We start from the raw sequence: 144,179 nt of genomic DNA, 5'->3' as shown, positions 1-144,179 counted from the left end.
GACTAATTGAAAACTAAATTCTAATTATAATGAAGCTTCAATGAAGGTCAAAGAAGTTTAATTTCATGCAACAGGAGGAAGAATTTATATTGCACACAAGTGTCCTTTGTTGGCAGGACTGATTTATGAAGAAGGATTGAATCTGTTGGCACTATATTGACTGGAGTTTAGAAGAATAGGGATGAGGTGGGAATCTCATGGAAACCTATAAAATTCTAATGGCACTGAACAAGGTTAATGAAAGAAGTGTTCCTGGTAACCAGGGCATCCAGAACCAGGATAAAAATGAGGCATAGGCCATTTGGCACTGTGATGTGGAGGAATGTCTCCACCCCACAGAGGGCTGAGTCTATGGAATTCTCCATCACACAATGCATTGGAGCTCAAAACTCTGAATGTTTTTGACAAAGAGTTAGGTATAATTCTTTGGGCGAAAGTGATCACAAGTTATTTTATTTGTTCACAGAATGAGACGACGCTGGTTAGGCCAGCATTTATTTCCCATCCCTATTTCCCCAGAAGGCAGTTTAAGAGTTGCTGACCCCTTGCTGTGTGTCTGGAATCACATGTAGTCCAGACCAGGGAAGAATGACAGTTTCTTCCCTCAAGGGCTTTTGAGAACCAGTTGGGTTTTTCCAACAATTGACAATGGATTCACGATCATCATTAGATTCTTAATTCTAGATTCGTAAAAAAACCCTCAAATTCTATGTCTGCCATTGTAGGATTCACCCCTGATTCTGAGAGCATTACCTGGGTCTCCAGATCAACAGTCTAACGATCATGCCTCCAGGCCATCATCTCTCCAACTGGGGGAGCGGAGTTGGATAACCTGCCCTATTCCTGCTTCTATTTTCTAGTTTTCCCATGTTTCTATTTTACATCTTTATCAAAATTATCATTCTCCCTTTCTCCCAGGGTAAATGCATCTTGCTCATAGTTTTCTAAGTGAGGTGCCCTTGGCTGCTTTGAGGAGGTTATCTGCAGGAATATGCAGTTCCCTTTCATTTAGAAATGTTTATCTCAACATGGAGAAGAGACCACAGAAAGTGTAGCCCTTTAGTGTCATCACATTCAGGAGTGAGCTAGAGGTTTGAAAGTCACCCAAAATAATGCTAAATGGAACGACTGGCTTGAAATGGAATATCATATTATTTGTTTTGACACAGCAGTGCACACATGCGGTTTTGGACTTTGAAAACATTTTGATTTTAACAAGTTTTCATCTAATCCAGGTTGATCTCATTTGAGCCGCATTTTGACCCTAAAATCAAAAAGGGGCCTATCTCTAATATCTGAATATGCCAAAGCATTGTTAAAACCGCAGTGACAGCAGACTGTTTGTAAAACCAAGTGCCAGGTATTAAAAATCAAAGCAATATTAACTCAGCATCTGCCTTCACTTTCAGAAATTTTGGAAGCTGAAAGACTTTTAATCTGAAATGTAAATATAATGATTGAGTACGACATGCTTCAGTATGAAAAATTGAAATCCTGCTTACAATTCACAAAATTTACAAGAGTAACCATCAGGCAAAATTGATTAATCACATTTTAGACGGTACTCTCAGATTATGATTTCTAACTTGATATCACAATATAACAGAATGCAGGATATATTGTGGAAGCTGAGTTCAGTTGATTAGAGATTTTTTATGTCCAATTTAAAAATATGTGAAGTATTATAAAGTGATTGCCAACTAAGCCCGCAACAATTCACATTGTACAAGACAGTACTGAGCTATAATTTGGAGATAATAGACTGTCTCCCACACGACATGTTCATTTTATAATTAATTTAACTTCATCACCACCACCAAGAGATTATTGGATGCCAAAGTATAACTAACACTTGATGTTGTCTTCCATGTGACAATGCAACTGTGGGTGAAGGTCTCTAAGTTATTTCAGTTCCAGATGGGATACGTTTAATTGTAAAGCTCCCATGTGACAAGGGATGAACCGCTACCTCCTCTTCTTTCTTCATCCACCCTCTCAGCTGATCACAATCATGATGCAAGGCAAACCAGGAGCTGTTCACCTCGATGAGACCTTAGCTCCTATCTCTTTCTGAATATGTCTGATCACTGCTCATTCTCATCCCTAGGGAGAATAAATCAAGTTTTAAAAAGAAAGTTATTGTATGAAGATATTGGTCTCATGAACTTATTGCTGTATGTTGTAGTAGGTCTATTTGACTGGATATCATTGTGGCCCTATGAGTGTAGGGATGTGCTTCAAAGCTTGGATTAGGTCTTTGTCATGGATTTACATAATGATCATATCACACCCTTAATATTTTTGGCTTAGCACACTTTTTTAATGCTGAGGTTCAATGGTAGACTGTTGGGGCAGTAATAGCTGATTTGAATTTCTCCTACTTTTTATGCACAGGACAATTGTTCTCACTGTGAGGAAGATGTCAGAGTTGTCGACATACTGTGACAGCTTAGCTAGGGGTACCTATAATTCTGGGACACAGGCCTTCACTGCTATTGCTGGAATGTCAGGGCCCATAGCCTTTTCAGATCCAGTGGCTTCAGCTGTTTCTTGATGTCACATTGGAGTGAATTGTTTTAGCGGAAGACTGTGATGCTGTCCTCCTCAGGAGAAGGCCAAGATAGATCATCCACTCAGAACTTCTGGCTGAAGATGGCTGCACGTGCTTCACCTTGCCTTCTTGGACCCAAGTTTGATGGAAAGGGCAAATGCCAAGACTCCTCCTCCAATTAGTTGTTTGATTTTCAATCCCCATTCAAGGCCAAATACTGCAGATGCCAGAAATAGAACAGAACAGGCCTTTCACCCTACTATGTCTGTGTTAGAAATGATGCCATTCCAACCTAATCCCATCTGTCTGCTCATGGTCTGTATGCATCTATACCCTGCCTGTCCATCTGCATGTCTAAATGCCTCTTAAACATTGCTATCATATCTACTTCTATCATCACCGCTCACAGTGGGTTCCAGGCATCTACCACTGACTGCATAAACACCTGCCTCAGACACCGCCCTCTCACCTAAACCCACGCTCCCAAGTGTTTAACATTTCTACCCTGGGAAAAATTCTCAGACTATCCACTGTATCCATGCCTATTTTACATACTTCTATCAGTTCACAACTCAGGCTCCAACGCTTTAGTGAAAACAATCCATGTTTGTCCACTCTGGAGTAAAATTAGGAATTGCTGGAGAAACTCAGCAGGTCTGGCAGCATCTGTGGAAAGAGAAACAAAGTTAAAATTTCACATCCAATATGGCTTCTTCCAAACTGGATGGGTTGCAACTTCACCACGTTAGCCCGTCATTTCAAGTTCTGCCTGGCCTGTTACGTTTCTGGCATGCTCTTGTACATTCCTTTACAAATCTCCTATTGAGACAATCACCAGGTCACAGGGAAATACAATAGACAGGCCTACAGAATACGTCACTCACCCAAAAGCAGAAGCATTCACCACCATGCCAATCTTGTTGTGGGATTTAACAACCTTCAGACCTCCAGTTGGAATGGAAGAGAGGTCAGGAGAAGGTGTAACTCAGAACAAATTCCTTTCCTTCGAACATTTGTCTAACCTATTCTTAAATCTTGCCACAATCTCAGCAATACTCATCCCCCTCTCCACCCAAACTTTTCTTTAATTCAAGGTACAATTAATGCTCAAATTATTTTTTAGTCAAAAGGTAACAATCTTTTGGGGTAGAAGTGACCTGGGGTAGAAGGACGGTTTGCACCGAAATTGGAAGGGAACTAATATACTGGCAGGAAGATTTGCGAGAGTTGCTCGGGAGGATTTAAATGAATAAGGTGGGGGGTGGGACCCAGGGAGATAGTGAGGAAAGAGATCAATCTGAGACTGGTACAGTTGAGAACAGAAGCGAGTCAAACAGTCAGGGCAGGCAGGGACAAGGTAGGACTAATAAATTAAACTGCATTTATTTCAACGCAAGGGGTCTAACAGGGAAGGCAGATGAACTCAGGGCATGGTTAGGAACATGGGACTGGGATATCATAGCAATTACAGAAACATGGCTCAGGGATAGACAGGACTGGCAGCTTAATGTTCCAAGATACAAATGCTACAGGAAGGATAGAAAGGGAGGCAAGAGAGGAGGGGGAGTGGCATTTTTAAAAAGGGATAACATTACAGCTGTGCTGAGGGAGGATATTCCCGGAAATATATCCAGGGAAGTTATTTGGGTGGAACTGAGAAATAAGAAAGGGATGATCACCTTATTGGGATTGTATTATAGACCCCCTAATAGTCAGAGGGAAATTGAGAAACAAACTTTTAAAGAGATCTCAGCTATCTGTAAGAAAAATATGGTAGGGGATTTTAACTTTCCAAACATAGACTGGGACTGTCATGGTGTTAAGGGTTTAGATGGAGAGGAATTTGTTAAGTGTGTACAAGAAAATTTTTTGATTCAGTATGTGGATGTACCTACTAGAGAAGGTGCAAAATTTGACCTACTCTTGGGAAATAAGGCAAGGCAGGTGACTGAGGTGTCAATGGGGGAGCACTTAGGGGCCAGCAACCATCATTCTATTAGATTTAAAATAATGATGGAAATGGATAGACCAGATCTAAAAATTGAAGTTCTAAATTGGAGAAAGGCCAATTTTGACAGTATTAGGCAAGAACTTTCAAAAGCTGATTGGGGGCAGATGTTCGCAGATAAAGGGACAGCTGGAAAATGGGAAGCCTTCAGAAATGCGATAACGAGAATCCAGAGGAAGTATATTCCTGTTAGGGTGAAAGGAAAGGCTGATAGGTATAGGGAATGCTGGATGACTAAAGAAATTGAGGGTTTGGTTAAGAAAAAGAAGGAAGCATATGTCAGGTATAGACAGGATAGATCGAGTGAGTCCTTGGAAAATTATAAAAGAAGTAGGAGTATACTTAAGAGTGAAATGAGAAGGGCAAAAAAGGGATATGAGATAGCTTTGGCAAATAGAATTAAGAAGAATCCAAAGGATTTTTATAAATACATTAAGGACAAAAGGGTAACTAGGGAGAGAATAGGGCCCCTCAAAGATCAGCAAGGCGGCCTTTGTGTGGAGCCGCAGAAAATTGGGGAGTTACTAAATGAGTATTTTGCATCAATATTTACTGTGGAAAAGGATATGGAAGATATAGACTGTAGGGAAATAGATGGTGACATCTTGCAAAATGTCCAGATTACAGAGGAGGAAGTGCTGGATGTCTTGAAATGGGTAAAGGTGGATAAATCCCCAGGACTTGATCAGGTGTATTCGAGAACTCAGTGGGAAGCTAGAGAAGTGATTGCTGGGCTTCTTGCTGAGATATTTGTAACATCGATCGTCATAGGTGAGGTGCCGGAAGACTGGAGGTTGGCTAAACAGTGGTGCCACTGTTTAAGAAGGCAAAGACAAGCCAGGGAACTATAGACCAGTGAGACTAACGTCGGTGGTGGTCAAGTTGTTGGAGGGAATCCTGAGGGACAGGATGTACATGTATCTGGAAAGGCAAGGACTGATTAGGGATAATCAACATTGCTTTGTGCGTGGGAAATCATGTCTCACAAACTTGATTGAGGTTTTTTGAAGAAGTAACAAAGAGGATTGATGAGGGCAGAGCAGTAGATGTGATCTATATCGACTTCAGTAAGGCGTTCAACAAGGTCCCCCATGGGAGACTGGTTAGCAAGGTTAGGTCTCATGGAATACTAGGGAGAACTAGCCATTTAGATACAGAACTGGTTCAAAAGTAGAAGACAGAGGGTGGTGGTGGAGGGTTGTTTTTCAGACTGGAGGCCTGTGACCAGTAGAGTGGCACAAGGATCGGTGCTGGGTCCTCTACTTGTAGTCATTTACATAAATGATTTGGATGCGAACATAAGAGGTATAGTTAGTAAGTTTTCAGATGACACCAAAATTAGTGGACAGCGAAGAAGGTTACCTCAGATTACAACAAGATCTTGGCCAGATGGGCCAATGGGCTGAGAAGTGGCAGATGGAGTTTAATTCAGATAAATGCGAGTTGCTGCATTTTGGGAAAGCAAATCTTAGCAAGACTTATACATTTAATGGTAAGATCCTAGGGAGTGTTGCTGAACAAAGAGACCTTGCAGTGCAGGTTCATAGCTCCTTGAAAGTGGAGTCACAGTAGATAGGATAGTGAAGAAGGCGTTTGGTATGCTTTCCTTTATTGGTCAGAGTATTGAGTACTGGAGTTGGGACGTCATGTTGCAGCTGTACAGGACATTGGTTTGGCCACTGTTGGAATATTGCATTCAATTCTGATCTCCTTCCTATCGGAAAGATGTTGTGAAACTTGAAAGGGTTCAGAAAAGATTTACAAGGATTAGATTACTTTACAGTGTGGAAACAGGCCCTTTGGCCCAACAAGTCCACACCGCCCCGCCGAAGCGCAAACCACCCATACCCCTACATTTACCCCTTACCTAACACTATGGGCAATTTAGCATGGCCAATTCACCTGACCTGCACATCTTTGGACTGTGGGAGGAAACCGGAGCACCCGGAGGAAACCCACGCAGACACGGGGAGAATGTGCAAACTCCACACAGTCAGTCACCTGAGGCAGGAATTGAACCCGGGTCTCTGGCGCTGTGAGGCAGCAGTGCTAATCACTGTGCCACCGTGCCGCCAGGGTTGGAGGATTTGAGCTATAGGTTTAGAGTGAGAGGGGAAAGATATAAAAGAGACCTACGGGGCAACGTTTTCACACAGAGGGTGGTACGTGTATGGAATGAGCTGCCAGAGGAAGTAGTCAAGGCTGATACAATTGTAACATTTAAGAGGCAGTTGGATGGGTATATGAATAGGAAGGGTTTGGAGGGATATGGGCCGGGTGCTGGCAGGTGGGACTAGATTGGGTTGGGATATCTGGTCGGAAGGGACGGGTTGGACCGAAGGGTCTGTTTCCATGCTATATATCTCTATGACTGTATGACTCTATAACGCGTGTTTACTGAATTTCAATCAGTGGCACATATCATGGAGTAGAGTATATACCAGTAAGCACCAAGAGTATAACATCAGATCCTGGAAATAATGATTCACTTCACATGTTTTCATGTCCATTCCACTTTACCTTTTTAAAGTGCATTTTACAAGAGTTATCCACTTCCCTTTACAAATATCCAGCTTTCACCACAGATTCTGATGCTGGTCCTATTAAACCACTGCATAAAATAACTGTTTTTCTAGCTGCGTATATTGTTATTTTGGTCATGATCTTGAATTTATGACCTCCAGCTGAAATAGTTTTCTGACTATTTCAATATATCAATCTTTGAGAAGTTTGTGCATTTCTAACAGGCTTTTTAAAAACTTCTCAGTTAAAGTGAAATATGTTAATTCTCTCACATCAACTCCTCCTTTACAAAGCCTTTTTTCTTTTCGAACTGTTCAGTGAATCTTCTGCATCTCTTCAATGGTAGTTATACTATTGCTAGAGTGGTATACAACGATGGCTTTGACTTATTTCTTGCTTTCTTCTGCCTTTACATTCTTGATAATAACAGGTGTTCATCCCCCCCCCCCCCCCAAAATGAAATATTCATAGGGGAATTTGGTTGAGATCAGCATGATAACAGACGTTCAAAAAGGTTCAACATGGTAGATTGATCAGCAATGTTACAACACATGGAATATGGGGCGAGCTAACCATTGGAATACAAAACCAACTCGAAGGTAGGAGACAGAGGGTAATGGCAGAGGATTGCTCTTCAGACTGGAGGCCTATGACTAGTAGTGTGTTGCAAGGATTGTTGCTCGGTCTACTGCTTTTCATCCTTTATGTAAATAACTTGCATGTGAATATAAGAGGCATGGTTAGTAAGTTTACAGATGGTACCAAAACTGGTGGTGTTGTGGATAGCCAGGAAAGCTACCTCAGAGTACAATGAGATCTTGATCAGATAGGTCGATGGGCTGAAGAGTGGCAGATAGAATTTAATTTAGATAAATGTGACATGCTGCATTTTGGAAAGGCAAATCAGGGCAGGATTTATACACTCAGTGGTAAGGTCTTGCGGAATGCTGCTGAACAAAGAGACCTTTGGGTGCAGGTTTGTAGTTCCTCGAAAGTGGAATTGGAGCTAGACAGGATGGTGAAGAATGCGTTTGGTATGCTTGCGTCTATTGGTCAGTGCATTGATTAAAGGAGTTTGGAGATCATGTTGTGGCTGCACAAGACATTGGTTAGGCCACTTTTGGAATACGGTGTTCAGTTCTGGTCTCCCTGCTATACGAAAAATGTTGTGGAAGTTAAAAGAGTTCAGAAAAGAATTACAAGAATGTTGCTAGGGTTGGATGGCTTGATCTAAAGGGAGAGGCTGAACAGGCTGGGGCTATTTTCCCTGGAGCGTCGGAGGCTGAGGGGTGACATTATAGAGGTTTAAAAAATCATGAGAGGCATGGATAAGGTGAATAGCCAAAGTCTTTTCCCCAGGGTAGAGAAGCCCAAAACTAGAGGACACAGACTTAAAATGAGAGGGAAAAGATTTAAAAGAGACTTAAGGGGCACCTTTTTCACGCAGAGGGTGGTGCGTGTATGGAATGAACTGCCAGAGGAGGAGGTGGAGGCTGTTACAATTACAGCATTTAAAAGACATCTTGATGGGTATATGAATAGGGAGGATTTAAAGGGATATGGGCCAAATGCTGGCAAATGGGACTAGATCAGTTTAGGATATCTGGTCAGCATAGACAAGCTGGACTGAAGGCTCTGTTAACATCCCTAGCAATATCCGTGCTGTACATTTCTATGACTTCTGGAAGTACATTTGCTAGCTGAGCTAGAAGGTTTGTTTTCAGACTTTTCATCACCATATTAGGTTTCCAAAGAAAATAGAAATGTTACCTAGTGTGGTGACGAAATGTCTGAAAACAAACCTTCCAGCTCAGCGAGCAAACATACATGCAGAACCTCAAACTTTTCAAATATCACTAATTTCTATGACTCTATGTCTCTAATCTTATTTCACGCTTTTGTTATACATTTGAAAGATTAGACTAGGTTTATGTTCAAAAGTCATTCACTAACAGTTTAGTCACATGCTGAAAATTGGCATGAAGTGAAAAATGAGTATCCAAAGATGAAGGCTTGCAAAAATTGGGTATTGGAATTCAATATAAGCATGCTGAGAATTACAGTGAGGGAACCCCTTCTATTCCTGGGGCTGCTGATCCTGGTGGAAGTGACCCTGGACATGGGGACCTAGGAGGGGTGAGTTGGAGCAATGAGTGATGAGCAAGGAGTTAGAGGCCAAGAGCATCTGAAGAAAAGAAATTAGAGACCTGGTGGGGACGATGGTGGGAAGATAATGTCTGACAGTCAGGGGTTCGAGCAAACTCTTCTATTGTCACCATAATACATATTGTACTGATCTCTGAGAAAGGTAAGTGGTCTAACCTGTACTAGAGAGCAGTACAGTGGACTCACAGCAGCATGTGACTGCTGATATCAGTGTTATATCACCTTGTACATCATCATGTTATTAGCATATGCACTCTAAATATAGTGCAGTCCAGGCTCAATCAAACAGGCCACCCTTAAATATGCAAACAATTAGGCTCATGGCCTTATTGTAATATGTGTACCACCAACTCACTTCCTAACAGCAGCTCAGTCACCTGCAACCCCTGTACCTCTCCATTCCCCAACTCAAACCATCCTGTCTCCCTTATAACAACAGTGGCTTTGGGTCAGAACTTCAGCTCTTTTCCACCCAAATTACAGTTTGACTCTGTGAATGAAGAGAAAAAAACATCAGTGACTGACTAATTTGTAACTATTACTATTAACAAGCTCTTATGCCCTCACCAGTTAGTGCTACAGTTGTATTTTATTGTCTGTGCTGGGACAAATGCCCACTTGGGCCACCTTGAATGATAAAATAATGTGCTCTTGAGCACTTGTTAAAAAAATATGCAAACTCAGATGAGGCAAGTTGTAAAATAAAGTTGGAACTTGGAGATCCTGGAATTATTTGTGGGTAGGCGATGAAGTACACTGTCTCACAGCCAACCTTCCCAGATTTTGATCTTAACCGTTTTGGCAGCCATGATGACAGTGTTTTTCTTCAGTACTTGTCATCTTCATTTAAGATGGTCAGGCTGATTATGACACTCAAAATTCAATCTGGTTTGCAATTCATCCTGCACTAGAGCCTGTGCCAAGTGCAAAACCCACTGGCCGCAACAACAGTGGTGCCAGCATCAACACAAGAAAAACGTGCCAAAAATGTTTTCAATCCTATGACCTCAAGCAGAACCATATGCAACATAATTCTCAGTCCTCAGGGCTCACTGTTATGAGTTCACAGTGAGCTTAAAGAGAGGGCGGGAAGGAAGAAATATCAACACTTACGTTTTTTATCCATTATTGCCTTCTCCTTGTGATAATGCCCAGGCAGATAAGACTGCAATGTTTGTGTTGGTACAGATTCCTTTTTGAAAATTGTGGATATGAAAGGAATGTGCTGTCTGTAAACCTGTATCTTATATTTATCAATGAGGGGCCAGCAGAAAGAACATGACAGTTAAATTCTAGCCATGAAATTGATGAAATGCCGAAGTGCTAACAGTCTCTGTGACCGGGCACTGCAGCATCTCGCCGTGGAAGGGAGGGACTGGTATTTAAGGTCTGATAACGAAGCTTTTGTAGTAGGGCACAGAAGGAGCCAAGGATACATTCCAATTGTCAAAAAAAAATCCCAGCAAAGTGGTGAAGGCAAAGAAAGGAAAACACAAAAGATAAAAGAAGTGAAATTTTAAAAATGAACTATAATCAGTCAACTGAGTGTCAACCATCTGCGAAAATGTGGGTGTTCCCAGATGCTTCTTGGTAATCAATCATTAAATCTAGGTGAAAAATCTCCAGCAAATTTCTGGCACTTTTAATGAATTGGCAAACTGAAATGAACCACATTCACGCTGCAGTACAAAACATTACATTTTCATATCAGTGCATATTCAAATACCATAGATCTTTTTATTATTGACTCTAGGAGCTAGACAGCTCATGCAAACATCAGTTTATCCATCCGCTGTCCCATGATTGGAGGAGAACGTATACTTAGGGTCACAATTTCCTGCCATAGGTCTGTGAGAAACTGTACAGATCGAGTCACAATCTGCAGGTGTTTGGGCACATGGGGCAGGATGTTCCATGAGGGAGTGGGGTCCAGATCTTTTTCGTCCCTTCTCTGCTGCCACCCTGCCTTGCCATTAGGACTCTGTGACCAAAGTGTGCTGCAGTTTGATGGACAACTTATCATCATTTGGAATGACTGGGAGCAAGCTCCTCAGTCATTAGCGTCAATGCTGCCATTCTTCAATGAAAGCTTCAGAATGTTTCAGAAGCACAATCTTTGTCCTTACTTGGAACATGGGCTTTGTGAGAGTTGAGAAAGCATGACTTAATGTGAGAGGTTTTCAGCAGTTGGTATATTAATGAGGCTGCTATATGTAATATCCTGAATTTACAAATTAGATTAACAAGAAAAGAGGACATGAGCACTAATAAAAGTGCAGGATAACTCCAAACCTGGATTTACAGATTACCCTCCTTGTTGGAACAAGGCTGCCTGGGAATTGTACATTTAACCTGCTTCACACTGCAGTCTGATTTGGTCTCTTGAAACATAATTTTGAAAATCTCATGGAAAAGAGTATAAACATTCCCACAGAGCATTGAATTTTATGGGCAATAATTATAAAGTGAAATGATGATGTCTGATCAACTACTTACTATAAAACTCTCCTAAGAATCTTTTTAATTAGGACAGAAGTATGGAAGGTGACTGAACTGACTTTGGCCTTTTCACGTTATTGACAAAACTTTGATTAGCTGCTACAGAACTAAAACTCCATATGTTTTTCAGTGTTTATGGACAATTATTTACTTGCTATTACAATGGTGTTTTGTTTCATACTTCAACAGGAGGAGATTTGCAACTTGCTATCTGGCTGTGAGACTGATTGGGCTATCTTGTACAAAAGGGTCAAGTTTTCTTTCAAATGAAATTGAAGAATAAAACCCAGGCAGTTTCCATGCTGTGTATTCTAAATCAGAACATGGTTAAAATCTATCACAATGTTATTTCTATTGTAAGATTACATTTGCTGTTCAACTACCAAACTTTATTTCTTACGAATTGTTAAGAATTGTGGAGCAGGATGTAACACTAAAATGTTAGCCATGTGGTATTTTCTTTATTATTTGCTGCCAGTGTTTGAGTGGGGGGTTGTTGTATGTTCTGGCACAAGGACTGTACACCTCATGTGCTTCTAGCTATTTTCCTATAACAAGCAGAATTTGTGACATGTGAATTCAGTTACTTCCTACATTTTAGGATATTATTTGGGCCTCGGTTGTGATCCTGTCAAAAGACTGTAGGCTCATTCTACCATTCTAAACACTTAAAAATAAACCTAGACTGTCAAATGGTCAGACATGCTGTCTTTTGGATTAAGCAATAAACTGAGGGCTCCGAATGCGTTTTTGATTGGACATAAAAGATTCCATGTGAGAGTTTGGTATCTGCAATTGGCTGTTGCACTTCTTACATTATAACAGGGCCTATACTTCAAAAAATATCTCTTTGGTTGCGAAAGGCTTTGGCACACCTTGAGGTTGTGAAAGATGTTATCTAAATACAACATATTTTCTTTATTTTAGGAGACTCAGCTGTTGAGGTTGAGTCAAAGGATTATGGAGTGAAATTGGAATTTGGCAGTCATGCAAAACAGATGATACCAAATCAGCAGAACATTTTATGCTCCATTTGTTTTTTTTTCTTCTTCATTGGATTCATTGGGAAAGAAATTTAACCCAGGCATAAAACATGCTACAAATTTAGAACTGCAAATGCTGGAAATTTGCAACAAAAACAGACAGTGCTGGAGTAACTCAGCAGGTCTTGGCAACATCTGTAGAAGGGTCATTGGATTCAAAATGTTAACCCAGTTTTTCTCTCTTCAAATGCTGCCAGGTCTGCTCAGTTTCTCCAGCATTTTAGGCTTCTGAAGCAAATTTTGTGTTGTGAGAGAAATTCAATATTAAACTCCGTGGATTCAAGATCCACTTCAGAAGGTAACTGGCACACTAGGAGAACTGGCTGGTCGGAGGTGGTTTTCCTCAGGTCCGATATTAAACTGAGATGGTGACCCAGATTCCATGTCACAATCTCAATTTTCTCCCCTGCTGAAAGCCACTGTCCCATGTTTGTGAGACTTGGCTGTCAGCTTTGTCTATTGATAGAGAGCAATTCTCCTCCTGCTGACAATTAGGCTTTACAATCCAGAGAAGGAGAACATCCAGGGACAAAGCATGCTCTCATATTTCGTACTGTTGCCAGATAACCCATGACCTGCAGGGTTGTTACAGAAATAATGGCACTTTCTCATGAGCATAAATAAAAAAGGCTTGAAATGTGGAAGCCGAGCTTAAACCTAGCTGGACTTGCTGCAATTTGCAGAACTGACGGTATTCATGCAACTAGACCTTGGACAATCAACTTCCTGTCTAAACCATACAGGCCTGGAACTGCCTAGCCAGGAGTGAACGGCCATATTGGTTCAGAATGAACAATTGTTTCTACCTCCAGTGAAGCTTTGTTCGAAGAAGGCTACAGAGATTTGGTGCTATCCACCCCCAGCTCAGTAGGAGGCCAGAGGCATAGCCTGACAAGGACAGCACTTTTAAAATCATATTCTGTCACCTCCAAATATGGAAAGTAGTCACCTCATTGAATCTCTGCCACTGCCCGACGTTAGTATTGGACACAAGCCACAGAATCTTCAAGAAGGGCACTAAGAGTGGTATAAAACGAGTAACCTGGAGCCCACCTCTCTCTGCTTTTTGTATTTTCAATGGCGTCTCCAGAGAAACCTCCTCCGTGAAACACTGAGGACTAGAACCAGCCCTAGACGAGAGGTGAAGTCCAAAGCAATGACTGCAGATCCTGAAACATCAGCCAGCCATCAAAACCAGCCTTACTGGATGGGTATTAGCAGGTTTTTTCAGACAAACAATTCATATATAACAATAGGGACCTGTGGATATGGTGTAGCAAATCCTCGGAAGCATGTGTCAGAAATAGATAACTCAAGACGTGGCACGGTGGCTCAGTGGTTAGCACTGCTGCCTCACACCACCAGGGTACCAGGTTCAATTCCAGCCTTGGGTGACTGTGTGGAGTTTGCGCATTCTCCCTGTGTCTGTGTGGGTTTCCTACCACAGGCCAAAGATGTGCAGGTCAGGTGAATTGGCCATGCTAAATTGTCCATAGTGTTAGGTGCATTAGTCAGAGGGAAATGGGTCTGGGTGGGTTACGCTTCGGAGGGTCAGCGTGGACTTGATGGCCCGAAGGGCCTGTTTCCACACTGTAGGGAATCTAAGCTAATCTAAAAATCAATTTGGAATTGTTTACTGAAGAGTCCTGTGAAGGGATTGATAGAGTTTAAGTACAATAGTTGAGTCTGATAAACATGGCTTTCCTTGATAAAGTGTTCAATAAAGTTGGGATGGACTTTGCCCTTTGTCTACCTCACCACAGAACATGCCTAAATTAAAAAGGGTTACTGCAAACTGCTCAACACTAGTCAGGGTATATTAGACACCCTTTCACTTTACAACAACATTAATGGTGAGATGAGAATCTCACTAGTGAGCAGTGAATGAACAATTTGCATGCATTATTTTCTATTCGCCCCTTCCATACATGCAGTTTTCTATTGGCCCATATAGCAGAGAGAAACTAGACAGTGACCATTCTTAAAGTGGAACTCCGAGTTAGTACCTGACAGCTCCAGCTCACCGCTTGCTTCTGTGGACCACCACCTTGAACAGCAGTTCCTAACATTCCAGGGCATGCCATACCCAGCAGCTGCATCCTTCTTCCACTGAGGGTTGGCATGGGACAAATACCAGCCTTGCCACATCACCTTGGCACATCTCTCGCTCACTTAGAATACAGTTATCCACTTCAGTCCTGCACTTTGGAGTGCACCAGTACCTAGTGTACCAAGTTTGCATGTGAGGATAGGCAACCAGCTTATAGATTGGAGCTGAGTCATCTCAGGGCTCTTAGTTTGATTTCTTAGCACTCATTCACTTTGTTGCTAACTGGATGCTTACAGCGTCTCAGCCTTGCCTCTGTTATGCTTTGTCACCTCATTCAGAAGTTACAGGCTCCCAGTAATTCTGTCTGGCCCTGCCTTTTATCACAGACACAAAGCTTATCCTGGTTGTCGGTTGTGATTATTCAAGGGGGTAAACATGTTGCTGTACGACACCATAGTACATCAATCTCACACCCTATAGCATGTGGCCACAGCTTCTGCAGCTAATACACTGCATGTGCTTTAATCGAATGGCCATGTCTCAGAGCCTAAGGGAAGTTGTCCTTACTCCAGTTAAGGGTGACTGTCATTATTCAGGGGATACCAGCACAATCAAGGGCATCATTTCTTATCAGTCCAGGGACTTGGACACAATCAATGTTGGGGTTTCAGCCACAGCCAGTCCTACAGGTCCAATGCAGAATACAAAAATGATATTTAGACAGCGTCCTGAAAACAATGAAACATGGAAGCCTCCAACGAAGTGTTGTCTCCAAAGAGATGCCTCTACATGGACGTTGCATGTTGAAGACCTGCTTCAGATATATGGTACTCAAGCCATTTAGCACATGTACAGTAGGAGATTGTAAGTGTGGTATCAATAATGAGAAACTCTCACCAGTCCCTAACCCTCATATTACCTGAGAAAGGCAGCATTTCCTGCCTTTCTCTGAGGGAGTGAACTCAACTCGTGAATGTATCATGAGGCCCTTCAAGGGGCACTCCCGCCAAGCGGAGTACATTACTTGGCCACATTTTTCAGATTTACAAATTAATCCAACTGATGACTGTGAAGTACAAGTAATGTCAAGTGATCTGTAAAGATTCATCTTAGTTGCCAAAGTCACAACTGCCATCTTCGCAGGCTCTATACGCTACACAGGGTGCAAGAGCTGCTCACTGCACTCTTTGGACGATAGACTGTCCTGTTGGAAATGATGCCTTTCTCAGGTAATGTGAGGTTTGGGGGGGGGGGGGGGGTGAGCGTGGACCTGACCAGGTAGTCATGGAGGGAACAGTCTTTGCGGAAAGCGGAAAGGGGTGGGGAGGGAAATATACCTCTGGTGGTGGGGTCCGTTTGGAGGTCGTAGAAATGTTGGCGGATGATGCGGTTAATGCAAAGGTTGGTAGGGTGGGAAGTGAGGACCGGGGGTTCTGTTGAAGGGGTGGGGTTTGAGGGTGGAGGTGCAGGATGTGGATGAGATGCAATGGAGGGCATCTTGAACCACGTGGGAAGGGAAATCGTGATCTCTAAAGAAGGAGGCCAGCTTGTGTGTTCTGTGGTGGAACTGGTCCTCCTGGGAGCAGATGCGGCGGAGGCGGAGGAATTGGGAATACAGGATGGCATTTTTGCAGGAGGTAGGGTGGGAAGCGGTGTAATCCAGGTAGCTGTGGGAGTCGGTGGGTTTGTAAAAAATGTCAATGTTAAGTCGGTCGTCATTAATGGAGATGGAGAGGTCCAGGAAGGGGAGGGAGGTGTCAGAGATGGTCCAGCTGAATTTAAGGTCAGGGTGGAATGTGTTGGTGAAGTTGATGAACTGCTCAACCTCCCCGCGGAACATGAGGTAGCGCCGATGCAGTCATCAATGTAGCGGAGGAAGAGGTGGGGAGTGGTGCCGGTGTAATTATGGAAGATCGACTTTCTATGTAGTCAACAAAGAGACAGGCATAGCTGGGGCCCATACGGGTGCCCATGGCTACCCCTTTGGTCTGGAGAAAGTGGGAGGATTCAAAGGAGAAATTGTTAAGGGTGAGAACCAGTTCAGCCGAACAAATGAGAATGTCAGTGGAAAGGTACTGTTGGGGACGATGGGAGAGGAAAAAATGGAGGGCTTGGAGGCACTGGTCATGGCAGACATAACATATATCTGAATCAGTTCTTCAAATGCAAGGTCCATGTAGAGGCATCTGATTCGAGACATCACCTCATTGAGGCTTCCATGTCTCAATGTTTCGAAGACGCTGTCTAAATATCATTTTTATCTTCTGTGATGGCTAACTGGTCACATTTACTGAGGAGCTGCTTGGTTTCTGGTATTGCCCACACAGGCTCTTTGGAATTGCCTCATTGCTTTCGGGTACAGCAGCTATGTTTGTCTCTGCACCTGCTGCTGTAAGGGCCGCCACAGGAATAGATGAGAATGCACGTCATGAAGTCCAGTGTTTATACCATAAAGCACCTTCCCCTACTGGGGCCAATGACAGCCAGGAGATGTCTCCTCTCCATCATGTTCCTATGCAGGTCCTGTCAAGGGGTTTGTTGCAGTACAGTGCAGACAGCATAGAGTCATAGTCATAGAGTCATACAGCACAGGAACAGAGACCCTTCGGTCCATACTGTCCATGCCGAACATAATTCCAAACCAAACTAGTGCGACCTGCCTGCTCCTGGCCCATATCTCTCCAAACCTTCCCTATTCATCGACTTATCCAAATGTCTTTTAAACATTGTAATTGTACCCGCATCCACCACCTCCTCAGGAAGTTCATTCCACATGCAAATCATCCTCTGTATAAAAGATTTGCCCACATATCTTTTTCAAATCTTCCTCCTCTCACTTTAAAAATGTGCCCCTAGTCTTGAATCCCCAATCCAAGGGAAACGACATCTACCATTCACTCTATCTATAATGCCCATAATTTTATAAACTTCTATGAGGTCACCTCTCAACCTCCTATGTTACGGTGAAAAAAATCCCAGCCTATCCAGCCTTTCTTTATAACTCAAACATTTCATACCTGGCAATATCCTGGTAAATCTCTTCTGAATCCTCTCCAGCTTAATAATATCCTTCCTATAATTAGATGACCAGAACTAAACATAGTATTCCAATGTAATGTATAATCTCAACATGACTTTCCAATTATTGTACTCAAAGGACTGAGTAATGCAGGTAAGCAAATGTCTTTTTAACCATCCTGTCTATATCTGATGCAAACTTCAAAGAGTTATGTACCTGAACCCCTGGGTCCCTCTGCTCTACAACACTACCCAAGGCCCTACCTTTAATTGTGTCAACCCTACCCTTGCTTGTTGTACCAAAATGCAATACCTCTCATTTATTCAGATTGAACTCCATCTGCCATTTTTCAGCCAATTGACCCATTTGATCAAGATCCCTTTATAGTCTTAGAAAAACGTATTCACTGTTTACTATGCCACCGATTTTTGGTGTCATCCACAAACTTACTAACCATGCCTTCTTCATTCTCAATTAAATCATTTATTTCAATGACAATTAAAAGAGGATCCAGAACTTCTCCGTGTGAAACACTGCTAGAGACAGGCCTCCAGTCTGAAAAGCAACCTGTCACCACCACTATCTGTCTCCTGCCATTAAGTCAATTGTGTATCCAATTGGCAAGCTCACCCTGAAGCCATGTGGCCTAACTTTACTAATTAACTTATCATGCGGAACCACATCAAAGGCTTCACTAAATTCCAAGTAAACAACGTCTACTGCTCTGCTCTCATCGATCTTTTTGGTAACTTCCTCAAAAAACACAATCAAGTTTATGAGACATGATTTCCTTCACACAAAACCATGCTGACTATCCATAATCAATGTTTGCCTCTCCAACTATCCATAAATCGAATCTTTTATAATAATCTCCAATAATTTACCCACAACTGATGTCAGATTGTCAGACTCACAGGTCTATAGTTCCCAGGTTTCTCCTTACAACCGTTTAAACAAAGCTACAACATAAGCTACTCTCATCAGGCACCTCACCTGTAGTTATAGATGATGCAAATATTTTTGAAAGGGGTCTCGCAATTTCCTCCCTTACTTTCTATATGCTCTGGGATACATTCAATCAGGTCCCACCTTTATATTTTCTAAGACCTCCCAAACTTCCTCTTCTGTAATGTTAACTGTTTCTAAAACATTAAAATTTGTTTTTCTACATTCTCTAGACTCTATTTCTTTCTCCACAGTAAAACCTGGCTCGAAATATTCATTTATTATCTCTCCCATCTCCTGGGGTTCAATACAAAGACAATTTCTTTGACCCTCTCTAAAGTTATCCTCTTGTTCTTAATGTATTTGTAGAATATCTTTAGATTATCCTTAATCTTATCTGCTAAAGGTAGTTCATAGCCCCTCTTTGCCTCCCTGATTTCTTTCATAAGAATGGTCCTATGCCTTTTATATTGATTAAGAGATTCAATTAAACCAAGTTATCTTTATCTAAAGTAAGATTCTTTTTTACTCGTGACTAGAACCTCAATATCTTCATTCACCCATTATTCCTTAATCTTACTGGCCTTAACTTTCACTCTAATAGGAACATAATGCCTCTGAACTCTTGTCATTACAGTGCACTTCAGTCAGCCTTTCAAAGTTTTTATCACATACCATTCAAATTCGCCTTGTGTCAGTCAAAAACTTTAACTTTTATGGAAGGCCTATACTTTTCCACAACCATTTTGGAACTAATAGGATTACGATCGCTAGATCCAAAGTGTTCCCCCACTTTTACTTCAGTCAACTGTCTTGCCATATTGCCCAAGATAAGGAGGTTACCTCACCTCCTTCCACCTATCGTATTCCCAGCACCCCTCTCCCAAATTCCCCCCCCCCCACCTTTTATCTCAGCCCGCTTGGCACACCAGCCTCATTCCTGAAGAAGGGCTTATGCCCGAAACGTCGATTTTCCTGCTCCTCGGATGCTGCCTGACCTGCTGCGCTTTTCCAGCACCACACTTTTCAACTCTGGTCTCCAGCATCTGCAGTCCTCACTTTCTCCAGGGTCTAGTTTAACTTCTCTTGTAGGAGCATCCACAAGTTGTTAAAGAACATTTTCTTGAACACGTTTAACAACTTCTTCACCACCCAATCCTTTAGTCAATGTTTGAAAAATTAAAATCCCCTATTATTACATTCTTATTATGCTTATATACATATCTGAGATCTCCCTCCATATTTGTTTCTCAATTTCCCACTTACTATTGGGGGCCTATAGTAATCCCATCAAGGTGACCTTTCCTTTCTTATTTCTAATTTCTACCCATATACATATATTGGACAATTTTTCAGAAATATCTACTCTAGTTACAGAGGTAATTTATTTCTTAATCAAAAACACCACCCTTGCCCCTCCTTTCTTGTCTCCTTTCCTATCCTTCCTATCGCATCTAAGCCCTGAAATATTGAGCTGCCAATCATGTCTGTCTCTCAGCTATGTTTCTGTAATACCTATGATATCCCAATCCATGTTCTTAAACATGCCCTGAATTCATCAGCCTTACCTATAAACTCACTTGCATTGTAATAAATGCTTTTTAGTTCTTCCGAGTTACTATATACTCTGACTCTCTCTTGTCTTTCTTTCCTAATTGATGTGCTCGCTTTACATTCTGAATTGTCCCCATCAATCTATTTATTTACACTGTTACTTAGAATTCCTGCATTCTCTACCTGGGGCAGCATAGCGGCTCAGTGGTTAGCAGTGCTGCCTCACAGCACCAGGGATTTGGGTTTGATTCCAGCCTCAAGCGACTGTGTGGAGTTTGCATGTTCTCCCTGTGTCTGTGTGAGTTTCCTCCATGTGCTCCAGTTTCCTCCCACCATCCAAAGATGTGCAGGCTAGGTGAAGTGGTCATGCTAAATTGCCCATAGTGTTCAGGGATGTGTCGGCTATGTGCATTAGTCAGGGGTAAATCTACAGTAGTAGGGTAAGGGGAATGGTAAAAACAAGGACTGCAGATGCTGGAAACCAGAGTCTAGATTAGAGTGGAGCTGGAAAAGCACAGCAGGTCAGGCAGCATCCGAGGAGCGGGAAAATTAACGTTTCGGGCAAAAGCCCTTCATCAGGAATAGAGGCAGGGTGCCTGCAGAGTGGAGAGATAAATGAGAGGGGAGTTGGGGTGGGGAGAAAGTAGCATAGAGTACAATAGGTAAATGGGGGTGGGGATGGAGCTGATTGGCCAGAGAGGAGGGTGGAGTGGATAGGTGGAAAGGAAGATAGGCAGGTAAGACAGGTCAAGAGGGTGGTGCTGAGCTGGAAGGTTGGAGCTGGGGTGAGGGGGAGGAAGGGGAAATGAGGAAACTGGTGAAATCCACATTGATGCCATGGGGTTGACGTGTACCGAGGCGGAAGATGAGGCGTTCTTCTTCCAGGCGTCAGATAGTATGGGCGGCACAGTGGCACAGTGGTTAGCACTGCTGCCTCACAGCACCAGAGACCTGGGTTCAATTCCCGCCTCAGGCGACTGACTGTGTGGAGTTTGTACGTTCTCCCCGTGTCTGCGTGGGTTTCCTCCGGGTGTTCCGGTTTCCTCCCAAAGTCCAAGGGTGTGCAGGTCAGGTGAATTGGCCATGCTAAATTGCCCATAGTGTTAGGTGAAGGGGTAAATGTAGAGGTATGGGTGGGTTGTGCTTCAGCGGGTCGGTGTGAACTTGTTGGGCCGAAGGGCCTGTTTCCACACTCTAAGTAATCTGTCGGTAATCTAGTCTAATCTAATAGTAAGGGAGCAGCGGTGGAGGAGGGCCAGGACCTGTATGTCCTCGGCAGAGTGGGAGGGGGAGTTGAAATGTTGGGCCACAGGGTGGTGGGGTTGATTGATACTGGTGTCCTGGAGATGTTCCCTAAAGCGCTCTGCTAGGAGGCGTCCAGTCTCCTCAATGTAGAGGAGACCGCATCGGGAGCAACGGATACAATAAATGATATTGGTGGATGTGCAGGTAAAACTTTGATGGATATGGAAGGCTCCTTTGGGGCCTTGGATGGAGGTGAGGGAGGAAGTGTGGGCGCAGGTTTTGCAATTCCTGCGGTGGCAGGGGAAGGTGCCAGGAAGCGAGGGTGGGTTGTTGGGGGGTACGGACCTGACCAGGTAGTCACGGAAGGGGAATGAGTGTGGGTGGAATACTCTTTGAAGGGTCAGTGTGGACTTGTTGGGCTGAAGGGCCTGTTTCCACACCGTAAGGATTGTATAAAGTCTCTCTTAATGGAATGAGCAATTCTCCCTGCTAAAATATTGGTCCCTTTCTAGTTCAGGTCAAACTCATCCTTTTTGAACAGGTCTTTTCTATCCCAAAAGACATTCCAATTGTCCAAAAGCCTGAACCTTTGGATTCCTTGCTCAGGACAATTAGAGAATGCAATAACACTGTGTGATGGACCAAAAGAACCATGAGAGCTGCAGCATTGTGCGAAGTAAGAGAATGAGGATGCTCTTTAAAAGGAGCAACACCTTTGGTAACTACAATGAAGCAGCATTGGCAAAAGAATACAAAAGGATTTGTTTGGGAGTCTTGATCAAGGAAACTGAGTTAGGTGAAGTCATCTTTCATGGAATGTAAATGTTAATGATGCAGAGACCAATATCCCCTGTAAAATCCCAAGTGCATATGCAGCTTACTAATTTGATCTTTTTACACCTTTCCTGTCATTCAATAAAAGCAAAGTTTACCAACTTCAAAACACTTAATGTTCCCTCAGTCACTTACAATGAAGTTTCAGGTTAACATGAGTACAATGGAAAGGATAGCTATTGCTCAGACAAGATTGGAACATCATGAGATGCTAAACATGGCTATCTTCCTCCATACATTCTTGTAGCCACAATGACAGTCACACAGCTGAGACTGAAAAGTGAACATATATTTATAAAGTTTTTGCTTATTCATTCACAGGATGAGGGTGTGGCTGGCTAGGCCAGCACTTGTTGCCCATCCCTAATTGCCCAGAAAGCAGTTAAGAGCCAATCACATTGTTGTGGATCTGGAGTCACATATCAGCCAGACCAGGGAAGGATGGAAGTTTCCTGCCTTAAAGGACATTAGTGAACCAGATGGATTTTTCTAACAGTTGACATAGGATTCATGGTCATCATTAGACTCTTATTCCAGATTTTCATTAAATTGAGATTCCACCATTGACTGTGGAGAGAATGTGATAATATATTGATTCATAATTTCACTTGTAATGCTAATGTCATCGGAAGATTATTCTTTTTTTTTTCCCCTCCCATTATAACTAATTGCCATCCTGGGGTCCTCAGCTGGGGCGGAGGGAGGTTGCCTGATAGGGAAAAATCAACTAGCCGAAAGTGAAGACTGCAGATGCTGGAGATCAGAGTGGTACTGGAAAAGCAGGTGAGCAGCGAAGATGTAAATGAGAAAATCACCATGGATCACAGAGAGATCTCCTCCATGCAACCCACCAAAACTGGTAAAATTAGATGGTGGTTGATACAACTCTAATCCATGTCCCATGATTGGTATATTTATAGCAGGTATAGGTGGTAAATGGTCAATATTAAAGAGTGCTGAGTCAGAATAATGGATCAATTGGAGTATTGCAGCAAGGTCAAAGGGCATACCAGACAATGGCCATAGAGGAATTTAAACATGAGGGATTCAGAATTTTAAATTTGAGGGTTGGGTGGATTACAAGTCCTTTGGGATTTAATGAAGGGAGTAAGCTTGGCCTAACCACCTTCAGCTGCTTTATCAATAATGTTCCTCCATCATAAGTTCAGAAATGAAGATAGTCATCGATGATTGCCCAATGTTTACCACCGTTCACTACTCTTCATGTGCTGAAGCAGTCCACGATCAAATGCAGCAAGACCCAGACAATATCCAAGTTAGGGCTCACAACTGGAAAGAAAAATTTGCACCATACAAGATGGCCAAGAAATGACCATAGCTAATAAAAGAGAATCTAACCAATGCCCCTTGATATTCAATAGGATTACCATTACTGAATCGCCCCTCATCAATATCCTGCAGATATCATTAACCAGAAATGAAACTGGACTCGCCACATAAACAATGGCTACCAAAGCAAGACAAACCCTTGGCATTCTGCAGCAAGTAACTCAGCTCCTGACTCCCCAAAGTCTGTCCACATTCTACAAAGTGTAAGTCAGGAGTGTGTTGTGTTCTTCCCAATTACCTGGATGAGTGTAGCTCCAACAACACTCAAGAAGCTTGACACGTTCCAGGACAAAGCAACCTGCCTGATCAAGACCATACCCAGAAACATTCACTCCTTCCACAACCAATGCTCAATTGCAGCAGTGCGCACCATTTACAAGATGCATTGCAGAAATTCAACAAGGCTCCTTAGAAAACACCTTCCAAATACATGGAAAGACAAGGACAATAGACAGACGGGAACACCCTTCATGTTCCCTTCCAAGCCACTCACCACTGTTATTTGGAAATATATTACCATTCCTTCACAGTTGCTGGGTCAAAATTCTGGAACTCCCTCTCTACCAACAGTATAGGTCGACCGACAAAAATGGAGCCCACCTCATCACCAACTTCTCAAGGTCAACCAGGGATGGATGATAAATACTGCTCCAGCCAGCAACATCTACGTTCAATGAATGAATAAAAAGGAAGATAGGTCAAATTTGGGGGCCAATGCAATGCAAACTGCAGAGATTTGGATGGGCTGAAGTGACTGGAGGATTAAACACTGAACAGATACATTGGAATAGCAGCGTCTGAAGGTAAGGATGGTGCTGTTGATGGTTCCATTTACAAATGGACGGAGGTAGGTGATGTTATAGAGAGGATACAGGTATTTGTAACAGGAAAGATACACAATTGCGAGATCAGCTATGAATCCAATCGACATAAATTGGATAAAATAGATGATAGCAGGATCCAGTTCTGATTTAGTCCTGATTAATTTTAAATGTCTGCCCACCAAGTTTGTGCCAAACACACAGAGTTAAAAACAACTCCTTATTTTGCTTGCATTTCACAAGAATTTACATATTGAATCTGACATTGTTTGACTCTGTGAATTGCACCATGCTTTTTTGGAAGGATTCTCACTGTGAGGCCTAGAGATATCTTGCAGTATCTTACCTAATGTTCGTCATTTTAATGACCATTTTTTGGAGTTATGGCATGCTTCACATCTGGTTCCATCTCACCATGTTCCATTCCTGGGCCAACTCACCAGTTACCAGCCCAGCCGCCAAAAGACCAGGAAGCCTGGCACCCGTGCCATCCTTTAACAGGCTGTTGTACGCCACTGGCATTTGGAAGCTGCCTTGTTCAGTGAAGTAAGGCATCTGAACATGTTGGAGAAGGAGAAGGTGGATAGTCCTGGTGGACAGGATGGTGCAATTAAGGGCTGCTCTCTTCCAAGAGGATTGGCAGCAGAGGCCATGGCACCAGATCAAAGGTCACAACCCATTTAGAGCCATCTCAATGGTCAGGAGTAAGGGGCAGTGTGCCATAGGAAGCTCAAAGACCTTCTCCATTTTGCCAAGGTAAGTGCCACACTTTTCTATCTGCTGCCTCATACTCACTCCATCACTGCCATTGTAACTATCTTCCACCAAGGCTTGACTCTCTCCCACACTCACTATCGCATGCAACCTCCTCCCTCTCTCACTCGCATCACCTCCACGCTAACCTCTCACACTACCAACCTTGCTTGGTGTCTCTGCTGCCTCCTCACTCGCCCAGGGACACCTGTGGACCACCTGTCCAAACAGCCGTGCCACCTACTTTCCACTCATACAATTCCCCCATTTCTCTGATTCCAGGAGGTCAACCCACAATAGGACAGGAAGGGCCCAGATGGGTGGAGGCATGGCCAGAATTCAACTCCTCAGCTCCTACCAGGAGATAATTCTGACCCTGAATAGATTTGGACTAGTCTTGCATAAATGCTGAGATATCCATGTTCCTACTACTAAGTGGTTACCACTCTTCACTCCACAGCAACTTCCACATTAACTCCACTGTCAATCCCATTCATTGCGCACCACTCAGACCGCCATGCTTCATTTGTCTTGTAGGCACCACCATGTTGTCCACCATCTCCTCAGCGAAATGGCTGGGTGGTCCCAGAAACTTTCCTTTTGGTCTCTGAGGAGGAGACTGAGGCTTCTAGCCTAGTAAGGTTGCCCCTAGCGCCCCCACCAACTCAGACACTGACATCACATTAGGCTTAGAATGTCTGGGAGCACAATATGGTGACAAGCTCTCAGTGCGATAACTTTGCAGCTTACTGAGGAACAAACCACCCAGGCCACTGGGTCTCAGGGGACTATCAGAGACCAAGCACCCACTCAGTGCCAGGCAGGAGATCACAGTGTGGGATTATCTATCAGGGGCTTTGTCCACATACACACAGGGAGGAACAGGAGTGACAGACCCGGACTGGGACCAATGGCCCTAATTGCTCATAGGCTACAGCCAAGTGATGATTCATGAGACTGTCTGTCTCCGTGGACAGGTTGGCACCACTCATCAACCTCAGGGCTGAGGGCATGATGACAGATCCATTCTAAATCCCCCTTCCACGCAAGCTTCCTGTTGACCCCCAACCAGAGGAGGAACTACACAGGCCCATCAGAGTCTCCCATCAGGACACTCAGAAGTGGGTCAGCAAACCACCCCCACCCCCTCCCAGCCACCACCTCCACCCTACCTAACCCCTTTCTTTGGAAGTTGAAGCTGAGGAGGCTCCCCTTTCCTCTAACATGATTGGAAAATGGGTGGTGCTGGCACATCCAGGACAGGGAAGCAGCAGGAGGTTGACTCATGGTGGGGCTAGAAGCCAAGCCACAAAACCACGAAAGCCCAAGGAGCAAGGGCTGCTGGGAGCTTTACAGTCAGTAGTGACCAGGATGATCAAACAGTGTGAGGCCCACAGAGCACTGACCTCTCCCTGACACAAGTTCCATTTTTCTTTCAACTCTACTTCTCTAAGTTATATTTGTGATGAGTTGAGGTTGAAACATTTCCAGAAGAAGGCTGCAATCTCCTTAAGAAAGAAATCCTGTGTAATTCCTGCCAAAATGGAATGGCTTTCCAAGATCAGTTCAGTGAAACTGAAATGCCATCTTCAACACAGTAACAGAAAGGACAGGTTAGTGAGACTTATAGCTGTCATGAACTTGATACAGTTTGCTCTAAAGCAAACACAGGAGGTGAGTCCAGGACTGTGAATTTCAGCACTGTGAATTTCAGCACTGTGAATTTCAGCACTGCGAATTTCAGCACTGTGAATTTCAGCACTGTGAATGTCAGCACTGCGAATTTCAGCACTGTGAATTTCAGCACTGTGAATTTCAGCACTGTGAATTTCAGCACTGCGAATTTCAGCACTGTGAATTTCAGCACTGTGAATTTCAGCACTGCGAATTTCAGCACTGTGAATTTCAGCACTGTGAATTTCAGCACTGCGAATTTCAGCACTGTGAATTTCAGCACTGTGAATGTCAGCACTGCGAATTTCAGCACTGTGAATTTCAGCACTGTGAATTTCAGCACTGTGAATTTCAGCACTGCGAATTTCAGCACTGTGAATTTCAGCACTGTGAATTTCAGCACTGCGAATTTCAGCACTGTGAATTTCAGCACTGTGAATTTCAGCACTGTGAATTTCAGCACTGTGAAGAGGTAGCACTGCTAGAAATCAGTCCTGATGAAGGGCTTTTGCCCAAAACATGGATTTTCCTGCTCCTCGGATGCCGCCAGACCTGCTGTGCTTTTCCAGCGCTACTCTAACCTTGATGTATTGAAAATGGTGATGTTTACATCAGACAGAACCTCTGTTATGCTGGAAAAGAAAATGTAGTGTCACAATGTGAAAGCAAACATTTGTTAAAACAGTATAACATTTCTCTCAGAGGACACCTAGGAATAGATGATGCTTGGAACAGGTCTCAATTACACAAGATATTGAAAAGCTTCCTAGTGTAGGCAATGTTCAGCAGCTATCTGTAAGGAAAGTACAATGCAAAGAATTTGCCAAAGTCACATGGTGTATTCTGTGGCATTTTGATCTTGGAGAGAGTGAGATGGCACTCAGGACGCTTTGCAGTAAGGTCGCTAATGCAAAGTTACAATATCTTGATCAATGACTGAAGAGAGCACATGAATAAATGGAATGGCTTTGTGCATGGGAAACCAAGCTTCACTAACTTATTTGAGTTTTTTGAAGAAGTAACAAAGAGGATTGATGAAGGCAGAGCAGTTGACTGATCTATATGGGTTTCAGTAAGGTGTTTGACAAGGTTCCACACGGTCAGCAAGGTTAGATCACATGGGATACAGGGAGAACTAACCATTTGGATACAGAACTGGCTTAAAGGTAGAAGAAAGAGGGTAGTGGTGGAGGGTTGTTTTTCAGACTGGAGGCCCAAGACCAGCAGTGTGCTGCAAGGATCGGTGCTGGGTCCACTGATTTTTGTCATTTATATAAACGAATTGGATATAGGAGGTATGGTTAGTAAGTTTGCAGATGAGACAAAACTTGGTGGTGTAGTGGACAGTGAAGAAGGTTACGTCAGATTACAACAGGATCTTGATCAGATGGGCCAATGGCCAAGGAGTGGCAGATGGAGTTTAATTTAGAGGTGAGATGCTGCATTTTGGAAAGGCAAATTGGGGCAGGACTTATACACTTAATGATTAGGTCCTGGGGAATGTTGCTGAACAAGGAGACCTTGGCTTGCCTTTATTGGTCAGTGCATTGAGTTTAGGAGCTGGGAGGTCATATTGCGGCTGTACAGAGCATTGGTTTGGAATACTGCATTCAATTCTAGTCTTCTTGCTACAGGAAAAATGTTGTGAAACTTGAAAGGGTTCAGAAAAAATCTACAAGGATGTTGCCAGGGTTGGAGGGTTAGAGCTACAGGGAGAGGCTGAATAGGCTGGGGCTATTTTCCCTGGAGTGTCGGAGGCTGAAGGGTGACCTTACAGAAATTTATAAAATCAGTTTATAAAAACAAATGTGACCTGAAAGTGCTCACATAGCCACAATGTCATGTTGCATTGACAGTTCTGAATGATGTTCCAGGTGAACTAGCATCACTGTGCAAATTCTCTCACAGACGCTATTTGACAACAATTGAAACTATGCATTTTGCAAAGGCCAAGATTAATAAACTGAAGACTCAATATCTAGGTGAATGTTTTTATTGGAGTAAATTAAGAAATCTGTTCTAGACAGTGATGTTGACACTGTTACAATCCTTCAATTTATTTCACGGTGAGGTGGCCACCACAGTAGCAGATTCCCAGAAGAGGAATACATGGAGAGTGCACACATTTGATCAGGCTAACCAAGGAAACTGATTATGGAACTGGAAAAAATAGTGCATGACGGATATCGAACTATTCCACTCCAACAACAAATACTGCAGAAAGTGTGGCCAGAAAGATATGTGAACAAACACCAAATTTAAATTTATGGTTGTAGACAAAGTCAAGATGAGTTCTGTTCAGACATTCAGTGGTTTGGTGGATAATGCATGAAAAACTGACCAGTTTTAAAATAATGTCCATTCGGCTAGATATTTGTGCTACATTTCAAGCATCAAATATGGACTGTGAGCATGGATTTAGCCTCATTAAGTTGATTAAGTGTTAATCCAGAAATAAATTGGAAATAGATCAATTGATTTGAAATAAGTTGTCCATTCCACCTGGGCAAAACATCCATGTGTATACGTTATACAGTTATTAGGCAGGAAATAAAAATACGCACAAAAAGCTGCCAACGAAGGAGTGAAGAAATAAGCTCTTTTGTTCATATGTGGTATATATCATCATTTAACGGTTTCTAGACTTCTGAGCTGAATAAACAATTTTGTTTATTTTAGCAGGCAAAATACTTGCAACTGTAGAAGTATATAAATGCACATTTTTCATTGTTAATCAATACACTGTGAAAAAAATTACCATATGACTTCTGCTCAATGCATGCTCTAGTTTACATGGACCACGCAGACTACTCAGAGATCTGCACAGACACCACAAATGTTAAAGAGAAGGCTGCACTCTGGGTGTGGTTGCAGCTATTTCCTTTTCCATTATGTGCTTTCGATTTCCAGTAAGATGAAGGTAATGTCTATGGGCAGTGGATGTTCAGCCTCCACCTCGTGGTGTTGGTGAGGCCATGAACATTCTGATTCCCTTCCTGACCACCTTTCCCGGGATTCAGTGTCACACTTTCCCAGGTCCCCACCCACCCAGTGTCCCCCTCTCATTATCAGCCTGGCCTCACACCCATCTGAGACCCGTGTGAAATGGCAACTTCTGGAAGGCCGCGATCAGTGTGCTGATGCCTTTTGCCAAGGTTATAATTTTGGGAAGAAGGAACTTAACCTATCTACATGTGTCTGCACCTGTCCACCTTTCCCTTCTAGCCCCTGGCAGACGAGGTGACCATACCAGGTGGCCATATATTGTCCCTTACCATTGAAGCTAGGTTCTCCTGCTTGTGGGTGGAGCCTCCTCCTGTATCCTCTTCCTCTTCTCATCTATACTTTACTGTACTCTCCCCTTAGAAATATCCTGCAGCCCCTCACAATCGTCATCCTCTCAGCCTATAGCCCCTGGTGGCGAAGAAAAGATCCTGCCCTTCCTTTCCATATCATTGGTCCCCCATGAATCACCCCTCCCTTTTGTCTCTGTGAACAAACTGACCATGTCCAATACCTTAAGCAACCCAATCAGACAGTGAAAAATGAGTAATGCCCAGGCCCTGTGCTGATGCTGTTCATTTCTCTCATCACATTAGTCCTGAGCTCTAGACTGTGCCCTCGACCTCTTCATTTCCAACTGCCGCCAGGACATTTGCTGCCTCAACCTGTCTACCCCCCTCCCCCACTCCAACCTCTCACCCTCACAAACGCTGCCCTCCACACCCTCTGCTCCAATCCCGACCTCACCATCAAACCAGCAGATAAAGGAGGTGCAGTGGTAGTCTGGTGCACTGACCTCTACACTGCTGAAGTCAGACGCCAACTCGAAGACACCTCCTCCTACCGCCCCTCGACAATGACTCCATCCCACATCACCAAACCATCATCTCCCAGACCATACCGAACCTCATTGCCTCAGGAGATCTCCCACCCACAGCTTCCAACCTCATAGTCCGGGAACCCCGCACTGCCCGGTTCTACCTCCTTCCCAAGATCCACAAGCCTGACCACCCTGGCCGACCCATTGTCAGCATGCTCCTGCCCCACTGAACTCATCTCTACCTACCTCGACACTGTCCTATCCCCCCTAGTCCACGAACTCCCCACATACATTCAAGACACCACCCATGCCCTCCACCTCCTCCAAGATTTCAGTTTCCACGGCCCCCAACGCCTCATCTTCACCATGGATATCCAGTCCCTCTGCACCTCCATCCGCCATGACCAGGGCCTCCAGGCCCTCCGTTTCTTCCTTTCCCGACGTTCCCAACAGTGTCCACCGACTCTCTTATTTGTTCGGCTGAACTGGTCCTCACCCTTAACAATTTCTCCTTTGAATCCTCCCACTTCCTCCAAACCAAAGGGGTAGCCATGTGCACCCATATGGGCCCCAGCTATGCCTGTCTCTTTGTCGGCTACATAAAACAGACCATCTTCTGTAGTTACACCAGCACCACTCCCCACCTTTTCCTCCATTACATTGATGACTGCATTGGTGTCACCTCGTGCTCCCGCGAGGAGGTTGAGCAATTCATCAGCTTCACCAACACATTCCACCCTGACCTTAAATTTACCTGAACCATCTCTGACACCTTCCTCCCCTTCCTGGACATCTCCATCTCCATTAATGACGACCGACTTGACACCAACATTTTTTCCGACTCCCACAGCTACCTGGATTACAACTCTTCCCACCCTATCTCCTGCAAAAATGCCATCTCGTATTCCCAATTCCTCCGCCTCCCCCGTATCTGCTCCTAGGAGGACCAATTCCACCACAGAACACGCCAGATGACCTCCTTCTTTAGAGACCACAATTTCCCTTCCCATGTGGTTAAAGATGCTCTCCAACGCATCTCGTCCACATCCCGCACCTCTGCCCTCAGACCCCCCCCCCTCCAACCGTAACAAGGACAGAACGCCCCTGGTGCTCACCTTCCACCCCACCAACATTCGCATAAACCAAATCATCCGCCGACATTTCAGCCACCTCCAAAAAGACCCCACCACCAGGGATATATTTCCTTCCCCACCCATTTCCACCTTCCGCAAAGACCATTTCCTCTGTGACTACCTGGTCAGGTCCACGCCCAATAACCCACCCACCCGTCCTGGCACCTTCCCCTGCCACCACAGGAATTGCAAAACCTGCGCCCACACCTCCTCCCTCACCTCCATCCAAGGCCCTAAAGGAGCCTTCCACATCCATCAAAGTTTTACCTGCACATCCACCAATATCATTTATTGTATCCGTTGCTCCCGATGCGGTCTCCTCTACATTGGGGATACTGGATGCCTCCTAGCAGTGCAGTTTAGGAAACATCTCTGAGACACCCGCACCAATCAACCACACCTCCCTGTGGCCCAACATTTCAACTCCCCCTCCCACTCAGCCGAGGACATGGAGGTCCTGGGACTCCTTCACCTCCGCTCCCTCACCACTTGACTCCTGGAGGAAGAACACCTCATCTTTCGCCTCGGAACACTTCAACCCCAGGGCATCAATGTGGACTTTAGCAGTTTCCTCATTTCCCCTTCCCTCACCTCACCCCAGTTCCAAACTTCCAGCTCAGCACTGTCCCCATGACTTGTCCTACCTGCCTATCTTCCTTTCCACCTATCCACTCCACCCACCTCCCTGACCCATCACCTTAATCCCCACCCCCATTTACCCATTGTACTCTTTGCTACCCTCCCCCACCCTCCTCTCTGACCTATCACCTCCATCCCCACCCCCATTCATCTAATGTACTCTATGCTACTTTCTCCTCACCTCCACCCTCCTCTCATTTATCTCTCCACCCTACAGGTAATCTGCCTCTATTCCTGATGAAGGGCTTTTGCCCGAAACATCAATTTTCCTGCTCCTAGGATGCTGCCTAAACTGCTGTGCTTTTCCAGCACCACTCTAATCCAGAATCTGGGTTCCAGCATCTGCAGTCATTGTTTTTACCTGCGCACAATGGAGCCATAGGACTGACTATAACCCATTCTGTGGATTACAGAGGCATGGCCCTTGTGACCAGCATCACTCTGAATGGAAACCTGGCCCTGGTTTGGTCTCAGAGACTGCTCTGACTTACTGTGTTTGGATCCCATGACTGACGGGTTCCTCTCGTGCCTTAAGGGAGGACTATTCTCTCAAGACTTTGAGAGCTGGCTGCTTGCTGCACATGCAGTGCCCTCACCCTATACAGTGCTGTAGGTGCATGTGGCAAAATAACGTAGCACACTGCTATCTCTAGCAGGATGGACACCCCTTGCTGACTAACTGTGTGAATGCATTAATTGGCACAGAATGGCAAGGCATTGATGCTGGGAGCATGCAGGGAGGTGCTAAGTGAACGAGTGCCAATTGAGCAAGCGAACAGCCCTGATCTGCAACCTGGTCCACTCCGTGAGCTGGTTACCTGTCCATATCCAAACTGTCCTTCCAGCCACTTCCCAATGCAGCCTACAGTACAAGGCTGTGCTTGCTAAGCAGCCTGCAGGTGCAGCTGCCTTCTTGGTTGTGAGGCATTGGCAAATGCCAGGTGCCAATGTCCGTGGATGAAGTGGGCATGTTGCTGGTGCCCACTGGTTGTGCCTGGGGATGTTTGGTGCTGAGCTACAGGGAGTCTCCTCACAGCCAGTGGTAATCCGAAGTCACCAAATACTTGCCCCGCTCAAACCTCTACTTTGAGATTTTTCAAAATTTAGCTTTTTTAGAACATTTGATAAGATATGAAGTTGAATATTAATAAGATACTCCTGACATTGAAGTTGGCGTCACCAGGCTTCTAGTCCAACTCTGCTAGTAATTTCACCATAACCCTGCTGCTCAGACCTCTGTAAGATTCTACTCTATGTGCTTTTTGTTCACATTGTATTATACACATAGACCAGGCATTGATTTGTCTTAATTAAAACTGCATTTTCTTTTTTTTATAACAAGTCTCACGTCTAGTTCCTAAAACAATGATCAACTTGTGAGAACACTGAACACTGAGAAAATAAAACAGACTTGTGTTTTATTTCTCAGTTAACAGATCCATGTGCCATCCATTCTCGCTTTACATTGGGTTTATTGACAGGAGGGCTGATGGAGGAGACGTGTGTTTATGTGCTGAAGGTTGACCCTTCAACAACATAAACAGTTCCTTCTCCTCACTCAGCTCCTGATTCATGACTCGATGCAAAGTTACACATTCTCGCATTTGTCCAGGGAAGGCACAGACAGATTGATAGACTCATAAATAATTGTTTTAAGATTTTCAAAATGACATGCAGTAACTTGTTAGTTATTTGTTTTCAGGGAATTTCATCCTAATCATTAATAGAGCAAAATAAGTTGTTTCTGTGGAGCAATGTATGTTTAGATGTTTTTTCCTATGAAGAAAATCAATTATTAGTCTGATAAGAATGTACAATTTGTATTAATTGATGACATATGAGTGACGCTTTTGTGAATATATTGTTGTAGCTGGAAGCTGGTTTCACAAGAAGCAATGCCTAGTGATAGCATTATAATATTATCAGCTAGCTATCCCAATCAGCACTCACTGTAAATTCAATTCCGAAATAAAATGGTGGCAAAATAAAATCAGCTCTGATGTTATTTCCAAAGATTCAACTATTCCAGGACACAGCTTCTGGCCAGCCTCCAACATTTCATCTTCCTTTCAAATCATGTCCACAGTTCACCTCAAAGACACAGTCTTGTTTCTAGTGTCATCGTAATACTGGGCGGTGATATTGTAAATTCTGAAAAACAATATTTTTAAATACCATTTTTCTGAAAGTCTGAATATCAAGATGGCTTCCATGAACTACTAGATGTTTATGTGCATCAAATTGTTCGAACTCTCGACAGACAAAGTTAATCATTGATTTTGAGGCATTGTGTATGAAGTCAGGGAATAAATGGCATCAACACTTTGCGAAAAATGCAGACTTACTTTATGAAACAAAAAGGTTTTGATGCACCTAAAACCACCAACGGGAGCAGGATCCAGATTGAATTGGCTAATTTGGACCATGAATTGACACTTCACTTCAGGTCATCTTTGCTCCTTGCTAAAAAGATCTAGCACAAATTCAAACTTTTATTTGTGGTAACTCCATCAGGAAAAGAGACTCCCACAATAAATGCCATCTACTAATGCCATCAATTCAGCAGCTAAGAACGTGCTTACAATATCTTGACAGAGAAATAAGGATTTCCACTCTTTTAACTTGCTCTGCCATCAAGTTCGCCTGAGAAATCCAGTTCTGTATAGATCACAGGTACTGAGTGATCTCAGTCCAGCCTTCAACTTGACTAAAACTGTCCTGCATTACTGGCTTTAATGCCATTCTTACAACAAAATAAAACAAAGAGCTGTGAATGCTGAAGGTTGGAAACAAAAACAGAAATTGCTGGAGAAACTCAACAGGTCTCACAGCATCTATGGAGAGAAAGCAAAGTTAACTTTGAGTCCAGTCACCCAGTTTCATTTTTATTTATGTTTTATTTCTAAAATTTCTATTTTATATTAACTGTTTTAACATCATTGCTGTCTAATTTTTGCATGTTCTCAGTCAGGTCAGTGAGTTATAATTTGTGAGGTAAGTCTTTGACAAGTAAAAGAGACATCCTCATTTTAAAAACATAAACATTTGCTACTCAATTATTAAAATTGACTCAGTGATTAAAATTGATTTAATCACTCTGAGATTTAAAAAATAAATGAATATACCTACATGCAAATATTTTGATGGTGGGTAATTAAAAGGAAATGCTCTAAAACTCAGACATGACACCAGTTTCATTAAACACATGTATGACTAGTACCATGGCCCAGTTTAAGCACTACCTGATTCCCAGTCTTCCATGGCCTGAAGAGTAGCAATCAAAAACAATGAGAAAGAAGGTTGATGACTTTCTAAATATTGTGAAGGGAAAGTATATATCTTTTCAGGATTTATGAAATGATCTTGAATGTGAAAGGCTCATACTTTAATGAGTCGGAACAGAATGCTGTGCTACCTGATTTGTGAGCATTTGGTAAAATGTTGTGAGATTTTTATGGCACCAAGCCTGAAATTCTTGGTTACAAAAGGACAGGACAGTGAAATAACTCCAGGAAGGCTGCTGCCTCATCACCAAGTCACCCTTTGTTTACGCCTGCATAATACATGACATTAACCCAGCTCCTGGAGTGAGCAGAGCCCCTGGCACTCCTGCTTCTGTGAGCCAAGGCTCCCTGATTGGAGCAGGTTAACAGCCCCAATTAGGGAACTCATGCTCGACGAGATCTACCTGGCTGATCTCATTCCAATCATAACAGAGAGTTTAAATTTTGTGTGACAATACCAATTAAAAGTTGATTGTAATTCTTTAAAAGCAGATTATAAATAGTACAACATATTTAAACCAGCAGAGAATGACAGAAACGAATGCCCTTCAATTACCTGGCCTTAAATGAAGAATGAGGATGGTTCACTTCGCATATAAACAATTCTAATTTCCAGATACAATGCACTCAGCAACAATCGAGTGAATCCTAAGAAGAGTATAAAGGAAGTAGGAGTATACTTAAGAGGAAATCAGGAGGGCAAAATGGGGGACATGAGATAGCTGTAGCAAATAGAATTAAGGAAAATCCAAAGGATTTTTACAAATATATTAAGGACAAAACGGTAAAGAGGGCCCCTCAAAGTTCAGCAAGGCGGCCTTTGTGTGGAGCCACAGAAAATGGGGGAGATACTAAATGAATATTTTGCATCAGTATTTACTGTGGAAAAGGATATGGAAGATATAGATTGTAGGGAAATAGATGGTGACATCTTGCAAAATGTCCAGATTACAGAGGAGGAAGTGCTGGATGTCTTGAAATGATTAAAGGTGGATAAATCCCCAGGACCTAATCAGGTGTACCCGAGAACTATGTGGGAAGCTCGAGAAGTGATTGCTGGGCCTCTTGCTGAGATATTTGCATCATCGATAGTCACAGGTGAGGTGTTGGAAGACTGGAGGTTGGCAAACGTGGTGCCACTGTTTAAGAAGCGCAGTAAAGACAAGCCAGGGAATTGTAGACCGATGAGCCTGACCTCAGTGGTGGGCAAGTTGTTGGAGGGATTCCTGAGGGACAGGATGTACATGTATTTGGAAAGGCAAGAACTGAATCGGGATAGTCAACATGGCTTTGTGCGTGGGAAATCATGTCTCACAAACTTGATTGAGTTTTTTGAAGAGGTAACAAAGAAGATTGATGAGGGCAGAGCAGTAGGTGTGATCTATATGGATTTCAGTAAGGAGTTCGACAAGGTTCCCCATGGGAGACTGATTAGCAAGGTTAGATCTAATGGAATACAGAGAGAACTAGCCATTTGGATACAGAACTGGCTCAAAGGCAGAAGACAGAGGGTGGTGGTAGAGGGTTGTTTTTCAGACTGGAGGCTTGTGACCAGTGGAGTGCCACAAGGATCGATGCTAGGCCCTCTACTTGTAGTCATTTACATAAATGATTTGGATGCGAACATAAGAGGTACAGTTAGTAAGTTTGCAGATGACACCAAAATTGGAGGTGTAGTGGACAGTGAAGAGGGTTACCTCAGATTACAACAGGATCTGGACCAGATGGACCAATGGGCTGAGAAGTGGCAGATGTAGTTTACTTCAGGTAAATGCAAGGTGCTGCATTTTGGGAAAGCAAATCTTAGCAGGACTTATACACTTAATGGTAAGGTCCTAGGGAGTGTTGCTGAATGAAGAGACCTTGGAGTGCAGGTTCATAGCTCCTTGAAAGTGGAGTCGCAGGTAGATAGGGTAGTGAAGAAGGCATTTGGTATGCTTTCCTTTATTGGTCAGAGTATTGAGTACAGCAGTTGGGAGGTCATGTTGCAGCTGTACAGGACATTGGTTAGGCCACTGTTGTGTGCAATTCTGGTCTCCTTCCCATCGGAAAGATGTTGTGAAACTTGAAAGGGTTCCGAAAAGATTTAGAAGGATGTTGCCAGGATTGGAGGAACTGAGCTACAGGGAGCAGCTGAACAGGCTGGGGCTGTTTTCCCTGGAGCGTCGGAGGCTGAGGGGTTTACAAAATTATGAGGGACATGGATACGGTAAGTAGACAAGGTCTTTTCCCTGGGGTGGGGGAGTCCAGAGCTAGAGTGCATAGGTTTAGGGTGAGACGGAAAAGATATAAAAGAGTGCTAAGGGGTAACGTTTTCACACAGAGGGTGGTACATGTATGGAGTGAGCTGCCAAAAGATATGGCGGAGGCTGGTACAATTGCGACATTTAAGAGGGTATATGAATAGGAAGGTTTTGGAGGGATATGGGCTGGGTGCTGGCAGGTGGGACTCGATTGGGTTGGGACATCTGGCCAGCATGGACAGGTTGGGTCCACCGAAGGGTCTGTTTCCATGCTGCCTCTATGACACTAACTCACAATTATAATAAATCAACTGCTCACAATTCCAGCTGTATCAATTAAAATATTCATTATTGTAGCTCAATTCATTAGTGTGGCCTATGTAAGTAGCTTCCATGTGCTGACAACTGCAGTCCAGTTCTTTCACAAAGTGATAGATCAGTTTTTATTATCTTATTCAAAGCATCTTTGTTTTTGCTGCACTGTCATTGTTTTAACCAAAAACAATTGGGCCATGGTGCTGGTCATACATGTGCCTAATGAAACTGGTGTCATGTACGAGTTTTAGAGTATTTCCTTTTAATTACCCACAATCAAAATATTTGCATGTAGGTATATTCATTTTTTTAAATCTCAGAGTGATTGAATCAATTTTAATAATCGAGTCAATTGTTCAAAACCAAAAGGGTCTAATATGGATTGTGGTCCCACTATCCCTTCAGCTCTCCCTCTGGCACCTGTAGGGCTGAATTCTCCAAAAACTGTTCCACATAAATTGGGTCCATCTTGACAATTTTCAACCTGGTCCTGATTCCTTCCACATTTCACAGAGCGGTTTAATTTCCTCTGATTTAAGCACTCGCAAAAAATTCTTTTGTGTGCCATTTGAGCATAGTAGCTAACTCATTTATTTTAAAGTCCATTGTGTTAGCCTGTGCAAGGGAAAGTTCAAATGACAACATATTGTAAAACTATATCAGAGCACATTCCCCAGCAAGAAAGCATATACATGAAATTCTGTGACATTCTGGGTGATCTCATGGCCAATTCTGATTGGCAGGTCACCCTGTTGTAAGAAATATCCCAAAATTAAATTTAAACACCGTTCTGATAAGTCACGTATTTTTGAAAGAAATGGAAATGCTTGGATCTTACCCACAGCTGACCTTCAAATATTCTTTGACCTTCAAGTAGCAACCTTATGCCCAAACCTTTGAACATAAATGTCCCGGTCACTTTATAGTGCCATTGGTACAGGTACAGTGGGCCGAATGGCCTCTGTCTGCAATGTAATAATTCTGAGATTCTGTGGTGTGAGTGCCTACAGTTTCAGCTTTAAATGGCACCAAATTCTCCCAATTGCATATTTAATTTCTTCCTAATGGATCTCCTCACTTAGCAAGGCTGCCATATTAGTGCAAACAGTAGGATATATAGCCATCCACTAATGTTCAAACGTGTCTGTATTTTGAGACAACGTGCTTGTGACTCTGTCCAATGCAGCAGAACTGTTAATCTGTTGACCCCGATCCAGACTACGTGAAGTCTCCAGTAAATGCCTTCGAGCCACAGGTGTAAGCTTATAGCATGGCCTTTTGAATGGTTTCTGCATAGGTTTATATGGAAGTTTAATGTTCTGAACTGGCACATGCTATCGTTGTTGCAAGCTCCGCAGTAGATTAACTTACAATTGTTTTAATGGAGAGGAATGCAGTTAACCTGACTTGAGTAGAAATAAAATTTCTTGAATGGAGCTGGGTGTCTTTTATATTTTTGAAAATCTTCACATGAAGTCAGTGTGAGTGCATTTTTATTGTGGATTATATGCCGCACAACAGATAAATGTTGCCATCCACTTCTAAAAAGAGAGCACCCTGAGTATGTTGACAGGGTAATGATATCTATTTAATTCCAAGACAGTGCCCAAGCTATGATAACAGTTTAATTTGTAATGAACTGTTTCCATATTATCATATTCTCTCAGAATGCTCCCGTTAGGATGTCATATCATCTCTGAATGCTTAAAACCACATCTTGCATAGGGGTGTGCTGTTTACTAAAACAGTGTGCAAGACCTCTAAGGTATTTAATAGCATTTTTCTTGTCAACATGCAGCAGAAGACCTTCTTAGCGTGAAGCAGTCCTGCCTTTTTATTGCATCCTGTTCAGTGCCATGACCTGCGGGTTGCCAACAGCTGAAACTGTCAGGGTGGAACTGGTGAATACGCAGTTTGCCACCAGCCACAGCCAGCAACAATAAAACAAACAGCTCATTGCACATTGTCATCACCCTCAACAAGCCATTTCAGAACATGCACTGAGCTCTGCAATCTGTTTTCCACGGTGAGAAAGCTCTTTTGGGATTCTGCACTTCAAAAGATAACTTTATTTTCAAACAGGCCTAAACAGGATCTTATCCATGCCAGCATCACACTTTGCTCATCGTTTGTTTTCCAATTTTACAGATTGTGTGCTACACTTATAGATATATACAGATAAGAGGAAGTTATCAGGTTGCCATCTCTTCGATTTAAAGGGGAGGGGTATCTGTGGCATCGTGTAATAGCAGGGAAGAATCCAATTGTGTTGTCGCTGATTGAGTATGTTCTTTCATTTGTCTGAAGCTTGCTAACAATCCAGCCAAATTCGAGAGTACATTACACTCATCAAAAACACAGCAATGCAAATTTCTGGATTAAAGTGATTTCTGCTCAAAAGAAACAGTGTCAGTTTTAATTTAAAGTATTTGGTAAAGAATCCATTCAACACCAAATCCTGTTACTCAGCCATGGCTGTATTTTGGATTTTAGCAGCTTGCAAGATTGCAAGCTGCATGCCTCTGTTGCCTATCCAAGCATTCTAAACTCCTAATACTTGCTGCTGCTTCAGCTAAACTGGAAGTAAGCACAATAGACTCTAATAGGCTTGCACCCCCCGAAAGTACATGAGGAAAATGATTGAGCAATCATTATTAACAAATAATGTTGAGGTGCATTATAGTTAAAAAAAAGCAAACCTTCATTTCTGGAGTGCCTTTTGCATTCTCAGGATGTCTGAAGATACTTAACTTCACATTCTTGTATTAAATTGCAAAGTGTGGTCATTTTATTTATGAAAAGCTTTTAAAATTTAAAGCGTGCTTGGGTGACAATATTGAAAGGACAAGTTAATGTATCATCATGGGATAATGTTGTTCTTGTCAAAAGAAAAGTAAAAATGGATATGTACAATTAAACTCTTTCAGCTGGTTAGCAGGAGAATAACTGTTTTACTAGGAAGGTTGAACAAGCCCCAAGGGAGAATCGTACATCAATTGTGACAACCTCAGCTTGACAGTCAAATAGAAATATATTAACCTCGGTTGGACATAGTTTCCATTAGGATGATCCTGTGGGATAACCTTTGATGCTCTGCATACTCAGGCTAATGTGCTTTCAAAAATGATACAGGAACTAGTTAAGACAAAACTAGGCTGCTTCAAGGACAATGATCACTGCAGTATTTAACTGTATCTCAACATTTGTGTTACTCACAGTCTATAAACAGTTCTCATTCATCACGTTAACCACAACTGCAGCCAGCACACCCTGCAGTCCAAAATTACACCTCCTCCCACAGCAGGCCCCCTTCCAGACATAATACCCGCTGGGATGTCCATTGGTCCAGCAGAGAGGCCTGACGGAAGATGCCTCCTTTAAATCTGAAACACATGGATGAAACAGTCCATTTCCTGGTCATTACAAGTAATCAAATGGACTGGCAGCCCAGAACTACAGCACTGGGAGGGAAATTCATCGCTTCTGCTAACCTGCAGGCCTATGAAAACTGAATAATTAAGAAGAAGGTACTTAAACTGAACAGATTTCCTTGCAAATAATTTACTTACACACAAGACAACAGTCACTATAATTTATTTTCTGCTGTTTAAATCATCCCTGAGTGCATTGCACAACAGATTTAGGATAGTGCAAACAGAGCAATGAGAATAGCAAAAAGGAGTAGGGGGCTTTACATCTGCTTTGCAATTATTCTGGGTATGGCTGTCATCCTAAAATGTGTTAACAAATTAATGACTTCTTTTGCTTGTTAAGGACTGGTAAGGCTTTGCTAAGGGCTAATAATGAGAAAAGCATGGAGAATTATGTGGAGTAGGGTGTGGGGGTGGAGGGGGGAAGGTTGGGGAGAACTAGAACTGAAAAGTTCTCCTGATCTAATGACTAGAATTAACGATAAACATCTGAATGAAGGGCGCAATTTGGATGTTGCAGCACTGAGTGAGGTAAATTGTTGGAGAGCCTTTCAAACCCGCAGCATGGATACAATGGGTACTACCCAGCACAGTGGGAATACAATGAGAACATGGCGATGGAAGATCGAGGCGAGGGAGCTGCGTGGTTGGCAGACAGAGTAACCTCATCTGTCAGTATGGCCATTGTACCAGACCCAGAATCCTAGGGCTGATCAGGCTGAGGTGAGATTGTGAAGTATATGGCCTTTTTCAGCAGGAACTGCAGGAATGATAACCATGCAGACTACAAGACCAAGGGCAGTGTAAGTTAGGAGTGCTCTCAATGCTTTTGAGAGAAAAGTTTTCTCTTTGAAACTATTGCAGCAAATCATTAATGGGGCAGGACCTACTGACATTTCTTGCCAACATTTCTTTACCACACCCCTTTTCTGAGTTCATGTTGACCGTCGACCTATTACAGATTACAATGGTGTGGAGGTGTGCTGTTCAGACTTTACAGTTACAGTGCTGCAGCTCAGCTGATTGTGCCACTCAGAGGTTCCTGAGGACCAATGGTTTGTTACCAGTGGAAATAAGCTTTCACTAGCCACACCATCAACACCAACCTAATTTTGTGCAGCATCACCAAACATTTCAAGGTGCTTCACAGTTACGTTGTGCAAGATAATTTGATGAGGAGAGATGACCAAATGCTAGTTGAAGAGATAGATTTTGAGCAGCATCTAAAGGAAGAGGAACATGATAGAGAAACAGAGGGAATTCCAGAACTGAGGCCTTGGCAACTCAAAACATCCACCAACGGTGGGGCAATTAAAGTCAGTTATGCACAAGAGGAATGGATTGGAAGAGTGCAGAGATCCCAGCAGGATGAAGGGCTGGCAGAGATCACAGAGATTAGATGAATAAAGCCATGGATGTTTAAACAGAGACAGGAAAAGAAAACATTTGTGACCAACAGATATCTCAAAGCATTTCACAGTCAGTGAGGTACTTTAGTTGCAGTTCTAATGTAGGAAATGTCATGACCAATTTGCACACAGCAAGTTCCCAGAGACACCAATATGTCTTATTGACTAGGTCAGCAGAGATAACTTTGCCACTCTTCATGGAAGTGATGCTATGGGATTACTTGCATCTTCTGAAAGCTAGCACATCTAACAGCAGCAGCTGTGATTTCTAGCTGTGAAGTCGTGGGGCAGGATTCAATCCCAGCATCCTCTGACCCAGAGGCAAGAGTGCTATTCACTGAGCCATGCTGCCATTTTGGAAACGAGGTGTTTCTGGACTTGGAGCCAAAGTAATTCAGCGAACACAGAGGTGATGGATGAATGGGATTTGGTGCAAATTAGGATTAGGATGACAGAAGTTTGAGTGAGCACAAATTTACAAAAGCAAAATGACAGACTTGCCAGGAATCAGTTGGAATATGGAGGTCATTTTTAGAAATCAATATTAAACCTCTGATTGATTTCATCGCTATAGTTCCCAAGCATGGGAGATTTTTGGAATTAGAGCAGAAGTGAGTGTGGACCAACTATTATCCTGTGTAACTTTATTATTCCCTTTTTCCTCTATAATTTCCATAGCCCTATTAACGAAACCTAAAATGCTGCTGGTGTTTTGTCTGGCTTTATTCATCTGTACTCACACTTGAAGGGAACTCATCTGTTTCTGTTCATTTGCACATATTGGCATCTTTTCATGGGCTGCATGTTCCTGTTCCTTACTCTGCCAATGTTTTTTACCTCTCACTTCTTCACATAAAATTACACATGCCACCATTTCGACACTCTATTAACTTGCTTCTGGACTCGAGATGTCTTCTGCAGTTATTCACATTTCCAAAAACCTCAAAGTTGATAAAATCTTTAACTTTTTTGATGTGATGACGCTGGGATTTGATTTCCAGTGCGCTAGCCCAATGAGGTGAAACAAATGCTGCAACTCAGACTGCAGTGGCAAATCTCATTGTAACACTGCAGCTTGAACACTGTGCACTCAGAGACACATACCCAGCTCATGGACAAACCATGCTGCAGCTCTGACCTTCTCACTAGCTCTCGAGGGCTAGCTCACCTTGAGTCTGCCTGAATGCCCATAGCATTGTAGTCTTGCCTTACCATTTTGCATCCTGCCCTTCTGCCAAAGGTACCAGGCTCATTTTCCTGCTGTACTGCAATTCTGTTCAACACAAATACAAAGCCAGGAAGCTTGTCATAGCTGTCAGCAGTCCTCAGTCAAGTGAAGGTAATTAGCCCTTTGCCCAAGGTGCCCCTGCTTATCTTGAGACTTTGTGTCCTATTGTGGGCTGTTTTCCTCCTGGAATGAGAAAGGGACAGGTATTAAGTTTGAGGCGTTGTTGTTATTTTTGATGCAAGTGGAGATCTATCCCGAGTGAGTGAGCAGGTAGGCAGTGCAGTGGGCATTCAGGGTTGATGGCGTCAGGGGCTGGGCTGGGTGAAGGAAAGTGAGGTAAGGTGCTGCAGGCAATAGTGAGAGTGGTAGAGCATGTGGTTCAGTGGGAGGTGGCTGTCGAAGCAGAGTGTCAGGTATTGGAGAGAAGATGTGGCACTTACGCTGGTGGAGAAGCAAATGTCATTAACCTACTTCCTACATTGCTGTGTATTCCTCCAGACAGCTGAGACCGTATTGACCCAGTCGGTAATCTCGAACCAGACTGGCGTGGTCTGGTGTCAGCGCCTCTACTGCTGGGCTTGAGGGAATCTCGTCTCTACACCTCTCCTTCCACCAGCATCTTCAGGTTCTTGGCCACAAAGTGGGGCACAGCTTTTCCCTAGTGTGCCATGGCTGGAGCAAACGTCAGTGACCATGCAGGACAGCTCCGGACTTATTGTGCTTGACCAGGGTCTCCACAGCCCTTTATAGATGGTATGGTCACTGGAATGCTGCCCATTCTGGGATACCCTGGCAGTGACGAATTGCTGTGGGTATGGCATGGAGCCAAATGGGGCTACAATTGGGTGAGGGGCTGCCATAGGGTTGGGACAGGTAGTTAGTGAGGCGCATTGGGTAAAACACAGCAATAAAAAGGTGACCATGGAGAGAAACCTTCCATGAAACACAATGAAACTAAGTTTCCATGAAAATTACTGAAGATTCAGCCCTCTACCTTCATGGGCATGGGATTAACTTGTTTGTGTTAATTGGAAGGGCAATGAGAATGCTATCTGAAAAACAAGAAGTCCTTTGAAGCATATACACGCACATCTGCTGTGATTTACCCTGGACACCAGGTTGGTTAAGGTGTTAGCATGCTGCAGCCAGCATCCACCAGTTTAAGCAGAGCACACAGATCCTGTGCAATTCACCTTGACACCAGTTGTTAGTGGAGCTCAACATTCAATCTGCTGTCCCATCATGCATACCTGAGCACACAGGAAATGCACACAGCATCAAAAGGCATCTTTGGAACTCTGACTTGATCACTTCTTCCACATTGACACTCAACTGCGACTGAGGTGTCATGAAGGTTGAACAGGAAGCCAGGGTTGGGTGGGCTAAGTAGGTTGAGGATCTCCTGACAGTGTTTCACCCACCTCACTTCCAGTTCCTCCATCACCAATATCGTCCTGCTCTCCTTGCCTTTGATTGCTACATTGGTAGTGCCTCACTACCACATCAGATCTGTTAGAGGAGATAAAAAGGTCCCTGCCCTCACAGATCTTCCCCGTCCGCCATGTCCAAGGCAAATGCCACAAACTGTGCAGGGCCCCTCTGGAATTGTCTGTGTGTACAACATATTTTTAAACGCACAAAGTAAGGGATGCCGGCGAATTCTGGGATCTGCTGAGCAGATTCATGGGAATGGTGCATGGTAGGATGGGGTGGAAATCAGACGCAAGCTAAACATAGAGACGTGGTAGGTAATTAATCAGGTGAGTTTTGTTAGATACTGCCTGAGTACTCACTAGACCTCGCACCTACAAACCCAACAGAAAAAGAAAACTTGATGCAACTTGGACTTAAAATAAGATTCAGGCTATTGTGCTTGTCTAATGGGGTCAAATCTAAAGAGAGAGAGTAATTATGAGGGAATAGGATAATTGTTTGGCAGACCAGACCATATTAAATAAAATTGTGGATGTGCAGGGAAAGCCACTAGCAATATTTCGATGCAGCATAGGAGTTATCACAGGCAATGGCCTAGAATAGTATTCCTTAATCCAGAAGCCCAGATAATATTCTGAGGAGTCGAGTTCAAATCCTGCCATTGCAGATGGTGCAATTTGAATCTGGTAAAAATATAGAATTAAGAGTTTGATGATGACCATGTAACCATAGATGATTGCCAAGAAAAATCTTTCTGCTTCATTGATGTCCCTTAGGGAAGGAAACTGCCATCCTTACTTGGTCTGGTCTACACAAGACTCCAAACTCCAGCAATGCAGTTGACTCTTACCTGCTCCCCTCTGTGGGCAATAAATGTTGGACTGTCCAGTGATCCCATGAATAAAAAAAAATCCACATTTACAAAAACTTGTGAAAATGGAAAAGAAGGTACAGAAACCTAAAGTAATTTGTGAGTAAAAAGGAAAACACAGGCTTGTAAGGAATCAGGGAAGGAGATAGTCTGAGATGCTGCTGGGTTCCAGACACTGCTAGCAGGGAGAATGAAGCTGAACAAGAGTAAAATCTGAGATTGAACAGGACATGGTGTTGAGGTGCTGTTCTAAGCAAACTTCTTATCCAGTTGGTAACAGTCGGGATGATCCCAGGTTTGTGAGTGCCAGGGATCGTCATCTTGCAAGGTAATTACAGAATTATTATGGTGCAGATTTAGATCATTCCACCATCATGTCTGCACCAGCTGAGCAATTCATTCAGTGCCAGACTTCCATCTTCTCCCAGTAACTCCACACATTTTTCCTTTGTGGAGTAATTGAACCTTATGTCAACTCACTCTCAGACAGTGCAATCCAGACTTTCATCACTTGCTGCATGAACATGTTTGGTCATCATGTTGCATTGGTCTCTTTTGCCAGTTACTTTAATTCTGTTCCATCTCATTCTCAATCCTTTCACAAATGGAGACGTTTTCTCTCTTCCAGCTCTGTTCTGACTCCTCATGATTTGGAATACTTCCATCTGATTATTTTTAATATTCATTCCCAGGATGTGAGTGTTACAGGCTTGGCCAGCATTTATTGCTATCCCTATTTGCCCAGAGGGGTCTTTGCTGTGGGTCTGGAGTCATATGTAGGCCAGACCAGGGAAGGACTGCATTTTCTGTCCCTCAAGGGCACTAGTGAACTTGATGGGTTTTTTCTGTCAGTCAGGAATGGTTTGATGACCACCGTTTGAGTCTTAATTGCAGATTCCGATTGAATTCACGTTTCACCACCTGCCAGAGCAGGGTCTGCCAAGGTAGGATTTTAACCTGGGACCCCAGAAATTTCCTGGTTTCTAGATTAATCCCACTAGGCTATTGCCTCCCCGAGGTCTTCTTTTAGTCCCTTCTTCTGCAAGGAGCACAGTCCTAACTTTTCCAACCTACCTTCATAATTGAAGTTGCTCGTCTCTAGAACCATTCTCCTGGATCCTTTCAGCATTCAAAATGATCTTGCAGACTACAAGGTGTCAGACCACCACCCATCCCACCCCCCTACCAAGTACAACTCCAGAACTGGCCAGGGGGGCTAAGGTTCACCCCAAAGCAGAAAGCTGCAGAAAGCGAAAAAGGTTTTGAAAACCCCAGAGGGGGCAACCCATGAGGGTGGAAGTAGCTCACCAAAAGTTAATAGAACTGAACTAGAGAACTCCTCAAGCAGGCCAAGAATCTGCAAGGGAGATGCCCCACTAAGTCGAAGAGCCTGAGGGAAGTCACTTCTTCCTTCATAGGACTGTTGGCGAACCTTTTTGAGTTGAAAGAGGTGGGAAAGGGATCTCCAGAATTCCCAAAAACAGAGTGATCAGAGAACAGATTGGGATAACAGAGAGAGTCTGGAAGGCTAATGACATCAGACATTGGATCAAGCCCCAGCATTTGAATTGAAAGAGCCTAGAAGGTGGAAAACACTGAATGCAGATGCCAAAACAGGACTCTCTGAAATCAGTTATGACCTTGACTATATCAAAATTATTTGCAAGTTAAACAATATGAGTCAACATTTTTAAAAAGTGAGATTTCTGAGCATGGAAGCTTTTGACTTTGATTGAAAATAATTACATAAATTTTTATCTGTGTAGGAGCAAGAAAAAAAAAACAAGAGACTTGAAAATTCATAGAGATCAGACCAAACAATAATATCAACCTTCTTGCTAGGACACAAATAGCATCTTGATGAGGTCCTTCTAATAACATCAAGACTTTGGCTAAAGAAGGGGTGAGTTCCCTGCCCACAGAGACTCCATTTCAAAAAGAGTAGAAAGGCTTCCAATCCGGGAGAGGAACAAGCCTAGTTTCCAGACAAAGAAAGCACATTTGACTCAGCTCTGGACTGAGCTGGCACAATCTTGGGAGGGCTCAGTAATGAAAAGGCTCCAAATACAGAGTCCAGCAAAGCTCCAGGGTTTGGATCAGTGCAAATAGTGAAAACTGAATAAAAAAAAGGACTCAGAACATTTTTTTTAAAAATAGAAAAGTACAGCAGAGCTGTATGCCTCAGCCTTCCATGGCTGTATAATGAACTTTGTGTGTGTGTTTACTTTATCTTTCGACTTCAAGATGTAATGCTGTAAAAAAATGAAATAAAAGGTGTATATTTCATCTTTGCCCAGAAGAGCTGCTTTAATATTGTAGGCTTCTGTGAAAACCTTGGTATAGAGTCATAGAGGATTACAGCACAGAAAAAGGCCCATTAAACCATCATGTCTGCACTAGTCAAAACAAACATCTAACTATTCCAGTTCCATTTCCTGCACTTGACCCATAACTGTGTATGGCTTGTGTGCACATCCAAATACTTCTTAAATATTTTGAGTGTTTCTGCCTCTACCACCCTCACAGGCAGTGAGTTCCATACTTGCACCACCCTCTGGGTTACAAGATTTGTCCTCCAATCACCTCAGATCTTTCTGCCCTAACCTTCTAGCTATGTCCCATCAAGGGGCAGAGTTTCTTTCTGTTTACCCTCTCTAGATCCCTAATAATCTTGTACATCTCAGTCATATCCTCTCTGAATCTCCTCTGCTCGAAGGAAAGCTACCTCATTTGATCCAATTTCTCTTTATGGCTGAAGCTCAAGCAACATCCTGGTACATCTCCTCTGCTCACTCTCCTGTGCATTTCAGGATTCCAGAACTGCACAGAATACTCCAGCTATGCCCTAACCAATATTCCAGCATAACCTTCCCACTCTTAAAACATATGACCCAGCTAATAATGACAAATGTTGCATATGCCTTCTTAATCACTTTATTTGGCTGTCCTTCTACATTAAGGGACTGGTGTATGTATATACCAAGGTCCCTCTTATCCTCAGTGCTTCCCAGGGTCCTGACAGTCATCACCGCTTGCCTTCTTCGTCTTGCCCCAATGCGTCACCTCACACTTCTCCAGACTGAATTCTATTTGCCACTAATCAGCCTAACTGTCCAGCCCAGCTATATCCTGGTGTAGTGTAAGGCTAACCTCCTCATTACTTACCACCCACCAATTTTTGTATCATCTGCAAACTTATTGATCAACCCTATTACGTTCAAGTCTAAATGATTTATATTAACCACAAACAGCAAGGACCCGAATACTGATCCTTGTGGGACCCACATCAAACACAGACATCCAGTCAGAAAAACTCGCCTCAGCTATCACCTCCTGCTTCCTGCCACTCAGTCAATTTTGGATCCATATTTCCAAATTTCCTTGAACCCCACAGGCTCTTACCTTCACTATCAGTCTCCCTGCTTATCAAAAGCCTTGCTGAAGTCCAAATAGATTACATCAAAAGCATCACCCTCATCAACACACCTTGTCACCTCGACAAAAAATTCACTCAAGTTGATCAAACATCAATTCCCCTTAACAAAATCATGCTGACTGTTTTTGATTAACCCCTGCTTCTCTGAATGCAGATTAATTGTGTCCTTCAGAATTGCTTCCAATAACTTCACCAGCACCAAGGTTAGATAGGCCTGTAGTTTCCTGGTTTATCTCTTGCTCCCTTCTTGAATAATATTAAAAGCAGATATTTCAGCTTTAAAATCTGTGCAGTGGAAATATCTCTTAAAATGACACTATAGCAAGCCATATCTGCTACATTGGTCGATCTGGATTCCAAGACCTACTCAACTGGTTTATCTGAATTTCAATCAAATGAAAGGAAGACATTTAGAAATCACCTAACCCTTGGCAACATATTGAATACTTCTAAGGTGCAAATTGCTCTTCCTACGTGAACAGCCATCAGTGGGTGTCATTCAAATTGACGGCAAAAGCATTTGGCAAAGTGACTGTCTTCACTGAAAGAAAAGGCAACATATAAGTCCATCTCCAGAAGCTGGAGTGAATCAGCTCCTGTAGTTGGAATGATGATTCAGCAGTTTGGAAGTAACGATTGAAAAGTGGAACTGTATAAATGTTGAGGGTGCAGAAAAGGTTTACCGGATGCTTCCTAGATTCGAGGTCAGATACACTCGGGTTGTTTTCTCTGGAGCATTGGAGGCTGAGGGGGGACTTGACAGAAGTCTATAAAATTATGAGGTGCAAAGATAGCATTGACGGTCGGAATCTTTATCTCAGAGTTGAAATGTCTAATGCTACAGGGGTATTTAAGTTGAGGGGATAATATTCAAAAGACATGTGAGGAGCAAATCTTTTTTACACAAGAGTGATAGGTGTCTGGAATGCGCTGGGGTGGTAGTGGAAGCAGATTCAATAGGAGCATTTAATGGACTTTTAGATAAGCGCATTGATATGCAAGGAATAGAGGGAGATGGAGCAAGGGCAGGCAGAAGGGATTAGTTTAATTTGGTGTCATGTTCGGCACAACATTGTGAGTTCCGGTTCTTGACTGTTCTATGTTCTCTGCATGAACATACAGATGTACAGAATAGGAAAAGAAGTAGACCATTCGGTCCTTTGAAAATCCAAGATGTGTTCTTACCAATGGCCCTGTTTCACTGAAAGGTAACATCCTTACTTATCTTTAATTTTCTCATAATAAAGGATAGCATTCCATTAGCCTTCTTAATTGTTGTGGTTCTGTTCGCCGAGCTGGAAGTTTTTGTTGCAAATGTTTCGTCCCCTGGCTCGGCGACATCATCAGTGCTTGGGAGCCTCCTGCGAAGCGCTTCTTTGATGTTTCCTCCGGTGTTTATAGTGGTCTGTCCCTGCCGCTTCCAGTTGTCAGTTTCAGCTGTCCGCTGTAGTGGTTGGTATATTAGGTCCAGGTCGATGTATTTGTTGATGGAGTTTGTGGATGAATGCCATGCCTCTAGGAATTCCCTGGCTGTTCTCTGTCTGGCTTGCCCTATGATAGTAGTGTTGTCCCAGTCGAATTCATGTTGCTTGTTGTCTGCATGTGTGGCTACTAAGGATAGCTGGTCGTGTTGTTTCGTGGCTAGTTGATGTTCATGTATGCGGATTGTTAGCTGTCTTCCTGTTTGTCCTATATAGTGTTTTGTGCAGTCCTTGCATGGTATTTTGTACACTACATTAGTTTTGCTCATGTTGGGTATCGGGTCCTTCGTTCTAGTGAGTTGTTGTTTGAGCGTGGCTGTTGGTTTGTGTGCCGTTATGAGTCCTAGGGGTCGCAGTAGTCTGGCTGTCAGTTCTGAGATGCTCCTGATGTATGGTAGTGTAGCTAGTCCTTTTGGTTGTGGTATGTCCTCGTTCCGTGGTCTTTCTCTTAGGCATCTGTTGATGAAGTTGCGCGGGTATCCGTTTTTGGCGAATACCTTGTATAGGTGTTCCTCTTCTTCTTTTTGCAGTTCTGGTGTACTGCAGTGTGTTGTGGCCCTTTTGAATAGTGTCCTGATGCAGCTTCGTTTGTGTGTGTTGGGGTGGTTACTTGCATAGTTTAGGACTTGGTCTGTGTGTGTGGCTTTCCTGTATACCCTTGTAGTGAATTCTCCGTTCGGTGTTCTCTGTACCATCACGTCTAGGAATGGGAGTTGGCTATCCTTTTCTTCTTCTCTCGTGAATCGGATTCCTGTGAGTGTGGCGTTGATGATCCGGTGTGTTTTTTCTATTTCCGTGTTTTTAATGATTACAAACGTGTCATCGACATATCTGACCCAGAGTTTGGGTTGAATTTGTGGTAGGACTGTTTGTTCTAACCTTTGCATAACTGCCTCTGCTATGAGTCCCGAGATTGGTGATCCCATGGGTGTTCCGTTGATTTGTTCATATATCTGGTTGTTGAATGTGAAGTGTGTTGTGAGGCACAAGTCCAGTACTTTAAGTATGCCGTCTTTGTTGATAGGTTCAGCGTCCTGTTTTCTGTTCTGTATGTCCAGTAGGTTGGCTATTGTTTCTCTGGCTAGGGTTTTGTCAATCGAAGTGAACAGTGCCGTCACGTCGAATGATATCATGGTTTCTTCTTTGTCTACGTGTATATTTCTGATGATGTCCAAGAATTCCTGTGTTGATTGTACAGAGTGTTTGGATCCGCTGACCAGGTGTTTCAGTTTCTGTTGTAGTTCTTTGGCCAGTTTTTATGATGGACTTTTGTCCAAATCTTCGCACAAACTTTGAGCCTTCTTAATTACTTGCATTACTTGCATATTAACTTTTTGTGACTTACGCACTAAAATACGTAAATCTGCACCACAGAATTCTGCAATTATTCTCCGTTTAAATAATACTTTTTTTTTCATTTTTCCTGCCAAAGAGAACAATTTCACTATTCCCCACATTAAAGTCTGCTTGTCAGACTCTTACCCAATCACTCAACCTATCTATTTCCGCCTGCAAAATCCTATGAATTCCTCACAAAATATTTTCCTGCCTCTGTAAAATTTCAGAGGCAGACATTCCGATGGACATACCTCAATCACAGTCACACCCTCCTGTCCCTGAGCACTAACCAAATCACAAGTCACTATCTTACATGGGCTGTCTGCTTCCTGGTTCAAAGGTAACTTGCCCCCTCCCTGAACCAACACTGTATCTTTAGTTCAGTATCTAGCTCATAAACTCCGAACCAAAATTGCTTGAAATTCAATGATATACTGCAGACATGTGATATCCAGGAGTCCCGACATATTGCAGCTCTGACACATCACCTGAACTGCCATCCTGAATGAGTTTTAACTGTTTAATTACATCATTCACAAACTTATGTTGTCCTTTATATATTTTATTAACTTCACCACCAGCTTGTAGTTATTTTTAATCAAACGGTGCAGACAGTGTTATAATAGATCTCTGGGCAGGTGAGACTTGAATCTGGACCTTCTGGCCCAGAGCCAAGGATTTTACCATTGCACCACAAGAACTTTTACCACCAATTCGTATACTATGTTAAAATTTTAAAATATAAACGATCTTAGCCAATTGCTTGATGCTCACCAAACTCTTTATTTGTAGTAAAGTAAGAACCAATTCCAATCAGTTTGAATGAGTTCAGCTTGTCTCTGTCTCACCTACTCTTCTTAGTGATGCTGACTGTCTGTCTTGGGGTCCTGATCTCTCCTGCTCTCTCTCCCAGCCATCTTGTCTGAAGATCTTCAAGAAGAAGATACTGAGAACAACCTTAGAAGAGTTCATGACCAAGGGGGGACAAGAAGAAAAATGCACAAAAGCCAAATGTTGTACTGTTGAAGGAAGGTCAGGTTGTATGAAAATGCTGAAACTACAGAACTGGTGAAGGACAAGGAACATTCTCTTGTCCCCAAAATCTGCTAGACTGCTGAGTTCCACAGTACTGAAATACGCCGGCTATTCAACCACAGAAGCAATCACAGCTGCTAGATTGGGATTCATGTGAACCCCTTCAATTGAAAAAGAAGCATTTATTGCAGTTTTTCTTCTGTCTTATCAGTGTACATTTTAATCTTGTTTTCTGTAATTTTTAAACTAACTTTATCTTGTTATTCTTGAGTAGCATTCAGCAATAATTTGCAATAAATTAACCAGTGTGTTTAAATAAAACTTGATTTCTGGTCTATTTTAACTTGAATTATACAAATTTAAAAAAGAAGGCAAAATGAGGAATATCAATTCACAGGTTATTGACCGTGCTCAGGACATATCTAGTGGTTATGATATTAACGTTATGTTTTATTTGGATGCATGAGTAATATGCTTACCTCTGGAACAGGAGGAAATTGTTTCAAAATCACTTCAAACAATTTCACTGCTGTTGTCCTAGTACTGAAGCAACGCTGCCCTGGCAGAGTTGTTGCCTTTCTATATAAAGATGTACAGCATGGAAACAGACCCTTCGATCCAACCCGTCCATGCCGACCAGATAGCCCAACCCAATCTAGTCCCACCTGCCAGCACCCAGCCCATATCCCTCCAAACCCTTCCCTTTCATATACCCATCCAAATGCCTCTTAAATTTTGCAATTGTACCAGACTCCACCACTTCCTCTGGCAGCTTATTCCATACATGTACCACCTTCTGTGCCACGTAGATCGCTTTTATATCTTTCCCCTCTCACCCTAAACCTCTGCCCTCTAGTTCTGGACTCCCCGACCCCAGGGAAAAGACTTTGCCTATTTACCCTATCCAAGCCCCTCATAATTGTGTAAACCTCTATAAGGTCACCCCTCAGCCACGGAGACTGGCAGCCTGAAGGACCCAGTTCCCTAGTTGCAACATGCACCTGCTTGCCTGTAAGGCAGTTCTGCTTCACTGTGTTGGCTGGAACGGAGAGAGAAATTCTGTCTTAAGATCTTTCCAGTTCTCCTCGAGGACACTACAGAAGTCAGGCACATTTGCATCCACTGCTCTGCTAAGAATGCAACTGAAGTCCTGCTTCACCACTCTCCCACCTCCAGCGGAGACAGCCACAAACTGACCCTGTTACCAACTACTGAAAGTATGTGGCATCATTGACTGAATCCACATGACCATTCATGCACCTACCAACAATCCTAAAGCACCGAAACACAAAGGGTTATTAATCTATCAATGTAAAAATGATATTCATTTTGGCTTAGTGAATATTTAATTTTTCAGTGCAAACCGCCTGGGGATGATAAACAGAAAGAGTGTAAGTTTATTCAGAGGAAGCCATACAAAGCATGGTCCTTTGGATGAGAGAGAAAGGCTGATTGCTGGCTCATCAGTTATAGAATGGAATTATAGAATAGTTGCAGCAAATAAGGAGGCAATTTGGTCCATGCTAGCTTTCTGCAAGACTACAGTCATAGAGTCATAAACTTATACAACAGTCCAACTCACCCATGCTGACCAGATATCCTAAACTGATCTAGTCCCATTCACCAGAATTCAGCCATTATGCCTGTAAACCCTTCCTATTCACTTACCCATCCAGATTCCTTTTAAATGTTGTAATTGTACCCGCCTCCACTACTTCCTCTGGCAGCTCGTTCCATACACACACCACCCTCTGTGTGAAAAAGTTGGCCCTCAGGCCCCTTTCAAATCTTTCCCCTGTTATCTTAAACCTATGCTCTCTAGTTTGGATTCCTGTAACCTGGGAGAAAAAAACACCTTGGTTTTTCACCCTATCCACGCCACTCATGATTTTATTAACCTCTATGAGGTCACCCCTCGGCCTCTGATGCTCCAGGGAAAAAAAAACAACCTATTCAGTCTCTCCCTCTCCAACCCTGACAACACCCTTGTCATTTTTTCTGAGCCCCTTCAAATTTAACAACATCTTTCCTATAGCAGGGAGATCAGAATTGAATGCAGTATTCTCAAAGTGGCCTCACTCACTTCCTTACAAGCACAGCATAACATCCCATCTCCTGTAATCAAAGCACTGAGCAGTGCTTAACACCTTCTTCACCACCTTGTCTACCTGTAACTCCAATTTCAAGAAACTATGCACCTGGGAAACACTAGGTCATTTTGTTTGGTGACTGATCCCAGGACCCTAACATTATCTGTGTTCGGCCTGCCCTTACCAAAATGCAAAATCTCACATTTATCTAAAGTAAATTCCATCTGCCACTCCTCGGCCCGTTGGTCTATCTGATCAAGGTCCAGTTGTCCTCTGAGATAACCTTCTTCACTGCCTACTACACCTCCAATTTTGGTGTCAAATGCAAACTTACTAACCATATTTCTTAAATTGACATCCAAACCATTTATATAACTGACAAAAAGCAGTGAATCCAGTTCTGTGCGTTGCTGGTCTCAGTTAGCTCATCTTAAATCCATCTCTTTCCACGCAGGCTAACATTTATTTTTCTTTTCAGGTGTTTATCCAATCCCTAATTGAATCTGTTATTGCCAATTTGATGGGCAGTGCATTATAGAGATAAATACCATAGAATATAGTAATACCTGATAAAAACTCAAAAAACTGTGGATGCTGTAAATCAGGAACAAAAACATAAGTTGCTGGAACAGCTCAGCAGGCCTGGCAGCATCTGTGATGAGAAATCAGAGTTAACATTTTTTTCCAGAGACCCTTCCTCAGAACTGATGGCAGTTAGGAAAATGTCAGTTTATATGCAGAAGGGTAGGTGCGGGGAGGGAGTAAGGACAAAATGAGAGGTAGGAATAGAGCTGGACAGACAAAAGGAATGAATAACGATCTGGCTAATTGAGTGAATAACTGTTAATGGAGCCTGTCAGTAGTTAACAATATGTAGTGTGCAATAGCAGACTATGTGATAACAAGACCTGGTGTATGGGATTGGGGGCTGGGACATGGGAAAGTTCAGGCCTTAAAATTATTGAACTTGATATTGAGCCCAGAGGGCTGCACGGTCCTCAAGTGGAAAATGAGGTGTTGCTCTTCCAGCTTGCGCTGAGTTTCACTGCAGCAAGCCTGCGACAGAGATGTTGGCAAGGGAACAGGATGGTGTGTTAAAATGGCAGGCAACTGAGAGCTAAGGGTCTTTTTTACAGACAGAACATAGGTGTTCTGTGAAGCAGTCACCCAGTCAATGCTTTGTTTCCCCAATGTAGAGGTGACCACATTGTGAGCAGTGAATGCAGGAGACTAGATTGTGTGAAGTGCAGGTGAAGTGTTGCTCTACCTGGAAGGTGTGTTTGGGCCCTTGGATAGTGAGGAAGGATGAAGTAAATCGGCGGTGGTACACCTTCAACAATTGCAGGAGAAGGTGCCATGGGGCTGTGGGCAGGTGTTGGGAGTGAAGGAAGAGTGACAAGGGAGGGGAGGGGAATGTGTGTCAGTGGTGGCATCTTGCTGGAGGTGGCAGAAATGACAGCTGTTGATCTTCTGGATGTAGCTGCTGGTAGGGAAGGATGAGAGGAACACTATCTCTGTTGCAGGAAGGGAGGGGGTGAGAGCGAAAGTGCAGGAGATAGGTAGGAAATGGTTAAGGGCCCTGTCCACAACAGTGCTGGGAAATCCTCAGTTGCGGAAGAAAGTGGACATTTCTGAGACTCACGTGTCAAAGTTGACTTCATCAGAACATATACGATGGAGACGGAGGAACTGGCAGAATGGTATGGAGTCTTTACAGGAAGCAGAGTGCAGAGTCCAGGTAACTGTGAGAGCCGGTGGGTTTGTAGTGGATAGTAGCGGCCAGTTTATCCCCGTAAATAGAAACAGAAACGTCGAGGAAGGGAAGGGAGGAGTCATAGAGTCATAGAGATGTACAGCATGGAAACAGACCCTTCGGTCCAACCTGTCCATGCCGACCAGATATCCCAACCCAATCTCATCCCACCTGCCAGCACCCGGCCCTTATCCCTCCAAACTCTTCCTATTCATATACCCATCCAAATGCCTCTTAAATGTTACAATTGTACCAGTCTCCACCACTTCTTCTGGCAACTCATTCCATACACATACCACCCTCTGCGTGAAAAAGATGCCCCTTAGGTCTCTTTTATATCTTTCCCCTCTTTCCCCTCTCACCCTAAACCTATGCCCTTTAGTTTTGGACACTCTAACCCCAGGGAAAAGACTGTGTCTATTTATCCTATCCATGCCCCTCATAATTTTGTAAACCTCTATAAGGTCACCCTTCAGCCTCTGACACTCCACGGAAAACAACCCCAGCCTGTTCAGCTGCTCCCTGTAGCTCAGATCCTCCAACCCTGGCAACATCCTTGTAAATCTTTTCTGAACCCATTCAAGTTTCACAACATCTTTCCGATAGGAAGGAGACCAGAATTGCATGCAATACTCCAACAGTGGCCTAACCAATGTCCTGTACAGCCGCAACATGACCTCCCAACTCCTATACTCAATACTCTGACCAATAAAGGAAAGCATACCAAGTGCCTTCTTCACTATCCTATCTACCTGCGACTCCACTTTCAAGGAGCTATGAACCTGCACCCAAAGGTCTCTGTTCAGCAACACTCCCTAGAACCTTACCATTAAGTGTTTAAGTCCTACTAAGATTTGCTTTCCCAAAATGCAGCAACTCGCATTTATCTGAATTAAACTCCATCTGCCACTTCTCAGCCCATTGGCCCATCTGGCCAAGATCCTGTCGTAATCTGAGGTAACTCTCTTCGCAGTCCACTATACCTCCAATTTTGGTGTCATCTGTAAACTTACTAACTGCACCTCTTATGCTCGCATCCAAATCATTTATGTAAATGACAAAAAGTAGAGGACCTAGCACCGATCCTTGTGACACTCCACTGGTCACAGGCCTCCAGTCTAAAAAACAACCCTCCACCACCACCCTCTGTCTTCTACCTTTGAGTCAGTTCTGTATCCAAATGGCTAGTTCTCCCTGTATTCCGTGAGATCTAACTTTGCTAACCAGTCTCCCATGGTGAACCTTGTTGAACGCCTTACTGAAGTCCATATAGATCACATCTACTGCTCTGCCCTCATCAATCCTCTTTGTTACTTCTTCAAAAAACTCAATCAAGTTTGTGAGACATGATTTCCCACGCACAAAGCTATATTGACTATCCCTAATCAGTCCTTGCCTTTCCAAAGATAGTCAAAGATAGACCAGGTGAAAGTGAGGGCAGGGTGCAAGTTAGATGTGAAATCGATGAACGTTTCCAATTACAGATGAGAGGGAAGCAGCACCAATGATACAATTGAACTGTTGGAGAAAGGAGTTGTGGATCATGCCTGGAAAGTGACTGGAACAAGGAATGTTCCACATACCCCACGAAGAAACAAGCATAACTAGGACCCATGCACGTACCCATGGCCATTCCTCTGACCTGGAGAAAATGAGAGGAGTTAAATGAGAAGTTGGTGAGAGTGAGAATTAGCTCAGCCAGGTGGCGGAGGGTGGTGGTGGATTGGGACGGTTCTGGCCTTTGCTCCAGGAAGAAGTGGAGGGTCCCGAGACCATCCTGGTAGGGATTGGACATGTAAAGGGAATGCCCCTCCATGATAAAGAGGTGGTAGCTGGACCCTGCAAACTCGAAATTCCGAAACTGTCATAAATGTTAGAAGAATCATAGATGTATGTGGGCAGGGACTGGATCAGGGAAAAAAGACCACGTCAAGTTAGAAAGAGATGGGTAGTACCTGATGGTTTAGTGAATGATTTGTTGGTGCACAACCAGCATTTAATACATCCACAAAGTTACAGCAGATGACACTTTTGTACAATTCAGTCTACAGCAGGAGGGATCACTGGGATAAAGTAATAACATTGAATGGATTTGTGACGTACAGCAATACTTTCAGCATATGAACTACGGGAGTGAACTGTCCACTACAATCCAATGAGGTTATCTGGCCAACTGCAAAACATCATTGCTTCAAAGTCACTCTGTCGAGATTGTAGTGAAGTCAGCCAGCTGAACATCATAGAACATGAGTTCCCTGATTAGGGCAGTTAACCTGGTCCAATCAGGGTGACCTGGCTGACATAAAAGGATGAATGCCAGGGATATTGGGTGAGTGAGAGCCGGTGTTATTGGCAAAGTCTATGCATTTATAAATAAAAGATAATTGGCAATGTGATGCCACCCTCTGAAGAGTTATTTCACCCCTGTCATGGATTAAATGAAACATGGCAGGAAGCTCTGGATACTAGGGAAGTCATGATGACTATCAACTACACGGAGCAGAACTGCCAGATGTAGAGGGATATTATTGCATTTTTATCGTGAGTTCTACAATTAACCACTCTCATCACACCCCCTGCCTCCACACCCCATCATTATTTTTGACAGGACTTTTCAATGACAGAATTATAATCATTTAACTGTTTTAAACAGTTAAACGGGTCCACTTTATAGAAAAATATCATCCTTTCACTTGACAAAGAAATGTATGGCACGTGATGCTGATGAAAATTCATGAAAAATATGAATAATTACAACAAATATCACCCATAATGAGATAAAAATATTAGGAAAGTAAAGAAAATATGGAACATAAAGACTTTCATTTTCAAAGTCAGGATTTGGTAACTGTTTGTTGTTACAAATCTCCATGTGATCCTATTCAAATAAAAACACACAGGTTGGGAATAGAACATTTTAAAATGAATTCACTGCCTGCTGTTTCATGCTGTTTGGATTTTTAATTGCTTGTGTTCATTCAGTAGTTCGAAGACCTCAGATACTTTGCAAATGCATGGCATTAAAAAGGAATTGAGTAGTGACTGCTTTATTCTTTTGCTGCTGAGTGATTTTTATTTTTAATTTAATGGAAACACATGGACATCCCTGGTGCAGGGACATTGGATTGGCAGCAACAGCAAGGGTTTGATCCCTCTGTTTCCACTGAGTTTCTCATTTCCTTTATGTTGCCTTGAGGCAAGGGCCTACCTTCCACTTAGCTCCTCCACATGGGGTTGAGGTGAGAGGGAAAATCATTGCATACCTGGCTTCAAAGACACACGACAGATGTCTATGAGGAAGTTACCCCTCAGCTGATGGAACTCCCATATGAAGCAGTTTAAGCATAAAAGATTTAATTGAGTTAATCTGGAAAAAAAATTTAAAAGTCAGCCTGCATTGGTAGTTTATTTCACAGCTCTATTACTTTCTAAGTAAAAGATTTCTGCCTAATTTCCCATCTTATTCATTTATTCCTTAATTTATCCCATGTTCCCTCTTGCTGATTTTTGCCTAAGGTGAATAGTTTGCATTTGCAGATCTGTAAGGCCTTGTTTTCCAACTCCAGGCAGATTTCAAGTTGAGGACTCAGTGACACCAGATTTTATCGCCATCCATCAAACTCCTTCTAAATTGCACAACGTACACATTCTTGCAATCAATCTTGTTTATGTCCTTTTCAAGACAGATTTTTCTTCTCTCATGCAAACATTTTATGAAACAACATTGTTAGTTTGGCCCAGGGTCAACAAGACAGTATCATGTCAACATTTTCTTCCATTGAAAATATCGGGAGTTCAATTAGAAAACTTACAACTGTTTGGTGAAACAGGTTGGCTCAATTGCTTCATCTAAACAATAACGGTCATAAATAAGAGCCTCGATATTAATTTGGGCTTAGACTTTCAGCTGCGAGTCGGATCTAAGGAAGAGGCAGTGACAGCCATGTTGGAAGGTGCTGCCTTAAAAATGAGAAGTCATCTACTATGCCATTTGTCTGTTTGCTGCATATGAAAAATCCATGGGCACTGTTCACCGAAGAGTTAAGCAATTTTATTCCATCAAATAACATCGCCAAGAGTTATCTGGTCATTTTCTGTTGAGAGTTTGCTGTGTTTAATTTGGTGCAGTATGTATTTACACAACAACAGTCACCACATGAGAATCATGTAATATGGCTTTAAATGGCAGGAAGTCCTGAGGCAGTGAAGGTGCGATTTAATGATAGGTTATTTCTGAGCAACATGCTCACTAATTTGTTTAATAAACGTTATGGAGTAGATTTTTGATCCTGGGAATCTGTCTGGACTGAGGTGGTTGATCAGAAACAAATGGCACCAGCATCACCTCCGTTCATAACCGAAGTGATTCATTTGTGAGATCGAGAGGCAAAAAGTGGGGGTGGGGGGACAGATTAGCAAACTCACCCACAGTCATGATTAGGATACCTAAGATATTTTAGGGTCATAAGATCATAAGAAACAGGAGCACATTTAAGCCTTTCAAGCCAACTCCATCATTCAATAAAATCATTGCTGATCTTATCAGAGTCTTGAAATATTTTTCCTGCCTACCGCCCAAAGGAGCTCATTAAGAGGGGCAGCACAGTGCCACTTAAATGGGGTGGCACGTGGCTCAGTGGTTAGCACTGCTGCCTCACCGCGCCAAGGACTCAGGTTTGATTCTGGCCTCGGGTAACTGTCTGTGTGGAGTTTACACAATCTCCCATGTCTGCGCGGGTTTTCTCTGGATGATCCGGTTTCCTCCCACAGTCCAAAGATGTTCAGGTTAAGTGGATTGGCCATGTTAAATTGTTCATAGTGTCCAGGATTGTGCAAGACAGACACATTAGTCATGGGAAATGCCGGGTGATGGGGTGAGTCTGTGTGGGATGCTCTTCGGAGGGTAGGTGTGGACTCAATGGGCCAAAAGGCCTTCTTCCATATTGTAGAGATTCTATGATTCTGTTCTATGAATAGGTTGCCTCTGTCCATTGACAGATTTCAGCAGGAGTGGAGAACCTTCTGAAACTGTGTAATGCAGAGAAATTCAAAGGTTGTGAGACCATTGGGTACATTTTCAATTGAGAGGGTCGACTTACAAATGGCGTAAAGGAGCTTAGTGGAAGAGGGGTCTAACAATCACAAAATAAAATGATTTTTTAAAATAAATTCTCATGTTTCTATTCTTTGCTGGGTTCCAGGAGGTCATCTGACTTCTGATGCACAAAAGGACTCTTTTTATGCTTAAAGGTCACTGTCCAACCACCAGCCATGATAATGGGCAGCGATATGAGTCAGATCATTACCACATTTCCAGTGACTCACCCTTCTTCCTGACCCTGATCTCGAATTGAATAGCTGACCCATGACACATCCAAATGGAAGCTCACCACCAACAAAATGCTGATAGGTTTTGCTTCCTTTCTTCATTTTATGGGATGTGGCCATTGTTGGCTAGGCCAACATTAATTGCCCATCCCTAATTGTCCTGGAGAACATAGTAGTGAGCAGATTGCTTGAGGTTGAGGATTTTGATTCAGCAACAATGGAGGAATGCTGTTATATTTCCAAATTAGGATGGCGAGTGTCTCAGAGGAAGTCGTGGGTTTGGAAGGTGCTACCAAGGAACTTTGGGGAGTTACTGCATTGCATCTTGCAGATGGTATGCACTGCTACCACTTTATATCATTAATGTTGAAAGTTGAAATGTGAATGTTGAATGAGTTAGATGATGTGACAATTAATTGATGCACTTTGTACTGGATGGTTTTAGTCATGAGTGTTGTTGAATCTGCATTCATCAAGGCAAGTGCAGGGCATTTCATTACACTCCTTACTGTGCCTTGTAGAGACTAGACAAGCTTTTGAAGAGGCAGTAAGCAAATGACTCATTGCAGGAATTCCAAGCTTCCTGTCTGATGTTTCATCACAGCATTTATATAGGTCTCTCAAATTCAGTTTCTGGTCAAGGAATATGCAGGATATGGTATTGGACGATTCAACAGTGGTGATGCCTTTATTGTCCAAAGGAGAAGGATAGATTCTCTCTTGTTGAGAATAGTCATTGCCTGGCACTTGCGTGGAGGAAATGTTACCAAACTCAAGCCTGATTATTAACCAAGTCTTGCTGCATATGGTTAACAACTGTAACAGTATCTAAGGATTTCCAAATGTTGCTGAACATTGTGCAAACATTAGCATGAGTGATGGGGAGAGGGTCATTGATGAAGGAGCTGAAGATGGTTGGGCCCAGGACACTGCTCTGAGGACCTTCTGCAGGGATGTCATGGGACTGAGAATGACTGACCTCCAAGAACTACAACCATCTGTCTCTGTATTAGATATAAGTCCAGTCACAGGGGAATTTTTCCCTAATTCCTATTGACTGCAGTCATACTTGGACTCCTTGATGCCACACTCAGTCAAATGTGACCTTGATGTCAAAGGCATCTCATCTCACTTTCACCACACTGATTGGTCAGGCTGTTGCTATAAGAATGCAGCAGAGATTAATAGTCTCCATGGCCCTTTTTGGTTAATGATAAAGGTGCCATCTATAATTAAAGTCCTCTTGCCTACATATAGCAGGGACCTGTGCATTAATAAATCTGGCTTCCAGCACACACAAATGCATCACACTGTGAGCTCGACTGATAATCTTAACTTGGTTTCCAGGATAATTCTTCGTGCCAGCTAGATTATTTAATAAATGATGCCTGATAGTGAAATTACTTTTAACAATCTGACGCAATTTGCCTAAATGAGGACAATTATAAAATGTATTATTTTGGGCAAAGTTATGAAATAATTGAGCAATATTATAAGGCATGACATAAATTGAAATACTTCTTTTTAATTTTACCTATACACTGTTTTGCGCTATTCCAATTTAAATTCCTTGCAGTCAGTATATTGCCAGTGAGCTTTGTCTAATGCCATGATGACTAAAAATTGTTTGGAAGTAAACACCAATCTTTTGGAGCCGGCAGCCTGCCGATCCTATATTCAGTGCTTGCAACACTCAGAACACTGTGCCCACCACTTCATGTGATTTTGCTGTTGGACATCATTTATTCAATAATACAGACTGGGTTAAGAATTACAGCAGAAACCAAATTGAGATTAACAGTTGGGTTTGTGCCTGCTAGAAGCTGCAGACAGAGCACTGTTTCATGTGTGCAAAAGGAATTTGCATGTAGATTGCACCCATTCCATTAAAACAAAAAATGCCATGGAGGTTATCAATGTCTCCTACGTTGCTATGGGCAGCATACTGACCAATCAGGGTCTGCTTGCCTGGTCTGGAAACTAAGGTTGACAGTTAATTATTCATGCTGTACCTCCCTGTCAATGATGAACCAACAAATCAGCAACTTCTTCTCCTGTTGTCTAAATTGCTTTGTAAGCTTATTTCTTGCATCCTAATTCCGATGTGTGCAAGCTGAAAAGCTTCAACTTCTTGTCTCTTTTTAGTAATGTTTTAACTCTGCTGTTCAACTCCTCAGATGGATTCAGAATCCATATGGATTAGGAACAGGAGTAAGCCATTTAGTCCCTCAAACCAAACATGATTGGATTGTGGACTCGACTCGACTTACCCACCTGCTTCCTCTATCCTATAACTCCCTTGACAATCAAAAAACTGTCTAGCCCAGGTGGTGAAGACAGCGCCTTGAACAGTGCAGCACTCCCCCAGTCCTGCACTGAAGTGTCAGTCTGGATTAGATAAATGATTGCCACCTAAATTCCCAAATAATCAGTACCTGGTCCAAGTGTATTAGAACTCAATCACATAAGTACATTGTGAAAATTAATCTATTAGTGAGATTAATGCCTAATTAAAAAAAACATATAGTATTGGATATTTAGTATAAAATACCAAATAAAGTTAGTGCTGTCTCAATGAGTTCACTTCTAACAGAGGTGGAACAACAATCGAGTTAGGAATAGAGTCAAGGTTATGAGAAAAGGCATATGTAACCAAATACAAATGTTCCCTTGTTCTTACTGCAATTGGTGCATCACCAGCAGAATGCAGTTACAGTTTATTTTGCATGTGTTGTAAGGTGACATTAGTATCTTTGAGTTTTATCTCGATGATGACGATACTTGATGCCAAGGTACCCACTGCATTATTTAAAATAGGTCACTATTGGATCATTGACCTTAAACAGTAAATTCACTCTATGGATATTGCATTCTCATTTAATTTAAGCCACATTTTGAGAGAAGGCTTTCTGAGCCATGCAAGGGAACCTCAGTTCCTGGCCAAATCTAACATGACGTTGGCCAGTTTTCAAGATGCCGTTTTACAGCCTTTAATACGTTCCTTTATGTTTGCATGTGTTACAAAAAAAAAACAAAACTAAAGTCTGTTCTCAGGAGTAGAATTGTCTACTGAAAGCACACGTCCTGTACTTACTCACCTAAACTTTCCACTTACACAGAATATATAAGATACCCGGAGTGCTAATGAAACAACTGAGTTTAAATGATTGTATTTATTGCTCACAGCAGATGACTATTGTCACCATAAATCCTAAACAGCTCATTATGATTTCATTGGCAATGGACTTTCTACTCCCCCACCCCTCATATTTAGCCCACTGCTTGTTACCTATCTGCTCTATTTCACCACCGGATATTGCCAAACAGCTTTCTCACTGTATTTTCCCTGGCCTTACCATGCAACGTTTATTTTTCTATGTGGTAATCTAAATTCTTCATGAACACCTTCCATCACCTGCCCAGTGATCCATGCTATGCTGTTTGACTAAAATAAGATTTTTAGTCACCCATAGTTTGATTTTACTTGGCCAAGCACTGGTTTCTACACAATGCCCTTTGACCTTAGCTGCCATCATTCATGAGACTTGAAATCCATAAATGTAGCTAGTGTTAAAACAAATATGCTCACATAGATACAGAAAAATAACATAATTCCGAGCCAGTAATTGAAATGTTAAGTTAATGTGATTTAATTAGATCAAAGAGCAATATATATTTTCTTTAATTGTACAGGGATAGTGGCAGTTTGAAACAGCAGCTTGAAGAATATAAGTTATATACTGAAAATAAACTAAGACATGCTGTGTGGCCGTCTTTCACTAGTTGAAAGTGAGCAAAATTAATTTATCTTTAATGTGATTATTCCCTTGTTGGCTGTAGTTTTTCTACACTTTCAGTCAAGTGGCCCCAAGGTCCACATGTTGAGTGTGATCTACGACTACTGGCAGGAAATTAAAACACTGTTTTGTCGAGGGATGTTGATTAGGTAGTGTGTTTCTTCAGGCCTTAAGGCTGACCCACAAGCCCATGGGCACAGCACTCTCCACCAGGGGTCTGAGTGTTGAATGATGGCACATTTGTACACACCGTCACCTACTGTGGTGAACTGTGTTTTTTTGTGTAAATTAACCTATGAGGTCTTGGGGAGGCAGTTTGCAGTGTGGATATCAACTACAAATCCTGTGAAGGAATATCAATGGATTTTCTTCAGGTTGAAAAGAAAACAAATTTTAAGTCAAATAGGATTCCAAATGCTGCCATCTGTCCTTGCTCTGATGGATTTCAAAACCCCTCTTTATCCCACTCCCCTGTCAGATAGGAGTGCTGAACAAGTAGTAAATTCACAGCGTGTTGCACACAGCCTCATATCCTGCAGAAGTCAAAGGTTGCCAACAAAACTACTTATATACTCCTGTGCTGTATCACACAACTTTAATAACAAGCTCAATTAAAAATGAAACACAGCAAACGAACCTCTCAAATGCTATTGACAATGCGCCACTGAAATAAATCTGCAAGTGAGAGCACTCTGTGATTTCAATCTGGTTTGTTGTCATTTCTCCTTACAAATTGGAATGATTTTGACGATAATACTGTGACTTGTCTTTATACCCCTGGAGTGAAACACCAAATGCTATTGGTTGAGGAACCTCCCCATATGCAAGAAATCATTTTCACTGGCATTAATCAGCAGGTAATATCCTCCAGCTATACTCTTATTATTGGTCCTGTATCCTCACTGACTGAGCAGCAATGGAAACAGCAGCTGGAATGATTCTGCCCACTTAGCCACATATCCTTATACAATGCAGCTTACTGTCCATGTATGACTGGACTGGCCAGTTTGCTACCAGCTAAAACATTGATGAAAATTATGTCTGTTTCCAACTTCTCTCTAAAGTCACTGAACATGTTCTCACCTCCCAAATTTGTTTCCATCCTTTGTGGAATTCCAAGTTTGATTCTTTCCAATCAGTGTTCCACCGACGGCCGCAGACCCAAGGCAACTCTTAGCAAATTCACAAATAACATTGTATGTGACCTTGACAAGTATAAATCTATTATTTTTATCCTTCTTGACCTGTCTGTCATTTTGAAAAATTCAATTGCATATTGTGTGCTAGCTGTTTAATGTTACCTCTGCTATTGCTTGTTTTCATTTTGATTTGTGTCAGTAATTAAACACATCGGGCTGAATTCCTCTGAAATTTGGCTGTGTTAACTTCAGGGATTTTTGTGAAAGATTTCTCTCCATGAGCTCGAGAGAGCCTTCTCATGCAATCTTACACTGCTCACCATGTTCCCCTTCCTCCATTTGTGCCACCAAAGCCATACTTAAACCATCGCTCTACAGGAACTGCCCTTTATAGTTTGTCTGTGTATCAAGAATTACCAAGGGATTCCAACAAATGTATATTGGCACCCCATTTTGTTGACAGGAACCCAGCGAAACTGTTAGAATGGCATCGAGGAGTGTGTGAGGTTTCCCCAGGATTGTCAGAAAGTCCACAACTTAAGATTCTGCTAAGCCGGTCTGAAATTGACACCTGGGTCAGCACCATTTCCAGGGTCCAGAGGAACACGCAGAGATGCTACAAGAAAGTTGAAGGCTTCCTGTGTTCCGTGAAGATAAGTATTACTCTGCAACCTCACATTAACTCTAATTCTGCCACTGCACACATCTTCCACCGAGGTTCATATGTTACCATTGGTGGCACAAATGGTTACCATTCTCAATACCGCATATGACATCTTTCCTCAATCACTCTCAGCGACCTCAAACCCAAAGCTTCAGACATCACACCACCCTTTCCTCCACCTACACCAACACTTACAGCTGTGCCAGGAACTTTCATCTCACTCAATCCCTCCCTCTGAAACACTACAGGCAGAAGCAGCCCACAATAGGGTTTTAAATGTCAAGACAGGTAGATGGGCAGCCGGAATTCATCTCCTCATCCCATACAAGTAGAGAATCCTTTAATCTCATGGGAGGAATAGAAAATCAATGTGGAGATGATGAGAAATCTGATTCCCAGAATCATGTGAGATCCATTGTGCAGTGCTGCGTTGGCCTCCCATCATTATCACTTTGAATGTGCTCCTAACAGGCAAAAACTTCTACCTTGTTTTAATTTTTGTTCCTATCTTCTGCAGGGACCAACATCATCCAAATAGAATCTTCTTGGGAATGTCAAGTCCCTTCAATCATAGTTCCCCCTTCACATCTATGGACGAAGACAGATCCCTCAGGATCCTGCATCCTCCACCAACTCAGATATTTCTGTGGCAGCCCAGAGCAAAAGGACTAACCTTAAAGTTATAACTGACCATTTGGAAGTATAATGCAGAAGCATATTATGACACAATTGGTCAAGGAAATCTTGACAGTCATCTTCACAGATCTATAAACATTTTAAGATTTGAGTTTGACAGATGTGTTCAGTCGGTGTATTATGGGTTTAGATCAAAGACAATTGATTGAAGTTGAGCTGCAGATTAGCCATGATTTAATTAAATGGTGGAACATATTCAGTTGGTTGCCTTGTCTAGTCCTGTTGCTATCTTTTCAAGTTCTTCTGTAAGCCTGTTTATTTTGTGTATTTGTAGACATGGGAAGTGTAGCTTTCTAATGCCTCCAGCAGACTGCAGACACCATCTCCCTGGCCCTACACTCATCCTGGAACATCTGGATAACACCTATGTCAGACTCCTATTTATTGACTTCAGCTTTGCCTTCTTCACCATAATTCCAACCAAATTCATTTCTCAGCTCTGGGACCTAGGACTCTCCCCCTCCCTCTGCAACTGGATCCTCAACTTCCTGACCCGCAAGCAGTGAGGATAGACAACAATGCGTCATAGAACATAGAACAATACAGCACAGAACAGGCCCTTCGGCCCACGATATTGTGCCGAACATTTGTCCTAGCTTAAGCACCTATCCATGTACCTATCCAATTGCCGCTTAAAGGTCACCAAAGATTCTGACTCTACCACTCCCACAGGCAGCACATTCCATGCCCCCACCACTCTCTGGGTAAAGAACCCACCCCTGACATCTCCCCTATACCTTCCACCCTTCACCTTAAATTTATGTCCCCTTGTAACACTCTGTTGTACCCAGGGAAAAAGTTTCTGACTGTCTACTCTATCTATTCCTCTGATCATCTTATAAACCTCTATCAAGTCACCCCTCATCCTTCGCCGTTCCAACGAGAAAAGGCCTAGCACTCTCAACCTATCCTCGTACGACCTATTCTCCATTCCAGGCAACATCCTGGTAAATCTTCTCTGCACCCTCTCCAAAGCTTCCACATCTTTCCTAAAGTGAGGCGACCAGAACTGCACACAGTAATCCAAATGTGGCCTAACCAAAGTCCTGTACAGTTGCAACATCACTTCATGAATTTTGAATTCAATCCCTCTGCTAATGAACGCTAATACACCATAGGCCTTCTTACAAGCTCTATCCACCTGAGTCCTCCATGATAATCCTCAACACCAGGGTCCCGCAAGGCTATAAACTCAGCACCTTACGATACACCTTATATACTCACGACTGTGTGGTCAAATTCAGTTTGAACTACATTTACAAAATTGATGATGACGCCCCCGGAGTGGGTCAGATCTTAAACAACAACAGAGTACAGCAAAGAGATAAAGAGTTTAGTGGCATGGTGTAAAGACAACAAGGCCTCCACAACATCAGCAAAATGAAGGAGCTGGTCATCGACTTCAGGAAGCAGAGTGGAGGCCACCCCCCTTTCTACCTCAATGGTGCTGAGATGGAGCTGGTCAAGAGCTTTAACCTTCTAGGAGTAAATATCAGGAACAATCTGTTTAGGTCCATCCACCCTGACACCATGGTCAAGAAAGCATGCCAAAGCCTCTACTTCCTCAGAAGGCTAAGGAGATTCAGCATGCAGACTCTTACCAATGTTTATAGAAGCAACACAGGAAGTATCCTATCCAGATGCATCACAGTGTGGCAACTGCTCTGCCAAATAACACAAGAATTACGGGGAGTTGCGAACATAGCCCTGTCTGTCACGCAAAGCAGCCTTCCATCCATTGACTCTGTCGATAATTGCTGCTGCCTTGAGAAAGCAGTCAACATAATCAAAAACCCCTCCCACCCGAGTTATACTCTGTATCATCCTCTTCCAATGGACAGCAGATATAAAAGTTTGAAAACACGTATCAACAAGCCTCTTCCCCTTGCTATCAAACTTATGAATGGACCTCTCATATATTAGAGTTGATCTTTCTCTGCACTTTCTCTGTAGCTGTAAAATTATATTCTGCATTTTGTTCTATTATGCTGATGTATTTATGTATGGTATGATTTGCCTGGATAGTATGCAAAATGATATTTTTCATGATATCACAGTGCACGTGACAATAATAAATCAAATGAAATCAAAGGCAATTGATAGCAACCTGTACCCTCTGGTAAAGTATAGAAAGTGGCTGTTAAGCTACATAAGTCCCTGAGGATGCAGTTGAGCTTGTGGGGATAACATCACGTGAGGTTAACTCCACTGATGAAGAGGAACTGGTGATGCAGAGGAGGAGTAAATACATGTTGCATGAGTAGGCACATGGCGACAATCAGTGACATTCTTGGAGAATGAAAGAAACAGGAGTAGGCCATTTAACCATGTAAACCTATGCCACTATTACACATGCATGTATTGAAAGCTACACATATGTTAATTTAATCATTTATTCACCTTCCAGTATATGCAAGTGTACTGAAAGCTACATGCATTAGCAATTACATATATTCATGCACATGGTCCTGTGCTTTAATGTTTTGGAAGTTACATATACTTATGCATATGACACTGTATTAATGTATTGGAAATTAAACATATTCATGCACATATTCCAATGTATTAATGTATTGGAAGTAAGAGAGATTTGTGCACAAAGTTCTGTTCTTTGTAAACAGAACAGACATTGCACCAGTCAGAATTTACCAATATAGTTGACATCCATTGGTTGGTTCAATTCCTGACCAATCAGGATAAATCTGCCTGCTTTAAAATTTACAACACAAATTAGTATGCAGATGCAGTAAGTCATTAGGAAGGTAAATAAAATATTGGCCTTTGATGCAAAGGAAATTAAATAGGAAAGTAGGGAAGTTTTATTGCAGCTCTATAGGGTTTGGTAAGACCACCACAGCTTAAAAAAACAAGGGCTCCCTTTGAGGACAGAGATGAGGGAAAATTCTCTCTCACAAAAGGTCATTTATCTGTGGCATTCTATTCCTCAAAACAATGGAGATTGGATCATTGAACTTATTCTAGGCTGAGTTAGATGTTTGATCAAAGAGGGGGTCAGTGGTTATGGGGTCTGACAGGAAAGTGGAGTTGAGGTCACAACCAGGTCAGCCATAATTTTATCAAATGGCAAAGCCACTTTGAAGAGCTGAACAGCCTGCTCTTGTGCTAAGTCCCATGTTCCAATGAGTTTGCTACCATGAAAGTACAGTAATGGATGCAAAGGATTGGCATCATGTTGCTGCAGTTCTTTAATCCTCATTATAATTTTTTTCTGAATCTGTCATTAGGAAATATAAGGAATCTTTCAGAAGTGACTTTCTTCTTACATACCAAGAAAATCTGTCAAATGTTAAGTCAAAGTATCTTGATGATTTGCTCTCATATTGTATAATTTTCTTTGCTAAATTCGGTATTACTCCTCAGTCTTACTGTTCTTTTTGGTAACATTTAAAGCCCCTTCCTTTAATCAAAATCTGACTTTAGCTTCTCCTTTTAGCTATGTCAGGAACTTAAGGTATTACGTTAAGAATACAGTGCTGTACTAGAAGCACTGTGTGCCCACCAATCTATACTCTCAAATTTACATCCACGGATGACACGTAGTTATTTTTATGTTGGGCAGCTTCCTTTCCATACAGTAGACCATATTAATGTCACTGACAGTCAAAATCCACCAAAGGCATGCATTGCCAATGACTGGGAAACTTCATTCAATCTTTGCCTGTTATTACTTCAGACACTCGAGGACCAGATTTTTGTGCCTCTGTCCACACTGAAATGGGGGCAGACCAGCCAAAAACATGCTGCATGTGACTTGACATTGAGATTCTCACTCCCATTCTCATCACCAACAATTTTTCAACGGCTACAGGTGCTAAAACTGTATTTAGCTGTCCCAATGTTGCCAGCTCCATTACAGAAGTGGGTATTACAGATCCCTCAACATTTTGATGATATCAGAATACCTTCTGAAAGCTACATGGTTCACAATGACTCAGAGGTGTCATGAACTGTGGGGTGTCCCTGATCTGGAGTTGGGAATCTTTTGACAGGTAAGTTCAAAAGTTGTAGTCAACTTCACTTGTCACAATGAAAGGCAGCATGATAAGTTAAATAAATTTTAAATTTGGTTACTGATTGTTGAGATTTGTACTCAGCCATCTGTTCAAGCTTGGAAACATGGAACATATGTCTGAAGCTTCAATTCAATATAAAGATTAAGTTGACAATTGACACAGTTAAATCCTAACATTAATGCTTTTCCATATTTGATAAAGACAAATCCCAACAATCCCAAAAATGAAGAGTCAACATAAAAACAATTCACTTTATTAAGATTAAGAAGTGGTGAAGGGAGGAAGAGATTACAGTAAATGATGTGAAAGACAAAACTTAAATATACACACAGTGCCCATTACTTCGGTATTTTTCTTTAACCAATCTGGTGAGAAATCTTATGACACCCCTTTGGAGCAGGTGGAGCTTGAACCCAGTGAAACTACTTCACTGTGAATTTCTCAGTCAGATTGAAACAAAAGATTACAGCCAGGATTGAACGGTCATTGAAATGTGCTGGACATTGAAATAATTAGTTAAGAGGTCCCGGAGTTTTGATATTTATGGAGGGGTGGGAGTGTGCCTGTAAAGTCAAAGAAACAGCTGAATAACCTAGCAAGATCTAGGGAGATTGCAGCCTGCCTAAAATTGTGAGGGAGTTCAATGGAGTATGAAGTCATTATGTGTGGAGACAAATTGTGTTCACACAACACTGCCCACTATACTGATGGGGAATATATGGCTTTTCAATGCCTGAGGACATGTTACAGTGATTCACAGCCACTAAATTTTTGAAAACTGATTTAAAGTAATGTCATGGTTTCTTTGATTAAAACATAATCCTTTCTAAAGCAATAGTCTTGTACTACAATCCTTGCTATGAGAATCTTGGGTGTAATTTGTGATTTGGTTATTTTAATACTGATGTTCCATGGCATTGACAACACAACCAATACTTCTTTAAGTTTGAAATAGTAATTTTCTGTTAGAAATGCTTCATACCTCTTAACTTTCTCCAGGGCATGAATTTATAGCATATGGCTTATATAAAAATATGTTCAACTTCTAATCATGTGAGGTAATATATGCTACCAGCACCAATGAGGATGCAAATCTTAAAAAACAGTATTCAATGCATACAGGCTAATTGAATAATTCAAAGACTTACAAAGTAATCATTCAGTCTTTGGATTTATTGGCATGAATTGTTCTAGATTTTCCCTAAGTCCCCATGATGTTATTGACTTCTAACACTCCCAGGATCGAATGTTGTCTAATACATACATGGATTCAAATTTATTTTAACACAACTTAATGAACGAGTCCTATGAAATATTCTAAAATATAATAAATTGCGCAGAAGTTTGTGCTGACAGATGCTGTGTATATTTTAATATTTTCTTGTGTGAAGTGTAGATATGAGCATTTGATGTTCGCCTTGTTCATTTGCAAAATTGTAATCTTTGAATAAAATAGACTTTATTTTATCAGTTAAGAAAATTCTTTTGAAGTGTCGTCATTGTTATAATGCAGGCAACTGCAGTGATCAATTGGAATGTACAATGCCTGTCAAATAGAAGTGAGTAATATAGCCAATGTGTTTTTGGATAAGAGATAAATGTTGGCTTCGATCCTGAGAGAACTGCTTTCCTCTCATTTGTATAATAACATGGGATCATTTACATCCACCTGACAGGAAAGTCAACATCTCAGTTCAATTTCCCAGCCAAACAATGGCACCTCCAACTGGGCAGCACTGAAACGTCAACCACAATTATCAGCCTGGGTCTTTTGACTGGGCCTCAAAGCCTACAACCTCCTGACTTAGAGATGAGAGAGATACCATTGAGCCAAGACTAACATGAGTGTTTGCAAGAAGAAAGAGCCTAAGGGAATGATTGGAAATGCTTCATTTTCTCTCGAGACACTTTCATTGAGCTAGGAAGAAAAATAATACGCATTGTGAATTCTCACATTCCAAAGTATTCCAGACCCATCCTTCAGAATATGAATCATTCTCTCTATTAGTCATATTGAGCCCTGAATAAAGTATCTGCAACAGTTTTATGAGTAGTAAAATGCTTTGATAACTCCATTTCAGCTCACGCTGAATTATTTGGGTTGTCTTGTTCCACAAATAGTTAACATTTTCTAAGCAGAAACATCATAAACTATAAAGGTCACAGTATCAATTCAGAAGCTCACATCACTCGAACCATCATTTTATTTTACATGGGCTGTGTTTCAAAGCAGTCGAGTGAATTCTTTGCATTAATCCTCTTGATGAACCGCAGCTTCCAAACTCTGAGCTAATTTTTCAGGGTTCTCAGGAAAAAAGGTGACAAGTGGAATGTGGGTTGTCAACAGTTTTAGAGGTCACATCTACAAAGATTCTGTGGAATTTTGGGGAAAATGGAGATTTAGAACGAAATAACTTTTCGTAAATTTTCAAATTTAACAGCAGCCTCCCTGACTATCCAGAATAGCTTTTCTATAATATTGAACAGGTTCATATAATAGTTTTTAGGTAATCCCACCACCTTTGCAGCATACAAATTTAGGCTTTTTTAAAATCAGTAATTAGTTATTTGTGCAAGTGCAAAATAGGTGCAAGTAGGCCTTAATTATAACTGCAATTTAGCGGCCAGCTGCATTTCTTGTGTTAGTGAAGACTGCAGATATCGTCAGGATTCTCACTCTCTCCAGGGAGTTATGCATATCATGAGAAACTTCCTGTAATATACTGCAGATGTTTAATGTGGAATCCTTCCACTTCATCATAATCTCAGTATGGAGTATGACTTTGAGAAGGTCACAGGCCAATTCTATGATCCTTCGATTAAACCAGGAGGATAACACAGTAGCACTGATGACATTTCTCTCAGGTTATGTGTCATTCAGATCTTGCCACAATACAGAAGTGCGGTCCTGACCATTCCACAAGGACTCCTGAAAAATCAACTTCTGATGGACTGGACAATGTCTGGATAGCCAAAAAGCACCTCCCACAGCAAGTTCTATTTTTTTCATCTCTCATTTGGCAAGGACTCCAAGGGAGAATAAAGAGAATGCATCAAAGACATTGAGAAGATCTTCTTAAAGTGCAGCAGCATTGTCATTAATGACACAACAGAGCTTGATACCAATTGTTCAAGCTGTCAACAGCTGGCATCACGTTTTGAGTCTCTACATCATTCTAATGACAGAGTTGCTAGAAAAAAGAAAATAAAAGGAAGCAAATCCTGCACCCTGGATTCCACTAGTCCACCTGGCCATGTGCTCAACATTCTGTGGGTGGGTTGAAATGCAAGCTGTTAAGTCATAGAAAGGCCGATAGCAAAAATTCATGAAAAACCAACATCCTCAAATTGAGGTATAACCAGTGACAGCAATCGCAGTTTGGAAACTGACTCTGCTGCCCAAACAGGAGATCTATGGTGTAAAATCATTATTCTTTCAGAGACTTAGTGCTCTGAGGTCTGAGACCACAGGTTTCTCAACAGTTGACAAATGCCCCACCACTATTTACAAGAATGAGAGACGATCTTATTGAAACATTTTGAGGACGATTGACAGTGTAGATGTTGAGAAAATGTTTCCACTAGTTGGGAAAATCTCGAACTAGGGCATGTAGTTACAAAATAAAAGGAACATTCATTAAAAAACGAGATGCAACTGAATTTCTTCTCCCAGACAGTAATGACTATCTAGAATGCTGTGCCCCGAAGAGTTACAGAGTCTGGATCATTGGAAGTATTTCAGAAAAGGTGACTAGATTTTTAAAATATTGAGGACTTGAGGGCTATGAGGATCTGGTATGAAAGAGGAGTTGACGACTGGGGAAACTTAGCCATGATCTTAAAGAATTGTGAACCATGTTTGAGGGATGAATGGCAGACCCATGCACCTCCCTCATGTGTTTCATTATGATGGGCAATGTAGGTCCTTGCTGTTAGCTTCTTGCACCATTGTTTCCTCATTGTCCCTGGAAATATCCCAGTATTCATAATCACCCAGGGAACAGCACGAAGTATAAATGAAAATAAAAAGATTACTATTGCTCATCATACTTATCAATTCCTTCATCAGCGTCAGCTCAGTCTTGGATACCCTTCAGCTGGGAGCACAAGTCAGGAGCATTTTCACTAGGTCAAAAACTGAGCTCCAATGAGCAAGAGGGTGTGGCTCTGAAGAATTAGGTGAGATTTTCTTCTAGGAGGGCATTAGTGAGAAATCCGTCAGTAAGAAACGTGGGGTTCCAAATCTCAGGAATGCTGTTGTTGACGTGCCTTTGGGAGAGTAACTCCTTCATTTACATAAGCCAATATTGTGAGTTCTCGCTGTGTAAACTCTCAGTTCTTGGTGGCAGAGGCAGCACTAACTGCCTCAGGAAACACCCACCATAATAAATGTATCAGCTTCTTATACTGCTCTCTCTTCTCACAATGCCAATATGTTTTAACTCTTATTTCCGACTGTAAAATGACAATGGATATATCAGGAAGTCTGGAAGCAGCTTTCTGAAGCTGATTTGTCTCCTCCAGCATTGCAGATGCTTTTTCAATCATTGTTGCTCATTTCTAACCTCCCCATTCATAGAAAAATGTATGCCCTTTTATTCAGCTGCAGGAGAAATCAATTTGCCTTTTGTTTAATCATTCTCGGGATGTGGGTGCCACTGGAAGCCTGATGGGACATACTCAGTTGGAACTTTCAAGAGGGCATTGGGATGATAATTCATATATGAATAATGTGTAGGGTATGGTGAAAAGGCAGGAAATTAGCACAATGTAATTATATTCATTTAGCGAGCCAGTTCAGGCACCATGGGCCCATTGGCTTCCAACTACACCATCCTGTTTCTGTGATTCAGTGAGTTTTCTCTCTGCTGCTTTACATTCACCCTATTGCTGCTACTGCACTCACCTTCTACCAAACCTCTCCCACTCTCACTATCACCTACAACATCATCCCTTACTTGATCTCACCCTGACCCTGGTCCCCAATGCCACTAACACTACATGCCCTCTGCACTGCCTATTCATTCTGGTCACCTCACCACCATTTCCAACATAACCTGGGCAGGAAGAGGTAAGCAGCTGATGAGGGGCCTGGCATTTGGCACTTCACCCCTTTGAGAAGAACCATGCTTCTGGATTGACATTGGAGGCTTCCCTGACTTCTGTGCCTGGATCCCTTGACTAAAAATTGCCTTCCTTGACTTGACTGAGGACCAGTCTCCTTTAGAATTTGGGACGTGAGTATTTGGTTAGAACAATGCAATATTTTGCTGCTGACACATGATACAGGGACGATATTGACATAGCACAGCGCCATGCAGCAACATGTTCACTAGTTTGACTGATGACTGTGGACAACCAGGATGAGCCTCCTGGCTTTGTGCCTGCATTAAAGGCAAGGCACGATTCCGGTACTGTAAGCCTATTACATACAGTGTTTTTGCTTTTATTAATAGAGGGATTAAGTTCCAGAACCATGAGGTTATGCTACAACTGTACAAAACTCTAGTGTGGCCGCACTTGGAGTATTGCGTACAGTTCTGCATTATAAGGAGGATGTGGAAGCTTTGGAAAGGGTGCAGAGGAGATTTACGCGGATGTTGCCTGGTATGAAGGGAAGGTCTTACGAGGAAAGGCTGAGTGACTTGAGGCTGTTTTCGTTAGAGAGAAGGTTGAGAGGAGACTTAAGAGAGACATATAAGATAATTAGAGGGTTAGATAGGGTGGACAGGGAGAGCCTTTTTCCAAGAATTCTGACGGCGAGCACGAGGGGGCATAGCTTTAAATTGAGGGGTGATAGATATAGGACAGATGTCAGAGATAGTTCCTTTACTCAGAGAGTAATAAGGGTATGGAATGCTTTGCCTGCAACGGTAGTAGATTCGCCAACTTTAAGTACATTTAAGTCGTCATTGGACAAGCATATGGACGTACATGGAATAGTGTAGGTTAGATGGGCTTCAGATTGGTATGACAGGTCAGCGCAACATCGAGGGCCGAAGGGCCTGTACTGCGCTGTAACGTTCTATATGTTCTATTAGCACTGGATGAGATGACAATGTGCAGAAAGACAAGGTAAGGCAGGGACACTGAGAATCTACATGGACTCAAAGTGAGTGACCACAAAGACAGAAAATGGTCCTAAAATGCAGGAACGTCCAATCTGTCAGCTGGCTGCCTGTCCAAGTGTGCCCATCGTCTGTGAAGCAGTATTGCAATATTAGGAGCTGGAGTGCACCCTAGCGCAGCATTAAGTGCAGAAGGCTACTGTAATTGGATCCAAGATGGGTAACATGAGCATGCAGTGAAGCGGATACTTGTCAAATGCCAACATCCACTGGCATGGGTGTGTGCACGTCCAGCTCAGGGAGCATGCGCTGAGACTGTGTTGCTGGGTGTTCAGAATGAAGGTCTGGAGGAGTAAGGGGGAGTTCATGCTGTCAGGTACCCACCCTAATTTTCATCTTGGGAGTTTATGCTGTCTAGTTTCAATCCAACGGGTGGGAGAATGGGAATGTGCATAATTCTGAACCAAAATTATTCAATAATAAATGTTATAGTGTCATAGAGTCAGACAGCATGAAAATAGACCTTTTGGTCCAACTATGCGTATCAACCAGATATCCTAAAGTGGTCTAGTCCCATTTGCCAGCATTTGGCCCATATCCCTCTAAACCTTTCCTATTCATGTACCCATTCAGATACCTTTTAAATGTTCATGCCACAGCACCTCCTCTGGTAGCTTATTCCATACATGTACCATTCTCTGGACGAAAAGGTTGCCTCTGAGGTCCCTTTTAAATCTTTCCCCTTTCACTTATGCTTTCTAATTATGGACTCCCTATCCTGGGAAAAAGACATTTGCTATTCACCCAATCTATGCCCCTCATAATTTTATAAATCTCTATAGGTCACCCCTCAGCCTCCAACGCTCCAGGGAAAAAAAACCCCAGCATATTCTGCCTTTCCTTTAAGCTCAAATGCCCCAATCCCAGCAACATCCTTGTAAATCTTTCCTAAATCCTTTCAAATTTAACAACATCTTTCCTATAGCAAGGAGACTTGAATTGAATGCAGAATTCTAAATGTTGCCTCACCAATGTCGTGTACAGCTGCAATATGACACCCCAACTCCTATACTCAATGCAGTGATCGATGAAGACTAGTGTGCCAAACACCTTCTTCACCACCTTGTGTACTTGCAACTCCACTTTCAAGGAAGTGTACACTTGCACTCTTAGGTCTTTTTATTCAGCAACATTCTCCAGAGCCCTTCCATTAAGTGTATAAGCTGTGCCCTGCTTTGCCTTTTCAAAATACAGCACCTCACATTTATCTAAATTATACTTCACCTCAGCCCATTGGCCCATCTGATCAAGGTCCCGTTATCCTCTGAGATAATCTTCTTCAATGCACCACCAATTTATGGTGTCATCTGCAAACTTACTATACATACTTTCTATGTTCACATCCAAATCATTTCTATACATGACAAAAAGTAGTAGACTTTTCTGATCCTTGTAGCACACTGCTGGTCACAGGCTTCAAGTCCCAAAAACAACCTTCTACCACCAACCTCTGTCTCCCATCCTCAAGCCAATTTTGTATCCAATTGGCTAGCTCCCCCTAGATTCTGTGATCTAACCTTGCTAACCAGTCTACCATGTGGAACCTTGTTGCATGCCTAGCTGAAGTCCATATAGACAACATCTATCATTCTGCCTGCATCAATCTTCTTTGTCACCTCTTCAAAAAACTCAATCAAGTTAATGAGATACTGTTTCTAATGCACAAAGCCACATTGCCTATCCCTAATCTATCTTTAATCAGTCCTTGCCATTCCACATGCCTGTAAATGCTGTCCCTCAGAATCGACGTCAACAACTTACCACAATGTCAGGTTCACCAGTCTATAGTTCCCTGGCTTTTTCTTACCACCTTTCTTAAATGATGGCATCACATTAATGGCCACCTTCCAGTCTTCCAGCACCTCACCCATGGCTGATGATGCAAATATAATGAGTGATAATCTTCATTAATAGGCCTCTCACCATTCAATGGGGAGAATCTCATCTTGATGTCCAGGACTTGGTTGGAAAGTGCAACCTGTCAATCTCAACATTAAGAAGGGTCTCATTCAACATCTAAACCAGTTTCCCCAAACTATTCTTCTTGGTATAATTGTGATTATATGTCCTGTTTCAGATAGACTTATTTTCCTTTGAAAGTTAGATCTCTTGAGATATTGAGCTCATCCATGTTTGGCCAAGAACATCTGGTTGTGTCTGACAACTATACCATCATTTCAGGCCATCCTCGCTGATGCTTTATATTATGCCTCATCTCTAATTGAAGCTGGTCACATTTATGCTGACGAAAATGCAATAGAGTCAATTTTGAGAACAGCTTTCTCTTTGATGTCCATGCAGGCTACTTGTCGATCTTATAGAGTGTCTTCATCCTTGTTCAGGTTTAACAATTGTTCAATACATCTGAGGTGACATTTTTGACACCAAATTTCTAGTGGACATTGAAGTCAGACCCCATAACTTTACTGGGGGGTTTTTGTTGCCAAGGTGATGCACCAGTCAGGTTTGCACCAAGTCATCTCCAATTGCTTGCAATTGGTCTGTATGGTGAAAACCTTCTAGAAACATAGAATGTAGGAGCAGGAATAGGTCATTCAACTCAAGCCCGCTCTACCACTCAGTATGATCATGCCTGATCATCCAACTCCGTACCTGTTCCTGTTTTCTCCCCATACCCTTTGGTCCATTTTGTCCAAAAAAGCTATCTACAGCTTTCTTAAAAGTCTTCATTTTTTGGGCCTCAAACATTTCCAGTGGCAGAGAATTCCACTCCTTGATGAAGAAATTCCTTCTCACTACTGTCCTAAAAGGCCTATGCTTTATTCTTAGACTGTCACCCCTGGTTCTGGACTGCCTTATCATTGAGAACATCCTTCCTGCATCTACTCTGTCCAATCCTGTTAGAATTTTACAGATTTCTAGGAGGTCATCCCACATTCTTCTAAACTCTGGTGAATGCAGTTCTAACCAATTCAGTCTGTTTGCCATATGTCAGGCCTGTCATTCCAGGAATCGGAGTAGTAAACCTACTTTGCATTCCTTCATTAGCCAGGACATCCTTAATATGCCATAAGGAGACCTCAAACTGCACACAATACTGCACATCAACCCCCCGTACAGTTGCAGCAAGGCATCCAGCATCTATGTAGATAGACGTGGAGTCTTGTGATAGCAATGCCAAAGCAAGTCTTTCATGCTCAATATTGGAGTAATTGATTATGCTTGAAGTAAGCTTTTTGATCCTAATGTAATTGGTTTGTAATTTTGCTTGATGCATGCTCATAGACATTTCATGTATTGTCAACTTCTGGAATTGTCTTTTTCCTTCAGTCATAGTCAAAAACAACAGCGCTGGGAAAGTACAGCATGTCAGGCAGCATCCGAGGAAAAGGAGGGTTATGTTTCGGGCATATGCGCTTCATCAGGAATGTGGAGGGGGAAGAGGGCAGAGAGATAAATAGGAGAGTGGGCATAGGGCTGGGAAGAAGGTAGGTGGGAAGGCGGTAGTTGGATGCAGGTGGGAGGTGATTGTGATAGGTCGGTGGGGAGGGTGGAGAGGATAGGTGGGAAGGAAGAGGGACAGATAGGACAGGTCAAAAGGGCAGTGCTGAGTTGGAGGATTGGATCCAAGATGAGGTGGGGGAAGGGGAGATTTGGAAACTGGTGAAGTTGATGTTGATACTGTGTGGTTGTAGGGTCCTGAGGTGGAAGATGGGACATTCTTCCTCTGTTTGGTAGGTGGGTTTGGTTTGGTGGTGGAGGAGGCCCAGGACTTGCATGTCCTTGGGGGAGTGGGAGGGGAGAGTTGAAGTGGTTGGCCACACGGCTATGGGTTGTCAGGGAGCAAATTTCTGCTGACAACACTTATTGGAAAGTTTAAATATATGTGGACAACCCTCCCACCATAAATATGATACATCTTCCCTTTACAGCACCCTTAATGATGATGCTTCATCAGAAAACGTTGGAATGTATGATGCCAAGAATTGAAGAATCCAGGGAGTTAATTATTTTGTGGGATAGGCATTTGTCTTACATCTTTGGCTTTGCCTCAGACAGATGGATTCTCCAACCTGACTCTATAGAGCCCAAAAATAATCTGACATGCATTTGGCTAGTAATTCTTGCTGTTGAAGAAAACTCTTTTGTGGCAAGTTACCACCATAAATAAATGAAAATTCCAACCAGGGTCTTCTTTAGTTTTGTCTATTGCCACAATATTGTCAGCAATGCATATTGTTATGGACCAGACCAAACACTTGCACATATATCAAGGAGATAGCCAAGACTCTAACTATTATCTTATTTAAAAGGAAGTGTAAGGTGCTGTGTACCAGAAGTCCTTCGATTGGTCACAGTACTCTACTTTAAGCAAAACACACTTTATTCTTACCCCAATTAAAGTACAAACAAAAAAAAAGAATTGGTATAACTTTATTGAAAAACTTAACAGAATAAAAAATTATTTAACTACTAAACCGCAACTGCTCCAATATAGTAACAAACATCCCAGAAACACACCTTTGGCTAAGACAAAGTCAGTAAAATAGACAGTCTCACATGCAATTCTAGTAGCAGGAAGAGAATTCCAGATTCCAGCTGTAAGAGAGAGAGGAAAAATAGCTTTCACATCCAGCTTCAAGACCCCAGCAACAATTGCTGAAAGCTAAAACTAAAACTTCTCGTTCTATGGGAGCTTGACGTCACCCATTCGGGCTGCTTTCATTGTTCCAACTTTAAAAACAAACCCACGCCCTCACCAATGGTTTATGTTATTGGATTTGAACAGACTGCTCATCACCTTTATCTCAATCTTTCTTCATAAACCAAACCAGCACAAAATGCACCTCTTAAAGCCATAGTGTCATCACAATATGCCTCCAGGCATACTTTCTGCAAAACCTTCCAAAAACTGCAGGAATGGATCTTGGCTGATATATAAGCCAGAAGGTAGTCCCTTGAAGTAATATCTTCTAAATGATGTTGTGAAGACAGTGACTTCCTGATATTCTTTAGCTTGTTTTTTTTTTGTCCAAAATCCATGTGGTTTGGATTTAGTTCCTACAAACTTGTGATGCATTTCCTCTAGAGTTGGTATCTTACGTTGGTTCTCTTTAATAAGAGGTTTAAGATATTTCAGATCTAGACTTACTTGTTTTGAATATCCACATTAGTCTGTCTGCCAATGCACACAACAGAAGGTGCCAATATATCTATGGCATCCAATTGCACTTGAGCCTTTTTTTTTGTGAACACTGCACTTTCAATGAGGGTCAGTCAATGGAATTGTAACTTCTCTCAGGTGCAATACAGCAACAATCCTTGAAATTTCTTGTCACTTGTCTGGGCATTTCTTGTAAATCTTGGATTAACTCAATTTGATTGTTTGTGATATCTTCTGTTACTAATGGCATCTTGGTGATCTCTTGGATATTAAGAGATCACCATCCATTGGTGGGTAGTGTGCACCTTGAGTCTATCAATTAAAAAAACTGTAGTTTCCATCCTGAATTGTTGCAGCTGCCTTTAATTGCTAATGTGCCTGAGGGATGGGTGTTTAACTATATGCAGAAAGATTTGGGATTGTTGGTTGTAATAGATTTACAATAATCAAGGTACAGAGCCTTGAGAATTGGACTGGTTGTACATTTCCACTAGCACCTGCGTCAAGTTTTGTTTTTTTTGGTGTGGGTTGGCCAGTGTTTAAGCATATAATGTTGATTGCAATAGAAGCTTCTCATTGTGAATATTACGTAGTGTGGATGAATTCAGGCAATGTGGAAAGCCTGTTTGTCCCCTAGTTGGGAACTGTTCCACTCTGGGTCTTGTCTTGGGTCTATCTTGCTAAATGTTCTAAAGCCTTGAACCTATACAGTTCTCTGGCCTAATTATTGTTGATTTTGCTATATAATCTTTGCTCTCCTTATACTGGCATCTTGCAGTAACTTCTGACCACGTCTTTGGAGCCAGATTTTCAACAAATCAATGGATCATAACCCTGGATTACTTCTAGGCATATTGAATTTTTAATGGCAGTATTTGTTTTTACAAGAGAATATTCAGTGAAAAAGATTATGGTGAATATAAGTTAATTTACTTTGCAACAAAACTCTGCGAGGAGTTATGGATTGTCAAACCTGAACTGTGCCAAGGGAATTTCAAACAGCAACCCTGAAAAGGAGGGAATGCAATTCAAACCAAACTAGACTGGTCTCATGTGGTCACAGAGGTAATGAGGGGCTGACTATCCATCTCAGCAGAACGGCAGCTCTTACGGATTGCATCCTAAACAACAAACATATCTGTGTTCTACCTTTCCAGGAATATACAAAAAAAGGGATAGAAGTCAATTGCATCTGTTAGTGGGCTGATGTGTTAATGTAGATTAATGAGATGCGAAGGTCAAAGCTGGAGGACAGCCATTAGACATCTTTCCGCTGCAGGTAAAGAAAGACTTTCACTCACATTTAGTGGTGGAAGCCAAGTAAGCCAGTGAAATCATCACTGGAAAGAAAGCAGGTCAAAAGAATGTCAGCTAATTTGTTGAACTTAGAAATCAGTATCAACTGCTTCATTATCGACATCTGCTTTACCAGTTACAATGTTCTACTCTTCATGGAACCCAAAATCATATATATCTTTTTAACTGCTACTTTCTTTACTCAATTCACATTTTTTATCGCATGCATGTGAGCTAGATTTTATCATCTTTTCTTGTGTTTAGTAGACAATGAATTTATCCTTACTTTAACTCAAGAAAGCTTGGGTAATCTGACTCCTTTTAAAACACAAGATTGGGATAAGGTTCCTACAGAAGAAGGGATCATTTTCAAATTAGTTTTGTGACTAAATGAGAGGTAGGTTAAAAGGAATCAATTTATCTCTCGTTACCTGAGAGCATAACCACACAGGGTATCCCATTTGGAATGATAACTAATTTGGGAACTTTGCTCAGGAGTTTATCATAACAGTGAGCCCACTGTTCTTTTGCATTACCCACCTTGAAAACATAGTGGAATGTAGGACAGCTTTACAAGAATCTGATAGACAGAATTTATTACACAGCTCCTTTGCTGCAGCTCCTTTGCACCATTTGTGTTTGCTCTGTTGGCTGGACAGCTGGTTTGTGATGCACAGTAATGCCAACTGCTTGGGTTCAATTCTTGGATGAGTTGAAATGACCGGGAACATCTCAAATTTGTATCTCATTTGGGGTGGTGATCCTCAGGTTACACTCACTACCAATTATCTCACTTTATCTAATGAGGGAGTGAAGCTGTAGTGACTTTATCTTTTCTAATTATCTAATGCTTGCAAATGTTGTTATTCTGTTACAAAAGCTTCATGCATTACATAACAACTAAGTGCAGGGGAAGGCTATTTGCTCTTTTGAGCCTGCTCCACTATTCAATATGATATTGGTTGATCATCTATCTCACTGTCATATTCTACTTTCACCACTAACCCCTGAGTGCCTTTAACATCTAAACAGTTAATGATCTTTTTCTTGACTATGTTCAGTGATTTGGCCTCCACAGCCTTCCGTGGTAGAGAATTCCACATGTTCACTCGTCTTTGAATGAAATGTTTTCTCATCTTGCTCCAAAATCGCCTACCCCGTATCCTGAGACTGTAATCTCTGGTTCCAGAGTCCCCAGGCAGGAAAAACACCCTCCCTGCATCTAGTCTGTCCAGCCCTGTTAGAATTTTATACGTTTCAATCAAATTCGCTCACAATCTTCTAAACTCTATGAAAGTCAAGACCCAGTCAAACTAAGCTCTCCTCATAGGGCAGTCCAGATATCAGCCCAGGGAAATTGCTACAATTCATCTCTAGCAAGTACAGCCTTTCTCAGGTAGGGAGAACTAAACTGTACACTATACTCCAAGTAAGGTCCAATACTCCAAGGCCCTGTACAAAAGCAATAATGCACCCCTACATCTGAACTCAAATTCTCTTCCAATGTAGGCTAATATTCCATACCTCCCTAATTGTTTGCTGCATTGCCTGTCTACTTTCATTAACTGGTGTACGAGGACACCCACACCCCTTTGAACATCCGCATCTCCCACTATATCACCAATTAATTATTATTTTTTTCTTTCTATTTTTCACGTTGAATTTCACATTTAGCCGTGTTGTACTGCATCTGCTGTATTGTATTTGGTTCCCCACATCCAAGTCATTAATGGGAGCCAGGCACGGATCTTCGCGATACCGACCGCTCGGAAAAATAAAGACCCAATTTATTCCTCCTGTTTCCTGTCTGTCAACCGATTGTCGATCCTTGCCCGTATAGTACCAGCCTCATCCCTGAGCACGACGCGTCCCAAACTCACCCCCGTTTCCCTGTCCGGACAAATACTAATCACTTTACCTGTCAATTCTGGGAAGCAGCCTAAGGAAGAGACAGGTTTTCTGGGAAACAGAAGAGATGATTGTGCAGAAGGACACATGCAATGTTTACAATGTATAACGTAATACGTTACATGAAGTAGCCAAGTTGCACTAGTTTACCAGACAGGGATGAACCATCAGACCAGCCGTCATGCGTTTTGAAGGAGGGAAATAAAAAGTCATATACTCGTTGGATAGGTTCCAAAATCACATTTGTTAACAGTTCAAGTTACCAGTCAAAATAATACTACTACATTTTGTAAATGTTTTCATTTCCTGTCACGGACTGAGGTGGCTCAAAGTGGTGTTGACAACTCAATTTCTTACATACCGTGAATCTTATCTGCTTATGTTACACGGGCTTCGAACAAAGGGGAAGATGCAGTGCCTGAGATAAGAGGTGAAACAATTTTTCTTTGTAAAAAGCATTGTAAGCAAACCAGTGTCGGAGTATCAGGGACGATGAAATGTGTTGCACTCCGCTTGCCAGCTGTTGCGGTTCAATGAAAGTACCATTCTGCATTGCCTTCCGCACAAGACCGAGGGAGGGTTGGCCACAGAGCTGGCCCGCACAATGCAGACAATAGGTAGGGGTAAGGGCCAGAAGTCAAGTGGATGGTAGTCTGTGTTTATTCTGTGGCTTGAAGTTAAACAAAGATGCTTACTGTTATGAACTGTCAGTCTTCCCGCTTCATGTTCTGCTTCATGTGCCACAACCATTCGGTCTCACTAGCAATTCTGAAAAGCAGATAAAATGGAGATCTAATATTCTCAGGGTAACTTGATTAATTACTGACTGGGAGCAAATACACTCATTATTAAAGAAACACCTAGAGTAGGAACTAATGCAATGACCGAAAAAATATTTAGCACTCGTTAAGGTCCTCGGTACTTTTTAATTGTTATTTTTGATATTCACATTTGTCGGCTCCTCCAATCCAGATTTCAAATGTTAAAAATCACACAACACCAGATTGTAGTCCAACAGGTTTATTTGGAAGCACTGCACCTTCATCAGTTGGTCCAAATCAAATTGAAAATGGGAAGAGAAGCACCAGGATAGCAACTTCCAAGGCAAGTCCTGTGAGAATCTGTGCCCTTGCATCAGTCAGTTTTCAAACTTGCCCAGAATCTTTAAATTGATCCTTTTTTTCACTGCGCCCATCACTTACATGCTCAAAGAAAATACATAGTGCAATCACACCATCAGCAATGTTAAGAAAGGGAATATGTTTGAGGCATTCCCTTGGTTTACGTCCTCCACCATGTTTCACAGCTGAGCAGCTGCCATGGCTGAGTACACAAAGGATGTCTGTAAATTGGATTACTTAAAAGACAAATTGATCACCCCTCAAAAAACAAATTACCTGAAATTTATCTCGGTATAAGTACTTATCATTCCCAGTGCTTACTCTTACACCAAAGTTCTCCTTTAATACAGTTCTCACAATCTACTTAGCACTTAATCATTCAGTCAAAAATGCCTTTATGCCATCTGAGAGTACTTACTCACTGGCCGGATTCCACCCCCTTTTCTCAATCTCTTTACAGCATCACCTGTGATGTATTAGACTTTCACACAAACTAAAGAGTCAGTGTCAAAATATGTAGTTTACATTTTTTCATCTTTTATCAGTAATTACGTGCATAAGTTCAGAGTTGCCTGTTTATTACATGAAAACAAATAAAATATTACAGTAACTGAATGCATCATTGTGTCTGTGTGTTAAGACACCCCTGTTGATGTTATCCAGACTCAGCCATTCTAATCTAAATCCTGCGTCATTTTAAATCATTATTTTTCCCCACTGAGCTAGCTCTTTTTTCACTGATAAAACTCCTCTGGGTTACGTCAATTACATGCCATCTAACTTCCAGTACTTTTTGTCTTTTCCTCATGGAATAATAGCCATATGTGCATGCACAAATAAAATATATATTTGCATACAATCTGGATATTTACTTGGAAAGGGAATATTTGTCACACTATGTAACAAAGTGCAGCAGAATTATTGAATTATTAGGGAGCAGGAGGAGGCCATTTGGTCCATCATGTTTGCATATGTTCCCTGAGCCTGTTGATTTTTAGCCAATTTCCTGCCTTTTCCCTGTAACCCCACACATTGCTTCCATTTAAATAATCATTTAATGACCTCTTGAGTGCCTCAATTGAAGCAGCCTCCACCACACTTCCATGCAATCCATTCCAGACTGTAAATTACTCACTGTGTGAATAAGTGTTTCTCATCTTGCATTTTCTTCACTAGCAAATTTCTTGAAATCTGTGCCCTCTGGTTCTCAATCCTTTTATGAATGGGAACAATTTCTCCCTATTCACTCTTTCTGTAGATCCCTTGTGATTTTCAACAATTCCATTAGGTCTCCTCTTAGCCGTCTCCTCTCCAAGGAAAACCGTTGCAGATTTTTCAGACTTTTCTCATAACTGAAGTCTCTCATCCTGGAACAATTCTTGTAAATCTCTTCTGCATTCTATCCAATGCATTCACATCCTTCTTGCAATGTGATGCTCAGAACTGCATGCAAAACTCCATCCGAGTTGTAGGTAATGCTCTACCTAAGTTCAACATAGTCTCTTGAATTGTATGCCCTTATTTAAATAAGCCCAGAATACTGTACCTTTCATTAACTGCTCCCCCTGGATGTTCATTCCATAAGTGTACCAACATCTGCATGAAAATTTTACCCCTCAGGTCCCTTTTAAATCTTTCCCCCATCAACTTAAACCTATGTCTTCCGGGTTTGGACTCCCCTATCCGAGGAAAACACCTCAGCTATTCCCCCTATCCATGCCCATCATGGTTGTTATAAACTTCCATAAGGTCACCCCTCAGCCTCTGACATTCCAGGGAAAATAGCCCCAGCCAATCCTTCACTACCACTGCAATATATTGTCAGGTACGCTTTGCAGTATCCTGAATCTTCAGCCATTTCTTGATATCATACAGAGTGAATTGAATTGGCTGAACTCTGGTGTCTGTGATGCCGGGAACCTTGGGAGGAGATGGATCATCCACTCGCATTTTAACTGAAGATGGATTAACTACTTCAGCCTTGTCTTTTGTATTGAAATGCTGGGCTCTGCCATCATTGGGAATAGGGATAACTTCAGAGCTTTCTCCTCCTGCCAGCTGTTTAATTGCTCACCACCATTCATGATTGGATGTAGGAGGCCTGCAGAGCTTAGCTCTGATCCATTGGTTTTGAGGTCACTCAGCTCTGTCTATTTCAAACTGCTTCCATTGTTTGACATGCAATATTCATGTGTCGTTGCTTGACATGGTTGACACCGCACCTTGACATATGCCTGGTGCTGCTCCTGGCATGCCCTCTGCCATCTGGAAATGAACTGGAGTTGATCTCCCAGCTTTACGGTAATAATAGAGTAGGAGCTAAGCTAGGTCATGAAGTTAGAGATTGCAGGTGAATATAATTCCACTGATGATGATGATGACCTGGAATGCTCATCACTACCCAGTTTTGCATTGCTACATCTGTTCATAGTCTGTCCCATTTTGCACAGTGCGAGAGCCACACAACACATGAAGGTTATCCTCAATATGAAGATGGAACTGTGTCTCCAAAATGACAGTGCAGTTGTCACTCTTACCCAATATTGGCGTGGACAGACACATCTCCAACACGTAGATGGGTGACAATGTGGTCAAGTAGGTTTTTCCCTCTTATCATCACCTACAGACACAATCTAGCAGCAATGTCCTTTAGGACTCGGGTAGTGTGGTCAGTAGTGGTTCCACAAAGCCACGCTTGGGAATAAACATGGAAGTCCGCCACCTATTGCTACCCTCAAAGCTTCCTCCAAGTCGTGGTTCAGTGTGACACACTGATTCATCAGATGAGATGGGGAGGGATGGTGGGAGTGATGCAGTAGGTCATGTTGGATCAGAATCCCAAAGTATTTATAGACCTCTTTTACTTTTAATTCTCAAATATGTTGATTTTAAAAGGAGGATAGCTACAGAAAAAGAAAAACCACAGATTTAACTTCAGTAACTGTTTGGCAAAGTCCTGTGTGAAACCAATGGAATGCCGGATTTGTAAACTGTCAGGAAAACCTCAGACAGAGAATGACTTAATTACAAGTAATAATGAAGTTCTGATGACCTCCTGATCAACAGCAAGCCTGGCCCTGTCCAATATGTTCCAAACTGCGAATGCATTTTGCTTTTTTTCCATTGGATATTGGTTGATTTCTGGTGATCTGTCTCTCATTTCATTCCTTTGTTAGATTTTGTAAAAGTTTAATGCAACTGATTGGCATTGCTGTGTGTCTGGAGTCACGTGTAGCCCAGAGCAGGTAAAAACCGCAGATTACCTTCCTGAAAGGCATTATATGATACAGATGGTATATTTGAAAACAAAACAAAAGACACTGGCTGCCTGATTATCATTAAGGTGGTAAAAACAATGACTGCAGATGCTGGAAACCAGATTCTGGATTAGTGGTACTGGAAGAGCACAGCAATTCAGGCAGCATCCGACGAGCAGCAAAATCGACGTTTCGGGCAAAAGCCCTTCATCGGGAATAAAGGCAGAGAGCCTGAAGCGTGGAGAGATAAGCTAGAGGAGGGTGGGGGTGGGGAGAAAGTAGCATAGAGTACAATAGGTGAGTGGGGGAGGAGATGAAGGTGATAGGTCAGGGAGGAGAGAGTGGAGTGGATAGGCGGAAAAGGAGCTAGGCAGGTCGGACAAGTCCGTACAGGTCAAGGGGACAGTGAGGGCTGGAAGTTTGAAACTAGAATGAGGAGGGGGAAGGGATAATGAGGAAGCTGTTGAAGTCCACATTGATGCCCTGGGGTTGAAGTGTTCCGAGGCGGAAGATGAGGCGTTCTTCCTCCAGGCGTCTGGTGGTAAGGGAGCAGCGGTGAAGGAGGCCCAGGACCTCCATGTCCTCGGCAGAGTGGGAGGGGAAGTTGAAATGTTGGGCAACGGGGCGGTGCTGTGCTCTTCCAGCACCACTGATCCAGAGCCTGATTATCATTAGTCTAACTTCTTTTTAATTCGAGATTTCATTGAACTCAAATGTCACCATCTTCCATTCTGGGATTTAAACCTATGTCCTCAGAACATTTGACTGCAGTGTAAGGTTACTAGTCCAGTGACATTACCATTACTCCACCACCTCATTTCAATTTGCCACAAACAAATCAGGTCATCAACATTTTTTTCTTAAAAATTAATATTTTAAAAACATTTCAAATCTGAAAATAATTGTCTCATTAAGAAGACCGCTGAAATTACATAAGAAATATGGTTAATGAGAAAACCTTTCCGAAGGGTTTTGTAGAGTTCCTCACTATAAAGACAAAACAGCAAATTTGATATAAATCCCAGTGAGTTGCTTCAGGAACTTTACTTGATGAAATATATTTGCTTCAAACCTTGATCTTAGAACATGGAACATAGAACAGCACAGCACAGGGACAGGCCCTTTGGCCCATGATGTGCCAAACATGATGCCAAATTAAACTAATCCTGTCAGCCTGCCCCTAGTCCAAATCCTTCTGCTCCTTGTTTATTTGTGTGCTTACTAAAATCTCCTTAATTATCCTTATCATATCTGTCTCCATCATTACCCCGTGGCATGTTCAGTCACCTATCACTCTCTGTGTAAAACAATTGACCCCCACATCTCCTTTGAACTTTCCCATTCTTACCTTAATGAGACCATCGCATGCAATGAGTAGAAACACTGAAAGACACTGGAACTGAAACTCTCTTGACAATTTCCTACCCACACTGCTGCACCAGCCAACTGGATTAGAGAGTCTGGTTGTTTGTGAAGGGAAGGTCGTACTGTTAGTTGCTCATTTGAAACACTTGCCATGTTAAGTTCTTGTGATCACATTATTATATACTATAAGAGCATTACTACATTGCAATTCATTTAAAGGGAAAGTTCTGTTTCAGGATGCCAATTCCAGCATGATCAGAAGAACTCATCCTGAAGAGGGTTACTCAGAAATGACTACAAACACTGAACCACCCTACAGACTTGAATTAGAGTGGAGCAGTTTTTGTCGAACTAGGTTCTGACCAGGAACCCTGCAGATATCAGTAATCCTGCTCCTGGCTTCACAATCTGATTTCAAAGGCGTCCAAATTTGACATGTGTACGGTATCTTTTAAAGGGGGAGGCGTGTAGCACAGCAGGACCCACATTTCAGAGGCCGCATTGTCTCAGCTGGGCATTGTCAGTTTCAGTGGGTTTTCAAAGGATTGCACACGAGACAGATAAAAAAATTCTCTACAACTTTGATACTTCTAAAGAGGCATACAGTTTTAATTACTCTATAGATAAAATGGGTTCTGTTGACACGCAGTCTGTTGGGTAGATTTATATCAGTCTTTACACAATGAGACCATCCTTAAACATGTTTATGTAATCTGGGTCGGGCTCTTGTGGTGCAGTAGTAGTGTTGATACTTCTGGGCCAAAAAGGGTTGGTTATTGCAATTGGCTGGACAGCTGGTTTATGATGCCAATAGCATGCGTTCAATAATTGCACCAGCTGAGGTTAGCATGGATGACTTTCCTTCTCAACATCTCCCCTCACCTGAGGTGTGATGATCTTAGGTTAACCCATCATCAATTTTCTCTCTCTATATCCCTAATAAGAGGGGGGTGGGGTGGGGGTGGGGGGGGGTCAGTGTGTGAGAGGGTCAGTGTGTGAGGGGGGTCAGTGTGCGAGGGGGGTCAGTGTGCGAGGGGTAGTGTGTGGGGGAGGTCAGTGTATGAGGGGTCAGTGTGTGGGGGGGTCAGTGAGTGGGGGGTCAGTGTGTGAGGGGTCAGTGTGTGAGGGGGTCAGTGTGTGAGGGGGGTCAGTGTGAGGGGGTCAGTGTGTGAGGGGTCTGTGTGTGAGCGGTCAGTGTGTGAGGGGGTTCAGTGTGTGAGGGGTCAGTCTGTGAGGGGTCAATGTGTGAGGGGGTTGAGTGTGTGAGGGGTCAGTGTGTGATGGGTCAGTGTGTGATGGGGTCAGTTTGTGAGGGGTCAGTGTGTGAGGGGGTCAGTGTGTGGGGGGGGTCAGTGTGTGAGGGGGTCAGTGTGTGAGGGGTGTCAGTGTGTGTTGGGGGGGTCAGTGTGTGAGGGGGTTCAGTGTGTGTGGGGTCAGTGTGTGAAGGGGGTTCAGTGTGTGAGGGGGGTTCAGTTTGTGAAGGTCAGTGTGTGGGGAGTCAGTGTGTGAGGGGGGTCAGTGTGTGAGGGGGGCTCAGTATGTGGGGGTTCAGTGTGTGAGGGGTCAATGTGTGAGGGGGTTCAGTGTGTGAGGGGTCAGTGTGTGATGGGTCAGTTTGATTAGATTAGATTAGATTACTTACAGTGTGGAAACAGGCCCTTCGGCCCAACAAGTACGCACCGACCCGCCGAAGCGCAACCCACCCATACCCCTACATTTACCCCTTACCTAACACTACGGGCAATTTAGCATGGCCAATTCACCTGACCTGCACATCTTTGGACTGTGGGAGGAAACCGGAGCACCTGGAGGAAACCCATGCAGACACGGGGAGAATGTGCAAACTCCACACAGTCAGTCGCCTGAGTCAGGAATTGAACCCGGGTCTCTGGCGCTGTGAGGCAGCAGTGCTAACCACTGTGCCACCGTGCCGCCCACTAAGTTTGTGAGGGGTCAGTGTGTGAGGTCAGTGTGTGAGGGGTGTCAGTGTGTGTTGGGGGGGGGCTCAGTGTGTGGGGGGTCAGTGTGTGAGGGGGGCTCAGTGTGTGAGGGGTCAGTGTTTGAGGGATCAGTGTGTGAGGGGTCAGTGTGTGAGGGGGTTCAGTGTTTGAGGGGTCAGTGTCTGAGGGGTCAGTGTGTGAGGGGGTTCAGTATGTGTGGGGGTGTCAGCGTGTGAGGGGGTCAGTGTGTGAGGGGTCAGTATGTGAGGGGGGTCAGTGTGTGAGGGGGGTCAGTGTGTGAGGGGTCAGTGAGTGAGGGAGGACGGTGAGTGTGGGATCAGTGTGTGAGGGGGGTCAGTGTGTGAGGGGTCAGTGTGTGAGGGGGGTCAGTGAGTGGGGGTCAGAGAGTGGGGGAGTTCAGTTTGTGAGGGGGGTCAGTGTGTGAGGGGCGTCAATGTGAGGGGGGTCACTGTGAGGGGGGTGAAAGTGTGAGGGGTCAGTGTGTTGGGGGTCAGTGTGTGAGGGGTGTCAGCGTGTGAGGGGGCCAGTGTGTGTTGAGGGTTCAGTGTGTGGGGGTCAGTGTGTGAGGGGTCAGTGCGTGAGGGGGGGTTCAGTGTGTGAGGGGGTCAGTGCGTGAGAGGGTCAGTGTGTGTGGGGTTCAGTGTGTGGGGGTTCAGTGTGTGGGGGTTCAGTGTGTGAGGGGTCAGTTTGTGAGGGGGTCAGTACGTGAGGGGGGGTCAGTGTGTGAGCGGGTCAGTGTGTGAGGGGGGTACAGTGTGTGAGGGGGGTCAGTGCATGAGGGGGGTCAGTATGTGAGGGGTTGTCAGTATGTGAGGGGGATCAGTGTGTGAGGGATCAGTGTGTGAGGGGGGTTCAGTGTGTGGGGGGTCTGTGTGTGAGGGGTCAGTGCATGAGGGGGGTTCAGTGTGTGAGGGGTCAGTGTGTGAGGGGGTCAGTGTGTGGGGGGGTGTCAGTGTGTGTGGAGGGGTCAGTGTGTGTATGGGTCAGTGTGTGAGGGGGTCAGTGGGTGAGGGCTCAGTATTTGAGGGGTCAGTATGTGAAGGGTCAGTGTGTGTGGAGGGGTCAGTGTGTGATGGGTCAGTGTGTGATGGGGTCAGTTTGTGAGGGGTCAGTTTGTGAGGGGTCAGTGTGTGAGGGGGACAGTGTGTGAGGGGGTCAGTGTGTGAGGGGTGTCAGTGTGTGAGGGGTGTCAGTGTATGAGGGGTTAGTGTGTGATGGGGTCAGTTTGTGAGAGGTCAGTGTGTGAGGGGTCAGTGTGTGAGGGGGTTCAGTGTGTAAGGGGTCAGTGTGTGAGGGGTCATTGTGTGAGGAGGTTCAGTGTGTGAGGGGTCAATGTGTGAGGGGGTCAGTGTGTGTGGGGGGTCAGTATGTGAGGGGTGTCAGTGTGTGAGGGGTGTCAGTGTATGAGGGGTTAGTGTGTGATGGGGTCAGTTTGTGAGAGGTCAGTGTGTGAGGGGTCAGTGTGTGAGGGGGTTCAGTGTGTAAGGGGTCAGTGTGTGAGGGGTCATTGTGTGAGGAGGTTCAGTGTGTGAGGGGTCAATGTGTGAGGGGGTCAGTGTGTGTGGGGGGTCAGTATGTGATGGGGTTCAGTGTGTGAGGATGGTCAGTGTGTGAGGGGTCAGTATGTGACGGGGGTCAGTGTGCGAGGGGTCAGTGTGTTGGGGGGGTCAGTATGTGAGGGGGGTTCAGTGTTTGAGGGAGGTCAGTGTGTGAGGGGTCAGTGTGTGAGGGGGTTCAGTGTGTTTGGGGTCCGTGTGTGACGGGTCAGTGTGTGAGGGGGTTCAGCGTGTGAGGGGTCAGTGTGTGAGGGGTCAGAGTGTGAGGGGGTCAGTGTGTGTGGTGGGGTAAGTGTGTGAGGGGGTCAGTGTGTAAGGGGGGTCAGTGTGTGTGGGGGGTCAGTGTGTGAGGGGGTCAGTGCGTGATGGGTCAGTGTATGAGGGGGGTCAGTGTGTGAGGGGTCAGTGTGTTAAGGGGATCAGTGTGTGGGGGGGGTCAGTGTGTGAGGGGGTCAGTGCGTGATGGGTCAGTGCATGAGGGGGGTCAGTGTGCGAGGGGTCAGTGTGTGAAGGGGTTCAGTGTGTGAGGGGTCAGTGTGTGATGGGTCAGTGTGTGATGGGGTCAGTTTGTGAGGGGTCAGTTTGTGAGGGGTCAGTATGTGAGGGGGTTCAGTGTGTGAGGGGTCAGTGTGTGAGGGGGTTCAGTGTGTGAGGGGTCAGTGTGTGAGGGGGTCAGTGTGTGAGGGGTCAGTGTGTGAGGAGTCAGTGTGTGAGGGGGTTCAGTGTGTGAGGAATCAGTGTGTGAGGTGTCAGTGTCTGAGGGGTCAGTGTGTGTGGGGCTTCAGTGTGTGTGGGGGGGTCAGCATGTGAGGGGGTCAGAGTGTGAGGGGTCAGTGTGTGAGGGGGTCAGTGTGTGAGGGGGTCAGTGTGTGAGGGGTGTCAGTGTGAGGGAGTTCAGTGTGTGAGGAATCAGTGTGTGAGGGGTCAGTGTCTGAGATGTCAGTGTGAGGGGGTCAGTGTGTGAGGGGTCAGTGTGTGAGGAGTCAGTATGTGAGGGGGTTCAATGTGTGAGGAGTCAGTGACTGAGGGGCTTCAGTGTGTGTGGGGGGGTCAGTGTGTGTGGGGGTCAGTGTGTGGGGGGGGTTCAGTGTGTGAGGGGGTCAGTGTGTGAGGGGGGTACAGTATGTGTGGGGGTTCAGTGGGTGAGGGGGTCAGTGCATGTGGGGGGTCAGTATGTGAGGGTGTTTCAGTGTGTGAGGGGGGTCAGTGTGTGTGGGGGTCAGTGTGTGAGGGGGTTCAGTGTGTGTGGGGTCAGTGTGTGAGGGGTCAGTGTGTGAGGGGGGTTCAGTGTGTGTGGGGTCAGTGCGTGATGGGTCAGCGTGTGAGGGGGGTCAGTGTGCGAGGGGTCAGTGTGAGGGGGTTCAGTGTGTGTGGGGTCAGTGTGTGAGGGGTCAGTGTGTGAGGGGGGTTCAGTGTGTGAAGGTCAGTGTATTCAGGCGATCAGTGTGTGAGGGGAGTTCAGTGTGTGGGGCGTCAGTGTGTGAAGGGGTTCAGTGTGTGAGGGGTCAGTGTGTGATGGGTCAGTGTGTGATGGGGTCAGTTTGTGAGGGGTCAGTATGTGAGGGGGTTCAGTGTGTGAGGGGTCAGTGTGTGAGGGGGTTCAGTGTGTGAGGGGTCAGTATGTGAAGGGTCAGTGTGTGAGGGGGGGTTCAGTATGTGAGGGGTCAGTGTGTGAGGGGTCAGTGCGTGAGGGGTCAGTGTATGAGGGGTCAGTGTGTGAGGGTGGTCAGTGTGTGAGGGTGGATCAGTGTGTGAGGGGGGTCAGTGTGTGGGGGTTCAGTGTGCGAGGGGGGTCAGTGTGTGAGGGGTCAGTGGGTGTGGGGGAGTCAGTGTGTGAGTGGTCAGTGTGAGGGGTCAGTGTGTGGGGGCCAGTGTGGGAGTGGGGTCAGTGTGTGAGGGGGGGTTAGTGTGGGGGGTTAGTGTGTGAAGGGTCAGTGTGTGTGAGGGGTCAACGTGTGTGGGGTCAGTGTGTGCGGGGTGTCAGTGTGTGGGGGGAGTCAGTGTGAAGGGGTCAGTGTGTGAGGGGTCAGTGTGTGAGGAATCAGTGTGTGAGGGGTCAGAGTGTGAGGGGGTCAGTGTGTGTGGTGGGGTAAGTGTGTGAGGGGGTCAGTGTGTAAGGGGGGTCAGTGTGCGTGGGGGGTCAGTGTGTGAGGGGGTCAGTGCGTGATGGGTCAGTGTATGAGGGGGGTCAGTGTGTGAGGGGTCAGTGTGTTAAGGGGATCAGTGTGTGGGGGGGGTCAGTGTGTGAGGGGGTCAGTGCGTGATGGGTCAGTGCATGAGGGGGGTCAGTGTGCGAGGGGTCAGTGTGTGAAGGGGTCCAGTGTGTGAGGGGTCAGTGTGTGATGGGTCAGTGTGTGATGGGGTCAGTTTGTGAGGGGTCAGTTTGTGAGGGGTCAGTATGTGAGGGGGTTCAGTGTGTGAGGGGTCAGTGTGTGAGGGTGTTCAGTGTGTGAGGGGTCAGTGTGTGAGGGGGTCAGTGTGTGAGGGGTCAGTGTGTGAGGAGTCAGTGTGTGAGGGGGTTCAGTGTGTGAGGAATCAGTGTGTGAGGTGTCAGTGTCTGAGGGGTCAGTGTGTGTGGGGCTTCAGTGTGTGTGGGGGGGTCAGCATGTGAGGGGGTCAGAGTGTGAGGGGTCAGTGTGTGAGGGGGTCAGTGTGTGAGGGGGTCAGTGTGTGAGGGGTGTCAGTGTGAGGGAGTTCAGTGTGTGAGGAATCAGTGTGTGAGGGGTCAGTGTCTGAGATGTCAGTGTGAGGGGGTCAGTGTGTGAGGGGTCAGTGTGTGAGGAGTCAGTATGTGAGGGGGTTCAATGTGTGAGGAGTCAGTGACTGAGGGGCTTCAGTGTGTGTGGGGGGGTCAGTGTGTGTGGGGGTCAGTGTGTGGGGGGGGTTCAGTGTGTGAGGGGGTCAGTGTGTGAGGGGGGTACAGTATGTGTGGGGGTTCAGTGGGTGAGGGGGTCAGTGCATGTGGGGGGTCAGTATGTGAGGGTGTTTCAGTGTGTGAGGGGGGTCAGTGTGTGTGGGGGTCAGTGTGTGAGGGGGTTCAGTGTGTGTGGGGTCAGTGTGTGAGGGGTCAGTGTGTGAGGGGGGTTCAGTGTGTGTGGGGTCAGTGCGTGATGGGTCAGCGTGTGAGGGGGGTCAGTGTGCGAGGGGTCAGTGTGAGGGGGTTCAGTGTGTGTGGGGTCAGTGTGTGAGGGGTCAGTGTGTGAGGGGGGTTCAGTGTGTGAAGGTCAGTGTATTCAGGCGATCAGTGTGTGAGGGGAGTTCAGTGTGTGGGGCGTCAGTGTGTGAAGGGGTTCAGTGTGTGAGGGGTCAGTGTGTGATGGGTCAGTGTGTGATGGGGTCAGTTTGTGAGGGGTCAGTATGTGAGGGGGTTCAGTGTGTGAGGGGTCAGTGTGTGAGGGGGTTCAGTGTGTGAGGGGTCAGTATGTGAAGGGTCAGTGTGTGAGGGGGGGTTCAGTATGTGAGGGGTCAGTGTGTGAGGGGTCAGTGCGTGAGGGGTCAGTGTATGAGGGGTCAGTGTGTGAGGGTGGTCAGTGTGTGAGGGTGGATCAGTGTGTGAGGAGGGTCAGTGTGTGGGGGTTCAGTGTGCGAGGGGGGTCAGTGTGTGAGGGGTCAGTGGGTGTGGGGGAGTCAGTGTGTGAGTGGTCAGTGTGAGGGGTCAGTGTGTGGGGGCCAGTGTGGGAGTGGGGTCAGTGTGTGAGGGGGGGTTAGTGTGGGGGGTTAGTGTGTGAAGGGTCAGTGTGTGTGAGGGGTCAACGTGTGTGGGGTCAGTGTGTGCGGGGTGTCAGTGTGTGGGGGGGGTCAGTGTGAAGGGGTCAGTGTGTGAGGGGTCAGTGTGTGAGGAATCAGTGTGTGAGGGGTCAGTGTCTGAGGGGCCAGTGTGTGAGGGGCTTCAGTGTGTGTGGGGGGGGTCACCGTGTGAGGGGGTAGTGTGTGAGGGGTCAGTGTGTGAGGGGGTCAGTGTGTAAGGGGGTCAGTGTGTGAGGGGTGTCAGTGTGAGGGGGTCAGTGTTTGGGGGTTCAGTGTGCGAGGGGGGTCAGTGTGTGAGGGGCCAGTGGGTGTGGGGGGGTCAGTGTGTGAGTGGTCAGTGTGAGGGGTCAGTGTGTGGGGGCCAGTGTGGGAGTGGGGTCAGTGTGTGAGGGGGGATTAGTGTGAGGGGGTCAGTGTGTGAAGGGTCAGTGTGTGTGAGGGGTCAGCGTGTGTGGGATCAGTGTGTGAGGGGGGTTCAGTGTGTGTGGGGTCAGTGTGTGAGGTGGTTCAGTGTGTGTGGGGTCAGTGTGTGAGGGGTCAGTGTGTGAGGGGGGTTCAGTGTGTGAAGGTCAGTGTATTAAGGCGATCAGTGTGTGAGGGGGGTTCAGTGTGTGGGGCGTCAGTGTGTGAAGGGGTTCAGTGTGTGAGGGGTCAGTGTGTGATGGGTCAGTGTGTGATGGGGTCAGTTTGTGAGGGGTCAGTATGTGAGGGGGTTCAGTGTGTGAGGGGTCAGTGTGTGAGGGGGTTCAGTGTGTGAGGGGTCAGTATGTGAAGGGTCAGTGTGTGAGGGGTCAGTGTGTGAGTCTGGTCAGTGTGTGAGGGGGGTCAGTGGGTGAGGGGTCAGTGGGTGTGGGAGGGTCAGTGTGTGAGTGGTCAGTGTGAGGGGTCAGTGTGTGGGGGCCAGTGTGGGAGTGGGGTCAGTGTGTGAGGGGGTGTTAGTTTGGGGGGTCAGTGTGTTAAGGGTAAGTGTGTGTGAGGGGTCAGTGTCTGAGGGGTCAGTGTGAGGGGGTCAGTGTGTGAGGGGTCTGTGTGTGAGTGGGTTCAGTGTGTGAGGGGGGGTTAGTGTGGGGGGTCAGTGTGTTAAGGGTAGGTGTGTGAGGGGTCAGTGTGTGAGGGGTCAGTGTGAGGGGGTCAGTGTGTGAGGGGTCAGCGTGTGAGGGGGTCTGTGTGTGTGGATGGTCAGTATGTGGGGGGGGGTCAGTGTGTGAGGGGATGTCAGTGTGTGAGGGGTCAGTGAGTGAGGGAGGACAGTGAGTGCGGGATCAGCGTGTGAGGGGGGTCAGTGTGTGAGGGGTCAGTGTGTGATGGGGGTCAGTGAGTGGGGGGTCAGCGATTGGGGTTTCAGTTTGTGGGGAGGGTCAGTGTGTGAGGGGCATCAGTGTGAGGGGGGTCACTGTGATGGGGCAGTGTGTGAGGGGGGTCAGTGTGAGGGGGGTCACTGTGCGGGGAGTCAGACTGTGAGTGGTCAGTGTGTGGGGGGCCAGTGTGTGAGGGGTGTCAGCGTGTGAGGGGGTCAGTGTGTGAGGGGGTCAGTGTGTGAGGGGTCAGTGAGTGAGGGGGTTCAGTGTGTGAGGAATCAGTGTGTGAGGGGTCAGTGTGTGAGGGGTCAATGAGTGAGTGGGTTCAGTGTGTGAGGGGTCAGTGTGTGAGGGGCTTCAGTGTGTGTGGGGGGGTCAGCGTGTGCGGGGGTCAGTGTGTGGGGGGGGTCAGTATGTGAGGGGGGGGTCAGTGTGTGAGGGGATGTCAGTGTGTGAGGGGTTAGTGAGTGAGGGAGGACAGTGAGTGTGGGATCAGTGTGTGAGGGGGGTCAGTGTGTGAGGGGTCAGTGGGTGTGGGGGAGTCAGTGTGTGAGTGGTCAGTGTGAGGGGTCAGTGTGTGGGGGCCAGTGTGGGAGTGGGGTCAGTGTGTGAGGGGGGGTTAGTGTGGGGGGTTACTGTGTGAAGGGTCAGTGTGTGTGAGGGGTCAACGTGTGTGGGGTCAGTGTGTGCGGGGTGTCAGTGTGTGGGGGGGGTCAGTGTGAAGGGGTCAGTGTGTGAGGGGTCAGTGTGTGAGGAATCAGTGTGTGAGGGGTCAGTGTCTGAGGGGCCAGTGTGTGAGGGGCTTCAGTGTGTGTGGGGGGGGTCAGCGTGTGAGGGGGTAGTGTGTGAGGGGTCAGTGTGTGAGGGGGTCAGTGTGTAAGGGGGTCAGTGTGTGAGGGGTGTCAGTGTGAGGGGGTCAGTGTTTGGGGGTTCAGTGTGCGAGGGGGGTCAGTGTGTGAGGGGCCAGTGGGTGTGGGGGGGTCAGTGTGTGAGTGGTCAGTGTGAGGGGTCAGTGTGTGGGGGCCAGTGTGGGAGTAGGGTCAGTGTGTGAGGGGGGATTAGTGTGAGGGGGTCAGTGTGTGAAGGGTCAGTGTGTGTGAGGGGTCAGCGTGTGTGGGATCAGTGTGTGAGGGGGGTTCAGTGTGTGTGGGGTCAGTGTGTGAGGTGGTTCAGTGTGTGTGGGGTCAGTGTGTGAGGGGTCAGTGTGTGAGGGGGGTTCAGTGTGTGAAGGTCAGTGTATTAAGGCGATCAGTGTGTGAGGGGGGTTCAGTGTGTGGGGCGTCAGTGTGTGAAGGGGTTCAGTGTGTGAGGGGTCAGTGTGTGATGGGTCAGTGTGTGATGGGGTCAGTTTGTGAGGGGTCAGTATGTGAGGGGGTTCAGTGTGTGAGGGGTCAGTGTGTGAGGGGGTTCAGTGTGTGAGGGGTCAGTATGTGAAGGGTCAGTGTGTGAGGGGTCAGTGTGTGAGTCTGGTCAGTGTGTGAGGGGGGTCAGTGGGTGAGGGGTCAGTGGGTGTGGGAGGGTCAGTGTGTGAGTGGTCAGTGTGAGGGGTCAGTGTGTGGGGGCCAGTGTGGGAGTGGGGTCAGTGTGTGAGGGGGGGTTAGTTTGGGGGGTCAGTGTGTTAAGGGTAAGTGTGTGTGAGGGGTCAGTGTCTGAGGGGTCAGTGTGAGGGGGTCAGTGTGTGAGGGGTCTGTGTGTGAGTGGGTTCAGTGTGTGAGGGGGGGTTAGTGTGGGGGGTCAGTGTGTTAAGGGTAGGTGTGTGAGGGGTCAGTGTGTGAGGGGTCAGTGTGAGGGGGTCAGTGTGTGAGGGGTCAGCGTGTGAGGGGGTCTGTGTGTGTGGATGGTCAGTATGTGGGGGGGGGTCAGTGTGTGAGGGGATGTCAGTGTGTGAGGGGTCAGTGAGTGAGGGAGGACAGTGAGTGCGGGATCAGCGTGTGAGGGGGGTCAGTGTGTGAGGGGTCAGTGTGTGATGGGGGTCAGTGAGTGGGGGGTCAGCGATTGGGGTTTCAGTTTGTGGGGAGGGTCAGTGTGTGAGGGGCATCAGTGTGAGGGGGGTCACTGTGATGGGGCAGTGTGTGAGGGGGGTCAGTGTGAGGGGGGTCACTGTGCGGGGAGTCAGACTGTGAGTGGTCAGTGTGTGGGGGGCCAGTGTGTGAGGGGTGTCAGCGTGTGAGGGGGTCAGTGTGTGAGGGGGTCAGTGTGTGAGGGGTCAGTGAGTGAGGGGGTTCAGTGTGTGAGGAATCAGTGTGTGAGGGGTCAGTGTGTGAGGGGTCAATGAGTGAGTGGGTTCAGTGTGTGAGGGGTCAGTGTGTGAGGGGCTTCAGTGTGTGTGGGGGGGTCAGCGTGTGCGGGGGTCAGTGTGTGGGGGGGGTCAGTATGTGAGGGGGGGTCAGTGTGTGAGGGGATGTCAGTGTGTGAGGGGTTAGTGAGTGAGGGAGGACAGTGAGTGTGGGATCAGTGTGTGAGGGGGGTCAGTGTCTGATGGGGGTCAGTGAGTGGGGGGTCAGCGATTGGGGTTTCAGTTTGTGAGGAGGGTCAGTGTGTGTGGGAGGGTCAGTGTGTGAGGTGGGTCTGTGTGTGAGGGGCATCAGTGTGAGGGGGGTCACTGTGATGGGGCAGTGTGTGAGGGGGGTCAGTGTGAGGGGGGTCACTGTGCGGGGAGTCAGAGTGTGAGTGGTCAGTGTGTGGGGGGGCCAGTGTGTAAGTGGTGTCAGCGTGTGAGGGGGTCAGTGTGTGAGGGGGTCAGTGTGTGAGGGCTGTCAGTCTGAGGGGGTCAGTGTGTGAGGGGTCAGTGTGCAAGGGGTCAGTGTGTGAGGAGGTTCAGTGTGTGAGGAAACAGTGTGTGAGGGGTCAGTATCTGAGGGGTCAGTGTGAGGGGGTCAGTGTGTGAGGGGTCAGTGTGTGAGGGGTCAGTGTGTGAGTGGGTTCAGTGTGTGAGGGGTCAGTGTGTGAGGGGCTTCAGTGTGTGTGGGGGGGTCAGCGTGTGAAGGGTCAGTGTGTGAGGGGGTCAGTGTGTGAGGGGTCAGTGTGCGAGGGGTCAGTGTGTGAGGAGGTTCAGTGTGTGAGGAATCAGTGTGCGAGGGGTCAGTGTGTGAGGAGGTTCAGTGTGTGAGGAATCAGTGTGTGAGGGGTCAGTATCTGAGGGGTCAGTGTGAGGGGGTCAGTGTGTGAGGGGTCAGTGTGTGAGGGGTCAGTGTGTGAGTGGGTTCAGTGTGTGAGGGTTCAGTGTGTGAGGGGTCAGTGTGTGTGGGGGTCAGTGTGTGAGGGGTCAGTGTGCGAGGGGTCAGTGTGTGAGGAGGTTCAGTGTGTGAGGAATCAGTGTGTGAGGGGTCAGTATCTGAGGGGGTCAGTGTGTGAGGGGTCAGTGTGCGAGGGGTCAGTGTGTGAGGAGGTTCAGTGTGTGAGGAATCAGTGTGTGAGGGGTCAGTATCTGAGGGGGTCAGTGTGTGAGGGGTCAGTGTGTGAGGGGTCAGTGTGAGGGGGTCAGTGTGGGAGGGGTCAGCGTGTGAGGGGGTCAGTGTATGTGGGGGGTCAGTATGTGAGGGGGGGTCAGTGTGTGTGGAGGGGTCAGTGTGTGAGGGGTTAGTGAGTGAGGGAGGACAGTGAGTGTGGGATCAGTGTGTGAGGGGGGTCAGTGTGTGAGGGGTCAGTGTGTGATGGGGGTCAGTGAGTGGGGGGTCAGCGATTGGGGTTTCAGTTTGTGAGGAGGGTCAGTGTGTGTGGGAGGGTCAGTGTGAGGGGGGTCACTGTGCGGGGAGTCAGAGTGTGAGTGGTCAGTGTGTGGGGGGGCCAGTGTGTGAGGGGTGTCAGCATGTGAGGGGGTCAGTGTGTGAGGGGGTCAGTGTGTGAGGGCTGTCAGTCTGAGGGGGTCAGTGTGTGAGGGGTCAGTGTGCGAGGGGTCAGTGTGTGAGGAGGTTCAGTGTGTGAGGAATCAGTGTGTGAGGGGTCAGTATCTGAGGGGTCAGTGTGAGGGGGTCAGTGTGTGAGGGGTCAGTGTGTGAGGGATCAGTGTGTGAGTGGGTTCAGTGTGTGAGGGTTCAGTGTGTGAGGGGTCAGTGTGTGTGGGGGGGTCAGCGTGTGAAGGGTCAGTGTGTGAGGGGGTCAGTGTGTGAGGGGTCAGTGTGCGAGGGGTCAGTGTGTGAGGAGGTTCAGTGTGTGAGGAATCAGTGTGTGAGGGGTCAGTATCTGAGGGGTCAGTGTGAGGGGGTCAGTGTGTGAGGGGTCAGTGTGTGAGGGGTCCGTGTGTGAGGGGTCAGTGTGTGAGTGGTTCAGTGTGTGAGGGGTCTGTGTGTGAGTGGGTTAAGTGTGTGAGGGGGGGTTAGTGTGGGGGGTCAGTGTGTTAAGGGTAAGTGTGTGTGAGGGGTCAGTGTGTGAGGGGTCAGTGTGAGGGGGTCAGTGTGTGAGGGGTCAGCGTGTGAGGGGGTTTGTGTGTGAGGGGTTAGTGAGTGAGGGAGGACAGTGAGTGCGGGATCAGCGTGTGAGGGGGGTCAGTGTGTGAGGGGTCAGTGTGTGATGGGGGTCAGTGAGTGGGGGGTCAGCGATTGGGGTTTCAGTTTGTGAGGAGGGTCAGTGTGTGAGGGGCATCAGTGTGAGGGGGGTCACTGTGATGGGGCAGTGTGTGAGGGGGGTCAGTGTGAGGGGGGTCACTGTGCGGGGAGTCAGACTGTGAGTGGTCAGTGTGTGGGGGGCCAGTGTGTGAGGGGTGTCAGCGTGTGAGGGGGTCAGTGTGTGAGGGGGTCAGTGTGTGAGGGGTCAGTGTGTGAGGGGGTTCAGTGTGTGAGGAATCAGTGTGTGAGGGGTCAGTGTGTGAGGGGTCAGTGAGTGAGTGGGTTCAGTGTGTGATGGGTCAGTGTGTGAGGGGCTTCAGTGTGTGTGGGGGGTCAGCGTGTGCGGGGGTCAGTGTGTGGGGGGGGTCAGTATGTGAGGGGGGGTCAGTGTGTGAGGGGATGTCAGTGTGTGAGGGGTTAGTGAGTGAGGGAGGACAGTGAGTGTGGGATCAGTGTGTGAGGGGGGTCAGTGTCTGATGGGGGTCAGTGAGTGGGGGGTCAGCGATTGGGTTTTCAGTTTGTGAGGAGGGTCAGTGTGTGTGGGAGGGTCAGTGTGTGAGGTGGGTCTGTGTGTGAGGGGCATCAGTGTGAGGGGGGTCACTGTGATGGGGCAGTGTGTGAGGGGGGTCAGTGTGAGGGGGGTCACTGTGCGGGGAGTCAGAGTGTGAGTGGTCAGTGTGTGGGGGGGCCAGTGTGTGAGGGGTGTCAGCGTGTGAGGGGGTCAGTGTGTGAGGGGGTCAGTGTGTGAGGGCTGTCAGTCTGAGGGGGTCAGTGTGTGAGGGGTCAGTGTGCAAGGGGTCAGTGTGTGAGGAGGTTCAGTGTGTGAGGAATCAGTGTGTGAGGGGTCAGTATCTGAGGGGTCAGTGTGAGGGGGTCAGTGTGTGAGGGGTCAGTGTGTGAGGGGTCAGTGTGTGAGTGGGTTCAGTGTGTGAGGGGTCAGTGTGTGAGGGGCTTCAGTGTGTGTGGGGGGGTCAGCGTGTGAAGGGTCAGTGTGTGAGGGGGTCAGTGTGTGAGGGGTCAGTGTGCGAGGGGTCAGTGTGTGAGGAGGTTCAGTGTGTGAGGAATCAGTGTGTGAGGGGTCAGTATCTGAGGGGGTCAGTGTGTGAGGGGTCAGTGTGTGAGGGGTCAGTGTGAGGGGGTCAGTGTGGGAGGGGTCAGCGTGTGAGGGGGTCAGTGTATGTGGGGGGTCAGTATGTGAGGGGGGGTCAGTGTGTGTGGAGGGGTCAGTGTGTGAGGGGTTAGTGAGTGAGGGAGGACAGTGAGTGTGGGATCAGTGTGTGAGGGGGGTCAGTGTGTGAGGGGTCAGTGTGTGATGGGGGTCAGTGAGTGGGGGGTCAGCGATTGGGGTTTCAGTTTGTGAGGAGGGTCAGTGTGTGAGGGGCATCAGTGTGAGGGGGGTCACTTTGATGGGGCAGTGTGTGAGGGGGGTCAGTGTGAGGGGGGTCACTGTGCGGGGAGTCAGAGTGTGAGTGGTCAGTGTGTGGGGGGCCAGTGTGTGAGGGGTGTCAGCGTGTGAGGGGGTCAGTGTGTGAGGGGGTCAGTGTGTGAGGGGTGTCAGTCTGAGGGGGTCAGTGTGTGAGGGGTCAGTGTGCGAGGGGTCAGTGTGCGAGGGGTCAGTGTGTGAGGGGGTTCAGTGTGTGAGGAATCAGTGTGTGAGGGGTCAGTGTGTGAGGGGTCAGTGAGTGAGTGGGTTCAGTGTGTGAGGCGTCAGTGTGTGAGGGGCTTCAGTGTGTGTGGGGGGGTCAGCGTGTGCGGAGGTCAGTGTGTATGGGGGGTCAGTATGTGAGGGGGGGTCAGTGTGTGAGGGGATGTCAGTGTGTGAGGGTTTAGTGAGTGAGGGAGGACAGTGAGTGTGGGATCAGTGTGTGAGGGGGGTCAGTGTGTGAGGGGTCAGTGTGTGATGGGGGTCAGTGAGTGGGGGGTCAGCGATTGGGGTTTCAGTTTGTGAGGAGGGTCAGTGTGTGTGGGAGGGTCAGTGTGTGAGGTGGGTCTGTGTGTGAGGGGCATCAGTGTGAGGGGGGTCACTGTGATGGGGCAGTGTGTGAGGGGGGTCAGTGTGAGGAGGGTCACTGTGCGGGGAGTCAGAGTGTGAGTGGTCAGTGTGTGGGGGTGTCAGCATGTGAGGGGGTCAGTGTGTGAGGGGGTCAGTGTGTGAGGGCTGTCAGTCTGAGGGGGTCAGTGTGTGAGGGGTCAGTGTGCGAGGGGTCAGTGTGTGAGGAGGTCCAGTGTGTGAGGAATCAGTGTGTGAGGGGTCAGTATCTGAGGGGTCAGTGTGAGGGGGTCAGTGTGTGAGGGGTCAGTGTGTGAGGGGTCAGTGTGTGAGTGGGTTCAGTGTGTGAGGGGTCAGTTGTGTGAGGGGCTTCAGTGTGTGTGGGGGGGTCAGCGTGTGAAGGGTCAGTGTGTGAGGGGGTCAGTGTGTGAGGGGTCAGTGTGCGAGGGGTCAGTGTGTGAGGAGGTTCAGTGTGTGAGGAATCAGTGTGTGAGGGGTCAGTATCTGAGGGGTCAGTGTGAGGGGGTCAGTGTGTGAGGGGTCAGTGTGTGAGGGGTCCGTGTGTGAGGGGTCAGTGTGTGAGTGGGTTCAGTGTGTGGGGGGGTCAGTGTGTGAGGGGGTCAGTATGTGAGGGGTCAGTGTGTGAGGGGTCAGTGTGTGTGGAGGGGTCAGTGGGTGAGGTGTCAGTGCGTGAGGGGGGTTCAGTGTGTGAGGGGTCAGTGTGTGTGGGGGTCAGTGGATGAGGGGTCAGTGCGTGAGGGGGGGTTCAGTTTGTGAGGGGTCAGTGTGTGAGGGGGTCAGTGTGTGGGGTGTCAGTGTGTGAGGGGGTTCAATGTGTATGGGGGGGTTAGTGTGTGAGGGGAATCAGTGTGTGAGGGGGTCAGTGTGTGAGGGGGTCAGTGTTGGCGGGGTCAGTGTGTGAGGGGTCAGAGTGTGGGGGGTCAGTGTGTGAGGGGTCAGTGTGCGAGGGGGTTCAGTGTGTGATGGGGGGTCAGTGGAAGTGGTGGTCAGTGTGTGAGGAGGGTCAGTGTGTGTGGGTGGGTTAGTGTGTGAGGGGGGTCAGTCTGTGAGAGGGGTCATTGTGTGAGGGGGTCAGTGTGTGAGGGGGTCAGTTTGTGAGGGGGGTCAGTGTATGAGGGGTCAGTGTGTGTGGGGGTCAGTGTGTGAGGGGTCAGTGTGCGAGGGGGGTCAGTGTGTGAGGGGGGTCAGTGAAAGTGGTGGTCAGTGTGTGAGGAGGGTCAGTGTGTGTGGGCGGGTTAGTATGTGAGGGGGGTCAGTGTGTGAGGGCGTCAGTGTGTGAGGGGGTCAGTGTGTGGCGGGTCAGTGTGTGAGGGGGGTCATTGTGTGAGGGTGTTCAGTGTGTCAGGGGTCAGTGTGTGAAGGAGTTCAGTGTGCGAGGGGTCAGTGTGGGAAGGGATTCAGTTTGGAAGGGGATCAGTGTGTGAGCGGGGTCAATGTGTGAGGGGGGTCAGTGTGAGGAGGGGTCAGTTTGTGTGAGGGGTCAGTGTGTGAAGGGATTCAGTGTATGAGGGTGTTCAGTGTGTGAGGGGGGTCAGTGTGTGAGGGGTCAGTGTGTGCGGGAATCATTGTGTGAGGGGGGTCAGTGTGTGAGGGGGGTCAGTGTGTGAGGGGGGTTCAGTGTATAAGAGGGCGTCAGTGTGTGAGGGTGTTCAGTGTGTGAGGAGGTCAGTGTGTGAGGGGTCAGTACGTGAGGGGGGTTCAGTGTGTGGGGGTCAGTGTGTGAGGGGCTCAGTACGTGAGGGGTCAGTGTGTGAGGGGCTTCAGTGTGTGTGGGGAGGTCAGCGCGTGCGGGGGTCAGTGTGTGAGGGGATGTCAGTATGTGAGGGGTTAGTGAGTGGGGGAGGACAGTGAGTGTGGGATCAGTGTGTGGGGGGGTCAGTGTGTGAGGGGTCAGTGTGTGATGGGGGTCAGTGAGTGGGGTGTCAGCGATTGGGGTTTCAGTTTGTGAGGGGTTCAGTGTGTGGGGGTCAGTGTGTGAGGGGCTCAGTATGTGAGGGGTCAGTGTGTGAGGGGCTTCTGTGTGTGTGGGGGGGTCAGCGTGTGCGGGGGTCAGTGTGTGGGGGGGTCAGTGCGTGAGGGGACGTCAGTGTGTGAGGGGTTAGTGAGTGGGGGAGGACAGTGAGTGTGGGATCAGTGTGTGGGGGGGTCAGTGTGTGAGGGGTCAGTGTGTGATGGGGGTCAGTGAGTGGGGTGTCAGCGATTGGGGTTTCAGTTTGTGAGGGGGTCAGTGTGTGTAGGGGGTTCAGTGTGTAGGGGTTAGTGTGTGAGGGGTCAGTGCGTGGGGGCGTTCAGTGCGTGAGGGGGGTCAGTAGGTGAGGGGGGTTCAATGTGTGAGGGGGGTCAGTGTGTGAGGGGGTCAGTTTTTGTGGGGGGTTCAGTGTGTGAGGGGTCAGTGTGTGAGGGGGGTACAATGTGTGAGGGGGTTCAGTGCGTGAGGGGGGTCAGTAGGTGAGGGGGGTTCAATGTGTGAGGGGGGTCAGTGTGTGAGGGGGTCAGTTTGTGTGGGGGGTTCAGTGTGTGAGGGATCTGTGTGTGAGGGGGGTCAGTGTGTTTGGGGGGTGTCAGTGTGTGTGTGGGAGTTTTAGTGTGTGAGGGGGTCAGTGTGTGAGGGGCGTCAATGTGAGGGGGGCAATGTGTGAGGGGATCAGTATGAGAGGGATCAGTGTGTGGGGCGTCAGTGTGTGTGGGGCGTCAGTGTGTGAGGTGTCAGTGTGTGAAGGAGTTCAGTGTGCGAGGGGTCAGTGTGGGAAGGGATTCAGTTTGGAAGGGGGTCAGTGTGTGAGCGGGGTCAATGTGTGAGGAGGGGTCAGTTTGTGGGGGGGGTCAGTGTGAGGAGGGGTCAGTGTGTGAGGGGTCAGTGTGTGAAGGGGTTCAGTGTATGAAGGGGTTCAGTGTGTGAGGGGGGTCAGTGTGTGAGGGGTCAGTGTGTGCGGGGGTCATTGTGTGCGGGGGTCATTGTGTGAGGGAGGTTCAGTGTATGAGAGGGGGTCAGTGTGTGAGGAGGTTCAGTGTGTGAGGAGGTCAGTGTGTGAGGGGTCAGTACGTGAGGGGGGTTCAGTGTGTGGGGGGTCAGTGTGTGAGGGGGTCAGTATGTGAGGGGTCAGTGTGTGAGGGGTCAGTGTGTGGAGGGGTCATGGGTGAGGTGTCAGTGCGTGAGGGGGGTTCAGTGTGTGAGGGGTCAGTGTGTGAGGGGGTCATTGGGTGAGGGGTCAGTGCGTGAGGGGGGGTTCAGTTTGTGAGGGGTCAGTGTGTGAGGGGGTCAGTGTGTGGGGTGTCAGTGTGTGGGGTGGTCAGTGTGTGAGGGGGGGTCAGTGTGTGAGGGGGTTCAATGTGTATGGGGGGGTTAGTGTGTGAGGGGTTTCAGTGTGTGAGGGGGTCAGTGTTGGCGGGGTCAGTGTGTGAGGGGTCAGAGTGTGGGGGGTCAGTGTGTGAGGGGTCAGTGTGCGAGGGGGGGTCAGTGTGTGAGGGGAGTCAGTGGAAGTGATGGTCAGTGTGTGAGGAGGGTCAGTGTGTGGGGGGGGTTAGTGTGTGAGGGGGTCAGTCTGTGAGAGGGGTCATTGTGTGAGGGGGTCAGTGTGTGAGGGGGTCAGTGTGTGAGGGGGGGGTCAGTGTATGAGGGGTCAGTATGTGTGGGGGTCAGTGTGTGAGGGGTCAGTGTGCGAGGGGGGTCAGTGTGTGAGGGGGGTCAGTGAAAGTGGTGGTCAGTGTGTGAGGAGGGTCAGTGTGTGTGGGCGGGTTAGTATGTGAGGGGGGTCAGTGTGTGAGGGGGTCAGTGTGTGAGGGGGTCAGTGTGTGGCGAGTCAGTGTGTGAGGGGGGGTCATTGTGTGAGGGTGTTCAGTGTGTCAGGGGTCAGTGTGTGAAGGAGTTCAGTGTGCGAGGGGTCAGTGTGGGAAGGGATTCAGTTTGGAAGGGGGTCAGTGTGTGAGCGGGGTCAATGTGTGAGGGGGGTCAGTGTGAGGAGGGGTCAGTTTGTGGGGGGGTTAGTGTGAGGAGGGGTCAGTGTGTGAGGGGTCAGTGTGTGAAGGGGTTCAGTGTATGAGGGGGTTCAGTGTGTGAGGGGGGTCAGTGTGTGAGGGGGTCATTGTGTGAGGGTGGTCAGTGTGTGAGGGGGTTTCAGTGTATAAGAGGGGGTCAGTGTGTGAAGGTGTTCAGTGTGTGAGGAGGTCAGTGTGTGAGGGGTCAGTACGTGAGGGGGGTTCAGTGTGTGGGGGTCAGTGTGTGAGGGGCTCAGTATGTGAGGGGTCAGTGTGTGAGGGGTCAGTGTGTGTGGAGGGGTCAGTGGGTGAGGGGTCAGTGCGTGAGGGGGGTCAGTGTGTGAGGGATCAGTGTGCGAGGTGGGTCAGTGTGTGAGGGGGGTCAGTGAAAGTGGTGGTCAGTGTGTGAGGAGGGTCAGTGTGTGTGGGCGGGTTAGTGTGTGAGGGGGGTCAGTGTGTGAGGGGGTCAGTGTGTGAGGGGGTCAGTATTTGGGGGGTCAGTGTGTGAGGGGGGTCATTGTGTGAGGGGGTCAGTGTGTGAGGGGGGTCAGTGTATGAGGGGTCAGTGTGTGGGGGTTGTCAGTGTGTGAGGGTTTTAGTGAGGGGTCAGTGAGAGGAGGGTCAGTGTGTGAGGTGGGTCAGTGACGGGGGGTCAGTGTGTGGGGGGGTCAGTGTGTGAGGGTGTTCAGTGAGAGGGGGGTTAGTGTGTGAGGGGAGTCAGTGAGAGGGGGCTCAGTGTGTGAGGAGGGGGTTAGTGTTTGAGGGGGTCAGTATGTGAGGGGGGTCAGTATGTGAGGGGTTTCAGTGAGAGGGGGGATGAGTGAGGGGGGGTCAGTGAGAGGGGGGTCAGTGTGTGGGGGGGTAAGTGTTGAGGGGGGTGTCAGTGTTTGAGGGGGCATCAGTGAGAGGGGAGTCAGTGTGTGAGGGGTCAGTGTGTGAGCGGATCAGTGTCTGGTGCGTCAGTGTGTGAGGGGGGTGTCAGTATGTGGGAGGTCTGTGTGTGAGGGGATCAGTGTGTGAGGGTTCAGTGTGTGAGGAGGGTGTCAGTGTGTGGGGTGGGGCATCAATGTGTGGGGGGGATCAGTGTGTGAGGGTGGTTCAGTGAGAGGGGTGTCAGTGTATGACGGTTCAGTGTGGGTGGGGGGTCATTGTGTGAGGGGGTCAGTGTGTGTGGGGGGTTCAGTGTGTGAGGGGGTCAGTGTGTGAGGGGGTCAGTGTGTGAGGGGGGATCAGTGTGTGAGGGGGTCAGTGTGTGGGGGGTCAGTGTGTGAGGGGGTCAGTGTGTGAGGGGGTCAGTGTGAAAGGGTCAGTGAGAGAGGCGTCAGTGTGTGGGGGGTCAGTGTGTGATGGGGTCAGTGTGAAAGGGTCAGTGAGAGAGGCGTCAGTGTGTGGGGGGTCAGTGTGTGAGGGGGTCAGTGTGTGCGAGGGGTCAGTGTGTGAGGGGGGTCAGTGTGTTTGGGGGGTGTCAGTGTGTGTGTGGGAGTTTTAGTGTGTGAGGGGGTCAGTGTGTGAGGGGCGTCAATGTGAGGGGGGCAATGTGTGAGGGGATCAGTATGAGAGGGATCAGTGTGTGGGGCGTCAGTGTGTGTGGGGCGTCAGTGTGTGAGGTGTCAGTGTGTGAAGGAGTTCAGTGTGCGAGGGGTCAGTGTGGGAAGGGATTCAGTTTGGAAGGGGGTCAGTGTGTGAGCGGGGTCAATGTGTGAGGAGGGGTCAGTTTGTGAGGGGGGTCAGTGTGAGGAGGGGTCAGTGTGTGAGGGGTCAGTGTGTGAAGGGGTTCAGTGTATGAAGGGGTTCAGTGTGTGAGGGGGGTCAGTGTGTGAGGGGTCAGTGTGTGCGGGGGTCATTGTGTGAGGGGGGTCAGTGTGTGAGGGAGGTTCAGTGTATGAGAGGGGGTCAGTGTGTGAGGAGGTTCAGTGTGTGAGGAGGTCAGTGTGTGAGGGGTCAGTACGTGAGGGGGGTTCAGTGTGTGGGGGGTCAGTGTGTGAGGGGGTCAGTATGTGAGGGGTCAGTGTGTGAGGGGTCAGTGTGTGGAGGGGTCATTGGTGAGTGTCTGCGTGAGGGGGGTTCAGTGTGTGAGGGGTCAGTGTGTGAGGGGTTCAGTGGGTGAGGGGTCAGTGCGTGAGGGGGGGTTCAGTTTGTGAGGGGTCAGTGTGTGAGGGGGTCAGTGTGTGGGGTGTCAGTGTGTGGGGTGGTCAGTGTGTGAGGGGGGGTCAGTGTGTGAGGGGGTTCAATGTGTATGGGGGGGTTAGTGTGTGAGGGGTATCAGTGTGTGAGGGGGTCAGTGTTGGCGGGGTCAGTGTGTGAGGGGTCAGAGTGTGGGGGGTCAGTGTGTGGGGGGTCAGTGTGCGAGGGGGGGTCAGTGTGTGAGGGGGGTCAGTGGAAGTGATGGTCAGTGTGTGAGGAGGGTCAGTGTGTGGGGGGGTTAGTGTGTGAGGGGGTCAGTCTGTGAGAGGGGTCATTGTGTGAGGGGGTCAGTGTGTGAGGGGGTCAGTGTGTGAGGGGGGGTCAGTGTATGAGGGGTCAGTATGTGTGGGGGTCAGTGTGTGAGGGGTCAGTGTGCGAGGGGGGTCAGTGTGTGAGGGGGGTCAGTGAAAGTGGTGGTCAGTGTGTGAGGAGGGTCAGTGTGTGTGGGCGGGTTAGTATGTGAGGGGGGTCAGTGTATGAGGGGGTCAGTGTGTGAGGGGGTCAGTGTGTGGCGAGTCAGTGTGTGAGGGGGGGTCATTGTGTGAGGGTGTTCAGTGTGTCAGGGGTCAGTGTGTGAAGGAGTTCAGTGTGCGAGGGGTCAGTGTGGGAAGGGATTCAGTTTGGAAGGGGGTCAGTGTGTGAGCGGGGTCAATGTGTGAGGGGGGTCAGTGTGAGGAGGGGTCAGTTTGTGGGGGGGTCAGTGTGAGGAGGGGTCAGTGTGTGAGGGGTCAGTGTGTGAAGGGGTTCAGTGTATGAGGGGGTTCAGTGTGTGAGGGGAGTCAGTGTGTGAGGGGTCAGTGTGTGCGGGAGTCATTGTGTGAGGGGGGTCAGTGTGTGAGGGGGTTTCAGTGTATAAGAGGGGGTCAGTGTGTGAAGGTGTTCAGTGTGTGAGGAGGTCAGTACGTGAGGGGGGTTCAGTGTGTGGGGGTCAGTGTGTGAGGGGCTCAGTATGTGAGGGGTCAGTGTGTGAGGGGTCAGTGTGTGTGGAGGGGTCAGTGGGTGAGGGGTCAGTGCGTGAGGGGGGTCAGTGTGTGAGGGATCAGTGTGCGAGGTGGGTCAGTGTGTGAGGGGGGTCAGTGAAAGTGGTGGTCAGTGTGTGAGGAGGGTCAGTGTGTGTGGGCGGGTTAGTGTGTGAGGGAGGTCAGTGTGTGAGGGGGTCAGTGTGTGAGGGGGTCAGTATTTGGGGGTCAGTGTGTGAGGGGGGTCATTGTGTGCGGAGGTCAGTGTGTATGGGGGGTCAGTATGTGAGGGGGGGTCAGTGTGTGAGGGGATGTCAGTGTGTGAGGGTTTAGTGAGTGAGGGAGGACAGTGAGTGTGGGATCAGTGTGTGAGGGGGGTCAGTGTGTGAGGGGTCAGTGTGTGATGGGGGTCAGTGAGTGGGGGGTCAGCGATTGGGGTTTCAGTTTGTGAGGAGGGTCAGTGTGTGTGGGAGGGTCAGTGTGTGAGGTGGGTCTGTGTGTGAGGGGCATCAGTGTGAGGGGGGTCACTGTGATGGGGCAGTGTGTGAGGGGGGTCAGTGTGAGGAGGGTCACTGTGCGGGGAGTCAGAGTGTGAGTGGTCAGTGTGTGGGGGGGCCAGTGTGTGAGGGGTGTCAGCATGTGAGGGGGTCAGTGTGTGAGGGGGTCAGTGTGTGAGGGCTGTCAGTCTGAGGGGGTCAGTGTGTGAGGGGTCAGTGTGCGAGGGGTCAGTGTGTGAGGAGGTTCAGTGTGTGAGGAATCAGTGTGTGAGGGGTCAGTATCTGAGGGGTCAGTGTGAGGGGGTCAGTGTGTGAGGGGCCAGTGTGTGAGGGGTCAGTGTGTGAGTGGGTTTAGTGTGTGAGGGTTCAGTGTGTGAGGGGTCAGTGTGTGTGGGGGGGTCAGCGTGTGAAGGGTCAGTGTGTGAGGGGGTCAGTGTGTGAGGGGTCAGTGTGCGAGGGGTCAGTGTGTGAGGAGGTTCAGTGTGTGAGGAATCAGTGTGTGAGGGGTCAGTATCTGAGGGGTCAGTGTGAGGGGGTCAGTGTGTGAGGGGTCAGTGTGTGAGGGGTCCGTGTGTGAGGGGTCAGTGTGTGAGTGGGTTCAGTGTGTGAGGGGTCTGTGTGTGAGTGGGTTCAGTGTGTGAGAGGGGGTTAGTGTGGGGGGTCAGTGTGTTAAGGGTAAGTGTGTGTGAGGGGTCAGTGTGTGAGGGGTCAGTGTGAGGGGGTCAGTGTGTGAGGGGTCAGCGTGTGAGGGGGTCTGTGTGTGAGGGGTTAGTGAGTGAGGGAGGACAGTGAGTGCGGGATCAGCGTGTGAGGGGGGGTCAGTGTGTGAGGGGTCAGTGTGTGATGGGGGTCAGAGAGTGGGGGGTCAGCGATTGGGGTTTCAGTTTGTGAGGAGGGTCAGTGTGTGAGGGGCATCAGTGTGAGGGGGGTCACTGTGATGGGGCAGTGTGTGAGGGGGGTCAGTGTGAGGGGGGTCACTGTGCGGGGAGTCAGACTGTGAGTGGTCAGTGTGTGGGGGGCCAGTGTGTGAGGGGTGTCAGCGTGTGAGGGGGTCAGTGTGTGAGGGGGTCAGTGTGTGAGGGGTCAGTGTGTGAGGGGGTTCAGTGTGTGAGGAATCAGTGTGTGAGGGGTCAGTGTGTGAGGGGTCAGTGAGTGAGTGGGTTCAGTGTGTGAGGGGTCAGTGTGTGAGGGGCTTCAGTGTGTGTGGGGGGGTCAGCGTGTGCGGGGGTCAGTGTGTGTGGGGGGTCAGTATGTGAGGGGGGGTCAGTGTGTGAGGGGATGTCAGTGTGTGAGGGGTTAGTGAGTGAGGGAGGACAGTGAGTGTGGGATCAGTGTGTGAGGGGGGTCAGTGTCTGATGGGGGTCAGTGAGTGGGGGGTCAGCGATTGGGGTTTCAGTTTGTGAGGAGGGTCAGTGTGTGTGGGAGGGTCAGTGTGTGAGGTGGGTCTGTGTGTGAGGGGCATCAGTGTGAGGGGGGTCACTGTGATGGGGCAGTGTGTGAGGGGGGTCAGTGTGAGGGGGGTCACTGTGCGGGGAGTCAGAGTGTGAGTGGTCAGTGTGTGGGGGGGGCCAGTGTGTGAGGGGTGTCAGCGTGTGAGGGGGTCAGTGTGTGAGGGGGTCAGTGTGTGAGGGCTGTCAGTCTGAGGGGGTCAGTGTGTGAGGGGTCAGTGTGCAAGGGGTCAGTGTGTGAGGAGGTTCAGTGTGTGAGGAATCAGTGTGTGAGGGGTCAGTATCTGAGGGGTCAGTGTGAGGGGGTCAGTGTGTGAGGGGTCAGTGTGTGAGGGGTCAGTGTGTGAGTGGGTTCAGTGTGTGAGGGGTCAGTGTGTGAGGGGCTTCAGTGTGTGTGGGGGGGTCAGCGTGTGAAGGGTCAGTGTGTGAGGGGGTCAGTGTGTGAGGGGTCAGTGTGCGAGGGGTCAGTGTGTGAGGAGGTTCAGTGTGTGAGGAATCAGTGTGTGAGGGGTCAGTATCTGAGGGGGTCAGTGTGTGAGGGGTCAGTGTGTGAGGGGTCAGTGTGAGGGGGTCAGTGTGTGAGGGGTCAGCGTGTGAGGGGGTCAGTGTATGTGGGGGGTCAGTATGTGAGGGGGGGTCAGTGTGTGTGGAGGGGTCAGTGTGTGAGGGGTTAGTGAGTGAGGGAGGACAGTGAGTGTGGGATCAGTGTGTGAGGGGGGTCAGTGTGTGAGGGGTCAGTGTGTGATGGGGGTCAGTGAGTGGGGGGTCAGCGATTGGGGTTTCAGTTTGTGAGGAGGGTCAGTGTGTGAGGGGCATCAGTGTGAGGGGGGTCACTTTGATGGGGCAGTGTGTGAGGGGGGTCAGTGTGAGGGGGGTCACTGTGCGGGGAGTCAGAGTGTGAGTGGTCAGTGTGTGGGGGGCCAGTGTGTGAGGGGTGTCAGCGTGTGAGGGGGTCAGTGTGTGAGGGGGTCAGTGTGTGAGGGGTGTCAGTCTGAGGGGGTCAGTGTGTGAGGGGTCAGTGTGCGAGGGGTCAGTGTGCGAGGGGTCAGTGTGTGAGGGGGTTCAGTGTGTGAGGAATCAGTGTGTGAGGGGTCAGTGTGTGAGGGGTCAGTGAGTGAGTGGGTTCAGTGTGTGAGGGGTCAGTGTGTGAGGGGCTTCAGTGTGTGTGGGGGGGTCAGCGTGTGCGGAGGTCAGTGTGTATGGGGGGTCAGTATGTGAGGGGGGGTCAGTGTGTGAGGGGATGTCAGTGTGTGAGGGTTTAGTGAGTGAGGGAGGACAGTGAGTGTGGGATCAGTGTGTGAGGGGGGTCAGTGTGTGAGGGGTCAGTGTGTGATGGGGGTCAGTGAGTGGGGGGTCAGCGATTGGGGTTTCAGTTTGTGAAGAGGGTCAGTGTGTGTGGGAGGGTCAGTGTGTGAGGTGGGTCTGTGTGTGAGGGGCATCAGTGTGAGGGGGGTCACTGTGATGGGGCAGTGTGTGAGGGGGGTCAGTGTGAGGAGGGTCACTGTGCGGGGAGTCAGAGTGTGAGTGGTCAGTGTGTGGGGAGGCCAGTGTGTGAGGGGTGTCAGCATGTGAGGGGGTCAGTGTGTGAGGGCTGTCAGTCTGAGGGGGTCAGTGTGTGAGGGGTCAGTGTGCGAGGGGTCAGTGTGTGAGGAGGTTCAGTGTGTGAGGAATCAGTGTGTGAGGGGTCAGTATCTGAGGGGTCAGTGTGAGGGGGTCAGTGTGTGAGGGGTCAGTGTGTGAGGGGTCAGTGTGTGAGTGGGTTCAGTGTGTGAGGGGTCAGTTGTGTGAGGGGCTTCAGTGTGTGTGGGGGGGTCAGCGTGTGAAGGGTCAGTGTGTGAGGGGGTCAGTGTGTGAGGGGTCAGTGTGCGAGGGGTCAGTGTGTGAGGAGGTTCAGTGTGTGAGGAATCAGTGTGTGAGGGGTCAGTATCTGAGGGGTCAGTGTGAGGGGGTCAGTGTGTGAGGGGTCAGTGTGTGAGGGGTCTGTGTGTGAGGGGTCAGTGTGTTAGTGGGTTCAGTGTGTGGGGGGTCAGTGTGTGAGGGGGTCAGTATGTGAGGGGTCAGTGTGTGAGGGGTCAGTGTGTGTGGAGGGGTCAGTGGGTGAGGTGTCAGTGCGTGAGGGGGGTTCAGTGTGTGAGGGGTCAGTGTGTGTGGGGGTCAGTGGATGAGGGGTCAGTGCGTGAGGGGGGGTTCAGTTTGTGAGGGGTCAGTGTGTGAGGGGGTCAGTGTGTGGGGTGTCAGTGTGTGAGGGGGTTCAATGTGTATGGGGGGGTTAGTGTGTGAGGGGAATCAGTGTGTGAGGGGGTCAGTGTGTGAGGGGGTCAGTGTTGGCGGGGTCAGTGTGTGAGGGGTCAGAGTGTGGGGGGTCAGTGTGTGAGGGGTCAGTGTGCGAGGGGGTTCAGTGTGTGAGGGGGGGTCAGTGGAAGTGGTGGTCAGTGTGTGAGGAGGGTCAGTGTGTGTGGGTGGGTTAGTGTGTGAGGGGGGTCAGTCTGTGAGAGGGGTCATTGTGTGAGGGGGTCAGTGTGTGAGGGGGTCAGTGTGTGAGGGGGGTCAGTGTATGAGGGGTCAGTGTGTGTGGGGGTCAGTGTGTGAGGGGTCAGTGTGTGAGGGGGGTCAGTGAAAGTGGTGGTCAGTGTGTGAGGAGGGTCAGTGTGTGTGGGCGGGTTAGTATGTGAGGGGGGTCAGTGTGTGAGGGCGTCAGTGTGTGAGGGGGTCAGTATGTGGCGGGTCAGTGTGTGAGGGGGGTCATTGTGTGAGGGTGTTCAGTGTGTCAGGGGTCAGTGTGTGAAGGAGTTCAGTGTGCGAGGGGTCAGTGTGGGAAGGGATTCAGTTTGGAAGGGGATCAGTGTGTGAGCGGGGTCAATGTGTGAGGGGGGTCAGTGTGAGGAGGGGTCAGTTTGTGTGAGGGGTCAGTGTGTGAAGGGATTCAGTGTATGAGGGGGTTCAGTGTGTGAGGGGGGTCAGTGTGTGAGGGGTCAGTGTGTGCGGGAATCATTGTGTGAGGGGGGTCAGTGTGTGAGGGGGGTCAGTGTGTGAGGGGGGTTCAGTGTATAAGAGGGCGTCAGTGTGTGAGGGTGTTCAGTGTGTGAGGAGGTCAGTGTGTGAGGGGTCAGTACGTGAGGGGGGTTCAGTGTGTGGGGGTCAGTGTGTGAGGGGCTCAGTACGTGAGGGGTCAGTGTGTGAGGGGCTTCAGTGTGTGTGGGGAGGTCAGCGCGTGCGGGGGTCAGTGTGTGAGGGGATGTCAGTATGTGAGGGGTTAGTGAGTGGGGGAGGACAGTGAGTGTGGGATCAGTGTGTGGGGGGGTCAGTGTGTGAGGGGTCAGTGTGTAATGGGGGTCAGTGAGTGGGGTGTCAGCGATTGGGGTTTCAGTTTGTGAGGGGTTCAGTGTGTGGGGGTCAGTGTGTGAGGGGCTCAGTATGTGAGGGGTCAGTGTGTGAGGGGCTTCAGTGTCTGTGGGGGGGTCAGCGTGTGCGGGGGTCAGTGTGTGGGGGGGTCAGTGCGTGAGGGGATGTCAGTGTGTGAGGGGTTAGTGAGTGGGGGAGGACAGTGAGTGTGGGATCAGTGTGTGGGGGGGTCAGTGTGTGAGGGGTCAGTGTGTGATGGGGGTCAGTGAGTGGGGTGTCAGCGATTGGGGTTTCAGTTTGTGAGGGGGTCAGTGTGTGTAGGGGGTTCAGTGTGTAGGGGTTAGTGTGTGAGGGGTCAGTGCGTGAGGGGGGTTCAGTGCGTGAGGGGGGTCAGTAGGTGAGGGGGGTTCAATGTGTGAGGGGGGTCAGTGTGTGAGGGGGTCAGTTTGTGTGGGGGGTTCAGTGTGTGAGGGGTCAGTGTGTGAGGGGGTACAGTGTGTGAGGGGGTTCAGTGCGTGAGGGGGGGTCAGTAGGTGAGGGGGGTTCAATGTGTGAGGGGGGTCAGTGTGTGAGGGGGTCAGTTTGTGTGGGGGGTTCAGTGTGTGAGGGATCTGTGTGTGAGGGGGGTCAGTGTGTTTGAGGGGTGTCAGTGTGTGTGTGGGAGTTTTAGTGTGTGAGGGGGTCAGTGTGTGAGGGGCGTCAATGTGAGGGGGGCAATGTGTGAGGGGATCAGTATGAGAGGGATCAGTGTGTGGGGCGTCAGTGTGTGTGGGGCGTCAGTGTGTGAGGTGTCAGTGTGTGAAGGAGTTCAGTGTGCGAGGGGTCAGTGTGGGAAGGGATTCAGTTTGGAAGGGGGTCAGTGTGTGAGCGGGGTCAATGTGTGAGGAGGGGTCAGTTTGTGGGGGGGGTCAGTGTGAGGAGGGGTCAGTGTATGAGGGGTCAGTGTGTGAAGGGGTTCAGTGTATGAAGGGGTTCAGTGTGTGAGGGGGGTCAGTGTGTGAGGGGTCAGTGTGTGCGGGGGTCATTGTGTGAGGGGGTCAGTGTGTGAGGGAGGTTCAGAGTATGAGAGGGGGTCAGTGTGTGAGGAGGTTCAGTGTGTGAGGAGGTCAGTGTGTGAGTGGTCAGTACGTGAGGGGGGTTCAGTGTGTGGGGGGTCAGTGTGTGAGGGGGTCAGTATGTGAGGGGTCAGTGTGTGAGGGGTCAGTGTGTGGAGGGGTCATGGGTGAGGTGTCAGTGCGTGAGGGGGGTTCAGTGTGTGAGGGGTCAGTGTGTGAGGGGGTCAGTGGGTGAGGGGTCAGTGCGTGAGGGGGGGTTCAGTTTGTGAGGGGTCAGTGTGTGAGGGGGTCAGTGTGTGGGGTGTCAGTGTGTGGGGTGGTCAGTGTGTGAGGGGGGGTCAGTGTGTGAGGGGGTTCAATGTGTATGGGGGGGTTAGTGTGTGAGGGGTATCAGTGTGTGAGGGGGTCAGTGTTGGCGGGGTCAGTGTGTGAGGGGTCAGAGTGTGGGGGGTCAGTGTGTGAGGGGTCAGTGTGCGAGGGGGGGTCAGTGTGTGAGGGGAGTCAGTGGAAGTGATGGTCAGTGTGTGAGGAGGGTCAGTGTGTGGGGGGGGGTTAGTGTGTGAGGGGGTCAGTCTGTGAGAGGGGTCATTGTGTGAGGGGGTCAGTGTGTGAGGGGGTCAGTGTGTGAGGGGGGGGTCAGTGTATGAGGGGTCAGTATGTGTGGGGGTCAGTGTGTGAGGGGTCAGTGTGCGAGGGGGGTCAGTGTGTGAGGGGGGTCAGTGAAAGTGGTGGTCAGTGTGTGAGGAGGGTCAGTGTGTGTGGGCGGGTTAGTATGTGAGGGGGGTCAGTGTGTGAGGGGGTCAGTGTGTGAGGGGGTCAGTGTGTGGCGAGTCAGTGTGTGAGGGGGGGTCATTGTGTGAGGGTGTTCAGTGTGTCAGGGGTCAGTGTGTGAAGGAGTTCAGTGTGCGAGGGGTCAGTGTGGGAAGGGATTCAGTTTGGAAGGGGGTCAGTGTGTGAGCGGGGTCAATGTGTGAGGGGGGTCAGTGTGAGGAGGGGTCAGTTTGTGGGGGGGTTAGTGTGAGGAGGGGTCAGTGTGTGAGGGGTCAGTGTGTGAAGGGGTTCAGTGTATGAGGGGGTTCAGTGTGTGAGGGGAGTCAGTGTGTGAGGGTCAGTGTGTGCGGGGGTCATTGTGTGAGGGGGGTCAGTGTGTGAGGGGGTCATTGTGTGAGGGGGGTCAGTGTGTGAGGGGGTTTCAGTGTATAAGAGGGGGTCAGTGTGTGAAGGTGTTCAGTGTGTGAGGAGGTCAGTGTGTGAGGGGTCAGTACGTGAGGGGGGTTCAGTGTGTGGGGGTCAGTGTGTGAGGGGCTCAGTATGTGAGGGGTCAGTGTGTGAGGGGTCAGTGTGTGTGGAGGGGTCAGTGGGTGAGGGGTCAGTGCGTCAGGGGGGTCAGTGTGTGAGGGATCAGTGTGCGAGGTGGGTCAGTGTGTGAGGGGGGTCAGTGAAAGTGGTGGTCAGTGTGTGAGGAGGGTCAGTGTGTGTGGGCGGGTTAGTGTGTGAGGGGGGTCAGTGTGTGAGGGGGTCAGTGTGTGAGGGGGTCAGTATTTGGGGGGTCAGTGTGTGAGGGGGGTCATTGTGTGAGGGGGTCAGTGTGTGAGGGGGGTCAGTGTATGAGGGGTCAGTGTGTGGGGGTTGTCAGTGTGTGAGGGTTTTAGTGAGGGGTCAGTGAGAGGAGGGTCAGTGTGTGAGGTGGGTCAGTGACGGGGGGTCAGTGTGTGGGGGGGTCAGTGTATGAGGGTGTTCAGTGAGAGGGGGGTTAGTGTGTGAGGGGAGTCAGTGAGAGGGGGCTCAGTGTGTGAGGAGGGGGTTAGTGTTTGAGGGGGTCAGTATGTGAGGGGGGTCAGTATGTGAGGGGTTTCAGTGAGAGGGGGGATGAGTGAGGGGGGGTCAGTGAGAGGGGGGTAAGTGTTGAGGGGGGTGTCAGTGTTTGAGGGGGCATCAGTGAGAGGGGAGTCAGTGTGTGAGGGGTCAGTGTGTGAGCGGATCAGTGTCTGGTGCGTCAGTGTGTGAGGGGGGTGTCAGTATGTGGGAGGTCTGTGTGTGAGGGGATCAGTGTGTGAGGGTTCAGTGTGTGAGGAGGGTGTCAGTGTGTGGGGTGGGGCATCAATGTGTGGGGGGGATCAGTGTGTGAGGGTGGTTCAGTGAGAGGGGTGTCAATGTATGACGGTTCAGTGTGTGTGGGGGGTCATTGTGTGAGGGGGTCAGTGTGTGTGGGGGGTTCAGTGTGTGAGGGGGTCAGTGTGTGAGGGGGTCAGTGTGTGAGGGGGGATCAGTGTGTGAGGGGGTCAGTGTGTGGGGGGTCAGTGTGTGAGGGGGTCAGTGTGTGAGGGGGTCAGTGTGAAAGGGTCAGTGAGAGAGGCGTCAGTGTGTGGGGGGTCAGTGTGTGAGGGGGTTAGTGTGAAAGGGTCAGTGAGAGAGGCATCAGTGTGTGGGGGGTCAGTGTGTGAGGGGGTCAGTGTGTGCGAGGGGTCAGTGTTGAGGGGGGTCAGTGTGTTTGGGGGGTGTCAGTGTGTGTGTGGGAGTTTTAGTGTGTGAGGGGGTCAGTGTGTGAGGGGCGTCAATGTGAGGGGGGCAATGTGTGAGGGGATCAGTATGAGAGGGATCAGTGTGTGGGGCGTCAGTGTGTGTGGGGCGTCAGTGTGTGAGGTGTCAGTGTGTGAAGGAGTTCAGTGTGCAAGGGGTCAGTGTGGGAAGGGATTCAGTTTGGAAGGGGGTCAGTGTGTGAGCGGGGTCAATGTGTGAGGAGGGGTCAGTTTGTGAGGGGGGTCAGTGTGAGGAGGGGTCAGTGTGTGAGGGGTCAGTGTGTGAAGGGGTTCAGTGTATGAAGGGGTTCAGTGTGTGAGGGGGGTCAGTGTGTGAGGGGTCAGTGTGTGCGGGGGTCATTGTGTGAGGGGGGTCAGTGTGTGAGGGGTCAGTCCGTGAGGGGGATTCAGTGTGTGGGGGGTCAGTGTGTGAGGGGGTCAGTATGTGAGGGGTCAGTGTGTGAGGGGTCAGTGTGTGGAGGGGTCATGGGTGAGTGTCAGTGCGTGAGGGGGGTTCAGTGTGTGAGGGGTCAGTGTGTGAGGGGGTCAGTGGGTGAGGGGTCAGTGCGTGAGGGGGGGTTCAGTTTGTGAGGGGTCAGTGTGTGAGGGGGTCAGTGTGTGCGGTGTCAGTGTGTGGGGTGGTCAGTGTGTGAGGGGGGGTCAGTGTGTGAGGGGGTTCAATGTGTATGGGGGGGTTAGTGTGTGAGGGGTATCAGTGTGTGAGGGGGTCAGTGTTGGCGGGGTCAGTGTGTGAGGGGTCAGAGTGTGGGGGGTCAGTGTGTGAGGGGTCAGTGTGCGAGGGGGGTCAGTATGTGAGGGGGGTCAGTGGAAGTGATGGTCAGTGTGTGAGGAGGGTCAGTGTGTGGGGGGGGTTAGTGTGTGAGGGGGTCAGTCTGTGAGAGGGGTCATTGTGTGAGGGGGTCAGTGTGTGAGGGGGTCAGTGTGTGAGGGGGGGTCAGTGTATGAGGGGTCAGTATGTGTGGGGGTCAGTGTGTGAGGGGTCAGTGTGCGAGGGGGGTCAGTGTGTGAGGGGGGTCAGTGAAAGTGGTGGTCAGTGTGTGAGGAGGGTCAGTGTGTGTGGGCGGGTTAGTATGTGAGGGGGGTCAGTGTATGAGGGGGTCAGTGTGTGAGGGGGTCAGTGTGTGGCGAGTCAGTGTGTGAGGGGGGGTCATTGTGTGAGGGTGTTCAGTGTGTCAGGGGTCAGTGTGTGAAGGAGTTCAGTGTGCGAGGGGTCAGTGTGGGAAGGGATTCAGTTTGGAAGGGGGTCAGTGTGTGAGCGGGGTCAATGTGTGAGGGGGGTCAGTGTGAGGAGGGGTCAGTTTGTGGGGGGGCCAGTGTGAGGAGGGGTCAGTGTGTGAGGGGTCAGTGTGTGAAGGGGTTCAGTGTATGAGGGGGTTCAGTGTGTGAGGGGAGTCAGTGTGTGAGGGGTCAGTGTGTGCGGGGGTCATTGTGTGAGGGGGGTCAGTGTGTGAGGGGGTTTCAGTGTATAAGAGGGGGTCAGTGTGTGAAGGTGTTCAGTGTGTGAGGAGGTCAGTGTGTGAGGGGTCAGTACGTGAGGGGGGTTCAGTGTGTGGGGGTCAGTGTGTGAGGGGCTCAGTATGTGAGGGGTCAGTGTGTGAGGGGTCAGTGTGTGTGGAGGGGTCAGTGGGTGAGGGGTCAGTGCGTGAGGGGGGTCAGTGTGTGAGGGATCAGTGAGCGAGGTGGGTCAGTGTGTGAGTGGGGTCAGTGAAAGTGGTGGTCAGTGTGTGAGGAGGGTCAGTGTGTGTGGGCGGGTTAGTGTGTGAGGGGGGTCAGTGTGTGAGGGGGTCAGTGTGTGAGGGGGTCAGTATTTGGGGGTCAGTGTGTGAGGGGGGTCATTGTGTGAGGGGGTCAGTGTGTGAGGGGGGTCAGTGTATGAGGGGTCAGTGTGTGGGGGTTGTCAGTGTGTGAGGGTTTTAGTGAGGGGTCAGTGAGAGGTGGGTCAGTGTGTGAGGTGGGTCAGTGACGGGGGGTCAGTGTGTGGGGGGGTCAGTGTGTGAGGGTGTTCAGTGAGAGGGGGGTTAGTGTGTGAGGGGAGTCAGTGAGAGGGGGCTCAGTGTGTGAGGAGGGGGTTAGTGTTTGAGGGGGTCAGTATGTGAGGGGGGTCAGTATGTGAGGGGTTTCAGTGAGAGGGGGGATGAGTGAGGGGGGGTCAGTGAGAGGGGGGTCAGTGTGTGGGGGGGTAAGTGTTGAGGGGGGTGTCAGTGTTTGAGGGGGCATCAGTGAGAGGGGAGTCAGTGTGTGAGGGGTCAGTGTGTGAGCGGATCAGTGTCTGGTGCGTCAGTGTGTGAGGGGGGTGTCAGTATGTGGGAGGTCAGTGTGTGAGGGGATCAGTGTGTGAGGGTTCAGTGTGTGAGGAGGGTGTCAGTGTGTGGGGTGGGGCATCAATGTGTGGGGGGGATCAGTGTGTGAGGGTGGTTCAGTGAGAGGGGTGTCAGTGTATGACGGTTCAGTGTGTGTGGGGGGTCATTGTGTGAGGGGGTCAGTGTGTGTGGGGGGTTCAGTGTGTGAGGGGGTCAGTGTGTGAGGGGGTCAGTGTGTGAGGGGGGGTCAGTGTGTGAGGGGGTCAGTGTGTGGGGGGTCAGTGTGTGAGGGGGTCAGTGTGTGAGGGGGTCAGTGTGAAAGGGTCAGTGAGAGAGGCGTCAGTGTGTGGGGGGTCAGTGTGTGAGGGGGTCAGTGTGTGGGGGGGGTCAGTGTGTGGGGGGGTTCAGTGTGTGAGGGGGATCAGTGTGTGAGGAGGGTCAATGTGGGGGGGGTCCATGTGTGGGGGGTCAGTATGTGAGGGGGTCAGTGTGTGAGGGGGTCAGTGTGTGAGGGGGGGTCAGTGTGAGGGGAGTCAGTGAGAGGGGCGTCAGTATGTGTGGGGTCAGTGTGTGAGGGGGTCAGTGTGTGGGGGGGTCAGTGTGTGGGGGGTCAATGTGTGAGGGGGTCAGTGTGAGGGGTGTCAGTGAGAGGGGCGTCAGTATGTGGGGGGTCAGTGTGAGGGGAGTCAGTGAGAGGGGCGTCAGTATGTGGTGGGTCAGTGTGTGAGGGGGTCAGTGTGTGTGTGTGTGTGTGTGTGTGGGGGGTCAGTGTATGATGGAGGTCAGTGAGGGGGGCAGGGGCAGGGTCATTGTGTTAAGGGGTGAGTTCCCGTCCCACTTGCTCCAGAAGCATATTGTAACATATCTATACAGATTGCTTAGCACTATTGATTATTCAATCTACCAGAAGTGCATGAGTTAGCACAGTCTACTCTTCATAGACAACCAAAAGGCGTCAGACCAATCAGTACAATGGTTTTTCAGTGGAATGCTTACACACTGCAATTATTTAGCTTAGCAGCTTCTGCGTAATGTATTAAAATTTGCCTGTTAACACATCTGTGCTGCCCTTGAGGCTGTTTTATGCAGTAAAAATACATAACTGCATGTTGTTGGTGGTGTGGTTGTTGAAGGGGGAACCACACCTTTCTTTTCCACAAACAATATCCACCAGTGGAGCTCAGTCAATGTGTATGAAACCACAGCAGATTAGGATGAAAGCTGACTGAGTTACTGACGAAGAGAAAGTGAGGACTGCAGATGCTGGAGACCAGAGTTGAAAAATGTGATGCTGGAAAAACACAGCAGGCCAGGCAGCATCCGAGGAGCAGGAGAATCGACTTTTCGGGCATAAGCCCTTCTTCAGGAATTACTGACTACACTGTTGCAAATTTGTTTCAAAGTGAAAGTTCAACTAGTATATCCTTTCCAAGTTCAACGTTTTGGAGTTGACATCCTTGAAGTAAGTAAAAGCCTAATTAAAGGAGATAGCTGCCTGTTAGAATTCAAGTGTCTGATTCTTTTGTCCACTTGAGAGGTTGACCACTGTCCCTGAACAGGTTTTCTGAATGGACCTTTATAAGAAAGGGAGTTCTTTCACTACATAAATAATATGGAGCACGGTACATGTGAGGAGACTTCTGTCAATAAGACAAATGCCAAGTGTATGTATTGTCTATGTTATCAGAAATTTGGTTCAAAGTGGAAATTCAGTGCAAAGGGGGCAGAGGTAGAGGTGAAATAAAATCGTAGAGGTCTGTAGCACAGAAAAAGACCCTTCAGCCCATTGAATCTGCATTGGTCAAAAACAGCCACCTAACTATTCTGCTCTCATTTTCATGTGCCATAACTAGAGTTTACTGCGAGAACTCCAGAGTGAGAGATGAGGAGGATTGAGAAGGTGTGGATTGAGAGGGTCATGAGCCTGGAGTCCAGTGGTGGAGTGATGTCGCAAAGTTCCAAAGTGATGTGAGTGCAGAGGAAGAAGCTCATCGATGAGTAAGATTGTGAATAGTTCTAGTTTTTACAGGATTAGTAAGGTCTTCAGTTTGCATTTAGGTCTCAGGTGTTTTCTTCTTTGTTTCTTAAAAAAATCTGCTTGAGTTTTATACGATTTATACAAGTGATTATTTTTATTTTTAGTTTATGAAAATAAAATATCATTACAGTGGGGATTAAAGGACCTGTAAATTTCAAGTAATTATTTCATCAGTTAAATCAAATATGGCAGCGATGTCAAGACAGGTGATGTGTTGCTGCTGCAACATATGGAAGCTGCTGGACACCAATGTGTGGCAGCAAACACATCTGCAGTGAGCGTTTGCAGCTCGGGGAACTTTGGGTCTGAGTTGCAGAGCTGGAATCTGAGTTGCAACCATATCGACACACAAGGGAAGGGAAAAGGAAGGTGCTCCAGAGGGCAGTCAGACCATTCAGATTCGGTAATTCAAAATTAGCCTGTTATCAGGGACCAGAAGGTGGGACCGCAGGTGAAGCAGGTATGAGGACCCAGGGTTTACTGTTGAGCGGCCTCAGCCCCCAGTAATTGTCCAAACAGTTGCAAAGATTTTGCAAGGTGTGCATTGACAGTCAGGACTGCAGGGCAAATGAGCAAACTAATCAGAACACTTTGGCTCGGGGATCCATTAAAGCAGGGGGAGGAAATAGGAACATACTATTAGAGGAAACATCACAATGCCGTTCTCCTCAATCATGAATGGGTGTGCTGAAGGCTGCCTGCCCACTGTTGGGGTTAGGGACATCTGCTGCAGGCTGGGAAAGAACTTGGAGAGGGAGAGGTGGGATCGAGTCACTGTTCTCCATGTTGGTACCAACAACAGGTGTCGATATAGTAATGGAACATAAGCCATTTTTTTTTAGGAGCAAGAAAGATCTTTAAATTCATAGGAACAGGAGCAAGCCAGACAATCCCACAAAAGGTTCCTTCATTCAATTAGTTCGTGGCTAATCTGCATATTGATTCCAGTTAGCTACGATGGTTCTGTAATCCTTAACATGTTGGCCTAACAAAAGTCTACCATTCTCAGTTTTGAAGTTTTCAAATGGCCAGCCTTCAAAAGGTTTTGTTGGGTGGACTGAGTTCCTACTATTCTTTCTATTCTTTATGTGACATCACCCCAGACAGCCTTGCTCTAATTAACTCATCAAACTCAGTCGCTTCCATAGGTCACCCAACATCCTCAAGATGACCTTCAAATCCTTCTTTCATCAATAAACATTTGAATGCCCTTTGAACCCATTTATGTTATTGACTCGAAAAGCTTTCCCTGATAACTAATTCCCCATGACTATTGCTTTAGAGGCCAAAAGTTGTGAAAGAAGCAAGGAGTATTACAGGAGGAACATGTTGATATTGCTGGTCTCATTTAGAACTATTCACACAGGTCTGAATCACTCCATAAACAAGTTGTGTTTGATGAATTATTGATGTAATTTGTTATAAAATCTATCTGCTCCTCACTAATCTTTAAGTAAAATCTCTCTTCTGAAAAGGTCCAGCCATGTAGATTCAAAAAGACTAAATGTAAAACATCTCAGTGTACCATGAATGTCAGTGTATCTGAATGTTATTCTTGGTTTCATTCCGACATATTTCTTTTGCCTACAGAACAGTTGCAAAAGCACAGCTTTCTGGACTGGATAAACAGCACAACTAGTGCCCTTTCAACCCCCATAATATCCTCAAAACGGAAGCACTCGGTTACCTTCCCCTCAGCTGATGCAAATGGGTGGTCCGCTCTAGTGACCTTGTGTGCCTTTTTGGCTACATAACTTCCTTGCTTTTTAACTTCATTCAGATGTTTCCGATATTCGTCCCCTCCCCTTATGCACTGAATTTATTTTATTTGCAATGCCACTGTTGTATTTTCATGCACTGTGTGGTTTGGAGGTCATTCTCTGTGTCTATATGTTTCTTTGACAAGATATAACTGCTTCTTTTACTCAAGATGTTTTTTGGCACCTTAACTTCTTCAATTTTTTTCTTTATCATCCCCAAAGACACTGGGATAATTTTGCAAGATTGCCCTCCTGGCAGCATACATCAAACATTTGGAACCCTGCTTCCTTTCATGAAAGTCCATTGGTGTGAACACTTGGCTTTGACATTCCATGTGAGCAACATGTAAAATCTCTTCAACTTCCAACTGGAACCATCCCAGCTGGAATTAGAGCAGTTCATAACATACGGTTGCCTGACCCCAGCATGGCCTTGGTTTACTCACCTCAATAGTTCAGTGCAGATCAAGCATTAAAAACACATCCAATTGGTGAAATGCATGGGGGGGTGTCAGGGGTGAAGTGGGTGTTGTAGTGCCATGAAAAAATGCGACATTCCAGCATCTTAAGGACAATTGGCCCCACATCTCCAGCATTACACCCCAAAGAAGACTAGGCATTCAAAATCCTGAAAAAACTCATCCAGGATGCTGGAGGTGGGCAAACAGCCGGCCGTGATAATTAGCTGCTTCTCACATATACCACTGATTAATGGACCACGAACAATAACTTAAATTAGGAAAATAAGATTACTGGATCATTGGAGCAGGCCATTCAGTCCCTCAAATCTGCTCCAGCTGTCTATTGGATCTGTATCTTATATCCATTTTACTGTCTTGGTTTCATACATCTTTAAGGGAAAATCTAATGACCAGAAGAAATAGGAGTGGATATATGCGAATCAGTCCCTCGAGTCAGCTCTGCCTTTTAACGATATTATAGCTGATTTGATAACCATACAATCAGATTAGATTAGATTCCCTACAGTGTGGAAACAGGTCCTTCGGCCCAACAAGTCCACACTGACCCTCCAATGAGTAACTCGCCCAGACCCATTTCCCTCTGACTAATGCACCTAACACTATGGGAAATTTAGCATGGCCAATTCACATAAACTGCACATCTTTGGAGTGTGGGAGGAAACCGGAGCACCCAGAGGAAACCCAAGCAGACATGGGGCGAATGTGCAAACTCCACACAGACAGTCACCTGAGGCTGGAGTCAAACCTGGGATCCTGGTGCTGTGAGGCAGCAGTGCTAACCATTGAGCCACCGTGCCACCCTCACGGAAGCAAGCCATTCAGCCCATCGGGTCCATACTGACCCTTCAAAGAGCATCCTACCCAGATCCACACAATGCGTGTAACCCTGCATTTTCCATGGCTAATCCAACTATAGTCTGCACTATAGGCAATTTGGTATGGCCAATCCACCTAACCTGAACATCTCTGGACTGTGGGTGGAAACTGGATCACCCAGAGGAAACCCATGCAGACACGAGGAGAATGTGCAAACTCCACACAGACAGTTGTCCAAGGATAGAATCGATCCAGGGTCCCTGGTGCTGTGAGGCAACCTGGCTAGGCACTGAGCCACCATGCCACCCTTCAACTCCAGTTTCCTGCCTTTTCCTATCAAACTTGATTCACTGGCTGATTAAAAATCTATCTTAGCTTTGAATTTATTTAATAATCAGGCACTCGACAGCTTTCTCTGATAAAGGATTCAACAGATTCACTAACTTCGTAGAGAATAAATTCCTCTTCATCTCTATATTGAAGATGCAATCTCTTATTCTCAGAGATAGTTATTTTTGTCTCCTTTTTTTCAAATAAAAATGTTTTATAGGCAGTTTTAAAATCATCAGGTACTAATCTAAGAATTCCTGGCAGATTACCAACACATCTATTGTCTGTAGTTACTTCCTTTAATATCCAAAGAATATGCCTAGACTCTCACACAAGGGTGAACAACTTTTATGAGCTCTGCCCTGACAAATCTCCTAAGAAGCTTATGTGTTTTAGTGAGATCACCTGTCATTCTTCAATGCTCCAATGAGTGCAAGCTTGATTTAGTCAAACTCTACTCACAAGACAATCCCTCTATACCTAGTAACAACTTAGTTTTCAAGTAGGCGATAGATTTAGCTCTTGTGGCTAAAGGGATCAAGGGAAATGGGGGAGAGCAAGATGAGGGCATTGAGCTCAATAATCAATTATGAACATATTAAATGGCAGAGCAGGCTTTAGGGGTTGAATGTACTTCTTCTGCTCCTATCTTCTAAGTTTCTATGTTTGTAAACCTTCTCTAGATGTCTCCAATGACAGTATATCTTTTCTTAGATAAGTGGCCTAAAATTGTTCATTGTATTCCATCTGTGATCTGATGAATGCCTTGTATAGTTTTAACAAAATCTCCCTTCTTTTATACTCCATTCCCTTTGAAGTTACAGCAAACATTCTGTTTGCCTTCCCTATTACCCACTGAATTTAAATGCTAGCTTTTTGTGATTTGTGACTGTAGCTTTCTGTAATTCTTCTCCATTTAAATAATATTCAGCTCCTCTTTTCTTCATGCCAAAATACATAATCTCACAAATTCCCACATTGTCTTCCATCTGTCAGGTTTTTGCCTATTACCTGACCTGTCTGTAGCCATCCACAAACGTTTTATGCTAGCCTCACCAGTTGCCTTTCCACTTATTTTTCAGTCATCTGCAAACTTAGCTATATTACATTCCCTTTTCTCATTCAAGACTTGAACATACATTGTAAATAATTTGGCCCCAGCATTGGTCCCTGTGGCATAGCACTAGTCATAGGTTCTGGATTAGTGGTGCTGGAAGAGCACAGCAGTTCAGGCAGCATCCAAGGAATTTCGAAATCGACATTTCGGGCAAAAGCCCTTCAGCATGAACCTGGTTTCCAGCATCTGCAGTCATTGTTTTTAACTAGTCATAGGGTGTTATTCTAAAAAAAGCCCTCCTATCCCAACACTCTGTCTTCTATTAGTTAGCCAATTCTTTATACATTCTAATATATGACCTTCAACACAAGGGCCTGTTATCTTATTATGTAGCCTAATGTTGTCAAATACTTTCTGAAAATCCAAATATATTAGATTCATTGCTTCTCCTGCTTGTTACCTTCTCAAAGAATTTAGCAAATTTGCCAGACATTATTTCCCTTTCAAGAAACCAAGCTAACTCTACTTGGTTATGTAATGTATTTCTAAATGCTTCAATATTACATCCGTTATAAAAAACTCCAACATTTTTCCAATGATATGTAAAGCTGACTGCCCTTTGGTAACCTGTTTTGTCTCCTTTCCTTTTATAAATAAAGGTGCTACAAAAGCAGTTTTCCAATCCTCTGGAACTTTTCCAGAATCTAAGGATTCCTGACAGATTCCTACCAGATTCCTGAAGAAGGGCTTATGCCCGAAACGTCGATTCTCCTGCTCCTTTGATCCTGCCTGACCTGCTGCGCTTTTCCAGCAACACATTTTTAAGCTCTGATCTCCAGCATCTGCAGTCCTCACTTTCTCCTAGATTCCTACCACTGTACTCATTATCTGTGTAGTTACTTCTTTTAATATCCGAGGATGCCCATGTCATGACCTTAGTTGGAAATGACATTTGAGCTCTTTACTTTGGGAACTAAAGTAAACCTCAGTCACTTTTAATATAATATTAATATAGGAGCCATGGTGGGATGACTTAGAACACTTTTCATTTGTATTTTTCTCATAAAAATAAAAATGACAATAAATTCTAAATTCTTTCGCCTGTCATGGGGAGAAAGATGTGCGAGGGATAAAGTGTGAAATCAAGCACTGGTTCTGAAGTGTGGAAAAGTTTGAAAGTGAAGCAAAGGGCAGTGAACAGAGTGTTGCATAGAGAACACAAAAGAATAGGAACAGTTGCTGATGGCATTTGAAGAGGGAAATTCAACTGAATGAAGGGTCAGAATGTAATTCATTTTCAGCAAGGATCCCTGAGGATTGAGTTAGGTACAATGCCAAAGAATATCCCAATTCCAATTGATTTCTAGTCTACTCAGGCCCCTTGATACCGCATCTGGTTAAATGCTGCTTTGATGTTAAAGGCAGTCAATTTCAACTCACCTCTAGAACGTAGTTATTTTTCTATATACAGACCAGGGTGGAATGAAGTCTAGAATCTAGTGGCCCTGGCAGAGTCCAAAATTAGCATTTTCGAACAGGTTATTTTAAAATAAACACTGCTTGCCAGCACCTTTGATGGCACCATTGTCTTGTTGCTGAGTGAGAATCAAATGAAAGCATGATAACGGGTGGAATTGGATTGGATTTGTCCTTTACTTTCTGGATGGAAAAGGATTTTCCATCTAGATTTTCCATGCTTGGTTTGGAAAGATGTCAAAAGCTATGGGTCCCTAATTATGAAGATTTGGGCTGGAAAACTATCCAAATCAATGTCAATGGCACAGTTACAACACTGGTATCGAACCAACAATGTGGAGACGTTGCCCAGATTTGTTCCATCAACAAAAGGGTTCCTTATTTAAGATGAGCATCCAGAGACAGGATTTTCCTGTCAGGGTAAAAGGGAAGGCTGGTAGGTATAGGCAATGCTGGATGACTAAAGAAATTGAGGGTTTGGTTAAGATAAAGAAGGAAGCAAGTGTAAGGTGTAGACAGGATAGATCGAGTGAATCCTTAGAAGAGTATAAAGGCAGTAGGAGTATACTTAAGAGGGAAATCAGGAGGGCAAAAACGGGACATGAGATAGCTTTGGCAAATAGAATTAAGGAGAGTCCAAAGGGTTTTTACAAATATATTAAGGACAAAAGGGTAACTAGGGAGAGAATAGGGCCCCTCAAAGATCAGCAAGGCGACTTTTGTGTGGAGCTGTTGAAAATGGGGGAGACACTAAACGAGTATTTTGCATCAGTATTTACTGTGGAAAAGGATATGGAAGATATAGAATGTAGGGAAATAGATGGTGACATCTTGCAAAATGTCCAGATTACAGAGGAGGAAGTGGTGGATGTCTTGAAACAGGAAAGGGGGATAAATCCCCAGGACCTGATCAGTGTACCCTAGAACTCTGTGGGAAGCTGGAGAAGTGATTGCTGGGCCTCTTTCTGAGATATTTGTATCATTGATAGTCACAGGTGAGGTGCCGGAAGAATGGAGGTTTGCTAATGTTGTGCCACTGTTTAAGAAAGGTGGTAAGGACAAGCCAGGGAACTAAAAATCAGTGAGCCTGATGTCAGTGGTGGGCAAGTTGTTGGAGGGAGTCCTGAGGGACAGGATGTACATGTGTTTGGAAAGGCAAGGACTGATTAGGGATAGTCAACATGGCTTTGTGTGTGGGAAATCATGTCTCACAAACTTGATTGAGTTTTTTGAGTAAGTAACAAAGAGGATTGATGAGGGCAGAGCGGTAGATGTGATCTATATGGAATTCAGTAAGGCATTCGACAAGGTTCCCCATGGGAGACTGGTTAGCAAGGTTAGATCTCACAGAATACAGGGAGAACTAGCCATTTGGATACAGAACTGGCTCAAAGGTAGAAGACGGAGGGTGGTGGTGGAGGGTTGTTATTCAGACTGGAGGCCTGTGACCAGTGGAGTGCCACAAGGATCGGTGCTGGGTCCTCTACTTTTCAGCATTTATATAAATGATTTGGATGTGATCATAAGAGGTACAGTTAGTAAGTTTGCAGATGACACCAAAATTGGAGATGTAGTGGACAGCGAAGAAGGTTACCTTAGATTACAACAGGATCTTGACCAATGGGCTGAGAAGTGGCAGATGGAGTTTAATTCAGATAAATGCGAGGTGCTGCATTTTGGGAAAGCAACTCTTAGCAGGACTTATACACTTAATGGTAAGGTCCTTGGGAGTGTTGCTGAACAAAGAGACCTTAGAGTGCAGGTTCATAGCTCCTTGAAAGTGGAGTCACAGGTCGATAGGATAGTGAAGAAGGCGTTTGGTATGCTTTCTTGACACAGGAAGTTGACAAAGGAATCCTCGGAACTTTTAAAAAGTACTTGGATGAGCACTCAAAATGTCATAGCATTCAAGGCAATGGGTCAAGTGCTTGAAAGTGAGACTGGTGTAGATTTAAAGTAACTTCTGTACTGTATAATTCTATAATGTTGCTGCAGAAATTGTTAAAGGATGTTCTACAATATTACAAACAAGGAGAATTCTGGAGAAACTCCACAGGTCTTCCATGTTTTTAGTACTTATGTTTCTCCACTTGAGATATACACTTCTATGCTAGATTTGCTCAATTTTGTTATGATTTCTTTGTCAATTTTCACTGCCACCTCAGTTTTTCAATTTGACTGGGATAGCGTAGAGATGATGAATGGTGTTGAATTTCTGAATCCTTTATAAAGTGGCTGAATTCTTCACTTGTGAATTGAGAAATCTTGTTGCTCATCATAATGTTGGGAATACTGAAATGTACTTTCAGGCAGTTACAATCTTACAAGTAGCTATTGAAGTCAGCTGGTCTTCCTCCCTGTAGTCGGAATAGCAATTTACAACGACAAGAAAATCAACTCCTGTGAGAGTAGTGAGGTTTGTTTCCAACTTCAAACATGGCTTGACCCTTCAACCAGGGGATGTCATGAGTCATCCATGGCTGTCTAACTTGTTTAGCTTGGTACTCCTCACCTGCATTGCACTCTCTGATGTGGCTCTTGATCTCATTGCTCATGTTTGGCTGGTTGAAAACATCTCTTGCCTCCCTCAGACTCAACTTAATTCTTTGGTGACTTTCACTGATGTGCTTTTGCATTTCTCCTTTCAACATGTTAGGGATATGACTCTATTTCCTTTGTACAATATGCCATTTGGGGCTATCTATTCATCTCTTTTAGCTAATATATTCTTGGGAACCACACAATACTCTCAAGACATCCTTTCATCACTAATTCTTTGCAATACTTGAAGAGCTGCATCTTGTTGGGTAGTTCACTTGATCTGAGCAAGATGTGCATCTGGTTGCATTCACTGCCTCAACTGGATTGATTGTTTTCAGAACATGTCAAGCTGCTGCTTCACTTTGGAGCTGGAAGATTCCACACACTGTCTCAGAAGCTGTTATTTTCTTCATGGGGAATGCTGCTCTCAGCAGCATTTCAGCACTGTGTGTCTTTATTCCTTCGCATGTCTGTCACATTCTATTGAAATCTCTGACCAGAATACCATTCATTGCAGACACTTCAGAGCTGCAAGTAGCAGTTTGAGGAAAATGTTTTTAAGTGTCTTACGCTTGGACTCTGTTTCTTCCCAAGTCGGTATCGATAAAAATGTTAACAAGCAAAGACAACGGCCAGGCATTCTTTTGTGATCTGAGTATAATGTCATTCATTTACATTAATGCCCTGGATACAAATGGGACCAGTTACCTTTGCTGCATTAAGGTTGCTCTAAGACATGCAACATGCCTTTCCAAAGTCACATTGCAGGATGTATTTCTAATTTATGGCAAAGTATTGCAGCACTGGTGTTGCTATCACTAGGTGTTTGATCTTAGTGAATTCTGCTTCTTGTTTTTGTATCTATATCACTGTGTACTCTTTGTAGTGATTTGACATAATGGTTCACAATTGGCTGGAAAATTGGGCAAGGATTTTGTTAAATAGTTGACAAGTGTAACAAACCATTGCACTGCTTTACCATCTGTTGGTTGCCACATCTTTGCTACAGCTCTCACCTTTTCAGGATCAGGATAATTTGCTGTCAGTACATGAGCTATGTACTTAGCTTTGGATATCTTTAACTGCAATAGCTCTCTTGATCAGCTTCAGGTACCATTAGGTGAACTCTCTCTGTAACAGGTGCACGAGAGTTTGAGTTTGTCTTCAATGGCTTCTTCAATTGTTTCTCCACATTCATAAATTAGCACAAATCCATGAATGCTTTAACTCTGAGAAAATCACTGACTCCCTCGTGTTGTCTGCATTTTTACTCCTCTCGAGCTGTGAAGATTCTAAATGGCAAATGCAGCCATCTGAATCCCCTGACTGATTCAATTAAAAACTTACTTACTACTGTGCTGTCATCCAGCTTCCCTTGTCAGCTACTGTCCTTCACCTCACGAGGAGTGAAAAGATTTCCTTTGGTAAGTTGAGGCAAGATTCCTTTTAAATATTTGGAAAGAGATCCCTTCAGAGCTATATTTAGATCTTTTGGGTTTGTGCATATGTTCAGCTTTTTAAGTTTTTCACTGCTCCCATACTACTAATCCATTCAACAGGAATTATCCCTTTCCTGATTAGTTCCTTTTTTCCAACCCTTCATCATGTCTTTTCAGGTTGGACTTGAGGACAGTTGGAAATTTTCTCAACAAATGCTAAACTGTCTTACACTTGCACCTACTTTTAGACAATATTCTCCAGGAAGACATGATAAACCTTTCAACACAATACAGCACTCTTCTAGGATCTGTTCTGTGGTCAGTGATTTAGTGTTGAGACACATCGCAAATCTCTTGTATCACATTCATGGTTACCTTTTTTCAGCTGACATGAGTTTCTACAGCTTGTCGCGTGTGATCTGGAAATCCGGATCATCATTCTTGTCGTTGTACTGGGCTTTTGGAGTAATCTGGCCTCTCAACATGAGCATAGTGCTTTCAGCTGTGGCCTACATCTTTGTGCCTTTTCTGTAGCTGCCTCTGGCTCTTAACAGCAGCACTGAACATTCCAGTGTTCATCTTTTGATAGCTGTACAACTCTTCAATGCTCCATTTCAGCTCCATTCTGTCGCCATTAGCAGTCTCAGGAAAACAGGCAGAAGTGGGTACTGCAGATGCTGGAGATTAGAGTCAAGATTAAGGGCTTTTGCCTGAAACGTCAATTTTCCTGCTCCTCGGATACTGCCCGACCTGCTATGCTTTTCCAGCACCACTCTAGTCTCAGGAAAACAGTCTGGCTTATACTTTGGCTTAGTTCAATTGGTTGTAAGATGGATGACCTGCAGCAAGTGGCTCATGGTAAAGTTCACATGGCTACAGTGAGCCAGAAGGCCCACTAACTAGCACAGTGTTGCACTTCTATCCAAACTGATAGTACTCTCGAATCTGCCCTAGAATTGCGGAATTTCACTTTCTTCTGCTGTGTGAACAAAAGATAGGCCTATTTGCAAGACACAAGCAGGATTCCATAATATAATGCAGGTTGGCCCCAGATTGATCAAGCAACTGAAGTATTGTTTCAATGTGCCAAAAGTGAATACAGTGTATCAATGATAACAATACTCACTTTGTGCCCTATGGAAGCACACAGCAATCTGCAGCTCAGACTGCAGAGGATAACCATGATTTCCGAGAAGCCACCCAGAGAGTTCACTTTTTGGGTCAAAGAGTGTTGGCGTGGTAAACTATTTGAAAGTGAAAGCATTATGGCAGCTTCCAGCTAAGCAAGCATCCTGCAGTACACTGCAACGCTGTTAATTGCAAGTGAGTCACACATAGAAAAGTGGAAAGCTTTTCTTCTGAGGTGGATCATCCTATCGCGCAAAAGAGCATGTAAACATGTTGAGGTCCAACCAAAATGATGCCTACCATAATTTGTTAGTGAGAAAAAAATTAATAAAGTTAAAGTAATTGAACCATCAAAAATGGCAAGCAATTCCGTGACTTAACAGTGGGTGGTATATTTGGTGAGAGTGTAACATTGGCAAGGACTGCAAGAGAAGCTCCCTGCACTTGCTCAAATTTTCAATCTGAGCCAGCAGATGCCCATACAAAAGGCATGCACCTTCAACAATGCCCATCTCCTGCAGTACTGATGTAACTGTAGCTCACAAATTGCTGACTCAGATATGACCAAGGGCTATGTCAAGTACTTTGCAAATTCTGCCTGAATTGCTGAGAGTTTCCTGACTATGTCTGCTTTCCTATCAGATTTTTATAGAATCCCCACAGTGAGGCCATTCAGCCACACCAACCCTCTGAATAGCATCCCATCCTGATCCAGTTCCCCACCATAACCCGACATTTCCCATGGCTAATCCACTAAGCTTAACACATTCCTGAACACTATGGACAATTTCAGTCTGGCTAATCCACCTAATCTGCACATTTTTGGACTATGGGAGGAAACCAATACATACATAGGGCAAACATATAAACTTCACGCAGTCACCCAGAGCTGGAATCAAACCCGGGTCTCTGGCACTTTGAGGCAGCGTTGCTAACCGCTGAGTTACCATGTCACCCATGATCCTGTGGCTTTTTTTCTTTCATCAGAACTCATTAATTTTCTAGTTTCTCTGACTGTTCCAGGAATTAGAATTGTCTACTGCTGGAACTGTGCATTGGTTTAATATGCCAGCTGATCATATTTGATATGTATTGCTGAGATATTGCAGGTGCCTTTCAGTCCCATATACAGAAGTGTCACTGATAAATAGATAGCTACAATAGTGATGAGGTTTGCCCATTCAAGCAGATTGAAGGGAGGCTGATCCATGCATCAGCGAGTAAAGTTTCACACTTACAACATGTCTTTTGTAAAGAGTGCACAAATAATCAAACCTGGACTCTGCAACTTTCAAGTGCATCCCTTATTTAAGTGGCTGAAGCAAAATGGTCTGTTTTTTGCAGGAAACTGCAATATACTGTTCTATGAAGAAAATGCAACATGTAATCTAGACATTATAACCATTAACAACCTAATGGCATTTCCTTCACACTATGTATTGTTTTTTAAGACAGTCTGTTTTATGACTAAAATATTACAGCTTCATACACTTGCTGCACCATTTCTGTAGTGATTTATTTGAAAGGGCAGAGGCAGGACAGCTCACCAGCTTTGTTCCTTCCTGTATCACTGTTTGGGGTCAAGAACTGAGAAAAGGGCTGGTCCCAAAGGCCTAACTTATTCCACTAGTGGAGGCTTTGGCTCCTCGCCTCTCTTTCTCTCCCCATCACTCTACATTTAAAAAGGTCCAGATGTAGAAAAAGGTTTAGAAAAACCAACTAATTGAATTTCACAAAAACAATTTTGCCATTGTCTGAGGAAGTGTTCAAATCAACAGCACATTTCTGAAAGGCAAAGGTTACCTAATTAGAACACCAAAAGTGTAACTAATTGCCCACATTTATTTAAGACGGTCTAATATGGACTTCAATAATGTGCAATTGTTGCACTACTTAATGCAGTGGTTTGGCTGTATAGACAACATGGTTGGCTTAAATGAACTGAACCCAACTTAATGAGCAGATCATTCACTGACTGCCAAAAGTCGACATGTGAAAGAGTTAGAACAAACCAAGTAGTTTATAGTCTTATAGCATCTTGTGGATTAACAGATTTAAATCAGCTCATAATTCATGCTGTTTTACTTCTGTTTCCTGGACTTGGTTCAAGAGTTAGGCACCACCTACCCTTCTTTTAATTGCAAGCATGGAGTTTGAAAATGGGTACCCAATATATAAAATATATTGGTGGAAGGATTGAGGCCAGCTCTCTACAATGTGTGATGTAGGTCAAATTCTGATGAAAGAGGAAAATAATCACCCCAGTTGACCAGGAAAAAAAGCTGCAATATTAGGAACACAATTTATTTTATTTACGACTTCTATTTTTTCTGCTTTTTCACTCCAAATAACAGTAGTCATAGAATCACAGAGATGTACAGCACAGAAACTGACCCTTCGGTGCAGCACGTCCATGCTAACCCGATATTATAGATAAATCTAATCCCATTTGCCAGCATTTGGCCCATATCCCTCTAAACCCTTCGTATTCATGTACTAATCCAGATGCCTTTTAAATGCTGTATTTGTACCAGCCTCCACTAATTTCTCTGGCAGTTCATTCCATACATGCACCACCCTCTGTGTGAAAAAGTTGCCCCTCTGGTCCCTTTTAAATCTTTCCCCTCTCACCTTAAACCTCACTTTAAAGAAATTTGGCAACTATTGCTGCAACATTGGGCTTTTAACTCAGGTGTATAATTCCTCAATCAGCTGGTTAATGTTGTTGTGTCTGAAGTGGGTTACAATGGTCTCAACCCGGTATCTGGTTGATCATCATTCACAGCACGAGGTGGCTTATGGCTGATATTAAACCGGAAATCTGACATGGAGACAATGTTGGATGACTGGAATCTGAGTGGAAATACATCACAATGAAGTGCTCTTCCAAGGATAGAAAGGAGTGTTACTTGATGTGCAATCAAGCCTTTGGCTATTCTGGACTTGCTTTATGCTTACTCTGACTGCTTTGAATGCAAGGTATTACAGTCCCCAACATTTAATATTCCTCCCCTTCATCAGAATAAAATTCAGGAAAAAAGATCCAGGCACCTCAGTGGCATAATTTTTGTTTGTCCAATAAAGTATAAAGAGTAAGTTTGTTTGAATCTCTTGTAAACTTGAAACACACAAAGCCTTACAGCAAGCTATTGACTTCTCCAAATAAGTAAATGTACAATTCCTTAGTGATCCACTATTCTCCTTCAATTCAAAAATAACAATTGCAATGGTACAATGTATTACCAAAATAGTAAGTATACATTTTCCCCTACATTCATGCATTGCTCCTAACCTGTCAGCCTTGACTCGGTGATGGCTGTCCCACCCCTGGGTCAGGAGCTAGTGTGTTCAAGCACCATGGTAAAGGTGATACTTCATTACGTACACATGACGTGCTTCTCTTCTGGGGTTGCCATCTTTTTGATGAGTTGTTAAACCCAGGCCTCACCTATCTCTTAGAGATCGCAGGTGAAAGATCCTATGCTAATATTCAAGAATAGGCGAGTCTCTCAATGTTCTGGCTTTTAACCCTCAGCTGATCAATACAGCAAATAATCTTCTGAATTATCCCATGGCTGTTGGTGGAACCTCGCAAGATGGAAACAAACTGTTGTCTTGCCCTACAGTACAACAATGGCTATATTTCAAAAAGCATTTAGTTCACTGCAAAGTTATTGAGATATTCTAAAGTCAGCCACTGTGCTATATAATCTTTTTAAAAAGTTTTTGTTCTCTTTACTTGTGCAGTGTTCAATTCACAATTTTTTTAAAAATATGACAGGTATTTCAGCAAGAAAACAAAGGAGTATGACATATAACCTTATATCCTGTGTGAATCTGTAATTGAAATGAGTTCTAT

Source organism: Chiloscyllium plagiosum, unplaced genomic scaffold, assembly GCF_037043375.1.
Source record: "Chiloscyllium plagiosum isolate Xiang-an unplaced genomic scaffold, Cpla_swu_hap1 HiC_scaffold_3, whole genome shotgun sequence".
NCBI classification, from domain to species: domain Eukaryota; kingdom Metazoa; phylum Chordata; class Chondrichthyes; order Orectolobiformes; family Hemiscylliidae; genus Chiloscyllium; species Chiloscyllium plagiosum.
Note: the sequence above shows the minus strand (reverse complement) of the source record.